The sequence below is a fragment of the Uloborus diversus genome, chromosome 1 (assembly GCF_026930045.1).
Source record: "Uloborus diversus isolate 005 chromosome 1, Udiv.v.3.1, whole genome shotgun sequence".
NCBI lineage: Eukaryota > Metazoa > Arthropoda > Arachnida > Araneae > Uloboridae > Uloborus > Uloborus diversus.
Window position 1 is genome coordinate 166,588,698 of NC_072731.1, and position 144,179 is coordinate 166,732,876.

Consider the following 144,179-nt stretch of genomic DNA (forward strand, 5'->3'; position numbering starts at 1 on the left):
GTTCCTTTTTCAGCTTGGACCAGGAGTCTCTGCAGCACCACCGGCCTCCGGTCCTGAGCACTGTCCCCCGGTAGCCGCTTCTCCTGGTCGGTGGCGTTCATGTCCTACACACACGCAGGCTCACCCACACGCATCGTTACGCACATACACACTCCCACACACAAGCCGTTACACACCGGTCTAGGAAGATTGGGCGCCGCATAATGGGCGCCGAGCATTTCGGGCGCCGGGAACTTTGGACGCCGAGCATTTTGGGCGCCGGGAACTTTGGGCGCCGAGCATATTGTGCCCAGTATTCCCGGGGCCTAAAATGCTCGGTGCATAATGTTTCCGGCGTCCAAAATGCTCGGCGCCCAATGTTCCCGGCGGCGAATTTTGAAACGCTCTCAATGCTTACGTTACGGTAGCTACCGATTAGTTAACCACGAGACAGCTAATGATCACGTGCTCCAATCAACTGCTTAGAATGGTAACCGGTTGATCATAGAACGCTGGGGTTAGTAACCGGTCGACCGGTGAGGTTCGTCGAACGCAAGGGATGCTTGCGTTCGCCGAGCTCAACTGGTAGCTACCGGTTAATCGATCACGTGACATTTAATGATCACGTGCTTCATATTAATACGGTAACCGGTTAATGATACAACGCAGGGGTTAGCAACCGGTTACTCAGTGGTCGACCGGTTAGGATCGCCGAACAAAACCAATTGCAGTACATTGGCGAAATGAGAAATAAAAACGAGCGCGTGACCTGGATACATTAAAGCAACTCCGAGTAAAATGTAAACAGAGCCGCCCCTTTAAATTGTGAGGTAGAATAAATTGCAATGCGAAATATTGCTGTTTAAAGTTTTAGTTTGTTTTAATTTCACGATTTACTGTTTTTACTTTCTTCTATATCTAATATATAGAAGAAAGTATTGGATTCGTGCAAATTTTCGAATTTCGAATTTTGACGGATTCGAACGTTTTGAGGTGTGCTGAGTCAATTTCGACTATTTTTGGAAATAACTGTCTGTCTGTGTGTATGTGTGTGTGTCACGTCTGTGTGTGACCAGTTTTTTTGTGGCCGCTCTACAGCAAAAACTACCGCATGAAATCGAACAAAATTTGGTACACATATGTGCCCCTATGTGAACTTGTGCCCATTGGTTTTTGGCGCGAATTCCTCCAAGGGCAGTGGAGCAATGGGACGTTTTTTGAGTTACGCGTGCTTGCTATTCCCCAGAAAGTAACAGGCGGAATCAAACAGAATTTGGTCCATATGTTGCCATCAACAGGAACAGGTGCTGATTCAATTTTGGTGTCAATAACTCAAACGGGGGTTGAGCTATAGAACGTTTTTTGTCGCCAATTGTGACTGCTGTATCTCAAGAACTAATGAACAGAATGAAAGAAAAATTTAACGGCAAGTAGCCCTTAGTGGGTATAAGAGCTGATTTTATTTTGGTGTCAACAGCTAAAAAGGGGGTAGCGCAATCACCCGTTCTTTTTTTCCATTTTGAGTGCCCTATCTCAAGAAGAAATGCTACGTTCTGGTTGAAATTTGGAATATATGTGAATCCATATGTAAACAGGCTTTGGTTCAATTTTGACGCCGATCGCTCCAAGAGGTGTTGATTTTTTTTTTTTTTTTTTTTGAATAAAAATATTTTTATTAATGCAACAATAAGAAAGATAAATCGTAATAGATTGTCGTCTGCGTATTTCTCGTGATTTTAATTGTATGGAAATGATCGGAAATACTATCCATAGACTAATAATAAGAGTAGACCGAGCTTTCTCATTCTTGCTGATAAAGAAAATTGGTTCATTGAAGTATCATGTGACTAGTGGAAGGGCTTGGCGAAGACTTTGGCAGCATGGTTGCTAGATGGCAGCATTATCTATAGTTTGGCATTCGACATGTATTTTAAGACAATGTGTTTTCATTAAAAAAAACTTCCATGTGCAGAGATTGAACTGTTTTTCTTTAAGTTATGCATTTTTTTGACATTAGTAAGTTTTTGATCAGTTTTCGGTAACTTTTATTTCATTTGGAGCTGTCAGCGTTGGCGTGAACGAAATGGCGTAAACGTTTTGCGTTAACGCAAAAATGTACTAATCGGTATCTTAAATTGAAACTGTAGGTAAAAATCTTACCGTTTGCTGATTCTTCTTGGTCGCTTACATCTTTTCTTGCTTAGAGAGTTATTGAAATTGACTAAAGAAAATGCACAATGCTATCTAAACGAAAAACTCACTATATTAACAAAATATTTACAACTTAGAATAACAAATTTACAAATCGGACTCCATAAAAGATCATTCTTCCGTGTTCCATCAATTCTATTTATTTTATTTCGCGCTGGCGTTGATCGTCTGCTACGATTAACGCCCGCTGTTTCTAGGATATCCACCAGTCACATGGTTTGGTTTATGAGCAGCAAAAGGGTTGCCATATCTCGGTCTACTCTTATTATTAGTCTATGATACTATCTGAATGATTTAAAATTTTTAACTGTTGCCATCTTATGTTTGTTAACAAATAAAATATTTATAATTAATTCAAGCAAGACTTTTAAAATAACTTTCAATTTTCGCTCTTTGCTTTGCTTTTGCAATAATTCAGACATTGGGATGGTCGTCTAGTTTTTGCATGTGTAATTTTGTTTTTGTTGGGAATATTGTATATTGTCAAGCATGGGGAGGGATCAGAAAAAAAAAAAGAAAAATATAGAAGAAAGTTTCGTGATGGCCACAACATACTAGTTTGTGTTGTGAAATATTTCCGTTTTCGTAGGGTTTCTTCTGAATCTTAATTTACGTCTGTATTGTTGTTATGTTTGGAAAATTCTGCTTGCTGTAAACATTCGCAATAAACTCACATTGAAAGAGACGCAGAACAGATTTTAACATGGTAGATAATACATGCTGTTTCAAAATGAGTTTCTTTGACTGTTGATTTTTTTTTTTATATTCTTGAGAATAGTAACTGAAATACAATCTGAGTGCGCTTCTCTTATGTTGTTGATGTTTTAATTTATTGGTTTTCTCTGAACAATATGTTGAAGAATTTGGTTGTTTCATAAAGTTTTTTAACAATAAAAATAACGTGAGAAAATCTGTAAAAAATACTACCATTTAATGATCTAAGAAATACATTTTATCTCAGGAAAGAATATAATCCTTTTCATTTAATTTAATTTCACCTTCATCTGTCTCAGTTTTTAGTTTTATAAAAAGAAAATAAAAAGGGGAAAGGATGGGTGGGAAGATGTTGAGTCACTGCTCCTATGCTCTGTGAGGCTCGTGAGAATTTGAGCGACCAGTGTTAGTCTTTGCACGCTCCCCCCCCCATTTCCTTGAAAAAATTAAAATGACACGTTTGGCTACCACCAACTACTCGCAATCAGTAGTCATTGGCCCCAGCAACGGTAAGCTGGGATAACCGGCAACGGTAAGATTGCACCAAAACCTTAATTATATTAAAATGTTCCCTATCAAAGAAGTTTACAGCAAATACTATATAATTGACTTTGAATTCATAGCACCTGTGATAGTTAAGTTAGAGGGGGGAGGGGAGTCAAAGTGAGTGCCCTTGGCTAGTGAATTCTTGCACCCTTTGAACTTGTTCGTTTCCGTTTTTTTCCCTTACATTCATGGCATGCGAAAAATCCGGAAAACTTGCAGAAGGGGTTGCTATTCATATTGTATTGTAATTAACTCTGAATTTGGAGCACTTTAGAAGTGATTGGTAGTTGGGGGAAAGGGTTCTAAACATAACAACAATACAGACGTAAATTAAGATTCAGAAGAAACCCCACGAAAACGGAAATATTTCACAACACAAAAAACAGTAAATCGTGAAATTAAAACAAACTAAAACTTTAAACAGCAATATTTCGCATTGCAATTTCTACCTCACAATTTAAAGGGGCGGCTCTGTTTACATTTTACTCGGGGTTGCTTTAATGTATCCAGGTCACCATGCTGTTTAATAGAACGCGCTCGTTTTTATTTCTCATTTCGCCAATGTACTGTAATTGGTTTTGTTCGGCGATCGTAACCGGTCGACCACTGAGTAACCAGTTGCTAACCGCTGCGTGATCATTAGATGTACCGTGATCGATTAACCAGTAGCTACCAGTTGAGCTCGGCGAACGCAAGCATTGCTTGCGTTCGACGAACCTCACCGGTCTACCGGTTACTAACCGCAGCGTTCCATGATCAACCGGTTACCGTTCTAAGCAGTTGATTGGAGCACGTGATCATTAGCTGTCACGTGGTTAACTAACCGGTAGCTACCGTAACGTAAGCATTGAGAGCGTTTCAAAATTCGCCGCCGGGAACATTGGGCGCCGAGCATTTTGGACGCTGGAAACATTGGGCGCCGAGCATTTTAGGCCCCGGGAATACTGGGCACAATATGCTCGGCGCCCAAAGTTCCCGGCGTCCAAAGTTCCCGGCGCTCAAAATGCTCGGCACGCAAAGTTCCCGGCGCCCAAAATGCTCGGCGCCCAAAGTTCCTGGCGCCCATTATGCGGCGCCCAATCTTCCTATTTCGGTTACACACATACCCAACAATGCACAAGTAATCCCCAGGAGGAAGGGCAGGCTTGGGGGGACCGGAGTCGTTTCTAGAAACAATAAGTCCAATGAGTAGGGTCCTGTTGTGATTGCGAAAAATATAATTTGCATTCAAAATTTCAGAATTCAAATTAATTTTATTCTTTTCTTTAATTACGCATTTTTTTTTTCTTTTTCAATTTTCTCTCCCCATCCTCTTTCTCTATATTTTTGTTTGCTATTGCATGAAGATAAGCCTCTGTCTGTGCCAGAAAAATTATCACTGTAACTGTATCACTTCAATGTTCTCTCATAGAGATTTGGCAACAGTCTTGAATTCATCCTTTATTTACAAAACAAAATTAAAATTTTTAACCTAAATGTCTTCATTGGAAAGAAATTGAGCTCTCTGTGTTGGAATAATTATTCTGTACATTACTAACCTTTTTAAAAATGGAATATTTCAGAAACTCAAACCCTTTAAATGCTCAGCGGAACATGTTTCCTTCCAATCATGGTTTTTCAAATGTGCAAAATAGTCACACCAATGCTTCTTCTAATATTCATCCAACCGTTTTTCGTCAGCAGTTTAATTCTTCAAAATTCAGTGTAAATAATGAATCCCTTGATATTCGTCAGTTTCAAAATACTTCTAGTTCATGTACGAATTCTACCGTTAGAACTCCCTTCAAAACATATTGTAGTGAAATTGTAAAGCCTATGAATAATTCTTCACTTCGCTCATCCTATTTACCCCCGAAACCATCAAATAACTTGCAACTGAATCAGCGATTTCCATTTCGTTGTAATCAGCCACAGTATATGAAAACTGATATTCCACCTCCAGTTCAAAATTCAAATATGCTATCACATACTTTGCCTTCTGCATATCATCCCCATGATCGTAATTTTCATAATATGAACGACCATTCTTCAAATCAAGTAAGACCCATAAATCCTAGTACTATTTCGAATGATATTCAACAGTTGGAAAATAAATTACCTTCTCACATTCCCCTTCCAAATCAGAATATCAGTTGGCCTATAACTCTGCCGCCTAATTTACCACCACCGCCACCTGTATTACCTAGACTACCAGAGTCAGTAAGCTCTACTTTCATTTCAGAAAATAATTGCACTAACTTCAATGATGCTTTGAAACAATTTAGCACGCCTAATATTTCCCCTTATCAAAGGGAGCAGCTTTCCAGCAATTTCCCCCCGATAAGTGCAGATAATTTCCCTCTTCCTCCTTTTTTTCCTCCAATGGTTCCCAGTTCATATGCTCAAGCCTCGAACCCTATGAGTGCCTTTTCTGCTGGATCTGAGAAAGAAAGACAACTGTTAAATTTTGTGAACAAGTTTCATCCAAAAGAAAAAGATCATGTCATCAATAAAAAAAATCTTACTGTAAGTAAACATTTTTCTTGTTTGTAGATCATGCAGGGCTGTGGAGTCGGACTGATTTTGGGGCAATGGATTTGGAGTGGATAGAATACATGCGAACTCCGATTCCTTTGTTTTTTTTCTTTAACTTTCACTGACTTTCCTTGCATTTTTTTTTAAAAACAGACTCCTGATGAGTTCTTTTATGTGTATAAATGCCGACTTATAAATAACTCATTTGTAACCAGCTAGCTACCGAACTTTCTGTAATAGCTACCTATGTGGTCCCCTAGTTAGCTTGTTTTATAATTTTTTTAGCTAATAGTAAACAGTTTTGCTGCCTAACTTTTCTAAGTAATCACTTTCAAATAAACATAATTATGTATTTTTTACTCTGAGCTCAATTACAAAATAGTAAAAGGAATATATCCCCTGAGCAAGTAGACTTGGTTCAAAACCAGACTTACATATATTCAGTAAGTTACTGCCCTATAGCCAGGGCTAAGGAAGAAATACATGAAATACACCGCCAGTTCAGTCAATTCCAGCCGTTCGTCAATTCCATGTTCGCATTTTTTTCTACAACGCCGTTTCAAAACAATAAATCAAACTTTTTCCACATATCATTTCTTTAAAAACATGTTAAGTACATTCAAATGTACTTTTTAGAGCCTCTATATTTTAATTTAGGAATTGTGCTATATATAAAATGAAACATTAAAATATTGTTTTATTTCGACGGATTTTTTCAAAAGAGACAAACTTTCGGCAAAAATTAATTCTGTATGTAATGTACACAGGTTTTAAACTTTTAATTATTCATAGTTGAAATCTTAAAGGTCGTATAATGAGTCCTATTTGTTATTAGATTTGCATAACATGTAGAAATTTTTTTAAACTTCATCATCCTAATACATTTTCTTGTTTCCAATTTAGAAATAACAAAAAATAAAACTTTGCTTTGAAATCATTTTTATTACAGATAATACACTTGTAAAATTTTTCCAGCATACAAGTTAAAAAAGAAAATATTAGAACGGGGCCAGTTTGACTCAAAAAATAAATAAACTTAAATAATCAACTTAAAATTTTACTTTATTGCCTGAAATAAAGGTACATTTTCTCTAAAGATGCAAATTAGCATCTTAAATACAGGGGTGCCCCCCCCTAAGAGCAAGGGCCAACCCCCTAAAAACCATAAATACCCCCCCCCCATATTGGTTTCTTGATGGTTCTTCAATTCTTCATCCTTTTAGTATCACTGAAAACGGAAGTTTCCACACCGTACTACTCTAAACATTGCTTTGTTTCAGTGCAACTATTCCGCATTTTTCATTAGTTTCTTCATTCTTCGTTTTAATGTTCATGAGATATTATGGCACCAAAGCGTGCATTATTAAATTATTAATACACTGTAACTATATTATTGTTTTATTTACATGTCTCTCTCCCATTGACCATTAATTTTGTACATCGTAACAGAGTTTTATGTTGAATAATACAGCTTTTTTATGCAAGAAATGGTAATATATAGTTAAGAAATGGTTCAAAATAGTGTGAGAGGTGTTTACAAATGCCTGAGGTTTTTTAGTGTGTTTCTAAAAATCCGAATTCATACATTTTTCTACTACGCTAAATTTCAACTTACGCGAGAGGAGTAGTGGAATGCATTCCTCCCGCAAGTCGGAACTTGACTGTATTTTAATTGGCTCTCCTCTGATATGCCCCCCTCTTGGCGAGATTTTAATTTTTCGCTCGATACGAAAATCGCCAATAAGGCGATAACTTGGCAACCCTGGTTTTGCAACTTGAACGCTGGAAAGTAGTTTCTCGAAGTTTGTCTTTTTGCACGTGTATGTGTGGTAGGAGGTAGGTGCTCATATGTTTCGCTCTTAGGGAGATTTTAAGTTGAATACTCTAAAATAAAGTTTCAATTCAAACTTTATTTTAGAGTATTCTTTTTCTTGTTGTTTTTTAATGTTAATTTAGTTGAATTTTCTATTTTAATTATGAGTTCGGTTTGTGATGTTGTCCAAATGTATCAATTGAAATTTTTGAATGAATCTTCTTTTTCTTTTTCGTCAGGTCGTCCAACGTTTGGACGTACCGGAGTCCTAAATAGATTTTTTATATTTAAACTAATTGAAAATAAAGAGGTTTTTTTAGAATTTCTAAGGGAAATTGGTTTACTTAAGAATGAAATGTTATGTTCTAGATGTAATTCTGTTATGAAAATTAAAAAAACTAAAAAATGTTCAGATGGGTTAATTTTTTTTTGTAGAAAGGTTATTGGGGGTGTTGTTTGTGGAAAAGAAAAAACGATCAGGAGTGGGTCATGGTTTAGTTCTAGCAAGTTGAAAATAGAGGAGATTTTTTTGATAACATATGAGATTTTAATTGGGACCAAAACTGCTGATATTGAAAGTCAATATTTTTTTTCATCACAAACTTTAGCCGATTGGCGAAATTATATTAATGAAGAAATATTAAATTACATTGAATTAAAATCTGAACAAATATTCCTAAGAGCGGAACATATGTGCACTGCCTCACGTGAGGAAGTAAAAGAAAAGTAAAAAAGGTAAGTGAACATATTTTGAATTATTGTGTTTTTAGTGTGTTTCTGGTAGTTTGTATTTTGGTCTGGTTGGCATTTTTGTAGCACAAAAATGGTGTTAATTTCACATAAAATCTGTGACTTTATTGTATACTGAACGGAGGAGATCTGTGACTTATATCCGACTGTGATGTATATTAAAAGTCGGAGGGATAACGGACCGAGCGGCAGCGAGGTCCTGGCGAGCCCGAGGTCTCATAGTACTTTCGTAATGAGACCGAGGCAGGGCCGGCGAGCCGAGGTCTCATTACGAAAGTACTATGAGACCGAGGGCTCGTATCCCGGAGAAACAACGGAAAAAAAATTAATGCATTAATTTCATTAAATAATTAATGACATAATTTGAATTTTTCCTGTTGGCGCTAAAAAAGCATCGCTAAGAACGATGTATGACATATGACGTCATACATAGTTTTCTTGGCGACGCTTTTTTGGCGCCAACAGGAAAAAGTCGCCAAGAGGGGGGTATATCAGATTTGTTCCTTTTAATTTTCAACACGGCCGCTCCTCCAGCTTCAAGCGCTTTGATATGAACCATTTCAAGGTCGACTTTTCACTTCAGCGTGTTAAAGCAGAGAGAGTGAGAGAGAAATTATTGGCAACATACCATCAGCAGATTTGCAAAGGGGAGGGGGGGGGGACGCGGCGGAATGCCAGAAGCTAGGTTTGAAGAGGGAATGGTCGACAGGACGTGATTTTGGATCTAGTTTTCTGTGACATGGAAGGTTCTGTTCAGGGGTTATGTGTAGGAGAACACATTGGAGATAGTGACCACAACAGTATTAGGTTTGGGATTAAATTTGATATGCACATAGTAGAAAATTTTAGGTTTGTGCCCAATTTCAGAAATACTGATTTTGTGACACGTAGGCATAGTTTGAAAGCAGTTTTTTCTTCCAGATTGGACAATAGCGATGTGAATCTTCAGTGGGCAGAGTTTAAGGAAAATCTAGCGAAAATGGTTGGGGACCATGTTTCCTTTAAGAGAAATGGTGTCTACACTAAAATTTGGCCAATGTGGTTCTCCAGGGAAACTAAAGACGCTGTAAATTACAAGCAAGCCGCTTTTCATAGATTTAAAGAAACTGGTCACAGTGCAGATAGGCTCCAATATTGTAAGGCAAGGCGTAAATTTAAGTATTTGGTACGGATTCAGAAAAAAGAGTTGGAGCCATCAGCGGATTTAGGACTAATTTCCTGGGGGGGGGGGGGGGGGGGGGGGCAGGATCTTTTTTTTTAACAACATTTTTAATTGCCCCCCCCCCCCCATGTTTTTGTCTGTTTTCCTGTGATGAATAAGGCCATGCTTTACCTTTTCTTTTGTGTGTCATTTTCATTAATGTGTGTTTTCATGCTGTCCTTTTTGAATTGACCTTAAGAAGGGTGACTGGTATCAAGAGTTACGCAGGGCTCCCTTTTAAGTTGCATATAGAATATCTCCAATTTTAGGGGGTCCGGAGGTTTCTCCCCCGGAGGATATTTTGTAAAATGGATATAAAATTCTGTATTTTGAAGCCTTATAAGGGTTAATTGGGTAGACAAAAATCCCAGGAAAATATAGACAATTTTTTTTAAAAGAAGTTTTATGATTTAAATGTGCTTTGTGATGTAAGTTAATACTTTAAAAGAAATGGTGTACAGATTTAGAAAATAAATAACATGAGAGTAACATACTACTTATTTGAACAATTCCTAGTTTATATACTTGATAAGAAATAAAATTGAAGCACACTTTGATCAGGAGTTTCAAAGACTTGTTTAATTATTTTCAAGGTTTGGTTGGTTAGATTGGGTGTTTTGGCACAAGAGCCCTAGTAGGTTATACTGCGGCAATTCTTTTCAAGGATTTTAGAGCATTTAATAATTTAAGGCAACTCATTTGCACTTTCCAGTCTCTGAAATTGAGTACTAGGTTATACAGTTGTACAGTATTGTTCAAACTTAGTAAAAAAAACAGCTATTTTAAGTTTAAAAGAAAAAATAAACTACAGAATTCTCATTACAATAATCTTTTTTGAAATTATAAGCAGTGCAGAAAACGAAAAGGAATGGAGGTAGTGCATCATTTTTTTTCTGGGCTAAACAGATCAACAATATGCAGTAGAAGCAAGATAAAAGCAATCAATACAAAAGAATTTCCAAAATACTGCATTTGGGATTAAATAAATAGCAAGATATGAAACATGTGAGTAGGGCTCGACCGATGGCATTTTTTGGCCGATGGGCCGATGCCGATTGTTGGCCGATTGTTCAAAGATGGCCGATGGCCGATTGTTTTCCTCCTAAGGCCGATTGCCGATGGCCGATGCCGTTGGCCGATGGCAAAAAAAAAAAAAAAAAAATCAGACAGAAATAAATTGATAAGATTGTCAGGGATTTAAAGGATCATTGATTCATTTCACTTTACTTCCTTTCTACAAATAAAGAATTGTAATCACAAAAAAAAAAACATTTCGATCTAAATTTCTATTTTACTATCACCAAATTTATACTTCACAAGTTTTTTCGGCACATCTGTATATACATATGTACCTAAGAATATATAGATAACCAAATATCCATTTTGAACGCCTCCTCAGTTAATTATCTCAAATTCTCTTGTGATGTCTTCATGCGCGTAAACTTGCGTCACTCAAAAACGTTATGAAATAGTAAATTGAAAACTCATACGTACGTAGTATGATCTAAAAGTTCGAGGTAAAGTTGTATAAAACCTAACCCTGAATAGTTCACATTACCGAAGCATATATCTATCTACAAAATAGTCACCTTGAACAATTATGCACTTCTGCCAACGTTCGTATTGCTTTTAGAAGCACTCCTGGAAGACATTTTTCGCAAATTCCTGTAAGGCCTCTTGCGCTGCTGCTTTAACTTCATCGTGGGGAAAAAGGCGACTTTCATGTTGAGGATGCATGGCTCGATTGGTCAATACTCTGATATGACAAACAAATAACATAACGTTTCGTCGGACTTAGCTCCGTGTGACTTTTACCTGTTCCCAGCAAAAAAACATTTGCACAGACGCCGCTTTTTTCCGTCAGGAGAAGATGAAGCTGCATCATAGAAGGTAGCGAAAAATGGCTTCCAGGAGTGTTTCCAAAAGTTACATGAACACTGGCAGAAGTACATAGTCTCTTAAGGCGACCTTTTGAAGGTGGATGTGCTTCGGTAATGTCAACTATTCTGGGTAAGACTTTATACAGTTTGTCCCCGAACTTTTGCATCGTACTACGTACAATCTGTATAGGGTGTAGTTATGCTTCTCCTTTTTTGACTGCTGTATGATGAAAGAGAAAGAACAATAGCCAAAAAAAGAAGGAAGAAAAACAAAGAGACTTTAATAACCAATTGATTTGTTTTTTTTTTTTTAAATTGAGCATATAACTAAGATTTCAGTAATGTTGTAATAATGTATGGATTTAGGTACACTAAACATAGTTAAAAAAAAAAATTAAATTACGTTGTTTAATCATTCAGAAAAAAAATTAAGAATAGAACTATGAAACCGTCAACAAATTACGCAATTAAAGTGGAAAGATTGCGCGTAGACATTTTTTAGTCATCAAATTAAACAAAAAAGGTAACAGATAAATTACAATATTAAATCAAAATAGTAATATTTTTATACTTATTTAAAATTTATGAATAGAAAAGTTTGCATTTTTCATAAAAGCTATAACAGTGACATACATTTTGCTGAAAAAAAAAGCCATGAAAAGAGCAAGGTTCTTAAAACGCAGGTACAATAAACAAACTCAATATTTACACCAAGTTAATAACAATACATATACTACTTGATCTGATGTTTGCACACATAGTATTGAACAATTTGATTGTTTAATCTTTTATGAAGCTTTACAAACAAGTTAAAATTATATTTTTCAATTTAACAATAATTTTCTGAAATTTGAAAAATTGCATAATAGAAAATCCTTGAAACTTTTCAATAAAAAACGAAAATAACTTATTCATTGATTTTATATAAACACATAAAAATAGTTACTTACAACAGAAAAAAAATCAATCGCTATTAATGATGCAAAAAAGATGGCAATTTACGAAATATAGGTGAAACAAGTATGATAAATACGCAAAATGACATTTCTTGACCAAAATAAATAATCGCTAAATATTTAAGAAATGCTTGAAACGACGAGGTAGGGTTAGGGGGGTCACCCTCTGATTTTGGAGTAAATCACACTTCGGCGCCAACCTCTGCCTCATTTTTTTAGTACAGAACAGCTACCACCCGCGCCTCGGAAGAGTTTCTGAATTTACTTCAGCACTTCCGGAAAAAAAAAAAAAGATCAAAAGTCCCTTTGATTTCCAAATTATGTCACCATTCAAAACGTCTTTAATCAATTTCTTACATTAATGCCCTAAATTCTTTCTAAACAATAGATAAAGTTTGAAAAAAAAATCTCTAATTTTATGAATGGTGTTAGTTTTAAACAACTCAGAAATACAACTATAGTTTAATTTCAGAAATTGAGGGAGTGGGAGGAGGGGCACGCAAGTGTTCCCGGAAATTCAAAAAATAGTCGTAAAAATGGAGTTCAAAATAATCATAAACATTGAGCAGAAAACCCTTTCAAAACTTGCACTCGAGTTTGTTTTGACGTGCAATGGCGGATTTAAAATACAGCAAATGTTGCAATTGTGCGAGAGGCCCCATAACCATAGGGCTACCGAATGAGTTACAAAAATGCGAATGATAAATGTTTTACAACTTCTGTGATCCCCAAAATGTATTTCGACGGGCCCCAAACTTGTAACTCCGCCGAAGCGATACAGAAAAGACTGCATTACTGTGATTCATATTACAAATATCGAAAAATTAAAAAATTACCGTCGGTTCAACGGGAATCTAATAAAATGACACAAAAATCGGTTTCGCCATCTCATATTTGTTTCCATAGTCTCCAATTCGGCAATATATCACCAAATGATCGTCAGTCTGAGACGCTATATTAGTTTTGCATTGAAATAAGTAATTAATAGCCACAAAAAATGAGTAAACAGGCTTTTCAGAACACCCGATTGAAAACAAAAAGGGAAGTGCACAACTGGAACGTCCGCAGACCCCACATACGAAACTTTAACCTTCTACAGATTATCATTTTTGAGTTATGACTTATGACAGATACATAGGTACATCCTGCTGCAAGAAACAACGCAATAATTAACTTGTTTGGTACCTGAATGTAGTATTAAAAACTCTTCTTGGGATGACTAAAAATAGAAATTCATACTGAAATTTAAGTAAATAATTTTATATGAAAACAACAACTCCATTTACTTTGTATTAAAAAGTAAAACCGCAAAGGTTCTTTTTTTTCAAAAACATCGGCCAATTCCATCGGCTTTTCGATGTTTTTTAAGGCCGATGGGCCGATGTTTCCCGCAAGTTAGCATCGGCCGCCGATGCCGATGCCAATGGCTAAATTGTTGAACCATCGGGGCCGATGCATCGGTCGAGTCCTACATGTGAGTCAGAAAAATTTATTTCAAGCAATATGTTACAAACGTAAGAACCATGATTTTTACTTTTTTGATGCAGGATTTAGCAAGGAGCTGAATTTGATATTTTGGCATTCCTTCCCCTACCATTTGTTGGAAATTTTAAAATTTAAGGTTTGTAGCCACACATTTCCAAATATTCAAGGCTTTCAAGCTCTTGAAAATGAAATTAGTTTTTTCAAGCACTTTCCATTTTTTAAGGAGCAAATGATGCATTTTTTTGCAAGTTACGGGCGCACTTCAAAGTAGTGGCCCTAAGCCATAACTTGTTTATCTTATAGGCAAATCCTTCCCTGTATGTAATTTACTCTTACCTGCAGATTTTTGTAATTTTTACGAGAATTTGTCAGTTTTTACGGTTAAAGGATTTTCACAATTTTACCAATCTAAACGTGTGAATTCAGAAGGTTCTTCAAAATCTTTCGTCTGTAACAACACAAAATATTTAGTTTTTGAAATCACGCAAATTGAAAATAAACATTCTGAAAAGAAAGAAAACAAATTATAACAAGTAGATCGTTCTGTTAGCGCAAATGGAGGAGGAGGGTTTCCTTTGTTTTAGGTTCTAACTTGTAAAAATAATCGTCAATTATTATAAGTGTTGCAGCTGAATGCATAGCTCGTTTAGCCTATATTTCCATTTATATACTTGCCCAAATGGTTTTCAGTCAAATAGTGAATTTAGACATATTTTCAGCACCCTAGTGGCAGCTGTACTATTTGTATTTAATGTTCTTTTTTTTATTTTTTTTTCTCCCATCAGAAAAGGACATTCGCTAATCTCTTCATTTTCATTGAACTATTCAAAAAAAAAAAAAAATTTTTTTTTGGTCTTAAAATTTTGGAAGATGTAATGTTACTACATGAAGTCCTCCCAAAACTGGGGGGGCATTGCCCTCTATGCCCCCCCTTATAAATCTACCCATGCCCTTCTGAACTATTCAACAAAGAAAAAAAATAATTTTTTAAAAATTTTTTGGAAAATTTGTTGTGACTATATAAAGTCCTCCCAAAACTGGGGGGGGGGGGGCATTGCCCCCCTCTGCCCCCCCGCCCATGGTTGGAGCAAAGACTGGCAGATAACATAAACAGGAATCCCAAAAGGTTTTTTGCATACGCTAATTCGGGGAAAGTTCGAAATAGTCATATTGGGCCACTGGTTGACGAGCACAGAATTTTAATTCAGGATGATGGTGATATTGTTAATGTTCTTAATAACTTTTTCGAGTGTTTTTAAGGATAATTGTATCTCAACAGTTGACATCAACAAGACACAAGCTATAGTACAGCTTGAGGACTTTGTATTTTCCAGGGATGACGTTTTACTTCATTTGAAAAAAATTAAAAAAAGACTAAGGCTACGGGACCAGATAATATTTATCCAAAAATTTTAGTTGAATGCGCAGAGGAATTAGCAGATGTAATTGTAAATATTTTCAATGCGTCTTATAACTCAGGGACAGTGCCAGAGGACTGGAAGCTGACTAACATTACACTGCTCTTCAAGAAAGGGTCTAAAGGGAGTGCGGGAAATTATAGACCTGTGAGTCTAACTTCGGTAGTTTGCAAAATTTTTGAAACATTGATAAAAATTAAGATAGTAAATTTTTTAGAGACTAATAATCTATTGACTAGTTTTCAGTACTGTTTCAGGAAAGGTAAATCTTGTGCAACTAATTTATTACATTTCTAGGACAAAGTCACCATGGCTTTGGACAATAAGAAGCCTGTAGATGTTGTTTACATTGATTTTCAAAAAACTTTCGATAAGGTACCACATTTTGCTCTACTTAGCAAATGAGCTGATATAGGAATAGGAGGGAACACTTTCCTTTGAGTAAAAAACTGGCTGACCGGAAGGAAACAAAGGGTGCCTGTATTTCTTTGATTAAATCATAACTAAATAATTTAAGACCAATACAAATTATTCTATAATATTTTAATCTATTTATGAAGATCTATGAAGTTGAACTTTAATTTTGATGTGCTCAATCAGAAAATTTGCATATCTGTAATTTGGTGTTCTCTGCACTTTCCGGATAGTTGAATTGTTACTGTAAGAATTCGAAAAATATTACATTTTTGTTATTGAAACTGAAAGGTGTTTTCGTTTTGCAGGTTGTGGAATTTCGTTCTGCCCTTAAGATAGGTCTTACGTTGTTAAAAATTTTATCAGAAACAAAAAACACTTTGATGAAACTTTTGGAAAGTGATGAAGATCAGTGGAATTCATGTGCAAAAAATGCTTTACAGCTTCAGGTGAGAAATTTTAATGTGTGAAGAATGTTTCTATTGTAATATCTGACATTTTTACAAAGCTTTTTATACACTAGGCAGTTTTTCAAATGCAAAATAGGCATTTGAACAAAACGGTTACACTGCCATGAAATGATTGTACTCTCAGTTTCACAAATGTGTCAGGAACAACTTAGCTCTCTGTTTTTTCTTTTTGTAAAATCTGGGTAAACAGCTAATTTTTTTTTAAAAATAAATGCTCTTATCTCAATTACATAGTTTATGTATGACATCCAAAAAAAAAAAGTAAAATTTTAACATTTGCCTATTCATCTGGATGTTATTTATTCTATGCAAATATGCAATCATTCTTTGTATGAAAATATTTAGTAATTGAAGCTATATTTTTTTCTCTTCTTTTTTTTTTTGTTGTTTTTCACTTGAAAATACTTTTTCTATATTTAATCAAAAGAAGAGTATATGGTTTAATTTATATCTAGCTGCCATAAATATATCATAAGTGTTTCAAATCCTCATGATGCTTTGGGGAAAAAATTGATTTAAAATTTTTCTCTAAATCAATGCATTGATATCGTACCAACTACGAAACCAAGCTCCGATGTACAGACACTGATCCATGACCATTTCTGTTTAAATTTCTAATTTTTTACAACAATGATGTGAAGAATTTGTTACAGGAAAATTTTCAAACAAACACTGTTGGAACTATCAGGCAGGAATTGTAAATTTCATTTTGACTCTTGACGGAAAATATAATGATGAATGATGTTTAGTATATAATCTCACAAAAAAAGCAAAGTTTAACACTAGAATTATGGTGGTCTTCTCATACCTAGAAATACAACGGGGGTCCTTTTGACCCTCCGTCTGTATTTCTAGGTAGAACTAAAGGTAGGAAGTAGGTAGAACTAGTTAAGCCTACACAGATTTCTGAGAAGAAATCTGTGTAGTTCCATGCATAATGTGATACATTTGTGAAAATTAGTTACAAATAAACATATATTTTTATTAAATACAGTTTATTTAAAGGATATCGAGATTTGAATTATATGTTAATGAAGTATTTGAAAAGACATTAAAATAACCAGTGCTGTTTCAGTTGCATTTCAGAAACTAACAGCTAATGCTCCCTTTTATGTGCAAAAATTTTATGAATGCTTCAAATTCTTGCAATATGTTCCATGAGGCATTTTTAAGTTTCTGCTCTGTTTCAGCATCAATAAATGCATTTGATTTCTTTTTTTTTTCTCAAAGGGTCAAACTGACACTGTCCCATGCTTCTAGTTATAAACCCTATAGTTTCAGTTAAAAATACAAAACAATTTTTTTGAAAACTATATTATTACATAGCACAATGATTTAGAAAAAGTCAAGAAAGAAAAATACTGAGGAGCAGTTAGCAAAATTCTTGTGATTGGGGTCAAAATGTCCCCTCCCGTAATTCTAGTAATAAAGGGTAAAGTAGTAACAAATTGCTGCCATGTATGATGTTACAAGGAACCACCTTTTAAATGCCAGAATATGTGAGTTTGTGTATGGAATACATGACTTTGCTCCATAAGCTCATATCTTGTTTTCATTGAATAGATAGGGTCATTGTAATAGCAAAACACACATCTGCAATACTTATTGCTACCTTATGCTTTTAACGCATTTTTTCTGATAATGTCTTGCTGGTGCTATAATTTATTTTGTAAGTATTTCACATAATATATACAGTGGAAGCTTGATAACTCGACACCCCAAGGGAACATGAAAATATGTCGACTTAAACAGATGTCGACTTACTGAGGTTCTATACTTTTTAATTCCTAACGAGTTTCTGTATCCATCCCTTAATGCTTGACATTCGCATTATAAAAATTAATTCTAGTAAATGAATTTTCTTTTCTTTTTTTGAAACCTATATAATAAAATCACTAATGTTATTTGGATTCCTCAAGAGGCAATATATCAATAATCCATAAGTTTTGAAAAGAGATAAAAGCATCTGTCAGTCATGTAAGAAGTTCTGCTCACACTTTTTTGAAAAATATGTCACGGTGCCTCTCTAGAGGACTTCCCTGGGTACATTTGGGTGATTCCGCAGTATTTGGCTTCAGAGCTTCAAAAACTTTTTTTTTACTTTTACTGAAGTGTTATACATCATTTTAAAGCTTAAAATCTCTACATTTAAATTTTATTAAAATAATATTATTTTTACCCCCAAAAAACTTACTGAGCTTTTATTATGGACTTGCTGAAAAGTCTGTTACGTACGGGACATTTTATTTTTAACTATAACTCAAAAAATATTTTACTTTAATTCAAAGTTCCTATAATTTATTAAACCTCTACAATAGTAGCATTAAATGAAGTAATAAGAAGCATATTTAAAAAATGTTTAGTTATAAATTTTCAATATTTTTTATTCTTTTTGTTCCATACGTAACAATTTTAAGCTTATTTTTAATCTTATTACCAATAATACTGATGACAACAAAACAGTTTTTTGTTTTCTCTTCAACTATTGAACCAACTTCTTAATTTATTCAATTAAAATGTTCTAACTGTTAATTTAGAACCAGGAGATAATAATTAAAAATGTGTTGCGTACGGGACAAATCTGTTACGTACAGGACAAAAGCAGAATTTTAATTTCAAATTTGAATAAAATATAATTTTTAGATATATATTGGAATATTGCTTCATAGATGGCAGTACCAGCTATAACCAGTGTAAAAATGAACACATGTGCTTAACTAGAGCTACCATTAGTTGGAATATAGAATGCTTGAAAAATTGGAAAAGAAACTTAGGAATCATAACTTATCAGTTATTTAACTTCAAAAAGTTATATATGTATGATTATTTATTACACAATAGGTATTTAAATACATTTTGATTATATTTTTGATTTTAATATAAAGTATATTAGAATAATTATAATTTATAAAAGTTAATTATGGCTCCTACTTCAAAAGAGAGAGTTGGAAAACACAGACTGAAAAGAAAAAATGATGTAGATAACTGTTTGGCTGATAAAATCAAAGAAAGGGAAAGAATTAGAAGATACAGGGAGAAGAAAAAGTCCACTATGACTAAAAAAGAATTTTATCAACAAAGGAAATATGAAACTGAAAGAAAAAGAGCACAAAGAGCTCAGGAAAAAGAAATTGAAAGAAGCAAGAGATGTCAAAATATGACTGTACATGAAGAACAACCTTCAAATTCTATGATGATGACACCACAAGTTTTAGGTAAAGCTTTACAGCGTGTCTGAAGTGTATTACCATCAACACTAACCAAACAAATACCAATTCTTAAAAATGTTATAAAAAATTGGTCACCAGGAAAAATTAAGGTACTTTCAAAGGAAATTAACATTAAATGTGTTGAGGGAGTTAATAAAGAGAAGGATGTTAGAAAAAAAAAAAAAAAAAGGACAGATGCACTTACCAAAAAACCAAAAACAGGAAGTGATAGATTTTTACAGACAAGATTCCATCAGTAGAATTTTGCCAGGAAAAAAAAAGAATATGTTTCTGTAAAAGACCTTGTTTCAGGCAAAAGAACAAAGTATCAAAAACGAATATTAATAATGAAGCTAAAGGAAGCACATCAACTGTTTAAAGAAGAAGCTAATTTATCCATAGGGTTTAGTACATTTGCGGAACTTCGTCCTGCTGAAGTATTTCCAGTATCCCAGAGAGATCACGAAGTTTGTATGTGCATGCAACATGAAAATGTTGAGATGCTGTTAGAAGATCTCAATAAAATTACCAACTAATGCAGAAACTGCAGTGAAAGAAACGATATGCTGCTTCAACTTAAATGACAGCAAATCATTAAATTGTTGCAGCAGAAATTGCAAAGAATGTGGTGTGGACTCTTGGACAAGCAAGACAATCAATTGTGATAACTTGGACGAAGAAATGGATATCCAATTTTATCAATGGAAGTGAATTGAAGGAAAAATGAAAAAAGAACTAGTTGTTTGTGACTTACTCCAGGCAAAAGAACTGGTTAGCCTTTTAAAACCTTTTGCCATGCATGCATGTTTATACCACCCAAAAGCAGTTTGCTGAATTCAAATATCTAAAAGAAAATCTTAAAGCTCAAAATGTAATTATTCATGATGACTTCGCTGAAAATTTTACTTTGAAGCAACAAGGAGAGATTATGGCAGCTCATTGGAACTCATCCCAAGTGACTATATTTACGTGTATTATGTACTATAAAAACAGCGAAACTCTGGAGCTGAAACATAAAAACTATGTTGTTGTTTCTGATGACTTAAACCACACTAAGGATGCAGCATTTGCTTTCAATTATACAATAATTGAAAAAATTAAACGGACCCTGACATTTAGTCATATTCATTTCTGGTCTGATAACTGTGGGGCGCAATTTAAAAACAGATATAATATGCAAAATTTAATGCTCCACATGCATTATTATGGTGTTTCAGCAGACTGGAACTTTTTTGGAACTGCACATGGAAAAGGTGCAGTGGATGGTTTAGGGGCAGTGGTAAAAAGGAACATTTGGCTCGGCATATTACGGAAGCATTATATAATAAATACAGCAATGGAATTTTTTGAAGCTGCCAAAAAGGAGACACCCCATATAAATATCAAATACATAAGTGAAGATGATATTCAAATGTGTATTGTAAAGAATGGTTTACGTGAAAAGTGGGAAATGGCCACCTCAATATCGGGAATTCACCGGATTCATTTCGCCCAACTAATTAGCTCAGACACTCTTGGCATTTGGATGAATTCTTCTTTTTCCCATAAAAAAAATCCTGATGGAGAAATCAAAATGTTGGGTCCGGTAGAATCTAGATCAGTTGCACAGAGCGTTTCTGTGTCAATTGAAAAGTCAGACTGGGTGTCAGTCTTATATGATGATAATTGGTGGCCAGGGGTGGTAGAAGATATAGACAACCAGTATTTGTATGTATCCTTCATGAAACCTGCGGGACACAACAAATTTTTCTTTCCGCAAGTTCCAGAAAAGGATAGAATCTTTAAAAAAAATATTTTGGCAAAACTTAGCAATGCACCTAATTCAATTAATAGCCGCGGACATTTTTCACTACCAGTAGAAGAGGTCAAAAAGATTGAACACATTATTAATGTCTTAGGACTAATATAAAAAAATGTTTCAGATCTGCAGTAATTTATACTGTGTAAATGTACTGGTTTATTTTTTAATGTTTCTTCTTTTTCAAATGTAGACTAGAATTTATTAATTTAAACAGAAAAACAATTAAAATATTCAAGAAAATTTTATTTATTTTTATTTAAACTAGTTAAATAATAAATTTATTAAGTTCACAAGATTTAGGCTCATTTTAGATAAAAATTCTTCATAGAACTGAGATCTCAATTCATAAGTCCCGTACGTAACAAACAGCCTTGTCCCGTACGTAACAAAAATAATTAGTTTTTATTAATTAATGAGACATTTTTCAGAAATAACTAAAGAGGTAATTGTTAGCAGGTATATTTCTGCTTTCACTCACTATATTTATTTGTAAAAATATTTGATAAATTCAGAGCAAAGTCCAATTGACTGAAGGTACTTAAAAAAAATTTTTGTGATGTCCCGTACGTAACAAAACTTTATTATTTTTTTAAAAAATAACAAATAGCTAAAATAAAAATATATTTTACTGAGTATACAAGTTGTATATAATGCATTAAAAATAGTTACAAAGTACCTACTTTAATTGTTGTCAATGAAAAAACTACTATTATCTTAAACTTTTGCTGTGAAATGTCCCGTACGTAACATGTGAATACTGTGGAATGACCCATTTATCCTACTCTTTCCTAGCTTTTTAGAATTGTACTACAGTGCAGAGCGTGGGGGCTGACTCCCCTGGATAAAAGGTGGAATTCTTTAAAAGAGCTTTCCAGAAAAGGATGGACTAACTAAGAAACCGCAGCATAAAATTCTGAGAAAAGGTCAATAGGAAAGATTGTTGGTAGCAAAAATCGAACTAGATTAGCAGTTGGATGGTCGACTCATAGGGATTCCAGTAAATGTGTGTCAAGTTAGAGAGGATTTTGCCCATCGAAATCAGCATTGGGTCAAGCATAAGAAAAACAAGTGTTGAGTTACTGGGATTGTCAAGTTTTTTCCGTATGACTGTGGTGCTTTTAAGAAACTTTTTAACAAATTCTCATACGTAATATTTAGTAGTTGACAGTTCTGCTTTATCAAATTGAAGTTTTTCAAATCTATGCTTAATAAGAATATTTTGGCAGCTAAACTAAAAATGCTAGGAGCCAATTGCACCTCATTTTGATGTCCTAATTTCAAACCTTGCTGGGGTCAGGCAAAATGTCCATTCAACCCAACATGTTAAACTGGCCTATTTTGGACTGTCAGTCTACAAAGTTTGTTCAGTTCAGAGTGTTTTATCCTTGAAATCCTTATGTCTTTGCTCATCAGTACATCAAGTAACATCTTAATTGTGCTTAAGGTGTCATAATAAGAAAATCTTTCAAATGAGGGTGTGAGAAGCAAAGGGATATAAATGGGTATTTTCATGTTTTGAGTGAAAGGCGTTTAAAGTTCTATTCCTAGGTAAGCTTTTATTGAGATGTTTTTCTAAATCATGCTGTATAGCAGCACCTACCAGGGATACTAGTACTATCTCTACAAAGGAATGGTTCACCTACCATTTGTACTGTTCATCTCCAAATTTTTAATTTTGTCTCTTACATCCCTCTGTTTCTCGCTGCCTCAAATTTTCTTTTGTATTTTTATTAAAGCAAGTTTTATAGCCCCAAAACTGCAATCTTATTTAAATTGTACTTTTTATTACAGAACCAACTAACAGAAGTATGTAATATGTTGTGTAATCCCCAGAATTTGACACACGTTCAGAGCAGATTACTGAATATAAAAAAGAAAAGGGTACGCAATGGATTTCATTATTAAATTCCATTATTTTTTCAATAATTGTTCTATTTTACTCTTTAATGAAAATTTGATCATTGCATCAAAATGTTTTTCCTTTTTATGTCAAAACTTGCTCAAATGCTGTTTAACTTTTAAATTTAATTTATATAATACTTTGTTACTAAGCTCTGTGGAATTAGATCCAATTTGGGTAGCTACGTTTCAGTTTTTCTGATAATTGTAATAATATTCAATCTAAGAAATAATATAAAAGCATTTAATCACTTCAGCAAAAGGAATAAATTTGGCAATTAAATAAGATGAAAATTCATCTTCAAAGGATGCTTCTTGCACATTAAATAACATAGAACGTAACCTGCTCCTTAGCAAAGTCATGATGTTGCTCATAAATTCTAGATGTGTGACCCTCCACCAACACAAGGAAAAGTAGCAAAAATCAATACCAACCTTTTTTATGTAAGGCAGCAAATGTAAAACCGTTTGTGTGTGGCAATTAAAGTCTGATACATTTATACCCGCCAATATAATGTAAGTATTCTCACTGCCAATTCAACCATGGCATACTCACATATAACAAAAACCAGTTTAAAAGCATTTGCAGGTATCTTTGATAAATCACCACATTGTTTTACCCATATATTTTTGTAATTAAACTGTTTTTAAAAAACATTATAGTAAAAAGCCAATTTGTTTTATTAATGAACTAGGAAACAATTTCAAGAGGAATTGTCCAAGTTTATTGAGGTTGTACTAAGTAAAAACCTCTTTCATTAAAAAGTCTGGCATTTGTTCTTCGAATAATTAACAGAAAAAGGGAAGTTTTATGTATTCCTGCTATTCTAGAAATACACAAAGTAGGATCAGTGGTGGATATGTGGTTTTACACCCTAATAAAATAATTGCTCCTAAAGATCAGTATCCTTCGGTAAAACACTTTAATTTATTCATTTCCAACTGTGTAAAATTTAATACATTTTCGTGGTTATCCTGCAACTTAAAAGTTCCCCATACATCATATATAATCATACCTCAACCTTTAAATTAAAATATGTGTCAAACCTTTCAATTAAAAAACTATTATCAAGTTAAAAATTTGAGAAAAAGAACTGGTTCTGTGCATAAGAAACTCTTTTTGTCTAAATTTCTTTCTTAAATGAATTATTTTTCTTTTCAAATAATATTATAATTTTTGCTCTGTTATGGTCTGATGTTATGTATTTTACTTCTTGTGTTAAAAAATTATTACATCTTGTCTTTGCTTTCATTTGTCATCATCTGACTTTTTTCTAGGAATACAAAAAGAGAAGAAAATTGGCTATTTTGTCTATGAAACAAGACAAAGAAAAATGCAGAAAAGAATTGAACCAAGAAATTGATAAATGGTTAGATAACATAAAAGAAAAAAATCTAGATATTAAGAGGGTATGTAGTACACATCCTAATGCTTTGGAAGGAAAAGAATTAACATTGATTATTGTTTTTAAATTTTTTGCCTTTGCTCAAAACAATCCAGAATCTTTTAATATTGTTTGTTCTCTATCTTTAATACACTTCCTACTCGCTTAGACCCCTTGAGAAAACTTCTGACATCTTCCAAAAAATAAATCCAAAATCTCATCATGGCAAACCCTTTGGGAAATTTTAATATAAGAAGTACTCACTAGTCACTTTCAAATCCTCTCTTTTGCAGTTACTTTCATAAAGTACAATGTCAGTTAATAACTGGGCCATCATTATGCACCCATTCTGGTTATCATTAGATATGCACCTAATACCAACATTGCAAATACCAAGTATTCGGCCGAATACCAAATATTTGGTTTAAAAAATTTAACTCTTATATTTGAATTTTACACCAATTCAAAATATAAAGTTCTGATCTATTTTGTGAAATGTATAGTGCATTTCCATTTAACATCGTGAATTAAGCTACATTAAATATGAATATTGTTCTAAAATAAATAAAAAAATTAAATAAATCATTCCAAATTTTTTTTAAAAAGTGAATGGCTAATTTGGTTTATGTTTAACTGCAATTTTACATAAAAAAATAATTTCTTTCCTGATATATTTGGTGATAATTAATCATGGTATCATGTTATGTAATAAGGATTCATAAAGTATCTTACATTTTCCTTACATACAAATGCAAAACCAAGTTGCTTAAAATATTACAAATTTCAATTTATTCAAATAATTTTCTGCTATCTTAGTCTCTTCAGTAACTGATAAATAATTTTCTAATTAAAATTGAGGAATGAAATTCAAACATTGCCAGATATTTTCAACAAGACAACAAGGGCTGTAACATGATGTTCTCGGATATTTTTTGAATTTAACATATGTTGAAATTCATAAAAAATTGAGAGATTCTTTTTTTTTTTTTTTTTTTTGCCCAAAAAAATTCCTGGTCCGAGATACAGGCCGCTAAAGATGGCAGTCCTGTCATGATTTCTCACTTGGGATTTTGGTCAAAATCTTTAAAGTACATTATCTCAGAAATGGTAGAACATATTTTGTTGCGGTTTATTTTATTTAAAAGAATATTTTTTCTTGTTTAAAAACATATGTAGCATTTTGAAATATGTGCGTTAGTTTTTTTTTCTAGTCTTTTTTTTTTTTTAATTTTTAAATAATGTTTTTGATTTTTCTCAAAAATGTCAGTTTCAAAACTTTTTAATTTTTTTACAGTTTATTAGTACCACAGAGCCCTACATTCCCTGAAAAGGAGAGCTTCTACTTTTTCGTTTAACAGATTTTAGAGACATTAGAAAAAAAAGGAGGGTTTTTAAGGAACTCTTTACGTAATTGCAGACCTGAAAATTCAAACAAATTTTTCCCAACAGGTGGCCAGAAAATACTTTTAATTAAGTTATATAGCGAAATTTTCATTTTAAGTCTCTACTTTATACAGGCGTTTTATTTTTTATGAAAACAAAAACGCAGTGTCCAGCCGATTCGCTACATTTCCCCATGCAGCTTTTCAGCGCAGCACCGAAAGAATCACTAAGCGCAATGCCATTTATTTCTCACTAAATTCAATATCCTGAATAAAATGGAGACTCAAAATGAAAGTTATTGTTGTCTTAGTGAATGCTGTAGACATCTGATATCATTTAGTCAATGTTTGGCAGAGTGATTGGTTGGAAATTCATAGATGAACGAAGCACTTTTTAAAACAATAACATTTATTTTCTAACTAAAAACATTAAAAGCAACTTAAAATAAATATAGATGAAAAGACCACGGTTTACTTTAATATGGCTGCATACCTCATCACAAACAACACCAAGCCTAAATCTAATATGGCCGAGTCAACATCTTCCCTTGCGACTAGCACATGCTTAACGTTTGTGAAAAATGGCTAAGCAGCCTAACCAGTAAAATCTCAAAAATAAATTAACATATTGATGCATGATGGGACATGAAAGTTGTCAGATACTCCTCATATGCATGCAGAACACTGCAACCAATCATGGCTAAGCACGTGTACGAATCTGAATAATTGTCTAATACAGGTGTCGCCCTCTAGCGAGCGAAAAGCGTGGGATTGCCGACTATGTCATGTGACGCAACAGAGCGGCATTTTAATTGAACGTTAAATAAATGGTAAGTCAAGAGGAGTGATAGTAGCTGAATTTTTTTTTTTTTTTTTGATTTAAAATAGCTTTATAATTACAACAATAAGAAAGATAAATCGTAATAGACTGTCTTCTGCATATTTCGCGTGATTTTAATTGTCGGAAAATAACTTGGAAATCACGATGATTTAAGCTTTTTAACTGTTGCCATCTTATGTTTGTTAACAAATAAATGTATGTAATTATTTTAAGCAAGGCTTTTAAAATAATTTTCAATTTTCATTCTTTGCTTTGCTTTTGAGATAAATCGGGAATTGGGATGGTCGTCAAGTTTTGGTGTGTGTAATTTTGTTTTTGTTGGGAATATTGTTTCCTTGTCAAGCATGGGGAGTGATCAGAATTATAAGAAAGATATAGAAGAAAGTTTCATGATGGCCATAACATACTAGTTTCAGCTGTCTTCTAACGCTTCTCCATAACGAGGTATATAAACATTGTGTACTATTATGAATAGAACAATGCCCAAAAATAACATTTTTAGAGCTGTGACCATGTTATGAAATGTGAAAGATCATGTTTAGAACATTTTCAACTCAAAATAGTTTCTTGGCTGACAGTTTATCTGGCCACTACTAGTACCAAAAAAGTTGGGTAATTCAAAAGCAGCCACTGAGTGGTCAGTACTGAATCAGGGAGGTTTTTCATAAATCAACTCTTATTTTCCTTTCAATAGGTTGTAATTTTTTTACATAATAACCTGCCTCATTTCTGATAGGTCATTGTGTGATCTAGTAGTGGCCACCCGGTGGCTCTTCTAAACAACAATATGACCACTATTAACTCATGTACAATGGCCACTGATGGATCAAATTTGAGGTTTGTGAAAAAAATTGAACAAATGGACATTCTGGCATTTTTAAAAAATGGGACGATTAAGGAAGAGTAGGGCTATAATATGCTCATTGAGTTTTAAATGTGGTAATTAATATTGTAAGCTCACAGTTTAAAAAAGCCACAAAATATGCTTCACTGTGGCGACTACTTGTGTGTTTACCTCTTGTATGGACAGGCCCGGATTACCCATCGGGCCATCTTACGCCCTGGCCTAGAGGTGCATATTACGGAGGAAAAAAAATGTTAAAAACTTGTTGGTGAAAAAAGAAAAAACAATAAAGAAAAAAAACAGGAATTTGGCGCACTAGTATATATAGAGGAGAAAAATTCAGCTAGCAACCTGCCTGCTGAGCAGGTAAAAAAATGGAAGGGAGAGGGCAATATGCTTGATCGTGGTAATCCCTTTTCTAATCAAAGCATATAATTTATCATTTCTTAGAGTTAAGCAATAATTTCTTGAAAATACAGGTTTTCTTAAGGTAAAAACTTATTAGAAGCAAGTCACACACACACAGTAAAATTACTAAAACCCATGACATATAAAATTATCATTTATAAAACTTGTTTATGGAACGATTTTTCTCTTGGAAGTCTTTAAATGATGCCAATAAGTAATTGTTTTGCAATTAATAATCTGTTGATTCATATTTATTTATGATTGCCAGTAGTAAGGGGTGCCCAAAATTCAAACTTTTGGGAAGAGGGAAATTATTAATTTACCGAATAAAACTTCAAAGTTTACCGAATAACAAAATACAAGCATTGTACTACTTGAAGTTTTCTAAAATATCTGTGACTAACAATAGCTTAGTAGTTACTAAAATTATGTTTACAATAAATAAAATAAATAATCAGAAAAAAACGAATATTAAATTAAAGTATTTAAAAATTTATTTGCTAGACATTACCAGATGTTCCAGACATTTACCGCCTAAGTTTTAGGGTAGATTTGTAAAATTTCCGAATTTGTGAAACATGTAACATTTACGAACTTCTTAAAAAATTTTACCTTTGAAAGTTCTGTGATTTCTGTATTTTATCGGTGTCCAAAAGATCGGTAATTAATTCTTCAGACCATTGGGATTGACGCATAATAGCATAAAAGATGGCCAAGATGCGTATGTTTAATCTAATCTGTAGAATTTGATAAATATGCATGTTCTTGAACTCAAAATCCATGACCAATAATTGTCAATTTCTATGATTTTTGAGCATTTTTTGCCGAAAATCATGATTTTCCTTGACCATTTTCGATCATAGCCGAAATCCATGACTTTCCAGGTGCGCGGACACCCTGCCTTTAGTAGTATTGAAAACTTACACTACCAGTTTCCTATATCCATTGATCTGACTTGGTAAGTTGTAGGAAACAAAATGTCCTAGAATTACACTGAATGGTGTACTTACCTTATTATTTTATTATGAATGATTTTAAAGTGATAGTGAGTGTTCAGTTTATACTTACCAAAGTTTATATATATAATATTTATAGAAGTACATACATTTTCTTTTACTTTATTTTTATCGTTAGTGTACAAAAAGTACAAATACAAATTTTCTACTAAAAACATTTTATCCTAAAGTACTTGTGTACTTTGTTGAAAGAAATGCACAGTAAAAATGTGTTTAATATATTGGTACTTAATGTAACTATCCTATTGAATCAATTTTATTCATCAGTAATTTGAATTTAAAGTAAGTAATGTAAATTCTAGGGAAAGGATGTCAGATGGCCACTACTGACTCATGCATGTGGCCACCATTGAAAATTTCAGATTTTTCAGTGGCCACTAATGGATCAAATTTGAAGTTTTCGAAAAAATTAAAATTCTGGCATTTTTAGAAAATGGGCGAATTAAGGAATAGTTTGACTATAATACGCGCATTGAGTTTTAAAATTGGAATTAATATTGTAGACCCAAAGTTTAAAAAAGACAAAATATGCTTAACTGTGGCCACTACTAGTGCGTTTACCGTACCCTATAAAAAGATGCCTTCCCCTAAATATTTTTTTCCAACTACTACATCGCTGCTTACAACAATGATACACCTCCTCCTGATTCTGCTTAATATTCGGTGAAGTGTAAGTATTCCCCAAACGCATAACCCCACCCAACCATGTTCATGATGATTTTTATACTTGTTCATCATTCCTATTCGAATTTTATCCTCTATATTGATAATTCGGGGAAGGGGGAGCAATACATATCATCCAACAAAACAGAATAATATGATAGTTATTTTGTCATATGTTGTAAAAAATGAATTATTTGAATGTTTTTATTTATAAGTTGGTACTTTTTTTAAACAAAATACGTTTTTATTCTGCCTTTTAATGAAAATTTCAATTCATTGCCAAGGTTTGAAATCCTAATTGTAGTGCTGCTGCTTTAAACTACTTTTTTTTTTGTCCAAAAATAGCTTGATCTGTATAAGGCTCACAATATTAGTATCAAAACCAGCTCAATCCACTTTTTGAAATTTTACGGCAGAGACCAAAAACATTCCTCATTTTTAGCTGTTTCGCAAATAGAACCAGATTTTGGCAGCATTTTTCTTCCTAATTGAAAGGATATGCACCAAATGTCTTTGTAGCATGATAATGCCACCAAGAAGTATCAAATTCTGAAATACTGACTTTCATAGTAAATGTTGGATATGTTCTTTCTGCTCTTGATTCAATTAATATTTTTATTACTTTTTTGTAGGTGTTTTATATCTGGATTTCTTTTCTTTCTTTTAATATAGAAAACGGAAATGAAAAAAGAAGCTGATAACATTTTATCTGAAGTTAGGAGAAAAATTCATGAAGCAAAACGTACTATTGAAAAATTAAAAACGTTTGAAAAACTAAGAAATGCTAGGCAAGCGAATGCAATGAAAAAAAGTAAGTATATGCAGTTGTGTTTTTAATCTGGCAAATCCCTAAAATTTAGTTTGATTTAACTGCAAAGTAAAAATGCTCTTCATCATAATGGTTTTTTACAAAAATTTGCCTGAAAAAAAAAGTGTGACCAATAAAAATTGCTATTTAACCTCTAAATGTTGCAGGTAAAGTTGTTTATTGCAGATGTGCAATAAACAACTAGATGTGCAATAAACGTCAGTAGAGTGATGATGTTTTTAATAAATAAGGAAAGTGACATGTGATGTCTTCATCATGTATTTTTAAAAATTTTTTTAATACTTTAAATTTTGTGCAGCTATTTGACTTTAGCTTTGCCAATAGGCTGCTAAATTTGACTAGCAGTTAGTTTTCTTTTGTTTTTTCTTGATTGTATGTATGCGGTCCCCCTGAAAAAGTTCTTTGTGTTTATGAAGAGGAAGAAAATAATATAGTTTGAATGATTTTGCAATATTTACTGTATGACATAATTTCCCTCATTGCCTATATCTTCTTGCTAGTGTGATAGAAATTAGTAAATCCTATTTTTGAAAAATGACATGTCTTTGGTGGGGATTCCCATCCCAACCAAGGACTATGGTGCACCCCCCTCAAATGCTATGGAGCAATGCTGAAGTTGCTTCTCTATCTAAACTGTTGCCTCACTAAACTAGGGTGATGGTTCTAGCACATTTGGATGGTTGGCACTCTGATGTAAAGTAAAAAAATTAATTCCAAATGTTTATGCCTGAAAATTCAAATTTTCAAACAGAGTAGCTGGGGATGAAAAGCATTCATCTGCAATACACAAATAATAACTTTTTCTGTTCTTTGCAAAGAACAGTTTTAGCTAGTTTTATCATAGAAAAAAAAAATTCATCTCATTAGAGTACTGCATAAATTTTACTATTAAGACCTTCCTTAAAAAGTATTTCCCCCCTATTAACATGTAACTCTGAGAATGTTGAATCACTGTATGACTAAAGTTGTTTTTGCATGAAGAAATAATACCCATATAGAGGCCCATTTGCTGCTATCCATTTTCGTTTGATGTGTAACTTGCCATTATTAAAGCTCAATTTTTTTAAGCTTAATTTTTTCATAAGAGCATAATTTTTATTTTTTGATTTAAAATTTCAAAAATTAAAACTAACTCTAATATTTCAGAAAGGGCATAACTCCAATAGATTCCCATAGGACTTGCGCCCTTTCTGAAATAATCGGTTCAACTTTCTTCAAAGGTTGACAAATATGTTTATATTTTATTTATTTTGATTCAATCGTTTATATTTTTTTCAGGCCTCTTTATACAACCAGAGCATAGTAAGAATTTTGAAGAAAAACTGTCAGTTTTGAAAAAAGTTATGTTGAAACAATTGGCTGATTATGAAGCTGAAGAAAGGGCTTTAAAAGTTATGTTGGAAACTGAACAAGAAGAGCAATTGGAACAGGAAGCTTTATGGAGAATTAGAAAAATGAAAACAATATTGCAAAGAAAAAAGAAAAATATATCGGAATGCTTATTTGGTGATACAGGTATGTTGTATTTTCCTATGAGACCTCTTTTAAATGAATCAATATTTATATTAATGGAAGTTTAATTGGGTGGTTGTGTTTGTAAGTTCCTGATACAAATTCAGTTAATATCAGATTTTTGCCAAATCTGACACAGACGTTTGATGCTTAGGAATTCACAAGGAGTAGTCTTCATCCGACTGTAAATCCGACTGTAAAGGGTTTTTCTTTATAAATTCCATCATTTCTTCATCCAGGTTTCACACAGAGTTTCTTTGATGCTCACAAATTTCCATAAGGGGGGGGGGGGCGAAAATTCCCCACAGGGGTTTTTCTTATGCAGATCTATTTTTACCTCAGATCTTTGCCAAACTACTTGGCACAGAGGTCCTTTGATGCTCCCCCCCCCCCTCGGGAAGATTGCGCTAGGAAATCTATGATACGGAAGGTTTACGCCTGATAATCAGAAATCAATGCCTGAAATTTGAAAATTTTAAATGGAAGTTCCTGAAATCGCAACATCATTAGAAGAAGAAAAAGTCATGGCTGTTTATCAAGCACTTAAAAAACAGGGCTTAACCGATGAAATTCGAGCAGTTTGGCCAGATACAACAGCAAGAAACATAGATGACTAAGACCTTTCAACTTGGAAATTTGACTCTGGTTATGCAAGCGGAATTGGAAAACCTGACAAAATAATTGTTGTGATTGATACTACAGAAAGGGGTGTAAAATTAATTCAGGAATACAATAATCTTCTCACAAAAGATGAAAGTGAGAAAAAATTTGTTTTACACATTGTTCTTAACGACCATGAAAATTGTCTTACTGTTACTAAATCCTCACTTACAAAAAAAATAATGTTCAACATTCGCTTGTTTACACTTTGTTTTGATTCTACAGAAATTATTTGAAGTAATAATATGTATTTATTCTCTAGAAGTTCTTGTGTTATTGAAGAAAAATGTAACCTTGTAAAAAATTTTACTAAATTTCTGGAAATTGGTTGAACTTTAAGTCATTTGAGGCACCCCTAAAAACTGTCCAAATGAAGAGAAAATTTGTGCAGCCTGTTTTTTTTCATTGGAAAAAGATAAGAGGGTGGGAGCAATGAAATTTTAACTTTTAAAAAATGCCCTATAGCTAAGAGCCACCCTAATATATATATTAAAATTGGAAATTAAAAAAAAAAAAAACATTGAAAATAGTACAATATTCATACATTATTTCTTCAGACAAACAAATTTTTTGAATTCATTTTAAAAATTTTATAATCAAAACTAATTCCTTCAGCTGTTTCTCTTGAAAATTTCAAATATAAAATTAATAATTCTCTTGAAATAATCACTGCCATGAGAAAAAAAAAGTAAAAACTTAGGGTTTCTTTCTTAGGTGTTTAATAGCATTTGTTTTAAATTTAAGTTTCCAAAGTCATTCACATTCGACTTATTTTTGTGTTTCTTTCATACCGTGCGTCACGCGCAGTAGCAGTGTTTTGCTGTAATTATGCAGCGATCTTTTAGCATCTGCTTTTGGTTCTCGATATTTCTCTTCATTTCTTCGATAGCACACAAAGCAAAGTATATTGAGCAAAAATACAGAGAAATTTTTGGAATGAATGTTTTTATTTGATTGCATAGATTGGCATGTCATACAATGCTTAATAATGTAAAATGTAGTATTCACAGATATGTGCTTAAAAGACTTTGTTTGGGGAAAATGATTGCAGTGCGGACTTTTCCCCAGAAAAAATATGCTTGTTGAAAGCAAATTTGTAGTGCAAAAAAAAGGTGAAACAAAAATTGCAGATACAAAAAATGTTTTATTACTCTCTTTCAGTTATGACCTATTACATTTGTTATTCAAAAAAATAGAAATATTTTTTTTTAATAAGCTTATACTTTTACATGAAAAGTGTATGGGGGGGGGGGGAACCTCGAGCCCCCCCCCCTAGAAATTAGAACTTACTTGCTTTTAGTACTTTTTTCTTTCTAAAAATGTAAAAACATTTCTTCTCCAGTCATTAATGAATGAGATATTAAAAATTTCAAATTTTAATGACCCTAATCTGTCCTGAAATCGGTTTCCATGGGGAAAATACCTAGCTAAATCATGGGGAAAATGTCTGACCCCCCCCCCCTACAACTTTGCATATGGGCGCCCTTATAAAAAGCTATATATAATAACATTTTCCATGATTTTTAGAGTATCATAATCTTTAAATTTGTTGTTAACATTACCAATAGAAAATAGGTGATTTACTTTTTGTTCCGAGTATAAGGTCTGGTAGGATAAAGTGGTCATAAAATACAGATTTTTCAACTTAAGTGAATAATAAATACAGGAATTTCTTTTAAAACTTCAAATTTTTTGTCGTTATTTTACATTGCACTAATAAAGAACATGCTGCACTGGACATTTGGAAGAAAAAAACTGATTTAAATAGCATAATGGCATTTTTTTTTTCAAGTGTGTTAATTTCCTGGGTTGGGATAAAGTGATCATAGTTTAAAGTTAAAACACTTGATCAAAAATCATCATAAATAACCGTTATTTTTTAATGTTCAACACACCTAGTTCTTTTGAAGAAATTAACTTTATTAAAATACATTTTTGATGGTCAGCTACAGTGGAAAGTTGGCTTACTAAGAATTTTAATCATATTTCACTCCTGGTTTTTATCAATATCATCAGGAAAGGTTTGATAATTTGCAATGTTTTATTTCTTTAGGAATATATATGAAAGATAGCTTCTGAATAATGTCTAAACTAGCTAAAGTACATAATAAGAAAATATTACACTCAAATAGAGTTTCGAAAAAATATTACTTAATTAAAAAACAAAAAGGAAAAAATGATCAAGCTTTATCTATTTATTCAATGAATGCAAAATACTTGTACTTCTAAGTTTTTATTTATTCGTGATATTTAACAGATGATTTTTTTTTTTTTTGGAAAGGGGAAAGGGGGGGGGGCACAAGTTATTCTATTAGAATAAATTGAAAGCTGTGGTTGCAGGAAAAATTCCATGATTTATTATTATTATTTTTTTTAAAATATTATATATTTTCCAAATATTATAGGACTACAATCTAGCTTTAATTCAATCAATATGCTGTATCAAATTCAAACTCAGTTATATTTAAAAAACAGTAAATGATTAGTGAACTTGATATTTAACTAATATCTGCCTTATAAATGAAGATTAAATGATATTAGATGACAGATATATGTTAAGCTTAACCTATGTCCACTTTCCTCTATCTTACTTAAGTTGTTCTAAAATAGTATATAAAATGAATCCAGCTTAGCTGTTTATGCAGACGCATTCTAGGGACATCCAAAAAGCTGCCTACACAATAGGGTGGGTCACCGTCCTAAGGTAAAAAAAAAGTTTCTGATTTCCATCAGGCAGGGCAAGAAAAAGGTGTCAAATGACGTTTTAAGGTTATATATAACATTTCATTCGATTAGAAGATCTTTTTTTGCTTCCGGATTGAGTTTGAGAAACCCGTATTTAAGGAAAATAATCTATTTTTATTAAAAACCTGAAAAACAAAATTATAAATATATATAACAACTTAAAGTTGTCCACGTTTTTATCATTTATTTACAAAAACGTTTATGATAATCATTAATTCACAAAATAGAAATATATTCATCTTTAAATAGCTTGGAAAGTTCTTACTATCAAGTTTTGGCATAATTTTCCGTGACTTCAATTTATTTTTTTTATAGGGCTTCTCTTTCAGATTCTTTGCACAATGTAGTTGAAACTTCTGTCAGTTTTAACACTGCCCTTTCATGGGGGGCCCCTCCCCCCAAGGACGATGGGGCAACCCCTTCAAAAGTTGGGGAATACCCCCAGAACAAGACCCCCCACCCAAAAAAAAAGTTTAAAACCCTGTCAGATCAATCGCTTCAAAAATTTCAATGCCGCAGTATGCGCCGTGACCCCCCCCCCCCCGGGTGGACACCCTTGCCTTTCAACAGCCTGTATGTGGCATGGCAAAGATTTCTTTTCAGCCTGATACAAACAGTTGAATAACTTCATCAGAGGTTGATTTCAGTATTGTTGGATCAAGCACATTTTTCCAATCAATGAAATCAATGTATGATTCTGCATCAAACTTAACAACAATAATTTGAAAACATTGGAGTTTATTTTACTGAATACTACAAGCTCTGAAAATCCAACAGGCTGCTAATTCATGGATGTACTGTTCAAAGTCTCTCAGCATTGCAATAAACTAATTTTTAGGATGTGCAAAAACTTTGGATTACGGAATCTATTTTGCCCTTGAACGCAGTGGATAAATATCTAGTTGCTGCGCTGAGTTTGTACAAGTGCTGAGCCCCATCACCACATAAAGGGTTACTTTTGACCGCAAACCAGACTTGAGCACAAACTTTGACAAAATATATTGCAAGAATTATTGAATTTTTTAGAAGGCAATTCTACTGAAACATACAAACATAGAATTTGATTAGCACGAGATAGCCATCGAGCATGATACGTCTCTTGCCGGAGCAGATTTTTGTGCTATTTTGCGCTTCCGACGAAGTATGTTTTTCTCAATTTCTGAAGTGATGGAGTAAAGAACTGCTGAAGCAATAGCTGCTCCAGCCCTGTCTGATACTTTGTATCTATCACATGGTCCATGAAAGTAAATTAAAGTCTTCCATATTGCTTGAAGTAGTAAATTTATCGATATAAGCATTTGAAGTTTGAAGCTTGCAAAGATCCCTTGAACTCATCTTCACTGTTCATATCCAATAGAATAGATGCAATGAAGTAATGATACTAAAACTGTCTTCACTTTCTTCTGGAGGGTGAAGCTGCGATTTCTCTCACTCATGGTTTTTTTATTTTTACTTATTTTTTTCCTGACAAATGTAGTTGTTAATATCTTTGCATTTGCAAGATGAAATGTCAAATAACAGTTTACTAGCTTGGTAAAAGGGTTCTAATTATTTTCTAGGCATTTTCCGATAGGATTTCAAAAGTTTGTTGCATTTCAATAGATAGATTTTTAGCAGCTCTTACTCATTTATGTTGCACAATAGGCAGGAAACGTTTGACCAAATTCACACATTTCAGCCAAATCTAACACCTAAAATGCCAGGTATGAATTTAAGCCATGTGCAAATTGAAAGTTTGATCACTTGTTTTTGTAAGTAAAGTAATATTTTTTATTATTGCAATCTTACATGGAACGTATCCTATTTGTGTAAGGAAATCCAAACTTCAAACTCAACCCTGGAGACAAAAAGACTTATTAGAATGGAATAAAATTTCACACATGTGAGTTTAAGACAATTTAACACCTTTTTAATCCTCTGCCCCTTAACATTTCAAAAAAAAAGTGATAATGACTCACCCTACTGCACAACCAATCTGCTAAAAATTTTAATACACAAAATTTTACAAAGAAGTTAAAAGAGGTGTTCAGATTTTAAAATGTTTCATTTGCACACAAAACAAATTTTTTCACCTAACAAAATACTGCCAGTTTTAAAATTTTGAATTCAGAATCCAGTTCCTAATTGTTAAAATCTAAAATGAAAAAAATTACCCTCATTCATTCATTTATGTTGAATATATAGCTCTTGATTCATGACCACTTTCCCCCATCAGATCCTATACATGTTTAACTAGTATGTTGTGGCCATCATGAAACTTTCTTCTATATCTTATGAATTCTGATCCCTCCCCTATGCTTGACAAGAAAGCAATATTCCCATTAAAAATGAAATTACGCACATAAAATTTTGACGTCTGTCCCAATTCAAAGTGATTTTAAAAGCCTTGTTTGAATTAATTACAACTATTTTATTTGATAACAAACATAAGATGGCAACAGTTAAAAGATTTTAAATCAGTGGAGATAATATTTCTAATCATTTCCAAATGATTAAAATCATGCGAAATACGCAGACGACAATCTATTACAAATTATCTTTCATATTGTTGCATTAATAAAGTTTTTTATCCCCCCCCCAAAAAAAAAAATAAAAAATCAGCCTCCCTTAGAGCGATTGGTGCTAAAATTGAACCAATGCCTGTTTACACATAGGTTCACATTTATTCCGAATTTCATCCTAAACGAAGTATTACTTCTTGAGATATAGCACTCGCAATGAAAACGAGAGAACATTTGATGTACCACCCTCTTTTCAGCTATTGACGTGAAAAAAGAATTAGCTCTTGTACCCTTTAAGGGCTACTTGTAGATAAATTTTTGATTGATTCCGATCATTATTTCTTGAGAAATGGCAGTCACAAGTGACGACAAAAAACGTTTTATAGCTCATCTCCCGTTTGAGCTATTGACACCAAAATTGAATCAGCGCCAGTACATCATGCTCCATTGCTCCACCCCCCTGAAAAAATTCACACCAAAAACCAATGGGCACAAGTTCTCATAGGGGCACATACGTGTACCAAATTTTGTTCGAATTCATGTGGTAGTTTTTGCTGTTGAGCCGCCACAAAAAACTGGTCACAAACATACACACAGACAATCATTTTCCAAAAATGGTCGAAATGGACTCAGCACACCTCAAAATGTTCGAATCCATCAAAATTCGAAGTTCGAAAATTTGCACGAAACCAATACTTTCTTCTATATTAGATGTAGAAGAAAGTAAAAATGGCTACGAAAGTGAAAAAGTGGCTAAAATTTTTTGGTGGCCACTGATGTTGGTGTTTAATATTATCGAATTGTATTTTATAATTGTGTTTTCCTATAGTTTTCATTTCCTCAATGCATTCTATCCCTCTCCCTAGATGAACCTAGTCCTGAAGATCCAATTTACTTATTTTATGCTCATCATACTTCAGCCAATAATAGTATTTCAAGTCTTGTACAAATCAGGTAATGAATTTTATGTCAAATTATATTGCATTTTCTTTGCTGTCCATGTTGTTTTTCACAAAATCAGTTATTTAAAGTTTATTACTTGATTCAAATTATTTATTAAGTTAAGTATATAACGATACTTTTTGTGCATTATAATACTTTTTTTTTAAATTTATTGTTTTAAGGCATCAATGGGATGTATATTTAGCCAATGATGGAGAATCGATCCCACAACAGTGGATTGTGCCTGTAACTCCAAGTAATGCAATGTGGGAGGTAATTATTTTTTAAATTTTTTTTCACTGAAATTTTTTTTCATATCTGGGCACACTCTTTTTTATAATGACTTTTCTTTTCTTTGCAGAAGTTCTGCAGTAGCTGATAAAGTGGCAGCGATTAAGTTTCAAACATTTACTCATTTTCAAAATAAAAAAAATCTTTATGTTTTTGAATATGTTACAGGCTTTCATGTATATACTTTCATTATCAGAATATATTTTTTATATAAATATATGTTTTACAGTATTTATCATTGTTTAAAAAAAATGATTACCAGCAAAATTGTATTGTATTGCATAAAATAAAGAACTGCTTTATGTCAGTTTTATCATTTTTAAGTTTACATAACAAACACTAAAAAAAAGCTTATAATGTTCTGTGTAAATATAAAATTCATATAGTTTGCCGTTGTGCAGTTAGAAAAGTAACAGATTGTATGAAATCGTGGGTGCAAGACCTTCTGTCTCAGGACAGATTTCTGTCTTGAGGAAAATTCCAAGACGCAGGACAGGATGGAAAGAAATTCTGTGACTTCCCTGCAGTTTTTACTTCAAAAATAAGAAAAATGTGGTGGTTGAAAATATGCCTTAATCATTATACCATTCTATAACCACGAATTTACATCGACATTCTCTCGATTTTCTGGGCTTGTTTTGTTTGCCACGTGCTTTTGGAGGTGTGGCTTTTAGACTCGTGCCGTTGAACTTTTTATAGGTAACTCCTATTACTACCAACTCAATGCATTGTAGACTAGAGCAGGCCCATGCTGGCACGGCGTGACGAATCCCGGTGCGCTCTCCTCTTACAGCGCCCCTTTCTTCATCCTTTTCATTTTGACTGTAAGTGTTTTTTTTTTTTTTTCAGAAATCGCCGCAACTATGTTTTTTGAAACCACAATGAATGAAAAAAATCCAATTTAATAAAAGTATAAATGTGTCAAGAAAAAACTGAACACAGAAGTGAACAATTCAGAGCTGGATCTAGGGAGAGCAAGCTGGAGCTCTTGTCCCCACAGGGCCAGGTAGTAGATTAGTTGCCCCAGGTAGTAGATTAGTTGCCCCAGGCGATGTTGACAAGTGCCAGCCTATGAGCATACGCTCACCGCTACATTTTGAGCTGCAAAAAAAAAAACTAAGGAACAAACTTCATTTTTTTTCTCCTCCTTTTTTCTTTGTTTCCTTACATTTTGACATCCTGAAATTTGCCGCCCTAAGCGGTGGCACAAGTTACCTATCCCAAAAGTTAGGCCTACCCCAGCCCCCGGAACTTCTGGGGGCGGCAAATTCATCCTATTTGTTTCGCTGAACCCTTTCTGTGTTTTCATTGAAACTTGATATAAAGACTTGAAGAAAGGTGGATATAGATGAGGCTCTGGATCAGTTAGGCACAAAAGGGTACAAAAACTGAATGGTCTTCCCTTGACTTCACCAAGCATTACCTAAAAATGCATTTTCATATCTCTGATTTTGAAAAGTGTCCGATGGGGAGTACCCACCTCGTAACATAACGTCTCAACATGTAGCCTGAAATTGAGTTTTTAAACAAATTTGTCAGAAAGGATTGTGTAGCAGAGCCTGAAATTGCATCATTAATATTCCAATTTGAAAACTTTCCGAGGGAGATCTCCAAATCCTCTTCCTCCTTACATTTCTAAAATTAGCCTAAAATTGGATTTTCTAAACTTCAATTCTGAAAAAACTGCGCCTCCCCCCCCACCCCATTCCTTTCCCTAAGGTCAACAGAGAAAACTGAAAATTTTTAAAAGCATAAGAGAAAAGAAGAATTTAAAATTTTCAGAGGGAGAGACATTTGCCCCCCCCCCCCTCTCTTTGGATCCCCGCCTGCACACACACACAAAAGCTTGACAACTTCACTAAAACTAGGTTCATATTGATACCTTAAGCTTAAAATTCGAAGTTCAAATTCCAAAACTGGCATAGTAAAATTCAGCAACTTTTATGATGTAGAATTTTTGTTATGCGCACATGCGGGGGGGGAGGGGGGAATCAAAATATTTTCCGTCTTGAAAACATCACCAAACTTGCACCCATGATATGTTTTGAAAGGAGTGTAAAAACTTAACTTATAAATTGTCTCTTCAAAAAAAAAAAAAAATACATATTGTTTCTTCCCAGCAATTGGGGCAACGATATAGAACCGTTACTCCTGAATACTCAGGGCCGATATTCGTGAACGTAACGGAAGCGACAAGTTTTTACGTAGTTCTACGTCGGTGAAAATATAGTTCTATTTGGTTTTTGAAATTTTCTATGTCGGTCGGTATAAAAACCGTTATTTTTGAATATTCGGGACCGTTATTCCTCAGGGCCGATATTCGTGAACGTAACGGAAATGGCAAGTTTTTAAGTAGTTCGACGTCGGGGAAAATATAGTTCTTTGTTGTGTATGAAAGTTTTTCTACGTTGATCGGTTTTTGTGCTACTATGGGGTATTCTTTGCTTGAAATTACTACTTTGATTCTCTGAACTTATCTCATCTTCGAAGGTGACTTGTTCTCCTCATGGTGTTAAGGGAGATTAACCTGTGTTGCCTTAGATGCTTGCGAGTTGAAAATTTGCAAAAGTATGCATATTATAGCAAGAGATCTAATAAGCTTGCCACTCCAACGAAACACAGTGCGTTTACCTGTCAGAGCGCCTCGCTATGAGCGCCATCTACTGGCGAAATTTCTTGCCACAGTCCCTAGTTTTCGAGTTAAAATAACAGGCTCCTCAAGCCGAAATGGGAAGATTGGGCGCCGAGCATTTTAGACGCCGCAGTGCTGCTCTTTGCGGAGCGCAATGCTGCTTATGCTCTGCTCAAGCGCCTCTGCTTGCGGTAGGCTTTAAGTTGATGTCAGAGGCTAGCATAGACTAATAATAAGAGTAGACCGAGCTATGGCAACCCTTTTGCTGCTCATAAACCAAACGATGTGACTGGTGGATATCCTAGCAACAGCGGGCGTTGATCGAAGCAGACGATCTCAACGCGAGCGAGAAATAAAATAAATAGAATTGATGGAATACGGAGGAATGAGCTTTTATGAAATCCTATTTGTAAATTTGTTATTCTAAGCTGTAAATATTTTGTTAATATAGTGAGTTTTTCGTTTAGATGGTACTGTGCATTTTCTTTAGTCAATTTTTCAATAACTCTCTAAGCAATTAAAGATGCAAACGCCCGAAAAGAATCGGCAAACGGTAAGATTCTTACATACAATTTCAATTTAAGATACCGATTAGTACATTTTTGCGTTAACGCAAAACGTTTACGCCATTCCGTTCACGCCAACGCTGACGTAAGATTTCCAAATGAAATAAAAGTTACTGAAAACTGTGATAAAAAACTAATGCCAAAATAATGCATAAAAGAAAAACAGTTCAATCTCTGCACCTGGAAAAAAAAATTATAATGAAAACACATTACGTCTTAAAATACATGTCGAGTGCCAAACTATAGATAATGTTGACATCTAGCAACCATGCTGCCAAAGTTTTCGCCAAGCCTTTCCACTAGTCACGTGATGTATCCATGAACCAATTTTTTTCATCAGCAAGTTTGAGAAAGCTCGGTCTACTCTTATTATTAGTCTATGGAGGCTAGTGTTCCTAAATGTTTTCAACTGATTACTTTATTCGAACACGGCCTACTACACTTACCAGCGCGAAGAAGAGCAGCTCTTCTGAAAATGATTTAAAAAAAAAAAAAAAAGAGTAGTTAAATACAGTGAAAATATCCTATTTGGTGACGTCATGCCCAACCACCAGCCAATCACGAATTTTATATCAGAAAGGATATGACGTTCCTCAGGAGTCTCGGCTGAATGTAACCGTTTGAAAAAATGTATACAATTGTGTCATTTATATTTGTCTTGGAGCTATGCTATTCTTGAAAACTCGGTATAATTTGAATGTGTCCGTGAAAATCAAGCTTCACTATTTTTTCTTTTTTTTTTTAAAGTGAGTTTTAGATTTGCGTTTCCTGCAATTTACGGAAAGTCAATTTAGCTCCTCTTTTGATGTTGTACTATCAAGTCACATTCTACAATTTTTTTCATCTTTTCTAATTTACTTCTATTGGTACTCTCGCCTTTTGTAATTTAAATCAAATTCAATTTTAATTTTTGGTGAAAAATAACTTAAAATTTAACTTTGAAAGTAGATGTTGCTGTACATTTATATTTTGTTGTCAGTAAAGAAAATTCTGATGTTTACGCTCACATAAAGTACTATCTCCAAAATAAATGAGCTAGTGTCAGATTGAAGGTAACTTTGTCATTTTTCTGGAACTCATGTAAAATTATGCACTTAAAATACAAATCTTTGATTAATATTAATCAACATCAATACTTTCAAAAAAAAAAGGGGACAATTTGGCTGTAAAATAGTTATTTCATAACCATCAGCATGCCAATAATATATCAATGCTACTATCAATATTTCAATGCTACTTTTTTGTATCCCTTTGACAATTCGTTTGAATTAAATTGTTGACTTTATAATTCAATTCATACAATTTTTTAGTAATCATGTGCCACCCCAGTAGATTTATTTAAATTTGCAAGCTTGAGCTGAGTTGTAGTACTTAGGCGGTGCTAATGGCACCACTTGGCTCAGTCACCACCGTTCAAACATTTGGGCTGTTTAGATCTCCTGTTAGGAGTCTCTTAAAATTCAGGATTCTTGCATACCATGAGACCTGTATCACTCATTAGCAGGAGTTCCCCAGGGAGAAAGGAGGGGGCTACCATGAAGTGTTCATGGTATCAATAAATGAAGGGTCTCCTGGGGGAATTATGGATCACTCTCTTTCTGGGTTAAATAATGGTCACCAAGTTTTTACTGTTAAAAAATGTTTTACAAAAAAACTGAATTATGCTAAGTCATCCTCATACATTCAATTTTCCTATATCAATTTCAAAAGCAATACAACAGTGAAGTAAATAATAGAAAAAAAAAATACACACTTAACTATAAAAACATCTTCAAAAAAGATTGTCTCGGAAAATCGTTATTATATTCAAGATTCGTGTAGCTCACCGTTTCCTACGCGGTCAGGGGTTCCCGAACCCCTTGGGGTTCACAAGAGGTTCAAAAGGGGTTTGCGAAAATAATATTGTAGTGGCGGAAATTTAATATGTTTGTTTGAGATTAAGTCATCGTTAAGTTCAAGCATTTTTTGTTCATCATTTATTCCTTGTTCTTTTGCACATTCGGTTCTTTTTGGCAATGCCGTATCCTCCGAAGGAGCCCGGTTTCGTACATTGCCCCATCACGTGCGCACTCACACACACACATATATATAAATATATTCATATATAGGCACACATACACGCATAAAAAGTTGTAAATTCACTTACTGAGCTGGATTTAGAACAGGGCACTGAGCTATTGCAGGTACGTTTTTCCCTTTTGCGGCCCGAACATTTTTGGCACAGTTTAATTTACAATTTTTCTCCCTATGTGTCTTTTTTATTCATACAGCTTTCTTGTTTTTATCTCGTTTTTTAATGCTTCTGCTGTTTTATTTTTTAATTTTTTTATTTGCCTTGTTGTTGGAAAGGATAACAGCAGAATGGTTCTTTAAGTGGATTGTAGAATATCTATATTTTCAGAGGGTCTGGGGGAAAATTTTTGAAAAATAGAGAAATCTGTATTTTGAGGCATTGAAGTACTTTTTAATCAATTTCAAAAACTTAAATAAGTTGCGAAGACTCTAGAACAGTTGAAATTATTTAAAGCACTTCATTTGCACTTTCCAGAAGTTGATTACACAGTCTTACAAAATTACTATATAGCTTTGTAAAACACACCTGTTTTAAGTTAAAAATGTAACGAAATATTTCTCAAAACAAACAACTTTTTCTTCAATGACAAGTAGTGCAGAAAATGAAATAGAGTAGAGTAACTGCTACATTTAACCCCCCATGCTTAAGATATTAACAGTTTACAGTAGAAATAAGATTAAAAAAGGCAATAACAAAAGAATTTCCAAAATACTGAATTCGGTTTTAAATAAATGGCAAGTCATGAAATCATGGATGCAAGACCTTCCGTCTCAGGACGGATTTCCGTCTTGACAAAATTTCCGAGACGGAGGTCGGGACGGAAAGAAATTCAATGACTTTCTTTTAATTTTTAATGAAAAAAGAAAAATTGAGTGTTTGAAAAATGTGCTTTAATATTACTGGACCGTTCCATAACCACGAATTTACATCGACATTCTCTCGGTTTTCCGCCATGTGCTTGTTTTGTTTGCAACGTGCTTTTGGAGGAGTGGCTTGTCGGCTCGCGCCGTTTGACTTTTTTTAGGTATAGCTTTGTTATTTCCAACTCACTGCATTGCAGACCGAGGAGTTACTCGCTATTCTCCCTGATTTTTCGAAGCAATCGGCTCTAATTGAAAATTTAGCCTTTTCTCATGCTATTTTCGATCATCCTTTCGTTTTTTTCATTTGTGGGGTTTTTTTTGCAAACTTTACATGCATAAATGAAAATTATGTACGCTCTTAAAATGTCTTAAGAGTTGAATCTGCATCACCGATTGAGAGTGATTGCTGACAAGATGAAATATTTTCGCCACAGCAAAGGGCGTCCACATACCAGGTAAAACAGAAACTGTCAAGGATTTTGAAGATTTTAATGAAAATGGGAATTTTGGAAATAATCGGGGGTGGGGGATTTCAAGCTGGTTGGAAACACCGATGGGCAACCCGTTCCTGCACTTTTCACAAAGACTTGAGGAATCACTAAATTCTTATGTCATTGAATCGAACACTCGCTAGAATGAAAATATGGGTGGGGGGGGGGGGAGAGAAAGGAAAGGAGAAAAATAACGGCAGCACGAGTTTGCGAAAAAACGCTGCTCTTGCAAAGAGGGTAATCTGTCCGCAAATTAACCCATGATACTGAGGCCTTAAAACGTTGATATCTTGGACAATCTAAAGGGGGGGGGGGATACTCAAGGTTTACAGTGAATATATCGAAAAATTAAATTGAAAATATTTTTTGAGCTAGGAGTGGTTTGATATTTCTCCACTGCAAACTCTTAAAAATTTAAAAGTCAAAAAGTTTTAGGCTGTCTCTAATGATGTAAAAGTGGGTTTTAAAAAAGAATCGAAGACTGGAGTCTTAAAAACACTAATTTAGGCAATCTTTGGTGAATTTATGAGAGATGGTTTTGGTGTTCTAACATGAACATGTTTTGTAGCTGATGTGTTAAAAACTATTTGAGGCTATACTTAAATGACTTAAGTTACAGGGCATTTGCGACCCTCTCCCGAAAAGTGTTTGTAATTGAGGTCTTAAATCTTTTAGGCTGTCTTTGGCAATGTCAAGAGGGAGGGAGGTGGCTCTATTTAGGCGAAATTCCGAAACTGTAGTCTTAAAAGCGCAACTTTGGACCGTCTTGGGGTTCGGGGTTCTCCTTTCCCAAAAAAATATTCAAAGCTGAAGTATTCAGAGCTCAGCTTTAGGTAATCTTTGGAAGACTTAAGAAGAGGGAATTCAAAGGCTTTCTCTCTACGTTTTAGAATTTAAATTCTTAAATCTTCGGTGATGAAATGGGGAAACCGCAAATTTAAGTAAAATTTAGTGAACTTAGAGGAAAGAGTTCGGGGGGGGGAGGGGGTCTCTTTTCCCGAAGTATTGAAATGCTATTTTGGCTATTTTTGAGTGAGTTAAGAGTTAGGGAATTCAGGGGTCTTTCTCGAAACATTTTCGAAATTGAAGTCTTAAAACTGGGTTGTCTTTGGCGATGTGTGGAAGGGAGTTACTCTCTCAATAAAAAAATAAATCTTAAACAAAAACTTACACTGCGTTTAGTAAATGCAATGAAAGGGGGAGGGGTATTCCGCACCCCCAGCCCGAAATATTTTAGTTTCTGAAATTTTTAAGAGCTTTGTTTTGGGCTATCTTTGGATGACTTAAGGGGGAAGGGTGTAGGAAGATTTTTTCAAAAAGTTTCCAAAATTGAAGTATTAAAATTTTTAGGCTGTCATAAGTCATGTTTATAGGTAAGAGGGGTACTATTCCTACAAAACAATTTAGAAACTGAAGCCTTAAAAATTTAAATTTAGGACATTTGTGGTGAATTCAGAGGAAGGGTTTCGGGAGTTCTCTTCCGAAAATTCTCTGATGCTGAAATATTTAAAACTCCACTTTAGACTATATTTGAGTGCCTTAAGAGGGATGTGATTCGGGAACACTCCTCAGGAGTCTCGGCTGAATGTAACCGTTTGAAAAAATGTATACAATTGTGTCATTTATATTTGTCTTGGAGCTATGCTATTCTTGAAAACTCGGTATAATTTGAATGTGTCCGTGAAAATCAAGCTTCACTATTTTTTCTTTTTTTTTTAAAAGTGAGTTTTAGATTTGCGTTTCCTGCAATTTACGGAAAGTCAATTTAGCTCCTCTTTTGATGTTGTACTATCAAGTCACATTCTACAATTTTAAGAGCTTTGTTTTGGGCTATCTTTGGATGACTTAAGGGGGAAGGGTGGTAGGAAGATTTTTTCAAAAAGTTTCCAAAATTGAAGTATTAAAATTTTTAGGCTGTCATAAGTCATGTTTATAGGTAAGAGGGGTACTATTCCTACAAAACAATTTAGAAACTGAAGCCTTAAAAATTTAAATTTAGGACATTTGTGGTGAATTCAGAGGAAGGGTTTCGGGAGTTCTCTTCCGAAAATTCTCTGATGCTGAAATATTTAAAACTCCACTTTAGACTATATTTGAGTGCCTTAAGAGGGATGTGATTCGGGAACACTGCCTGGAGTTAGGATTCAGTTCCCCTATTTCTTTTTTAAATTAATGAATGTTGGAAAGGGTACCTTGTTTAAAAAATATATCTACTTCACTGAAGCGATTTTTTATTGCTAATTTCACCACCTGCTATCTTATAAAAGAATTCTTTTACAAATGAAGACTGTGGGGGAATGGTGACAGTTCATTATCATTAGTCGGCCTTACTCTTCCCCCCACCTTTCCTTCTTTTACAGTTTGTTGGCGCTACCTTGAGTAGACTTTCGAATCAGAACTGATTTATGTTGCAAAAGTGAAAATCTTATGTCCTAAGCGATTTTATTGCTACAACAAAAATGTTTAGGATCGGCAAAAAACTAATGGTGGGGTGCTGCAAACGCTTTTACCCCTTACATTATCCAACATCGTCTAAAATTGCGTTTTTGAAACTTCAATTTCGAAATATTGCCGAAGGAGGGTTCCTGAACTCCATCCCTTCAATACTGCATTCAAAAAGCGTATAAACGTTATGAAATTAAACTTACAATTTCGTTTTTAAATCTTCGATTTCGGGAAAGCCCATAGCGTCCCCTCCCCCCTCTTTCTTTAATATTTTTTGAAGGTTGCCCAATATTGTAATTTTGGGACTATCAGTTTGAAATAATTGATGTAAGAGTCCCTGAACACCTCCTTTCCCTGAACTTTACCAAAATGGCCTACCACAGCGTTTTTTGGACTTCAATTTAAAAAAAATTTCTGGGGGAGAGCCCCCAGACCACCCCCCTTATTGCCGAATTTTAGATTTTTTGGAATTATGATGTCAAAACACTAAGGCTCAAAATTTAAATGAAACAGATTCCAAAATTGGCATTCTTAAAATCTGCAACATTTATACATACGAATTTTTCCTTAAGACCGTATGCGGACGGGGGGGGGGGGGGGGCTGAAAATATTTTCCGTCTTGAACACATCACCAAACTTGCACCCATGCATGAAATATTATGAGTCACAAAAATTTATCTTGAGAAATACTTGTAGGCTACAAAACTCGAGATTCAAGGTTTTTACATTTTTTACGCAGGATGTATCAAAGAGTGAATTTGGCACATCTTGGTAACCAGGTACTAGTCTAATCGGAAACTAGGGGCCCGACCCTTGGGAAGTCGCGGGGCTCGAAAACAGTGTAGTGTAAGTTTTATAAGAGTTTTAGGGGAGAAGGGCTAGTCTACCAAAATGACAAGTGGCCGCCTGCCTTGGCTCTGGACGGACCTGAATTGAATTGGGAAAGAGAGCAGGAAGTCCTAATAAGTGTCTAAATTTCAAGTAGGTTTTGCAGCAAAGGTGAACTAGAATTGCTTTTCTGTATTTCTTCAAATTTTCACTATTTTATAGTTATGAAATTATGAATAAAAAATGTTTGTCATTTTCCTTTTCTGACAATAGAAAGTAAAAAAAAAAAAAAAACCTTCTGTTTAACATTGCAAAACATTTCGAGTTTTGACCCCTGTATACGGCCCTGCTTTTTGTGTACAAATGTTAGCACACTTGCTGACATTCTATTTTGTAATGTTAAACAATTAAGTCTGTCATTACAGAAAATTCAATTGAAATTGATGGAAACATTACATGGAGCATATGGGAGCATTTAAAACATCTGTAGTTAATTTTTCGATGCTTAGTTTCTTAACCATTTGAGTGTGATGAAGAGACCATTGCTGCGGTCACTCATCTGGTGTGTTAATTCTACATTAACTACCAGTTTGCTTGGCTCTCCTGGCTCCCTTAAGAGGTTTTTTCGCCTCCAGCTCAGGTAATTCCTATTCCAGGCTGATGAGTGCTAAAAAGCACGAAACTGCAGTCCTCGGATGAAATAACTGAGCTGGCGGTGTATTTCAAGTATTTCTACCTTAGCCCTGGCTTCGGGAGTAACTTACCACAAAATACCATGCTTTGTCATCAATCTGTGAGTTGAACCGCACCATTGCTGAGGTCACTCATCTGGGGTGCTAATTTCTATATTAGCTACCAGTTTGTTTGGCTCTCCTGGCTCCCTTAAGAGGTTTTTTGCCTCCAGCTTAGGTAATTCCTATTCCGGGCTGATGAGTGCTAAAAAGCACGAAATTGCAGTCCTTGGATGGAATAACTGAGCTGGAGGTGTATTTTAAGTAATTTTAAGATGTTATGGTTTTTTGACCCATATTTCCCCTGTTTGACCCTATATGTAATATAGGTACTCTAGGGTTTGATGAGAAAATTCTTATTTTTCAAAGCGTATCACAAATTGGAAAAGTTTGGGACTCCCGACTTATGTTGTTGTTAGAACACCTTGTACAAGTAGTGCCTTTACAGGGAATGCATGCTTTGTCCAAAAAACTATTTGATTTAAAATAGCTGAATGTTGTTTTGAAAAGGCATGATTTTTCATAGCCAACCAGAGCAACTTATTACAAAAAGGTCCAAGTTAATAATATGAAAGTGAAAGAACATGAAGTTGATGAATGAAGCATATTTTTTTACAGCTCATAGTTTAAATGCAATGTTATTGTTAAATCTTTAATTTTTTTTATTTGTTAATTGTTTTTTATATTTTTATTTTATAATTTTTGCTTTTTTTATTTGCAGAGCTTTTGTGTGTTCTAGTTTTAACCTTTCTTCAAATGAAAGTTGTCAAGAGAAAAGTATAATCTATAGTTTGTACTGGTTTTTGCCAGTGTTATGGATGCTGATGTTCTTGCTGAAAGAATTTTATGTGACTTGAAAAATACTTTTAATAAGGATCCTCTTATGTAAGGTTTGAATTTATATGTTTATAACTTTTTATTATTATTTTTTTAAATTTTATTATAAAAATTGAGTTTGATAATACATATGTCAAGTTTTCAATGTATTTCCTCCTTTGTAAAGCAAGTTTAAATTAGGGTTAGAAATAAGCAGTTGCTAGGGATATTTTATGACAGAAAATTTCATTTTCACACCCACATTTCCAATTCTATCAGCAAACATAGTAAGATAAAAATATAAAGTATCTGCTCACATCCCTCAAAACTATCTGCAGGAATGAAAAGCTACATGCAGTGGATAGGTAAAATTTTTAGTAAGTAAATGCCTTTTGCTTTCAATCATGTGTTCATGAAAGCAATAATGAATATTTTTCATTAATTTATCTTCAAATTTTGAAGATAATCTGTTTAATATGAATATTATTAACAATTTTCAGCCAATGTAGCAAATTTATCTGCACAGCATCAAATGTATCCACACACAGCGTGCACGAGTACATCTATATTATCTAGTTAGGCCACCAAATTTAGCCCCTAAGATTTTGGATTGTATCCAACTTTCTCTTTCTCTAACTCGGCTCAACATGTTCATAACTTGTAATTAATGTGAAGGAAAAACAGTGACGGTTTTCAGTCTTTTGAAGGATTTCCGTTGTCTAAAAAGATTTAAAACTAAGTGAGATGGGGGGGGGGGGGGGAATTAAGAAGAAAAAAAAATGAGTTAAATGTGTGAAGTTGTTACATATTTTTTTTCAATTTGTATTTTGTGATCATTTTTAAGAAAAAACTGTTGCTCATTGCCTATTGATGAAAAATAAATTGTTCTTAACTAGAGATGAAAACAGTCGGAAAAAAAACGTTTTTTTCCGAATGCATAAATTTCCACTTTGGACAAATTGAAAAGATAAAAAAAAAATGTTCAACTTTTCAGGGTTTTAGTTGAAATTTTCAGCAAAAGGTGATTAGAAATTTTTCACGCTTTAATTCTGATGCAATTTTCTCCCCCATCCCGTTTTATGTTAAAATACTGTCTAATATTATTGCAAGCTGTTGTATGACACTATAATTTGCAGATAGATCAAAAAATGTTTAATAATCGACTATCATTTCCAAGCCACTTGAAACGGCATGCTGGTTTCAAATACTGTTTGTCGAGGCACAACAAGCAAATGAACTGTCGTTCTACTTGGTTAAACAACTTAAAATAGCAGTTATTTCGCTTAAAATTGTAAAAAAACCAAAAAACAATACATAAACTAGGTAATATATTGTAAATTATTTCCTAATAAAGTGAGAAACAAAAATAAATTAGGTACTCATTAAAATGAAATTACCTTTCTTCCATTCGATGATACAATTTTTGTCCGATATTTTTTTAACCGCACCCTATATACTGCCGTGCTAAGCAAAAAAGGGGACTTTGCAGTTGGACTCAAGCTGAAATATTGTATTTTAAAGTATGGCTCTTCCATATATTTGATTCAGATGTCTTTTTTTTAAAGAATTTTTCAAAACAATAGCTCTTGATCAAATGACCCTAAAACATTTTATTTATTAAGTAAAATACGAAACAGAGAACAACTTGGTTATAATAACTCAAATTTGTTCAAAAGGGCTGGTATGACTACTTTTAGTACTGTGCTTAGCACGGCCGTATGAATAAACTTAAATTCCAGTTTAATTTTGGTTCAGCTTAAGAAAAACCAATTTAGTTTTGATTTGGACTTAGACTGGATTGGAAAAAATCAAAACTCAATAGCTTACATTTTCAGACAGTAACATTGTATTATTTTTCTTCCAAATAAATAAATATATATATATATATGTATATATATATATATATATATATATATATATATATATATATATATATATATATATATATATATATATATATATATATATATATATTTGAAAGTCGAAAATTTCAGAAGTTTCAAAGGCAATCTAAAATAGAAAATGTAATTGTTATGATTAGACACACATTACCCAATATTATTGGTTGAGTGACGACTTATTTCTGGGTTTGACCATGAAAGCCCTCTACTCAGTTATAAAAAAAAAGGTTTTTTCTTCTAATTAATCTTACCTTTATGTGTATTTCTGTCAAGCAGAAAAAGAATATGTGTAGATAGCATATATTTTTTTTAATGCTTAACCCATTATATGTAACAAAAAACACAGCTATTAAGTAATCTAAAATTATTCATAAAAAAATCAAATTTTCCATTTTTTCCAATTTTTCCCGAAAAAAAACGTTTTTCCACCACTTCAAAGTTTCCGGAAATTTTACATCTCTATTCTTAACTAAAGTGAAAACATTTCTTTTGTATTAAGTGCTGTATTCAAAGTGTCAGTTAAAGTGCTGTATGTTTTACAAAAGTATAATGTTACAAAAATGTGTGATGATACACTTTTTGTCACTCCTACTCACCCAGTGGCGGTTTCACAGGGCGATCGCCCCCCCCCCCCCCCAAAAAAAAAAAGTTTGAAAGGTTTGTAAATTCAAAAAATTTCTGGGAGAAGATCACCAAACTCTCCCTACCCCCAATACACTACAAAAAATCGCCTACAGCGGTATTTTTACGACTTTAATTCCAAAAAATCTGAACCCCCCCTCTGACCAATGTCATCGAAGATCGTCAAAAATTTTGAATTTTTAGAGCTTCAATTTCGAAAAAATTGCCAAGGAAGATTTCTTTGAATACCATACGTTTTTAAGATTCCAGTTCCAAAAAACTTCCACAGGAGAACAACAAAACCCCACCTCTTCCTAACATCACTAAAAAATTTTAAACGATGTTTTTGGAAACTGTATATGAACATATTTCCGGGAAGTGGCGCATCCAAAAAAGTTTTCTGGGAGGGCTTTTCAAAATTGAAAAATATTTTTTCATTTCTTTCCCCTTCATTTAATAATGAGAAAATATTTTTCAATTTATTAAATCAAGTAGTTCATGTGGCTTAATATTTATTCATTTGTTTTATTTGCTCTAAAAGAACTAACTCACATATTGATATCACAATTACTATGAAATGAAGAAAAGGGGGGATGCGTGAACATGCACAATACAGTTTTAATTACCTTTAATCAGGAACATGCAAACGTTTTGGAGAGTAGAGTGGGGGGGGGGGGGCTAACAAAAAAATAACAACCGATGGAGCACCAACTTTTCTACTCTACATTCTGTGGTAAACATAGAATTGAAATTTATTTACAAGCCAAACACACTCTTTCTTTCTGCGATTCTGCAGACAAATTCCTTGATAATGGAATCCAGATCAAGTCTGGCGGAACGAGATTCGCGGGTATTTAGCAGGAAAAGCCGAGTCAAACGTTTTTGTGACATTGTTGATCTCATACACGTTTTCAATCGCCAAAGAGAACTAAACAACCTTTTGGCCAATGCTGCTGAAGCAGGAACTGTACGAATCAGTTCAACTAGTTTAAATACTTCACTGAGTAGCTCTCTAACAGTTCTTGATTCTGCTACCAATTTCTCACAGACATCAAAGGAAGATAATTCTCCCTTTGTTATTGTGGGTAGCAGAATCAATTGAGCCTCTAATTTTTCCATATCAAAGTCACTTGCGTGAATACCCAATTTATTTTGCTACTAACTTCCTCTTGCTTCACTTGTCAGCACTTCTTCTAAATTTACAAGGTTAAATATCCCAGTTTGGTGGAACTGCTTTTTAATTTCATTTATCACTGTGTCCATTACTTCGAAAAAGTATCGTCTGAGTTTAACAGTTCCTGTTACATTAGCATCAATTGAATTGTCGGAAATGCTGGGGTGCTTGTTTTGACGTGGAACTTTTCTTTTTCCTGAGGACACTATCTCCAAACCCACGAGTTCTGCTGTTTCCTTAGTTTCTGTCCAGAGACATTCAAAATTTTCATCTGCTCGCATACCAGAAAGCGTGTCCAACAGAAGTTGTGCACATTTATTTGCATTAGTAACAGTATAGCCTGGTTTTTGTAGAGCTTTAGCAAACTGTTCACAAGAAGCAAAAATTTTATGAGCTACCTTTAACATGAACAGAGTCTTCGCTTTTTTTCAGCTGTTTTTTATATCCTCTTAAAGCTGTTCTTCTGGCATCTGAACTTATTTCTATCCTCTAAAATGGCTGCTACTGTCTGCAGCACCCTCTCGTAGTTAGCAACAAAACGGTTTAATGCAGTGACGCAAATGCACCATCTTGTTGGGCAAAGGTGCATGAGGTTAAACACTTCTTTTACTTCACTGTCCTGGTCACATGAAGTGAGAACAATGTCCAAATATGTTTTTTTTTTTCTTTTTGCTGACGATAGGATGATTTTCAAAATATCTTTCACCAATGCCATGGCTTTACAAATTAAAGTGCAAGACCGGGCTGCTTCTTGTAGACATAAGTCCAAGGAATGGTTGCTACAGTGAACAAATAATGATTTCGGTTGAACTTCCAAGATCAGTTTCTCAACACCATTCATATGACCACTCCTGTTTTTAGCTCTATCATACACTTTCAAACCCAAGACCAAGTCTTATCATCACATCTTCGATTGCATGAAATAAAGTATTGACTTTTGTATCGTTTGGGCGAGTACATCCCTAAAAAATCTTCCCTCACCTCAGATATGAGGGGATTCATTCATCTAAGACACAAACTGAATTTCTCATTTCCTCCAATATCTGTTGTACCATCTTCTATTATACTCAAATTAGTACTTTGTTTTACATCATTTACTAACTGTTGCTGAATGCAGTGAGCCATTATTTGTAGTTTTTCATTTTGTATTTTTCCATCCAACCAGTTATTTCGGGTTTGGCGCCAGCTTTGAAGAAAAGGAACATCTTCACTCCTTTCATCTAAAATAGAGTTTCTTAAATTGTGTTCCGTGGAACCCGAGGGTTCCACGAAGCTCTCTCAGGGGTGCCGTGAGACTTGCATGTTTTCATTCCACATCTTTCAAACTTGTCACTTAAAAAACCGATAAAAGTGCTTTCCCAAAATTAAAAATAAACGTACTTTTACTTTTGTATACTAATATGAGCTTTATTACCTATCAGGATTAACTATTATAGGAATAATTTTATTTGTCGCCTGAAATTGTGCCTTTAAGATTCAACTTCGAAAATTTTCAAAGATAAGTCATAAAGCACCTTTTTTTTCATTTGTAAACACTTCTATTTCGAAAAAAAATCTGGAAGAAGCTACTGACCCCCTAATATCACCAAAGATAGTTTAAAAGTGACTTCAATGTTGAAAAACTTATTGAAGGACATCCCAAATTCTCTTTCCTGCATTATTACCAAATATTGTCTATACGATTTTTGACGTAAACTTCAAATATTCTACTATTAATACTAGTCACTCTCCCAGTATCTATGACAGCAGTTAAAAGCACAATTTTAACATTGAACGAGTTTGGACCAATTTAAATCAACATAACATACATTGACATCAAAGTCTTGATTTATAACTTTGGTTTTAAACTTCAAACATTGTTGTAAAATAAGAGACATTTTAGTTTTTAAGTTTTAAAAACTTTTTCTTTGTAAATTTTAGTGAATTATTAACACTATTGTAGGTAAAAGATATCAATATTTCTTTTCCCGACTAAGAAGGTATTTTGATCATATAACTCATGCATAAATTCTGAGATTATTTATCCCTTTTAAAAATACTCAGAATCACAAATAGACATAGGCGGCTCGTACGAGGGGGCAATTGCCCTCTCACTTTCAACAGTAAAGGGACTTTGCCCCTCTACTTTTCTAAGTTTAAAACCAAGGGTCGAATGAAAAATGATAGTGATGATCTATTCACGTGTTTAAAGAAAGAGCTTACTTAATAAGAGTGCTTGTTTTATGCTTTTTTTCATGTTATTATTTTGTAAAAACTAAAATGGAACTTTGATTTTGTAGGAGGGAATCTTTTCCGTGACCATCTGATCCAGCTTTTTGAGTTCGTTTCTCAAATTTTTGGAAGAAGGCCAATTCATTAATAATGACTTAAAAACTCAATTGCCCAATTTTTGAAGAAAAAATTTAACTTCAATAGTCTGTCGGCCACCAAACCTGCCCCCCTCCCGCACTTTTGATCTTCCACTTTTTTGGGACACCAGCAACCTATGCAAATAGGAGTGTTTTGGTATTTTATTATCATAAATAATAATTAGCAGTTAACAATAATTACCATGGTTTATAATAAAGTATTTAATTATCAATTTAATGACAAATAGTTAATGTGATAGTCTCTTTGAGATAAGCACCTAGGCTCCCTCTCAAACAGAACCTTAGCTACGCCACTGCAAACTATTGACAAAAAACTAAGGGTTCTGCGAAAAAAGTGAGCATTTAGAAGGGTTCCACTTATCAAAGAAATTAAGAAATGCTGATCTAAAAGATGTCATATACCTTTTAAAAATTAGCATTTTTCTCCCTTTTACTCTCAATTACATCCACCTCCAGTAATTTTTACAAGCATTTAATAACTGGGTGGGGGGTGGGGGGAAAGAGCAAGATGGTGAAGTTAGCCCCCTCTCCTTCAGAGATTGGGAGGCGAATCCCCCCTCTCCAGCCCCCGCTCTGTTGGCACGTGCCTGCCTTTATTTTGATCTTATATTCATTTTTCGTGAGGTCATTCAAAAAATCATCTTTTTATTGATCAATGTCTTTAGGAATGTCAAATGCTAGCTAATAACTGTTCCGATCTTTCAATGAGAATTTGGAGGGAGCCACAGAGAAAATAAAGTGTGGTAGGCTTCCTCTCCCTACGAAAGTGCCGGAAGTGCTGATGAGCATGATCCCCTTTTGTGCTGTATTAAGACCATTTTAGTTTTCTTATAAAAGTAGGGGTGCTCATATATTTAAGAATTACTCATATATTTAAGAATTGGGAAAATGATTTGTGACTTTTCCAATCAATAAGCGGTAAAATATTTTGTTCGAACCTACTTTGCTTAGAAAAGCTTAAATACTGTTTAAACTCCGCGTTTTTTTTTTTTTTTTTTTGGAGGGGTGGGTGGGTAGAAATGAATGTTTTGCAGTTCTGGGAGGAATTTAACCCCAAACCTTTCTCCTAACTGCTCCACTGTTTCCGAGAGAGTTTTGAACCTCATGCCTTAATGTCTTTGAAGGCCTTCAATTACATTTTTAGGACCTCAATTTCGAAAAAATCCGGGGGAGAGCCCCCGAGCCCGAGCCGTTCCTCTAACATCAATGAAAATCCACTAACATTGCGTTTTTTTGAAACTTCAATATGGAAAAGTAGATAGCTCCTGACCCCATCCCTTCCCTTAAAGCTACCAAAGATGGCCAATCAACGCATTTTCACGGCTCCCATTTTGAATATTTCCGATGGAAAGTTCCAAACTATGTATCTTCCCCCAACGTCTTAAAAGATGGCTTATAACTGCGTTTTCAGAACTTCAATTTCGAAAAATTTCCGGAGATGAACCCTGATGTCCTTCTTTCCTTATCTTTCAACATCATTCAAAGATCATCTAAAATTGCGTTTTTGAAACTTCTACATCGAAACATTTCGGAGAAAAAGTTATGAACCCCATGTCTTCTGCATCAAAGGTGGTAGATGGCCTATACAATTAAGTTTTCAAGACTTCAATTCCCCCGAACCCCCTGGTTTTTAGCATGACTAAAAATATCTAAAATTACATTTTCAAAACTCTATTATCAAAACACGATTGGGGAAAATTCTTCAACACTTTAAATCATACACATTATTTGAAAAAAAAACACCTCATGCTTCAGCTCTTAAATATTTTTTAAATATCTTTTCCGTTAGTACCCCATAATGCATTACTCATTTGCCCCTCCCAACAGGGTCGTCTGGATCCGCCACTATACTCACCTCTTGTCATAAACTCACCATTTCAAGAAACCGCCTCAAAGAGAGACATCAATTGCGAACAGCCCTTTTATGCAGTTAGGATTTTTGTAAATTTTTCCCCTGAATTAATATCCGTATGCATCTAATGTATTAAAAGAAAATTTTGTCAATGGAAATTGTGTCTGTATCTGTAGACCACATGACAACTACAGCCTTGAATTTTGGAACCCCCCCCCTCCCCCCTTTCAGACCAAGTAACAACTCTGGGCCGTAATAGGACCTGTCGCATTCTTAGCCTAATTTAAAAAATAATAAATAAATTTTTTAAAAAGTTATTAATAAAAACAGGAGTAAACAAAAATTTAACAAGTTTAACTCTAGTAGTAAGTAAACAATAATTTTTGTTTTTATTCTGAAAAACAGGTATAAGATATTGAAAATTAACATGTTACAAAAACTTCAAAACTAGCATTAACAAACTAACAAAAACAGTTTCAAGGCGTATATCTTTGCATTTTCAGGGTTCGTACCCTCCTTCAAAACTCCTCCAATACTCCTTCATTCAGGAAATTTTACTAAAGGGCACTTCAAACTCCTTCATTTTGGTTTTAACTCCTTCAAAACTCCTTCTTTTTTAGTTCAAGACTATATAATTTTCCTCTATGACAGTGACTTAAAATACTTCAATCCACAATTAACATCATCACAAGGGCAAAAGTATATTTTCGATTTTGATGTAGTAATTTCGTATATTTATTTTTTTCATAAAGATGTGATTTACAAATTGAGCATAGGAGTCGTAAAAGTTGAAAGTGAAAATATTATTAGATGACTAAGACATTTCATAAGTGAAGTAAAACATGCTTAAATGGTGCTTAACTGTTTTTTCAAGTAGTTATAATTATTGCTTTTCCCTCCTCCACACTCTCAGCAGCCAAAGTCAGTTTGGCTAATTATTATTTAAATATTTAAAAATACATAAGTAGTTGTACTATATTAAACGATTGTGTTAAAGAAAACAACTGTTTAGTAAATCACAGTTCTGACAATGTTAAAAGGGTCATCCATGAGTGATGTCATAACTTGAGCGGGAGACGGGGTTAATGAAATTGTGGCAAGGGTAAGAGTGAGAGTGACAAAAAGTGATATCACACAAGTTATTACAACAATATGTTATGATGTGATCAAGAGTAGTAAGGTGACTTTTTGCGACAAAGGGGAGTAGACTCAAATATGATGAATAAAAGTGCGACACCATTTAAGGACAGCCCATTTGTACTCCTTCGAAATCTCATTTTACTCCTTCAAAACTCCTCCAAAAATCCTTCATTTTATTTCTGAAGTTGCACAGACATAATTATTCTATTAAAGTAAATTAAACTTGCGTAGTAAAATTACAAATTTTTTTATTCAATTTATAGCAGAGAGTAAACAATTAGAGCTATATCACATAGAGCTTTTATGTATGTCATACAATAGCTCTAAGCTGAATTATGTAATAGCTCTATATTTATTGCTACTTAAATTTGTACTAATTGATAGTTTTTAGAATTTACCTGATTTGACGATTATGAAATATATTTTATTAAACTAAAGTCGACTTTTATTTCAAGTGTTGAACTTTTTTTTTCTCTCAGGATTAGATATAATGTATAGTATAACTTCAATAATACTTACTTAATTTGAAAATATTTATGTGCTTGTTCAAATTTAATTTAGTATAAAAATGAATTTCTATCAATTAATGGGTCATTCTTCAAAAAGTATAACTTTTCTGCCACACGCCTTTTATTGTAAAAACTTTATGGAACAATTCATTTAACAATGCTTCTTAATTTCATCATAAATATATCTTTTTAAACCTGCCAACAATTTTTGAATAATTTTTATTTTAATATATTTTTGGTTCACAACATGTGAATTCTCACCTCTATGGCATGTCATACACCTTGTGTGACTGTTTATGTTGCTTAATAACTTGTTTAATTAAAAGTATATATTTATATATTTATTATTCTTTACCCAGGTGTCTTAAATACTTATTGTTTAAGTGTATTTAGTTGTTTAATGTTGTGTATTAGTTTGTTTTAGTAGGATAAGGAACCATGTCACACAATACATTCTCACATCCATTACCTAAACACGAAAATTCCATTTTTCACTAACACATGTGGCAGTACTGACATCACATTTTATTTTCCATGATACAAGGGACCCCCTTGTTTATTTTCAGCCATAAAGAAGTTGTGAGATTTTTGTCGAAAAAAAAAGAAGATAGATTTTGTTTCAAAAGTGCGGTTATTGTGAACTCTCACCCCCGTGAACTTGAATTTCAGGGATGTAAATTAATGTAAAAAAAGAAGTGAACATGTTTTCATATGTTTAACATGTGCAGATTGTAGCAACAAAGAAAAAAATATTTCCCAGAAAAACATATCTATTAGGCCTATGTTAATGGAAAATTCCTCACCTCCGTGAATCTCACCTCTGTGACAGACCTTATCAATTATTTCTGAGGTGAAAATAAATGATGGACAGGAATTATATCAATAATAGGCATTCTACCAAAATTATAAATTGTGAATATATTCTCAAATTTACTATTATTTTTAACACATATTTGAACTAAAACGATAACTAAAAAATAAGTCGTGCTTTAGTTAAGAGAGCTTAATATTATGTTCCCACTAATCATTAAAATAGCTGATTGTTTGTACAAGTAACAAAATTACTACTTTGATATTGAATTGACCCCGATTTTTAAACATTAAAAGTTTCTTTTTCATTGTCCTTATCACGGCATTTTAAAATTTTTTTTATTTATGAGTAAAATAATTGGAATTTAGCTGGGCCATTGTTTATGGTTACTTCCAGTAGGTAACACTTTCATGTAAGAATGAAAAAAAAAAAGAAAACAAAAGGTTTCGAAATTGAAAAATATTTGCATTCAAAAGTTGTATATTTCTGGAGAATGACCCTAATGTTTTTATCAAAATTTTCAGAGATGAATTTGATATATTACCGGTTCATGAATCGACAAGAAATACCTGTCCTGTCATTCATATAGAGCACAAAGTTGCATTAGAGGACTGGTGTGTGAAGCATGTTTATGTATATGCATACTCAAATTTCTTTTCCTGGAGGAAAAAACCTCATAAAATTGGTGAGTAAATTTTCATGAATCAATTTTTTTTTCTTCCATTAGAATATGGAGATAAGATAGGGTAAATCAAATCTATATGTGTGTATTGTCTATACATTTAGTAATATATTTAATGAGTGCAATTTTATTTTCGAATTTTGGTTTTTATTACCATATTTGTTTCCCATTGCATAATAGATCAGCATGGAATTTAAAGAAAAATAGGTAGCTGTATGCAGTGCTTAATACTTTTTGAAGTTAAGGTTGTAAAACTGCTGCTAAGCTGTGTAGATGTGATAATTAGTTACCTGTTTCAAAATAAAATGCTTCACTTAAATAACTTATAAAACCAATAACTAAAGTCTTGACTACAGTTGAATTTCCATGTATCAAACTTACACACATCAAAATTTTCTACGTGTCAAACTTCTAGCATATCTACATGTCCATGAAAAACTCTCTGTATGTTAAGAAAATCTCCATATACCATTTTTTTTATCCCAAGAGATATTGGAGATTTTATTCCTCTAGACATTTTATCTCACAAAAAGTGAGGGGAAAATGTAAGGTTAGTAAAGGTCACTACAAACACCACAAGTCAGCTGAAGTTGAGGGTTGGATCCCTAGGGTAGACAAGCAAGCTGTTTCTCCCTTCTGGAATCCCTAGATTGGATTCCTCATAGTCGTTTTCGATTTTCAGTTACAACATGTTTTTTTGCAAAACCAGTTTCTAGCTACCCTTTTGCTATTTGCCGGATGGTGCATTCTCTCTTCAATCCTTAGTTTCAGAGGAAATTGCTCCAACTAGTGCTTTGCCAATTTGGTTTGATTTTATTTTCCCTCTTGATTACAATGTCAAAATGAAAATCCCTTAATGTTGTAGATAAAATGGATTTAATGAATTATATAGTGGAATGCAGAAAAATCACATTTTGACTAAATTTTTTTCCCTGCAAGCACCGTGTCAACTATCACAAAGAAACGAGATGCTGTCAGGAAATCTTATGAAAGCATTGAACCAAATAGAAAATTAGCAAGTTACAGCCCCTAAGTCATAGCTAAGACATAACTACATGTAATATATTCTTACAGCACAAGTATTTTATCCAGAGAATGCAGTTTTGTCCTTGTTATAGATTCATCAGTCTGAAATATGGAATAACCAGGCTGTCGATTTATTGCAAGTGGACAGCCTAGTCCTCTCATAAAGGCTTTCTCTCAATAAATTTTGGAATTTAAATTCTCAAATCTTCGGTGATGAAAAGGGGAAACCGCAAATTTAAGTCAAACTTAGTTAGCTTAGGAGAAGGATTTTGGGGAGGGGAGGGAGGGGGGTTCTCTCCCCGAAAATTTCTCCATGTTGAAGTATTGAAATGCTATTTTGACCATTTTTGAGTGAGTTACGAGTTGAAGAATTCAGGAGTCGTAAAACTTTGGGCTGTCTTTAGCGATGTGTGGATAGTATAGTTGCTCTTTCAGTAGAAAAATCTTAAACACAAACTTACACTGCCTTTAGTAAACAAAATGAGAGGGGAGGGGGGTATTCCGCAAACTGGCCCGAAATATTTCCGTTTCTGAAATTTTAAGAGCTTTGTTTCGGGTTATCTTTGGATGACTTAAAGGGGAAGGGTGTTGGAAGATTCATTCAAAAAATTTCCAAAATTAAAGTATTAAAGCTTTTAGTCGGTCTTAAGTCATGTGTTTTGGTAAGGAGGGTACTATTCCTAGAAAAAGATTTAGAAACTGAAGCCTTAAAAATTGAAATTACCACTTTAGGCTATATTTGAGTGCCTTAAGAAGGATGTGGTTCCAGGACCCTGCCTGGAGTTAGGATTCAGTTCTTCTATTTCTTTTTTTAATTAATGAACATTGGAAAGTGTACCTTGTTTAAAAAATATATCTACTTCACTGAAGCGACTTTTTTACCTGCTATCTTATAAAAGAATTATTTTTCAAATGAAGACTGCGTGGGGGAATGGTGCCAGTTCATTACATTAGTCGGCCATACCCTTCCCCCACTTTTCCTTCTGTTCTTTTTTGTTGGTGCTACCTTGGGTAGACTTTCGGATCAGAACTGTTTTATGTTGCAAAAGTGAAAATCTTAATGTCCTAAGCGATTTTAATGCTGCAATAAAAATGTTTACGATGGGCAAAAAACTAATAGTGGGGAGCTGCGAATGCTTTTACCCCTAAAATTATCCAACATCGTCTAAAATTGTGTTTTTGGAACTTCAATTTCGAAATATTGCCGAAGGAGGGTTCCTGAACTCCATCCCTTCGATAGTGCATTCAAAAAGCTTATAAACGTTATGAAAGATGGAGTACAATTTCGTTTTTAAAGCTTCAATTTCAGGGAAAGCCCAGATTGCTCCCCTCTTTCTCTAATATTTTTGAAGGTCACCCAATATTGTGATTTTGAAACTATATGTTTGAAATAATTGATGTAAGAGTCCCTGAACCTTTCCTTTCCCTGAACTTTACCAAAATGGCCTACCATAGAGTTTTTTGGACTTAAATTTCAAAAAAATTCTGGGGAAGAGCCCCAGACCCCCATCATTGGCAGTTTTTAGGTTTTTTGGAATTATGATATCAAAACTCTTAAATATAGTGCAGCGCAAAAGTTTAAGACACAACCGAAAACTTTTTATAAAAATAAAAGTATATACCGAATAGCTTTGAAATTTTTACTGCATTTAAACAATCGGCTAACAAGTTAATGTTTTGAATTAGGAAATAATTCATAGAAAATAAAATAAAATTTCATAAAAAAATCAAAATTTTGCTGTTGCAAAAATTCAGGCACAAAAACGAAATATTTACATTTAAGAAAGCATATAAGTCTTTTAGTAGTCTATTGTGTAATCATTGCATCTGATGAGCTCGAATATGTGACTTTCCATCGATATCACGATTTTATGGAAGGTTTTGGTAGTGAGTTTGTACAAGGTTTCCTCGAGTGCTGATTTGAGCTCTTGTACAGAGCAACAATGCTACTTCTCATTCTGGTATACGTCGCATGAAAGAACTGCCCAGATGTTTTTTTTATCAGATTAAAATCTGGACTGAGTACTAGTCAGTTCATTACACTGATGTTTTGAGACCCAAGCCATTTTTTGTACTATGGGAAATATGTATTGGAGCATTGTCATGCTGGAAAGTCTATTTAGGACCACTTAGGACTTCACCAAATGCTAATAAATGCTCGCTGAGAGTATTTTGATGCACTTCTGAATTTTGTCCCTCCTTTAGAAAGCTTCAAGAAGTTTGTCCGTTGAAGAAAAAAGCGCCCAATACCATGAGCGAGCCACTACCTACTGAATATGTTCTTCGGATCTTTCCTCAAATCATGCCAATAGTATGAAAACCCATCTGAAGCGTCTAAATTCCTTTTTTTTTTTCATCTGAGAATGGAACACTAATCCATTCATCACTATAATGCATGTGAAGTTTTTTCTACTGCAGTCTTGCTTGTTTATGACACTGTATTAGAAGATGTTACTGAGCTAACTTATGTTTTTTGATAAATCCTGATTCGGTTATTCGTCTGCGTATGGTGTCACATGATATTTTTGATCCAAGTCGAGTTTTTATCCGATTAAGAGACAAATTTCCATTTAGAGCCATTCTTTTAATTCTTCTATCCTCACAAAAGGTACTTTTTCTCTGCCTTCCTGAGCGATATGCAGGTTTGAATTGTTTCCCAGGTTTCAGAACTTTATAAATACCACGTTTAGACCAATTTAAAATCACTGAAATTTCCATAATGGATTTACCTTCAGCTTACAACTTCCAGAGCTTTCCAACTTCTTCAGATGAGAACTGCAGAGACTTAGGCATCTTGATAACAAATTCAGCTGTTGCTACAATAGATAATTCGTTGAAAAAGAACCTCACTGGTCCTTCACGCATGACGTTGCAAGATATATTTGCATAAAATCTGATTTGTGCCTAAACTTTTTCGACAGTCCAAAAAATGTTGTTTGTACTTTATAGTTTTTGTTACAGTTATGTTTTTCAAAATTTCCAACACATATTTAGGATCAAACTAGCCACCTACAGTAGAAATTTTAAAGCATTCTTTTGAATAGTTTTCTTTTTATTCAAAAATTTGTATTGTGCCTAAACTTTTGCGCCGCACTGTATTACAAATCAAACTTAAAATTCAAATCAAACTGAAACTGAAAAGTAAATCGATAAAGAGTAAGGTCCATAAGAAGTAAGTTAATATGAAAACATTACCAAGCCATTAAAAAAGAAATGCAAGAAGCACTTAAAACAGTGTCGTGAGCTTCAATTTGTGGAAAATGTTCCTGTTTAAGTTTTTAGAGGACGGAATAAATGTAAACATATTTTTTCTGAACTTTCTACAAAATTGGCGGTTTAGCAAGATACCTATTCCTTTTTTTTTTTCAAAGGTATGCAATGTTCAATAAATCTTTTATATTCATTTATCTTTAAATTCATAACTTTCATTGAGTGTTATTAGCATGTAAAGCATTAATGGAGTTTGCTTTAACTTTAATGTTTTTGAAGTAATTATGAAAAAATTGAATTTGCTTCTGTGTATCAAAATTTCTCCAAATCAAATTTTTTCCAACAGTTTGCTACATCGATATATGGAGATCTGACTGTATTGGGTCTTAAGGCTCCTACTGCATGTTGATCAAAACAAGCAAAAAACTAAATGGAGTATTACATATAATTTCTTTTATAATATTCTGAATAATATTTTCTAATAAAAAAGTTTATCCCCATGCACTTCATGAGGCAGGGACAAAAGTTCCCTTACCACCTCTCCCAATTATGCATAATTTCCGGATATTTTATAACCTTAAAAACCAATTAAAGGTAATGAAAAAGATGATTTTTATTCTATCATAATTTGAACTTAAAAATATAGATTTGGTTTTGGGCACATTATTCATTTTTGAAAATGAAGTGCTAATGTAATACTTTTTTGTTTCATTGATTTTCTGTGGGATGGCTGGGTGGAGTACCATGTCTGATGATTGCCTGGAGTGCCAGACATAGCTTTCAGTTAAAGACATTTTAAAGTTTATTTTTATAACTTTCCAACAAAAGTTTAAAAAACTTTAAATAACAAAATTTTTGTTCACTAACTTAATTGGTGTGCTTTTTTTAAAAAAATATTTAATTTGAATATGATTCAGTGAAGAATTTTTATAAAATTCATCCTGCATTTTAATATGTGTGATGCAGTGAATAGTGAGTACTGCATTCTATAGTGAGCCTTAGATTGTTCTGATCATATGCTGAGTACTTTGAGTGCATGTTTTTTAAAATTTAGTTGTGTTCTTTAAATTATAGATCCAGATAATTTGCTAATTTGGACTTGTGCCATTTTGTTGATTAATCCTGAAATTGAAACAGTTTGGAATGCAAGGTAACATTTGTTTATATTAATCGAAGGTTTTTAATGAAATCAGTCCCCCCCCCCCCCCATTGAGAACAGTTCAGTTTCGTTTGTCCAAACTAAATGGAACTAAGGCAATCTGGAGGATCAGTAATCTATGCAATATTTGTGATAAGCAAAACGAATCCTTAAATGATTAGACTTACCAATGATTATGATGAAACCACATTTTGTTAAAAAATTTCATAGAACTATTTACAAGGAATTCAATAAATAATTTTTCATGCCATTTCTTAACAAAGAATTAGTCCACTGTTTTTTGATTTCAGACAAGTGTGTCATTTGAAAGAAGCATGTTCACTCAAAAGATTTATTATATGAGGTAGTGAGAAGCAAAGGGATGCAAGTGGCAAAATTAAAAATTTGGAAACAACCAGTACAAATGGTAGTTGAACCCCTCCTCTGTCTTGGGGCAAGAGATAGCACTAGTAGCTCTGGTAGGTGCTGCTGTATAGTATGATTTAGAAAAAAAATTCAATTAAAGCCTACCTGGGACGTAATCTTTATACACGTTTTACTTAAAACTTGAAAATGTCCACTTGCATCCCTTTGCTTCTCACTGCCTCATATATTGATTTTAAAAAAAGTGAAATGTTTTGCATACTTATAGTTACATTCTTGCAATCATTAATAAAATTGGTTTCCATGTCAACTCATTTAAAAAAAAGAAAAAAGGCTACAAATTCAAACCGGATCATCAAGGGCTGGCTGAACAAGGTTCTAATGTACATTTTTTCTCTTTTGGTATTTTTCTGTAAGTCACAAAAACATTTTAAACAAATCATTGAACTTAATGTTGCATTGCTTAACTTTCAAATGATCAATGAATGTCAGATCACTAAAACAAAAATAGTCTCAACGGCCTTAAAGGTTACTTTCTGAGCCTTTTGACCTACGTTCTGATAAGCTTGATTTCTTATTCATGACCATCAGAGCCTTTGATCAGAAAATTCCTGCACTTCTAATAGTATTTTTTTTTTCCCTTTTTCTTCTATTTTTAACATAAAGCAAAAAGCAAGCACATAAGGTCTCATGGTGGTCTTAGTTTAACCAGATACAATCAACAGATGTAAGTTTTTAATAAACTTATGTATCAGAGACAAAACACATTATATAAATAGTGGTTTAAAGGTATTTCTTGTAATAAAGTCATACTAATACAATAATGTAGATTAAAAAAAAAAAACCTCAAGTCATTTTTTTCTTTTTAAACACTTCCTTTTCTTTTGAAGAAATAAGGAAAAATTAATCTCCTCTTAAAAAACTAGGTATTTTATGTTCTTATAATCAAGCTGCATGTATTTGTGTTTTTTAAGTTTATTATATGCTTAATTCTAAAAAAAAAAGTATAATTAATTTTATTACATGAGATAAATACAGGCTTTTAGTACTGTACATCAGTTTGTAAGGAGAAATATTCTTCTCTGTATTTTTTATTCTTTCATTTTCTCATTTAGAAAGGAACTTTTGTGCCAAAACTTGTTGCAGCCTTCAGATGAACTACGGTTTACAGAAATTGTCCTGAGTCGTAAGCCGAAAAGTTCACAAGTATTTGCACATAGGTAATTAAGTTTGATTTGAATTGATAAGAGCCTTTTAATCTACTGTATTTCTTTGGTTTGTTTTCAAAGAAAAATCCATCCCACCTGAGCTCTCCTTTTTGTAAGTGCTGGCCTTAATTTTTTTTCCTTCTTTTTTTTTTTGAATTTTTTGAGCATTAAAAAATAAGAATTCAAGTGTGGGGAAGGTAGAGGAAACTTTTACATTTATATCTTTTGCTAATAAACATTACTCAGCATAAAAATCAAGTTCAAATATTTTTGTTCTGAACTTGCATTGCAGCTGCAAGCCACTTTATTGAGTTACCAACACTCCCAATTTTAACACCAAATCTTATGCATTCCCACTTAACAATAAATTCCGTCCAGTTTTTTTATTATCCTTAATAAATTTGTCAGTTTTTTAAAATTTTATCTTTTTTTTAATACTTTCTTAAAATTACTGGCATTATTCCTGCCCACAATTCATATCACAGTAAATTTCTTTAAAATTTGTGCCATGAATTGGCATTTAATAGAATAGCAGATCTGATCATTTAAAACCTCCTTACTTCCTAATTCTCCAAGCATTCCCCATTATATAACCAAACCTTTGCTGGAACAACAATTTTATTAAACTTTTTGACAAATGCACTTAATATTCTTTGAAATACATCCCTTGGGCTTTGATACACCTGCGGCAGTGGTTCTTCGACAGTTCAAAGCATTTTTTAAATACGTCTTCCGGGATAGCATTTAAATTGGTGGTTACTTTTTTAAATGTCCGATATCGATTGGAAAGGCCTTCAATTCAGATTCCTTTTGATGAGCAGGAACAAAAAAATGTCCAAGGGAGACATGTCTGCACTGTAGGAGGAATGGGGGAAGCACTGAGAAGCCATGCTTGGTCAATGCCTTGGGAACCAGTTTCAGGCACACCTTGAGCATTCTCAATTCTTCCATCACATTTTTTTGAACGCTGTAGTAAGTTATATTTAACTCTTCACACATCTCTTGGAATTCTTGAATATCGATCCTCGACTGTCGATCTTCAAGAATTCACGAAACCTTTTGACTTTTTCATCAGCATTTTGACATTGAAGGTCTCCCTGCGTATTGTTAGTCTTCAATGTCCTCTTGGCCGTCTTTGAACGTTTTGCGCCATTCATAAATTTGTGTCCAGGACTGTTGGCCTAGAAGACCAACTGATGTGGAATGGTCCGCCCAGGAGAAATGAACAATAGAAACTCAATTTAAATTTAAATAACAATTTATTCAAAACTTGTGTAAAAATGTAAATTAAAGAAAAAACACAATAGGAAAAACACAATTAAACATAAATGAAAACCATATCCCCTATTAACAATTCAAATAAAGTAATACCCCTCAACAAACAAACGTCACAGAGAATTATCACAAGATTCAGTTACTAAAAGCGTCAGTTCTAAAACATTCTTAATATTATTAAAAAGATCATCCTACAGAATGCCACAACAATGGTAACTGTCCAGAAAACTATTTTGAAAAAGTTCATACCATTGGCAGTCCATACTTAAAACTTGGTGCATACAATACGAAGGAAACATCCACCTATCAAATGTTTAGACGAGTTGAAAACGTCCACTCATGGACGGCAGACCAAATCCATGGTCATTCAATCCCAAGTACACCCATGCCACAGAAGAGGCAGCACAGGAAATTATTTACCCAGCTTCAGACAAAACAGGAACCATCTATTAGTGGAGGACACCTCACCTTATACTAGATTCAGCCCAGCCCGACCGGCTTCGTAATCAGGTGTATGCCAGATGAACCTTCTGGCCCTGTTAGGCCTAATTCTTAAAACGTCAACTCTTCAAATTTAAATTCCTTAAGAAAAAAACTCCTTTGTTACATTTAGGGCGCTGTTTTAGAACATCCTGCACTTTTAGCAGGCTATCAAATCTTGTTATTACATTTCTCAAGATAAACTTCCACGTCCTCTGCCTGGATAAATCAATTACCGAACCCACATACTCAAATCAAAAACACACACCGTCTGCAGAACAGAACCAAATGGTAAGAGATTGATTGACTTGCTATTTAAGCAGTCTCATTTACACCCTAAGCAACGACATGACATCGTCAAAATTTGCTTTTGTTGCATCTCATAGCAACTCAACTCAGTAAATCTTTTAACTGTTGCTATTTTTAAATTTACTTTCTGCAATGCTATCAGCAAAAAGATCCTCAACTCTTGAGCTCTGACATCATGTCCGCCGATGGGCAAAACACGTGATCAATCTGTTTGGTGTTTAGACTGGGAAAGAACATCATTTCCAATGGGTTCCTTAAGCAGGTCTTGGGTCTAGGTAAAGGTCTTTTTTAGTTTTATGCAAAACTTGATTGTATAACTCTGATCAATTGTTCATAGCATTTTCACCACTGTTCTTTTTGTAGTCCGTTACTTTAAAAACGTAACGGACTACAAAAAGAACCTTTGCGCATAGAGTGATATTTACTCGACCGCTGCTGGTAGCGCACTAATTCGTGTTGGGCCCTCAAGAGCAAGACAGATGCACATTTCCTGCCAACATGCATTCTTTTTTGATGCCTGAAAACCGCGTGGTGACAAAAGTTCGGTTACTTTTCAATCGCACCCTGTATGTCCATACTACTGGGAAAATGACTGGAATTGTAAATTATGATCTCAGAATGAAATACTACTAAGAGTAAAGCAGCAAAAGTATACTGTCGTGCTAAGCACAAAAGTCATATTTGCAGCTGAGTTCAAAATGAGAAACTACTGTTTAAAGTTGTGCGACTCTATGTATTTGATTCAGATGGATTTTTTTTTTAGAATTTTTTAAAAAATATTTTCAATAGGCATATGACCATAAAACATTCTATTTAGGTGAAATATGTGACAAAAAACCACCTGGTGACCATAACTCAATTTTGATAAAAAAAATGCAGATACGACTTTTGTGCTTAGCACGGCAGTATTGCTTGAAAAGATTTTGAGGTAAAATATTTGAAAGTTTGTTTTAAATACAACTGACAACTGCTTTATAGGAAGTGCTAATTTAGGAACAAATGGGTAGTAGAAAAGACTGTAATGGACATTTGATTCTGATCCTGAAAATAAAACAACTTAGACTGTCAGAAAAAGGCCTGTTAGGCAAAAAAACAAACAAAATTACCTATCGGGAAAAATTCTGAAGTTCTTGAACAATCAGATCTGATGGTGTGCAAGCTTGTTTCTTCTATATACCCATTTTCTTCCATCCTAGTAAGTCAAGTGGGAAAATGCAAAAGAAAAAATCAAAATTGTATTTTATATTTCTTTTTTTTTTGTTTGTGAAATGAAATGCTTACATAAGCTTATACTATACTTTAAAGGTATAGAAATTCAAAGATGAAGCATATTAATAAAAAATTTAAAGTGATTATTTGGGACCAGATGGAAATTTTGATAACTGGCTTTGAGTTGTTGCAACTTGTCTACATTGATAAACCAAATGATGCAAGGCCAGAATTGTTTTTTCCCCCCTGCATAATCAAGTTTGTATTAAGCAAGTCAAATGAGAGGTTTTAAGCTGTTCTATGAGTTGTTGTAAACATAATTGCTTTGTATAGTATGAATAACCTTCCTTTTTTACTTTCTTCTATATCTAATATGTAGAAGAAAGTATTGGATTCAAGCAAATTTTTGAATTTTGAATTTTGACGGATTCGAACGTTTTGAGGTGTGCTGAGTCCATTTCGACTATTTTTGGAAAATGTCTGTCTGTCTGTCTGTGTGTGTGACCAGTTTTTTGTGGCCCCTCTACAGCAAAAACTACCGCATGAAATTGAACGAAATTTGGTACACATATGTGCCCCTATGTGAACTTGTGCCCATTGGTTTTTGGCGCAAATTCCTCCAAAGGAGGTGGAGCAATGAGACGTTTTTTGAGTTACGTGTGCTTGCTATTCCTCAGGAAATAACTGGCGGAATAAAACAAAATTTGGTCCATATGTTGCCATTAACAGGAACAGGTGCTGATTCAATTTTGGTGTCAATAACTCAAACGAGTTGAGTTATAGAACGTTTTTTGTCGTCAATTGTGACTGCTGTATCTCGAGAAATAGTGAACGGAATGAAAGAAAAATTTATCGGCAAGTAGCCCTTAGTGGGTATAAAAGCTGATTTTATTTTGGTGTCAACAGCTAAAAAGGGGGTAGTGCAATTGCCCGTTCTTTTTTTCCATTGTGAGTGCCCTATCTCAAGAAGTAATGCTACATTCTGGTTGAAATTTGGAATATATGTGAATCCATATGTAAACAGGCTTTGGTTCAATTTTGACGCCAATCGCTCCAAGAGGTGTTGATTTTCTTCTTTTCTTTTCTTTTCTTTTTTTTTTTTTGCGAATAAAAATATTTTTATTAATGCAACAATAAGAAAGATAAATCGTAATAGATTGTCGTCTGCGTATTTCTCGTGATTTTAATTGTATGGAAATGATCGGAAATATTATCTCAATGATTTAAAATTTTTAACTGTTGCCATCTTATTCTTGTTAACAATAAAATATTTAATTAATTCAAGCAAGGCTTTTAAAATAACTTTCAATTTTCGCTCTTTGCTTTGCTTTTGCAATAATTCAGACATTGGAATGGTCGTCAAGTTTTTGCATGTGTAATTTTGTTTTCGTTGGGAATATTGCTTCCTCGTCAAGCATGGGGAGGGATCAGAAAAGAAAAGAAAAATATAGAAGAAAGTTTCGTGATGGCCACAACATACTAGTTTACTTTTGAGGAGATCTTTAATAGTGTATACAAAATGCAAGTATATTTATAAAACAATTATATTTTTTTAATGTTCCCTTGAAAACCATGCAAACTTTAAATTATCCAGCTCTCAGGATAAAACAGTATTTTTAAATTTATCTGTATGTAGTAATTTTTGTTACAAAATGTGTTTTTTTTTTCTTCCAGAAAATTTGTATTATTAGAGCTCAGGAAGAAAAGCCAAGTTTCTTCATGTATTTTACAGCAAGTTATTGAGCATGAATTTTTTGTTTGCACTAGGGTTGCTTCTTTATATCCAAATAATTATTATGCATGGTGCCATCGTTCATGGTTGATGCAAGAGATACTGCATTTATGTGTCAAGGTAATAACTTTTTTCTTGATTTTTCTGGATTGAAAAAAAAAGTTCTTAAATATAGTTTCTGCTAATTGGCCAAGTTCTCCGAATTTCATTTTTAAGATTTAAGGGAAAACACTTTTATGGCTGTTTTGCTTTGTTAAAGTAAAGAAGGAAGAAAGAAAATGAGGGAATTTCACTCAATATCATACACAATGCAAACAAAGTAAAATATTTTCATTGAAGAGTTAGACAAGAATATTTTTACTGCAGATGTTTTTTTAATACTGAATGTCTTAAACAGTCTTAAAGTACTTAAAAGAAATGTAAAAAGCAATTATTTTTTCAATTTTCTGGTCTACTAGGGAGGGGAACAAGGTTACCCTGGTCTAACCTTGCCCATTAGAGCAGGGATTCTAATGGACAAGGTACATTAGAATCCCTGACTTATACGCAAGCTTAGAGCAGAAATTAGTAACTGGAGAGAACAAGCCCAATCTTTGGCTCAGGAAAGACTGAGGCAAAGATCTCAAGTCACATGGTTCAACTTCGACAAGTAGGAGACACGTTTTACGTAAAACGAGTGGAATAAACTTAATTTCTTGAAATCTCTTTACTTTCAAATATATCCTGTGACCTGGGAGCCTTGCTTCAAGAATTAAAGGCTTCACTTTTTCCACCTTTTATTCCTTCTCAATGTAAACAAGTATGGTAATCAGTGGTAACTGCCCGCAAAGGAATTTTAATTAATTAGGATTTTAGAACCATTTGCAGGAATTGCACAATCATGCACTTTTGAGCGAACCCTGGCTTTAACCGTGGTGTAATACAGTTTTCTCAGAAGTAAATTTGCAGACTTACGTATAAGAGGATAATTTTCTGAAGAATTTTCTAAAGAACAGTCATTGATCCAACTAAAAAACATCCCTTCAAATGAATGCTCATTATGCATTTACTATTGCTCTTAATTATCTGTCACTACAAGTTGTTTGTCAATATAATTATGGCTCCACTAAACTGTTTCACAACACTGTAATTGCTTTGAGTTTTCTATTTTATTTCCTGAGTTGATGATTGATTTAGGTATATATTTTTGTTTACCATAATTTCTTCAAACCCAAGAACAACTTTGAATGATAGATAAATTTAAAAAAAAATGTTGTAGTAGGTTCTAAACCTGTAAGAAAGTACAGAATTTTTTCGAATAAATCATCTTAATTTTCTTTTTAAAAACCTCCCAGAGGAGCGACATTAAAATAAAAGTGTTTCTCTTGGCAAAATAAATCTGCATTGTTCCCTGTATAATGTTATATATTTATAAAAATTAGTTAAAAATAAACTTACTAATAAAAATTTAAATTTATTTTAAAGGATTCAGAGATTTTAAAGATATATGCTTACATATTTCTGAAAAGTTCAAAATGCCATTAAAATAATTAGTGCTGTTTCAGTTGCATTAAGTTACATTTCAGAAACTAGCAGCTACTGCTCCCTTTTATGTATAAAAACATTATGAATACTTTGAGTTCTTGCAATATGTGCCAAGAGGCATTTTTGAGTTTCTGCCCTGTTTCAGCATCAGTAAATGTATTTGTATTTCTTTTTTCTCAAAGGGGTCAAAAGGACACCTGTGTATGCTTCTAAATATAACCCTTTAGTTCGGGCTTAAAGAAACACACTATTTTCTTGAAATTGTTATATTACTACACAGCAGATTGATTGAAAAACAGAGCAGCAGTTAGCAAGAAAAGTTTGCTAGGGGACAAAATGACACCTTCCGTATTTCAAGTGTTAAATATCTTTCTGCATAGTTATCTCCTGATTTGTAATTTTCATTGTAATAAAATTACTCTTCATTTCGGTAGATTATTTCAGAAGAGCTTCTGGAAGTAGAACACTGGATAACTTCTCATATTTCCGATTACAGTGGCTTTCATTACCGTCAATTCCTCATTTCATCACTTCGCAAGAGAAGCACATCAAAGCAATCCTCACGTGAATCATTGTCTTGTCCCATCCACTCTGCGAATTCGGATGGTGCAAAGAGCAACTGCCATCTTTCAGTCATCAATGACAGAGAACTAGCTGCCTTCAATAACGCCCTGGAGAAAGAATTGGTGCTACTCAGCAGTTTGCAAACTGTGTATCCCGGGCATGAAACATTATGGAATCATCGTCGATACATTTTACATGAGTTCCAGCTCCTCAACACAAATGATGGGTCTTGTCCTCCCAAGTTTAAGAATACAGGTGATTCGTTTGAAGATGACAAGCAACGCAAGAGGAACAAACTGGAATGCGAAATTCACAAAAAAATCGACTGGGATTTATTGAAAGAAGAAGCTTTTTTAGCCCAATCCATGACATTTTCCAAACACAATGATTGGGAAAAGATACTGATTGCAAGACATGTGAAGTGGTTACAAAATGTTATTTTATGGCCTGTTACACTGCCAAATAGTTGATGTTTGAGTATTTTAAGTTTTAAGTATAGTTGTGAAAAATTGTTTTTGTTAATAAATATGAGATTTCTATTCTTTACTTAATTTGTTTAGTTATTTTTAGCCTACTGTCTCTTTGTTGTAGTACAGTAATAATAATATTATAGCTGATCTAACTATACACAATCTTTTGGGTAGTTGAATAAGTTCTTGCTGTTTTCCAACAGATAGCATTACTGGAACTAATTGAGCTAGTCAATGATAGTGACACATCAATACAAGTCCTATAAAGCAAGCTTGAAATTTAGTGTATATTATTTCACAGAAGTGCAGATATCTTTATTTTCAAAACTTAAATATGTTTTGTGCCAAAAAAAAAAGAGGATTTGCAGGGAATTTTGCTACATTGTTTCATTAAAACGAGCTGATGTGTGCATCACATGACTTCCTTTTACTCCAATTTAATGTCATTTCCCCATTATTCGCTATTTTAATGTGATTCAATATTTATTCTCTAAATATCACCAACAATGGCCAAATTGAAACCAAAAAAAAAAAAACTCCGCCAAATTTGTCGCCAAGTTGGCGATAAAACTTGGCGACCAAAAGACTGGCGATATATCGCCAAGTGTCCGACAAATTATAACGCCACTTGAGTTTACATCGAAATTAACAATGATTTCCCCCCAAAAAGGTGCAAAAGACCCCCTTAGGAACATCCGAAAGCAACCAAAAGGGGAGGTGCACAACTAGACCCCACTACGAGTCTATGTACCAAATTTCAACTTTCTAGGACATACCATTTTTGAGTTATGCGAGATACATACGCACATACACACATACGCACATACATACAGACGTCACGAGAAAAGTCGTTGTAATTACCTCGGTGATGGTCAAAATGGATATTTCGCGTGTCTATACATTCTTAGGCACTTTTCCGCATGTGGTCGAATCGAAAAAAAAACTCAACATTCATTTGGGGGTGAGCAAAATGGAAATTAAGGGCGATTTTTGAGTGAAAATTTTTTCGCGAATACAATACTTCCTTTTTTGTAAAAGGAAGTAAAAAGGAAAATCTGCTGTTGAAGCTGACAGAATGGGTTTGTTTCTGAAATTTTAAAAGTATTTTTTTCTGAGAGAGCATTTTTAAAAACATAAGATCTGACCATTTAAAAAATAATTTGGCAAAGTTTAATATGTTAAAAAAATATTTTAATTAGTGCACAGATTTAATTTTAGTTTTTAGTGCATCTGCACATGACATTACAAGAGATGAAATGCCATTCATTTATGCCATCAGCGCAGAGCGCAATATTTAATTTGCTTCTAAATTATCATAAGCTGGAAATGCGGTTCACAGCAATCATCAGCAGTCAGCGCGGCAGTGGAGTAAGGGACAAAGTTCATCACTTGTGATGTTATAAAGACCAGGCCTTGTTTTAAAAGTTGGACATTTAAAAAAAATTAATTAAAAATTAAACGTTTTGAAAATAAAAGATTTAATTAACTCTTTTTTTTTTTTTTTTTGCTCATTCTATCCACTTTAGTGCCTAAAAGTAGTCCTTTTGACTGATGGAAACAACCCCATTCTTGTGGAGACATGCCAATCATGCTTTGTCTGAATGACTTGTAGAGATTGGTTTAGACCAGCTTTTCTGAGCCTGTTTTAACCACTGACCATCTTTTTGTTTTGCAAAAAAGAAAAAAAAAATAGAAAAAAACTCTTACATTTGAGGACCATTAAAGTTTTACAAATGGCTGAAGCTTTTTTTTCTTTTTTAACAAAATAATAACGATATTAATTGATTTAATAAGTGTATGAATTAAACTTTCCTTGGTGTTAAAGAAGTTACAAAAAATATTTAAATGATGAGAAGAAGATATTCTTGTGATAATTATACAAAAACAATTAACATTGTTGAAAAATCATAGAAAATTACTAAAGTTAATCCAAAAATTCACATAAATGATGATGTATAGAACTTTATCCCAATCATGTTCTTTTTTCTTTTTCAATAACGAAATTTTTTAAACGTAGACGAGCAAAAATCTTAACGGGTCAAATTTTTCTGTGGACCATTTGAGAATTGCTGGTTTAGATGTTTTAAAAAATTACTTTACTCTTGAAGGATATGAACGCTCTGGTACACCGAAACGGTTTGAGCTGCTCAAACCAAATGAAACCATCCATGAATGATTGTAACAGACTAAAATTGAAGCAATTAAGCCAAGCATTAAAGGAAAAACAATCATTATATAAGCAGAGACCCAACAAGGTCATTTTCAGCTTGATAATGCTGAGCTATGTGTTGCAATACCGATAACAACTTACTCGGAAACACTAAAGTGGGAAGTTCTACCTCACCCGCTGTATTCACTAGACATTGCCCCTTCCGACTACCACTGACCTGGCAGAGCAGCACTTCTATTCTTTTGAAGATACCAATAATTGAGCTGACTCTTGAATGGCCTCGTTTTTCCAATGTGGAATTCAAATGCTGCCAGAAATATGAGGAAAATTAGTGGCTAGCTATGGACAATGCTTTCAGTAACATGTTTTTTCATAACTTTTTTTAAAAAAAAGCATTGGAATTTAAAAAAAAAAGTGCGTCACAGGACGTTTGGCAGAAGTGAATTACTATTTCAAGATGCCGCCAGTTTAATTTGAAATTAGGGTTGTACTAATTAGCAGCTTTAAACGGTATACTTCCCCGGCAGTCTAATGGTAATCAAGTCCGGGTTTGATGAAATTTAGGGTACTCTTCAAATATCATACTCACATTTAAAGAGATTTGTACTTTGTTAACTTTGTATATAGTCTCCCTTAGTGAACCTGTTTTTATGAAATTTTTGTTTATTGGATAGGGGGTGGTCTAACTTAGGTTCCAATTCTTTAATTGACCCTATTTGTTCTTTAGAGAAAGGTTTTGGTTAAAAAAACAAGTTTTCATATAAATTCCAAATAAAAAGCAAAAAATAAATTACTTTTAAATAAAAAAAACGCCTTCAAAAAACATCTACGAACTAAAAAGCAAAAAATAACTGATTACACTTACATACTATTTCCTACCCAAACCTAGAAATGAAATTCATTTTACAATTCCAGTACAAAAACCTTCTAAACTAACACCCAATTATGAAATAAACGCTGATTTTATGCGATGTGCGATGAATAATTTAAAATACCTAACTAATTATATACGATCTCTTAATTTTTAATAACCTTTTGAAGTCGTGGCCTCCTATAAACTATCACCTAACGTAACTGAGTAGACTTAGTTTTAAAAACTAATTTCGCGATTAGTTAAATTAGTGTTCAATTCAGGATTCGGTGGGTTGTCAGTTACATTAGGTAATAGTTTGTAGGAGGCCCCGACTTCAAAAGATTATTAAAAATTAAGAGATCGTATATAATTAGTTAGGTATTTAAAATTATTCATCGCATAGTAATTAAAATCAGCGTTTATTTTATAATTGGGTGTTTAGCCGATTTTTGTACAGGAATTGTAAAATAAATTTCATTTCTAGGTTTGGATAGGAAATAGTATGTAAGTGTAATTAGATATTTTTTGCTTTTTAGTTCGTAGATGTTTTTTTGAAGGCGTTTATTATTTTTTTTTTTTTCATTTAAAAGTAATTTATTTTAAAAAAATTTCTCAGAACTTTTTCCTCTTTTTCATTTAAAAAAAGCAACCAGATAGATTTTTTTTTTCAGATAGAAGTTAACTGTCCGTGCGTGTGTTTAGTTATCTATAGTTGCATAAACTTTTATTATTTCTTCATTAGATACTAGAGGCTCTTATTGCAAAAGTAAAACCCTCTAAAACATGGTAATAATATTATATAACATAGTATAATATGTGTAAATACAGTTTCAAGTAAATAATAAATGTATCTTTTTTTAGCAATATTAGCGTGAATAAAATTTATGAGCATCGGTATCAAAAGGTAAATTTGAACTTCATTAAATTTCTTCTAACTTTATTAAGGTTTTATCGACAAAAGAAATGTTGCGAATTTTGAAAGTAAAAAAATGACTACAAAAGAACTGTAGATTAATACTTTTTACGGAAAAAAATCGCGCAAGACATTTTTCTTTCTTTAATATTGAGACATTCTAACAATTTTTATCTTCTTTAGAATTACTATAGACCATTTTTGTGTTAAAAATAAAGTGAACATTTATGTATCTAGACTATTAAGTTTTGTGCGCGTCTGTCTGTGTTTCTATAAAACCCTATTTTCTGCAAACTGGTAATGTCTACCAGGTAAATATTAGTACCCTTGGATGCAAGACATCCAGGGGAAGCCATTTCGTCCTGTCTCACCCCTCCAAATCTTAAGGGACCAGATATAAGAGGCCTACATCCAGGGATAAAAAAAACAATAAAATCATCAATTGCCACCCGCTGCAGGCGGTATTGAGCTACCGCAGGTGGCGAACGGGGGCTGGTGAGCGAAGCGAGCTGGGGAGGAGCCTCCAGTATATAAATAATAGCTGACTAACTATCATTTGGATTTTTTTCGGGTAAAAATTACTCAAATTGACAAAAAGCTGAAACTTTAAAAAAAAATGACGGCTTTGATGCCTTTTTTGACAATTACTGTAAAAATAAAATAAATAAAAATTTTAAAAAAATGACACCTCACCCAGCTTTATCGCAGAAATGACGCTATTTTTAGTTCTAGATGATAGACTATATTTTGCGTGGTAGCTCACAGGAGCTCAGTTCCTGTACTTTTCAAATTTAGGCGAATTTTTACATATTTGACTGAAGTTCAGACTAAATACGTTTGAAAATGAGATCTGCAGTTGAGAAACTATAAGGCTTCAGTACTTCTTTTGTCAGACATTAATTCCTTTTGTATATAGTATGCGGGGTATGACATTGATGCCGATGTTTCCGAGAGTTCAATGTTTTTGGATAATTTATAGATGTCGTTGCCCCTCCCCCCACCCCCATTTTGAAGATTGATGTTTTGAAACATTGATGTTTTTCAGTCGATGTCGCTTCTCCGTGAGAAATTTTATCATAATTTTCATTTAAAATACAAAACCATCAACATATCGAGCCTAAAATATCGATGTTCTTAAAACATCGACATCGACGTCACACCCCTAGTAAATATTGAGGTTCAATGCGTTGGTGTTGAGGGGGGAAAAAAGTACAAGTGATCCGCAGCAGCTTATAATCCGCTCCTCATTAGTTTTACTTTTTTTTCAAATAGATAATCTGCGTATTATATGCAGGTAAATACGGTAAATTGTTTAGGACGATTCCATTGACACGCGCGGAACAAAAAGACGCTTAAATTCTATTAACATTTTGTCATATCTCTTAATATTTCAATTAAACAGGGGTATGCAATTTTTTTAATCCTTACATTTGGTACAAGGATCCTCCTTACACAGTTATTTATTTATTAAACAGTTTTGTTACTTAAAGTTTAAATTGTTTGCATGCGTCACGTGCTGGACAGCCAAGATCAACCTCTTGTAACTTGCTCATGAATTAGTTAATATTTTTTGCTCTATTAATATATCGATGTTAAAATAAATAGAGTTAAAATAATTTGAGAGCGAAGGCTCCAATCTAAAGGAAACATGTCTCATTTGTTGAGAAACAATAATTTAATTCAATGAACCATTGACAAAAATTATGCATTGTGCCATTCTACGAAAAAGTAGTCACTTTGTCCCGTACGTGACGGTTCATATATTTCATTAAAAAATAATAAAAACATAGTAGACCTTATTATTAGTCTGTGCACTCCATCTGCCAAATCCCCACTGTTGCCAGAAAAACAGTTAAATTACCTGATCCAGTTTTCATTGTTGATGACGTCAGCGTTACTCGATCGGTGAATTCGCTTTTTTATATATGAGGATGTAAGGCCTTTATATATAAACGAGGGTGAGGATAGTTAAAATGCTGTATTTTCATTCATTAAAACATTAGTTCTTGATTAAAGTTGAACTCTATTAATGAATGTCAAAAGGTTTCAATTTATTTTAAATAAATACATATGTCTATATTTACGTTAATATAATTACATTACTCTATACTGTTACTTGTTATTCTTGCAGAAATTATTTTACTGTTTTAAAATTTAATTCAAAACTATTTTAATGTAAACTTTTTAATTTTATCATGACTAGACATATGTCTTAAAGAGTGATTATAATATTTTTTAGAAATTACTGGTAGTGAAGAGTATTTATTTTAAATTTCCTATAATATTTCCATGTAGATAATTTAATATACTATTCTATAGTTTCTTTTTCCTCCAATGAAGTTCACTTAATATGTTTTTTTTTTTAAACTTATAAAAAGTGAACTTATATCATCAAGATGTTGGTATCCTCGTTGCTTTCGTCCTCTCCTCCTTTGTCACTTCCAAAGGCTTTTCCTGTGCGAGAATATTTTGTGGAGAATACTTGATTAGTTTAGAACGTTCTAGAAATAAATTACTCTAGTGTTATCATTCAATCAGTATTCATGCGAGCCTGGAGCATCTTGCAGTTGGAATTAATTAAAATATATAATGCTTAACAGTTCGAAATAAGGAGTTTTTTTCGTTTTCATGTTGACTAATAGCAGTGGCGTACCTAGCATGGCTGACACCCGGTGCGGTAATTTATAGTGTAACCCCCCCTCCTCCAGCCCCTGCCCATACATCCGTAAAAAAAAGTTTTAATGTTCTATGTAAACATGAAAACAAGAAATTCTTACAATTTTTAGAAACAATTACATTTGTGTGTTAGAGTGAAATTTTATGGTTAATGGACAAAAGACAAATAAAAACTATGAACGCTTTTTACATAACTTGCCCAAAAAAGGGGCAAGCCACTCGACACAAGCGCCCCCCCCCCCCGCCCGGTAATGATGCTACTACGTTTGATAGATTAAATATAGTTTAAAATGTGTCAGGATTTCAAGATTTATATTTTTCAGAAACTCTTAAATGCAGTTTCAACCCCCAGAAGGATGTCAGTCAGTGCAAATGCCTCCCCCCTCCTCCCCACGTGGCGATACTACTCTGTTTGATGTTGTAATTTAAAATGTTAGGAAAAAAATTTAGTATGAAATATCTACATTTTTTCTTAACTCTTAACTTCAAGTTGGTACCAGCCCCCTCCAGGGGATGTGTGCCTGCGCAAGCACCCCCCCCCCCCTCCTCCTCGTATTGATGCAACTGCGTTTGATAAAGTTAATATAATTTAACCATTGGGGAATTTTTTCTGAATTGAAGTACTTAATTTTTCAAAAACTTGCAATTCCACTTTCGGGGTGACAAACCCCTGACGGGTGATTCCCCGGGACGGATCGCCCCCTCCACCCCCCATCTCCCGTAGTGATGCCACTGCTAATAACTTTTATCTTTCCATAAGAAAGATCTTTTGTTCACAGAAAATTATTCAAGTTGTGAAAACTGTATTTGAAATTGCAACCTAAGCCAATTGAGAGGTATATTTTTATTTAATGACCTCACAGTTTCTCTAAATTTATGAGTAAGAGGCCATAAGTAATTAGTAATCCAAGAGCCGTTAAAACAAAACTTCTGGAGAAATAAATAATGTTACAAGCTGAAAACTGGAATGTAGGACGTATTTCAATCCTTTTCAACAAAAACCTGTTCTCTTTGCTTATGACATAATTGTTGTCCATCAACTTTCTGATGTTGTTCTTGACTTCAGAAAAACGCTCAGAAATAAGAGAACTTCCTATCGTTAGTGAGAGCAACACTATACTAGAGCCGAGGAAGTATATATATATATATATATATATATATATATATATATATATATATATATATATATATATATATATATATATATATATATATATATATATATGAAAATTATTATTTCTCAAAACATTCTCTTTAAAACTGTCCTTTTGACTGAAATATAAATTAAAGTTTTTAAATTTTTGACTTCGTTAAAAAAAAAAATGTTTACGAACGTTTCGTGGATCCGTTTATGAGCACTTGTAGTTATGGACAGGGCTGCGGAGTCGGGGAGAAAATCACCGATTCTGGCCCCGAAAATTTTAGATCCTTCGACTCCGACTCCAACTCTTTCACCCCAAAATCAGTCCGACTTCGCAAACAATGGCAAAGTTTCGGAATTTGAAGGAAAATGATCGACTCCGAGTCTTGGAACTTTAAACCTTCGACTCCTGACTCTAACTCCTTTACCCCATAATCAGCCCCGACTCCGACACCGCAGCCCTGATTATAGAGCAAAGCAGTAGAAAACATTTTTTTGAGCAATCACATTGCTTATTGTTCTCATTTGACTGTTTTGAATTCCTATGATTTTATTCCCCCCCCCCCCTCCCTCTGCAGCACCACCGTCGACCGGCCTCACGATGTTGCTCCTCTAGCGAAAACCGTCTCCAGGTTGCGTCCATATCCTACACACACACGCATACATACATACATACACACACAACTACATACACACATTCGTACATACACACATTCCTACATACACACACCTACACACACAAATACACATACACACACAAATACACATACACACACTCATGCCTGCACACAGACACAAACACACACGCCTACATACACACACACATACTCGTGATTGCGAAAAACATAATTTGAATTCCAGATGTCAAAATTCAAATTATTATTATTGTTTTTTTTTTTTTTTTTTTTTGTCGTTAAAGACAACCGAATTTTTACAATTTTTTCGAGTTAAGATGTTGTAAGAAACGCGACAACTGAAGGAAATGGGATATGCAAACAGGTGTTCTAACAAACTTTAATGACAGGAGGTCGTCATTACATTACAAGGTGATTCAAGTTTCATTGTCTTTGATGAGTGACAAGGATTTCTGCACTTGATAACTGAAGTAGAATGAGTGCATCCAATATTTTCCAGACAATCTTTGATCTGTAAATCTTGAAAGAAATCGAAAGAAGATTCAAGTAGGAATCCAAAATAAAGGTATTTCATTAGATTTTATTCGCTTTTATGAACATTAAAAATTGTGTAAACGATTATCCGCGAGGGACAAATAAGGTAAAAATTGTTCTTTCTCAAAAACGTAGCTCTATATTCATACATAATACTTTTTTCAAACAGTGAAAATTTATACAATACAGTAAAAATGTTTTGTATTTTTGCACAACACAACTTGATATCAATAAAGAACAAGTGTATGTACAATGAAGAAAGCACAATAAATAGATAAATTAATAATAATTAAGTTTAAATTTTCAATTTTTCGACAAAAAAAAAAAAATTGAACTTTGACTTCTTGATTTTAAATTATGTTTTTCGCAATCACGAGTGTGTCTATGTAGGCGTGCGTGTTTGTGTGTGTGTGGGGGGGGGGTATGTTTGTTTGTTTGTGGAAGGCATGTGTATGTGTTTGTAGGCATGTGTGTTTGTGTGTGGGTAGTTGTGTGTTTGTGTGGGTAGTTGTATGTATGTATAGGTGTGTGTGTATGTGTTTGTTAGTGTGCGTGTATGTGTGTGTATGTGTGTGTATGTGTTTGTTAGTGTGCGTGTATGTGTGTGTATGTGTTTGTTAGTGTGCGTGTATGTGTGTAGGTGTGTGTATGTGTTTGTTAGTGTGCTTGTATGTGTGTGTGCGTATGTGTGTAGGTGTGTGTGTGTAGGTGCGTGTATGTGTGTGTAGGTGCGTGTATGTGTGTGTAGGTGCATGTATGTGTGTGTAGGTGCGTGTATGTATGCGTGTGTGTGTAGGAAAGTGACGCAACCTGGAGACGCTGCTCCCTAGAGCAGTAGCATCATGAGGCGGCCGGTCGATGGTGGTGCTTCAGAGGGAGGCGGGGGGAAAATAAAATCATAGGACATCAAAACAGTCAAGTGAGAACAATAAGCAATCGTGATTTCTCAAAAACAGCCATTGGTATTTGCCTTTTGCTGCAAATATATATATTCCTGATTGTTGATTGACTTGCAGATAATCCGACATGCGGATAATCCGCTCGCGGATAATCGAGAGTTTACTGTATCATTTTCTTTGTATTTTTATTAATCTATTGGAAGAGTAAACGAAGTTTTATTTGTCCTTTTATTTGAACGAAAAGTAATAAAAATTGCACTGTTAAACTCTTATGAAAGCAAACAACCGCATAGGTTACGTTTTCAAGAACTACGTTTTTATCTAATGATCTCACTTGTTTCCAAAGTTAACTAGCAAACTCGTCTCGGCTATTATAACTCTGAGTTATATTAACTAATCTCGGCTCACATAAGTTATATTGACTGTGCCACTCTTAGCAGCACAAAATACTTCCCACTCACTTTAGAAGCAGGCACGGATCCAGAGGAAGGGGGGTAATGACCCCCCTCCCTAAAGGTACAAAATATTGCCTAAAACTGTATTTTGGGGGCCTATATTTTAAAAATTCTCTTCAAACAATCTATTTGAGCACAAATTGTACTTCGACGTCTCCCTTTCCGATAATGAAGTCAGAATTCCGAAATCAGTTAAAGCATTTATATTGAAATTGTAGTTAGAAGTGCCATTAATTAGGAGTGGCAAGTATTTCTTGCAATGGGATAACCCATTCAAAGACATCATGTTAAACAGAATAGTAACCTGAAGCATGCGGAATGCCACTAAGCAGCGTTCCTCAACCTTTTTTGACCCGTGATCGGCAAGAGGTTTTGAAAAAAAATTACGGACCGGTGAAAAAAAAATTTTTTTCCATCTTTTTCTTTCTTTTCTTTTTCTTTCTTTAAAAAAAAAAAGAAAAGAAAAAAAAACTGCATTGTGGATTGTTAAAAACATATGATTTTTTTATGGATCAGTGAAATCCTCCCTCTATTGGATCCCCCCCCCCCAAAAAAAAAACTACTTAAACTCGAGTATCGTTAAATACTTTTGAAAATGTTTTGCGAACGACTGAAGTTTTTTTTTTTCTTTTTCACAAAATATAATGATAACAAAACAATTTTTTTTGTAAATACAAGAAGTTCCGTCTAGAACTAGACGAGCCTACTTTCCCGTATACCCATACTACTTTCTAGTACCTGATCAATATTCTCAAAAATAGCTTAAAATCGCAAATTTTTTCAAACATATTTTTTTTAAATATTTTAAGCTGATTTCTAGGAATAAAATATTCCTTACTTTTCTTCAAAAAAAAAAAAAAAAAACGAACAAATAAAATAGCAGCACCTTCTAAACAAAGCAGCTAATACACTTCTTTCCACTAAAAAATTTTTTTAACAGCTTTCAAAACGAAAAAATAATAATAATAAGTTCATTAAAATAAATACATCATATAAAAAAAAATCGTTTCTTTTTCCCCTGTTGCCAAAAATAATTTTTAAAACGAATTAATGCACTTACCAAAATAAAAAAAAAAAACAATAAAATGTCAACTTAAAGAAATAATTTTCATTGTCAAAAAAAAAAAAAAAAATCGTTTGCGCATATTTTTCGAGTTTATTCACCGAAAACTAAATACCTAAATTAAAACTTTAGCGTGAAAATAAAAACAAATCATATCAACAATAATCATTTCACAGTTAAAACCAGAGCAGCGGAGTCGGAGTCGGAGTCAATCTCATTTTGGGATAAAAGAGTCGGAGTCGAATATCCAAGAATCGGAGTCAGTCATTTGTCCTACGTGTATAAATGTTTGCCAAAGCTACGAAGTCAGAGTCGAAGTCGGGGAGTCGGAGTCCGATTAAATGTCGGGAACAGGAGTCAGAGTCGGTGTCAGGTGCCCCTAAATTCTCGGAGTCGGAGTCGGGAGTAAAGAGCTATTTCCAACAAAGTTTGTTTGAAGTAAATCCGCCTTTAAGTTCGGAATCTATATTGACTTTCAGTTTCCCCTTAGGCGCTAATGTTAAGAGATTTGAACTGTTCAAAATTGAACGAAAACTTGTTCAAATCAAAAAGATATTTTCGATACATGTTTTTTATCAAAAGTTTTTCCCTACAAAGTTTGTTTGAAGCCACTTCGCTTCTAAGTTCAAGATTTATTTTTGATTTGAATTTCCCCGTAGGCGCTAATGTTAAGTTTTTTTGAACTGTTCAAAACTGAACAAAAAATTGTTTAAATCAAAAAATGAATTCTGGGAATGAGTTGTCCTCGCCGAGATCTTTCTAACAAAAAAAAATTTGTTCGAATCGGACTATTCATTCAAAAGTTATTAGGGGGGGACAGACAGACAGACCGACAGACAGACAGACCGACAGACATTTTTCCCCATCTCAATACCCTACTTTCCAATTTTTAATTTTTCAATATTTATCTAACTATTTTATTTATTTTTGACTTTTTTTTGTTTTTCGGGATATTTTTAAGATGTATTAAGCCTTCTTTCATGCTTTTTTCTTCTTTCTCTGATTTTTACTGGGAAAGTAGGCTAAAAACAAAGAATATTTTGTGTGTATGTTCCCTATACAATTCCACATTTTGCGACGGATCTCGACCAAATTTGGCAGCGAGGTACTTGAGCACCCGAGAAGGAACGTGGGGGAGGAGGGGGGGTTTCGAAAGCCAAAAAAGAACCGAATCGTTCAAATTTAAATTTTAGGACTCGAAAATGGCGTTTTTCTGTAATATAAAGACGAAAAAATGCTCGCAAAAATTAGAATAAAATATCCATGGAAACCCCTGATTTTTCTGCATCAGATAAAATTGTGCCAATGTTCCAAGGTAATTAGAACGTGAACTATAACTGTTTTTAACTAATCTCGCTTTAAAATGTAGGTAAGTCTTTAACTAGAAATCCATTATTGATCACTGTCATTGTTGAACAAAGCTTTCATTAAAATTTATTGCGTTAAGGTAAAATCTTTGAGAAGAGAGATCTGTTGCCATTTGTTTTCTAGAATATGAACAAACAAAATTCCGGCTTTTGTTTTGAGGCACATCCTTTAATCGGGGGATATTTTTTTTTTCCTCTTTTGGGTATTTTTCCGCAATCTGTCGGGAAATTTTGCAGATTTTTTTTTACTTTCTTCTATATCTTATATATAGAAGAAAGTATTGGATTCGTGCAAATTTTCGAATTTTAACGGATTCGAACGTTTTGAGGTGTTCTGAGTTCATTTCGACTATTTTTGGGAAATGTCTGTCTGTGTGTGTGTATGTGCGTGTGTCCGTGTGTGTCACGTCTGTGTGTGACCAGTTTTTTGTGGCCGCTCTACAGCAAAAACTACCGCATGAAATCGAACGAAATTTGGGACACATATGTGCCCCTATGTGAACTTGTGCCCATTGGTTTTTGGCGCGAATTCTTCCAAGGGGGGTGGAGGAATGGGACGTTTTTTGAGTTACGCGTGCTTGCTATTCCTCAAAAAGTAACTGGCCGAATCAAACAAAATTTGGTCCATATGTTGCCATTAACAGGAACAGGTGCTGATTCAATTTTGGTGTCAATAACTCAAACGGGTTGAGTTATAGAACGTTTTTTGTCGTCAATTGTGACTGCTGTATCTCAAGAAAAAATGAACGGAATGAAAGAAAAATTTATCGGCAAGTAGCCCTTAGTGGGTATAAGAGCTGATTTTATTTTGGTGTCAACAGCTAAAAAGGGGGGTAGCGCAATCGCCCGTTCTTTTTTTCCATTGTGAGTGCCCTATCTCAAGAAGTAATGCTACGCTCTGGTTGAAATTTGGAATATATGTGAATCCATATGTAAACAGACTTTGGTTCAATTTTGACGCCAATCGCTGCAAGAGGTGTTGATTTTTTTTTTTTTTTTGAGCAATCACGATTGCTTATTGTTCTCATTTGACTGTTTTGATGTGCTATCATTTTATTTTCCCACCGCCACCCTCCGCACCATCACCGTCGACCGGCTTTTCACGATGCTGCTCCTATAGCGAAAGCCGTCTCCAGGTTGCATCCATGTCCTACACACACGCGCATACATACGCAGCTACACACACACACGCACGCACACACACATACACACAACTACCCACAAATTCATGCCTGCACACTGACACAAATACATATGCCTACACACATAACATACCCCCCACACACACATACACATACCCCCCACACACACATACACACATTCATATACACAACTACCCACACACTTATGCCAGCACACAGACAAACACACATGCCTACACACACATACACATACCCCTACACACAAACACACATACCCCACACACAAACACACACGCCTACATACACACACTTGTGATTGCGAAAAACATAATTTGAATTCAAGATGTCAAAATTCAAATTAATTTTTTTTTTTTTTTTTTTTTTTTGCGAATAAAAATAGCTTTATTAATGCAACAATAAGAAAGGTAAATCGTAATAGATTGTCGTCTGCGTATTTCTCGTGATTTTAATTGTATGGAAATGATCGGAAATATTAGATTTAAAATTTTTAACTGTTGCCAGCTTATGTTTGCTAACAAATAAAATATTTGTAATTAATTCAAGCAAGGCTTTTAAAATAACTTTCAATTTTCGCTCTTTGCTTTGCTTTTGCAATGATTCAGACATTGGGATGGTCGTCAAGTTTTTGCTTGTGTAATTTTGTTTTTGTTGGGAATATTGCTTCCTCGTCAAGCATGGGGAGGGATCAGAAAAAAAAAAAGAAAAATATAGAAAAAAGTTTCGTGATAGCCGCAACATACTAGTTTGTTTTCGTTTATGCCTGATTGTTAAACACGCATCACTTGGCATAACTTTTATTTTCGAGGTAGACCGTGCAAAATCGGGCGATGCAGCTAGTATATTAATAAAACTTTACTTGGTGTTAAAGATTTGTCACAAATGATATTCAAACAAGAAGAATAAGATAAGTAATTATTGTAATAATTATACAGAAGTAAAAAACTAAAAAAAATATAGAAAAGTACAAACTAATCATAACAAGTAAAATTTGTGTGGGATATTTGAGAAATTCTGATTTTTCTGCGAACCGGTGTCTGTCTGCTGAACTACCGGTTGAGAATCACTGCCATTGAGGACCATGCAATCTAGAAACTCAAAGTTGAATTCAATAGTGATCTTATTGATAGAACGAGATTTTTCAGGAAATAGCAAAATAAACTATGGCAACTTATAAATGCATGACCAATAAGTCAATATACTTGTACGTGAGCCATTAGCCGCAATGGACAACAGAATTTTTTGTTTTTAATTTTAATGCAATCAGAATGGCCTAAAAACGATAGAAAACATTTTTTGTCTCATCTCAGAGCGATGTTTTAAAAGTTATTTACAACTAAAAATAGAGTAGTTTCGTTTTCCGCTGAAACGGGGGTCACGTGACTCTCCAAGAAGTATTATTTAAAAATTGATTTCCAACAAATGCTTTTAGGGGTAAATTAGAATTAAAAAAAAAAAACTTTTAAATTTTCTTTGAGCTTGGAAATATAAACTCTGTAAGAACACAAAAATTTTTACTATTTTTTCAAAATGCATATTTTTACAAAAACATTTAAAAAATGAAACAGTACTGCACTTATTTTTGTTCTTATATCCTTTGTGCACAATTTGTAGCTTTTTTTTTTAAAGAAGTTGAATATTTTAAAAAGAAATTTAACTAGAACTGATTGAAATATCACATTTTGCATCAAACAACATCTCAGATATTCTAATGTACTTTTTCTATAAATTATTATTATTATTTTTTTTTCGTACATGTTTTTTGGCATGAAAATAACGTGTTTCGTTTTTGTTAATTTGCTTACAATTTTTTTCTCGGTTAGCAGCAATATTGAGAGAGATTTTGCAGTTAATCAATGCCATAAATTTTCAAATTTAACTTTTTATAGTAATTATCCCAATTTATTAAGCGCTAACTTAAAAAATAAACCAAAAAATCACACCTCTGAGCTTTCATATACATCTCTGATTTCAGCTGGAAAAAAAAAAAAAAAAAGCTGGTTCGTAAAGTTTTAATTTCTGCAAATTATAGATATCGGATTTCTACAGTTCTTGTTTCATTGCACAAAAATCTTTGAAAATCGAAAATATATTCAAAATATTAAATGTACATAACAAAATAAAGAAATTTAGAGGAGCATCAGCGTTAAACTCCCATTGAAAAACGTATTGCTATGGGAAAGGGGCGTGGTGTACTTTGGCACAAATGACGTTAGGTCATTAATGAGGGGTCGTTACTTCTCGCGGCGCTTCTAGGACAATTACAATGCTTAATAAGTACTGTCTGAGCACGGATATTATGGAAAGACAAACGTCCGTTTTACAGCCGGAAATGGACGAATCTATTATTTTTCAGCGATGCCAGCTTTTGCAGGAGCAGAGTCTCATTCAAATGAGCGGAATACGCGCATCAGATTTTCACTTTCCCCCCTCATTCAGATAGATTCGTCTTATCTGGACGCTTGAAAATTCCATACAATCCGTATTTGGACAGTAATTAATGATTTTTTTGTGCGGAAAAAGAATTGGAGTTTCGGATCAGGAGATCCTTTTTAATTAGTTAGCGAAAAAATTTGGAAAATTTACGAGATGCTGTTGTTGTCCATTGAAGCAGCGAGAAACAAAGAGATGTAATTAGTGACATAGTGACAAAATGTAGATTTTAGGTAAGTATTAAGTGCAGATTTCATTCTCAGAAACGCATGCTTAAATCTTACGAAATTTTCATCCTAGTTGCTTAGTTCACGTCAAATTGGTGATTTGAGCATATAAGTTTTTGATCAGCGAGGAAAAAGACGAAATTTCTCTTAAGAATAGAAAATCCTCGAAAGTGAGCGCTCTGTTTCTGAGAATTATGGGCGTTCCACCGTAGTACAGTAAAATATGTTTAAAGCTTGACCACGAAAAGAAGACGGATGACCTTGAAGCGAAGCATCATTTGTATCATTTGAAGAATAAAAAAGCTTCGATATTTTCCTTTTCTGACATAATTAAAAAAAAAAAAACTTTCTTCTGTTTTACGGTACAAAACATTTCGGGTTTCAGGGGTGTGGCCTCCCCCCCCCCCCCTGGATACGACCCTGCCCCGAACTTCAAATTTTATCAATGTGGAAACTCTTATTTGTCACACTGCCAATTTCGCCTTCAATAGAAAGCAGTTAATAGTTTTGACAGACAGATGTAGTACAAGGTCGTTTTTGTAATGTGAAATACTCTCCTAGATCTTAGCTTTTCTGACATTTTCTTTCTAGAAATTCTCTTTATAAAGTTAATAAATATGCTGCCGGTGAAGTTGATTTTGACATCCTCTTACGAGCAAATCTGCGTTAGGTTGTCCCATTTTCATTTCCCAAGACAACTACGAATATTTCTTAACATTTTAATGCGTTTACAAGACAACTGAGTTTTACAATTTTAGACTCATTTTTAATGTTACCTTTCCACATTTTTTAAAGACAGCTACTTTTTATTTGCCAACATGAGGGCTTGTACATTAGGCATGCGTACGGAGATCACTAGCGGTACCGCGCTGCTGATCCAAGTAAGCCCCCCCCCCCAAAAAAAAAGGTAACTGGATCATTATTATATTTTTATGTACCCCATAAGCCCCCCCCCCCAAGTAATATAATAGGGGCTGGATCAAAAGTACAGAGAGAAATGTAATGTAATATTTTTAAATAACGTGCCAGCTGCAAAAAAAGGGGGGTGGGAGGGTAAAGAAAAGGTCGCAAGAAACAGGAGTAAGTCGCAGGTGGCACTTTCTGAGGGAAGGCAAAGTCAAGTGTGTTAATTAATCTAAAAGGGGGTCATGATCATGATACGATCCCCTTACAAGATCAATGAAAGCTTAAAACTGCATTTTTCGGCCTTTTACCTCGAAAAATTTCCGGGGGAGAGCCGCAATCCCCATCCTATCCTAACATCATCAAGGATAACGTACAAATGAATTTTGTGTAGCAAATTTTGAGAAACTGCCGGAGGAGAGCCATTTAGCTTCCCGCTTCCCTCTCTCCTTAACTTGACCGAAGACAGCCTAAAGTCCTAGAGTGGTATTTTAGGATTTCAATTTTAAAGAATTTTCAGTAGAGAAAGCATTTTCCTCGGCTAACGTTGTCAAAGATAACATTTATATGCTTTTAGGAGGGAGAGCTCCCGAATCTCCCAAGGTAGCTTAAATTTATTTTTAAAGCCTAAATGTCAAAATGATTCCGGAGACAGCCTCTGAACCCTACTTATGCCATCCCACCCCCCAACCACACCATACAGTTGGAAAATACATTTAAGCCTTCAAAATAGAAAATTTTTGAGGGGGAGCACGCACCACCTCAACTAGCGTCTCAATATTGTAACGGATTCGGTGCGACTTCCACTTTCTTGAAATGAAAACACAGTTCTTGATAAAAACACAGGAAATTTATTTACACTATGTACAGGAAAGATCTTCAACAACTGCTAAATTATTCATCAGCAATTAAGCAATTATCACACAACACCGTAAACTCAACGTTTACACACGTATTTACTTCCAAATACGAAAACAACACAGCGAGATGCCTCGCTATAAACAGAGCAAAAATCTTCTCAGTTCGAAAAATCAATCGAAACTAACTGTTTATATATCGCTAACGGCTTAAATACACCGAAAAGAAATTTCTCAAATATTACACAATCTTCTGTAAAGTAGTAGACCGTTATCAATGAAAAGAAAGAAAATAGGGGTCGTATAATTTAGCCGAATGAAAAAGGGGTTGTATATTCATTACGGGAAACTATTTACAGGTTACGTTCCTACAATAATTACTATTTACAGAATTTGTAACATTGCCCCCTTCCTAAGGACTGCACGTCCCGGGCAGTACAATCCCCAGAAAGGGTGCCAAACTTCTATCACAAGTTTACAAATATACACATTAATTAATAACTAACAGATACAGAAAACACAATAATAACAAGAAATATTACTAAACATTAAAAGCAAAAATTATCTACAACTTTTATGTTATCAACCATGGTTGTTTACGTAATACTCATGAACTATGGCCATAGTATGGGGCTAACCGATCATAATGTACAACCCTAGGCTTTGCATTAGGTGATTTTTGGATCCTCACTACGACGTCATTCAGTCGGTTAAGGACTTTGTAGGGTCCATCCCAATGCGACTGCAATTTGGGTGACAGACCTTTCCGTCGGATGGGATTCCATAACCAAACCTTGTCGCCTTCGTTGAATTCATGTCCAGTAGACCTTGTGTCGTATCGGGTCTTCATCTTCTCCGCCGCGATGTTGATTCGCTCTCGTGCGAAGTTATGAACGTCTTCCAACCGGGCCTGGAGATCCTGGATGTACTCCTCAGGCGATGCAGGCGCATCCGGAGGACGACCGAAGACGAGATCACAAGGTAGCCGAAGCTCTCGTCCGAAGAGCATCTGAGATGGGGCATATCCGGTAGTCTCGTGGACAGCACTGCGGTAGGCCAGCAGGAACAAAGGTAGCTTCTTGTCCCAATCCTGTTGATTTCTGGATACCATAAGTGAGAGATTATTCAGGATTGTGCGGTTAAATCTCTCCACCATGCCGTCCGATTGTGGGTGTAGTGGTGTTGTCCTAGTTTTCTCAATTCCGAAAATTTGACATAGGCCCTTAAACACAGCAGAGATGAAATTCCTCCCTTGATCGGAATGAATCTGCAAAGGTGTTCCGTATCTCGAGATCCAATGTTGGACTAGAGTCTCTGCTACGGTGGTAGCCTCTTGATCTGGAATGGGATATGCTTCCGGCCATTTGGTGAAGTAGTCGATGGAAACAAGAATGTATTTGTTCCCATCAGCAGTTCTAGGTAGAGGACCCAGGATGTCGATCCCAATTCGTTCGAAAGGAGCTCCAACGTTGTACAGATGAAGCTTCCCTCTGCTTCTTTTCTTCGGTCCTTTACGAGCAGCACAGGCGTCACAAGAATGGCACCACTTCTCCACGTCATCCTTCGCCTTGCTCCAGAAGAAGCGTTCCCGAACTTTATTGAGGGTTTTCAAGACACCAAAATGTCCTCCAGTCGCACTACTATGTATTTCTTTCAGAACATCTGAAATCCTTGATCGGGGAAGTAGTAACTGCCACCTAGATGTTTTGCCGTCGTCAGATTCCCATTTTCGGTGTAGCACGCCGTTCCGTAAATGGAGCGAATTCCATAAAGCCCAGTATCTTTTTGTTGCAGGACTGAAGATGGAAACGTCCTGCCAGCTAGGTCGCTGACTGTCACTTTCCATGAATTCCAAAATTGGTTTTATGTCGGGGTCTTCAAGTTGATCTTTTCGAACTTGGTCGTCACTCCATGGATCAGGTTCTGATGATGTTGGAGTCACTGTCACCTGATAGGCGATAGGGCTAGTCGTTCCATACTGTTTCTTGATTCGGGAACAATAGTGGCAGTTCTCAGGACAGGGTCTCCTTGATAAAGCGTCAGCATTACCGTGAGATAACCCTTTTCGATGCTTGATCTCCATGTCATATTCCTGGAGCCGCTGTATCCATCTGGCTATCTGACCTTCCGGATTTTTGAAGTTCAAAAGCCAAGTTAATGAGGCATGATCTGTCCGAAGCAGAAATTTTCGGCCGTAGAGGTAATGATGGAAGTGTTCAACAGCTTTCACTATGGCCAGTAACTCCTTTCTGGTGACGCAGTAATTTCGCTCCGACTTTGATAAGCATTTGCTCCAATAAGCGATGACATGTTCATTTCCGTCAATTTCTTGGGATAAAACAGCTCCGATGCCCTCGTTGCTCGCATCAGTGTCCAGGATGAAGGATTTTTCAGGCTGAGGATAGGCGAGGATAGGCGTTGATGTTAAAGCCTCCTTCAGTCGTAGAAATGCATCTTCGCATTCTTTGGACCATTCAAACTTTTGCTTGCTCTCCGTCAGCTTATGCAAAGGTCGTGCAATGTTGGAAAAACCCTTCACAAACTTCCTGTAGTACGTGCAGAGCCCCAGGAAACTTCGCAGCTGATGGATGTTTTCGGGACGACTCCAACTCTTGACCGCGGATACCTTTTCCGGATCGGTTTGTACACCCTCAGAAGAGATGATGTGACCAAGGTAGTTCACTTCCCGGCGGAACAAATTACATTTGGACGGGCTTAACTTCAGATTGGCTTCCTTAAGCTTTTGCAGCACCTTCCTAAGATTTGCCAGATGTTCTTCGAAACTGCGTCCCACGATGATGATATCGTCTAAGTAGACCAGACAGGATTCGTAGGAAAGTCCTCTTAACACTGTCTCCATAAGACGCTCGAACGTAGCTGGTGCATTGCAGAGGCCGAAGGGCATCACTTTAAACTGCCATAAGCCATGTCCAGTTGTAAACGCTGTCTTCTCTCGGTCATCAGGGTGTATCTCAACCTGCCAGTAGCCGCTCTTCAAGTCCAGAGTAGAAAACCACTTGTGTCCGGAAAGAGTGTCCAAGGTGTCGTCCATCCGTGGAAGAGGGTAACTGTCTTTCTTGGTGATTTCATTCAGCCGCCGGTAATCGACACAAAATCTGGTGGAGCCATCTTTCTTTCGGACCAAGACGATGGGAGAGGCCCAGGGACTGGATGACGGTTCGATTACATCATTCTCCTTCATCTCTTTCAGGAGGGTCTCAACCTCTTCCTTCTTGGCGAACGGTAGTCGTCTTGGATGCTGTTTAATAGGGAGGTGTTCTCCAGTGTAAATCCTATGCTGCGTTAAATTCGTACGGTCAACATCCTCCGATGTAGATGAAAACAGATACTTGAAGTCGTCCACCAATTGTTCCGCAGCAGTTCTTTGATCTTTCGATAATGGCGCACTCCCAATTAACTTCGACGTCAAGGACTCAGAAGACACAGTCTCAGGGGAATTGATTCTTCTAATGATGCAGTTTACTGGAGTACAAGTTGCCAACACTTCACCTTTTCGGATATTCCTTGGCCTTTCACTCACGTTGGCGACTCTCACAGGAATTACATCCTTAGAAAGGTCCACAAGCGTAGATGCTACCAGTACTCCTTTTAGGCTATTGCTTAGGTTAGGGTATTCAATGAGTCCAAATCGAAAACTATTGCTTTCTTCAAGGGAGCCAGGTATTAATGATTCTGACCTTGAGGGAATCGATAAATCTGTTTGAGCTATTATTTGATGAGCGGATTTTACATCACTCTCTGCAGGGAAAACGGCTATAGCTTCTCTCATCGAGTGCAGCTCATTAGTCTTGAAGTCGAGAGTGAAGTCATATTTCTTCAAAAAGTCCAATCCGAGAATGAAGGGGTCCGTGATATTAGCGACGAATGCCGTATGATGGTAGGTGGCATTCCCAAACACTATTTCCAAGTCCACTTTACCGTCAATCTCAATTTTGTCACCTGTCACAGTCTGGAGACTTACGCGTGGCGATGTCCACAGCAGTTTCAATCCAAATTCACGAGCCACATCTGTCCTAATGATTGTCACATTGGCTCCAGTGTCAACAATCAGTCTGCAGGGGTTCCCATTTACATGTGCGTAAATGAAAAGTCCATCACTGCCACTACTAGAAGAGGAAATCTGCAGAGCTTTAGTGGTGGTGATTTCCTTCCCTCGCGTAGCTTGGCGAGCCGGACAACTCCTTCGCAGGTGTCCTTCACTACCGCATTTCCAGCACTTCTGCTCTTGTTTCTTTTGGGCTGTTATGCTGCTCAAATGTCTTGTCAAGTCACCGAGTTGTCTCTCAAGTTTAGCGAGGTGGGACGACCTGGAATCAGACTCATCAGCTTCCTGAGTCCGGATTAGATGGCGATCCACACGGGTTGCTTCTTGGGCGGCCTCGTATCTCATCGCATACACAACGGCAGAATTCAGGTCTTTGACATCCGCCATCCGTAGAGCTTTCTGGATTTCCGGATCTCGAACCCCGTCGATGTAGTAGTTGAGTGCCAGGTTGTCTCGAACATCCGCAGGGCAGTCGTAAAAAGCAAGATGAGACAGTCTCTCGATGTCCGCCGCAAGCTCTTGCAGGGTTTCCCCAGTTTTCTGGAAACGGGACTTCAACTGGAGTCGGCTGAAATCTTTCCGGCACTTCTCGCCGAAGCGAAGCTCCAACGCAGCTGTGAGGGCGGCGAAATCCAGGCGCTGGCTGTGCGGAAGGGTCTGGAGAATGTCCGCTGCGTCACCTCTCAGGGATGCTGCAAGATGACAGGCCTTGGTAGCAGAGTCCCATCCGTTCGCTTCCGCCACTATCATGAATTGAGTTTTGTAAACCTGCCACGAAGTTTTCCCATCAAATGTGGCAAGTTTAATGGACGGTCGAGCAACCGATGTGGGAGCGCCAAACTGTACAGAGCTGCTTTCCGCGGTCGCCAATCTCCTTTCCACGTCCTTAAAGATCTCTTCTTTAAGTAGATGAAATCTTCTATCTTCATCTTCAAATTTATTTTCTACAGCATTGAATCGGCTTTCAACGGTATCAAATTTTTCTTCAATTGCATCAACTCGATGCTCTATGTCATTAAATTTATTTTCCATCACAGTCTTTACCGAAATAAGGTCGTTTTTAATTTCTTCTTGGTTAGACGTTAAGTCCTTTTTCAGCACCGTTAAATCGCTTTTTAACTGGTCTTGATTTGCCAACATACTTGCAGTCAGATCACTTTTTAATTGTTCTTGATTAGCCGCCATATCATTTTTTAATTGTTCTTGATTTGCAGTAAAACTTGCAGTCAAATCACTTTTTAATTGGTCTTGTTTAGCCGCCAATTCATTTTTTAATTGTTCTTGATTAGCTACCAAACTTTCGGTCAAGTCACTTTTCACAGCATTAATTGCTTCCAGAAGTTGTTTTAATTGGTCATCCATTGCGCGAGTAATCACCATAAAAACAAAGTCTATAAATTCAAACAGTCTTTATGAAAAAATGTCCAAAGTCACACTTACTCCAAGAAAGTCCAGAAGAAGCCCCACGTTGGGCGCCAAATTGTAACGGATTCGGTGCGACTTCCACTTTCTTGAAATGAAAACACAGTTCTTGATAAAAACACAGGAAATTTATTTACACTATGTACAGGAAAGATCTTCAACAACTGCTAAATTATTCATCAGCAATTAAGCAATTATCACACAACACCGTAAACTCAACGTTTACACACGTATTTACTTCCAAATACGAAAACAACACAGCGAGATGCCTCGCTATAAACAGAGCAAAAATGCTCTCCGTTCGAAAAATCAATCGAAACTAACTGTTTATCCATCGCTAACGGCTTAAATACACCGAAAAGAAATTTCTCAAATATTCCACACGCTTCTGTAAAGTAGTAGACCGTTATCAATGAAAAGAAAGAAAATAGGGGTCGTATAATTTAGCCGAATGAAAAAGGGGTTGTATATTCATTACGGGAAACTATTTACAGGTTACGTTCCTACAATAATTACTATTTACAGAATTTGTAACAATATATAACTCATAACTCGCTCCCATCGATGTTTCTCTGTTTAACAATTATTATTACCTTTACTATTATTATTATTATTTTGCTTTCCTAATATGTACACTTATCTTCTGTCAACGGTATGTGTTCATGTTCACATATCTTACCTAATTTAAGTCACTTCCACTGTGTTCTGTGTCATTAAAAATGTGTAACATTTTTTATGCAACCGAGAGTAATCCGTATAACCAAGATCATGTGATCACTATATGTATTTTCCTTTAAAGCAATAAACACGTGAGTTATTCAGAACAAAACAAACCGAAAAGATCTTTCAATTATTCAGGTCCTGGATGATGGCGCCTAAACTTTTTTTTAATAGCTACTGCACTAATTTTGTGCATGGGAAACCGAGTTTTTGTATTTTTTTTTAATCTTCGAAAACTTACTGCAGGAGATTATAATTTAAACGTAAATAATTCAACACCTTTTCCAGCGCATTTAGTTAAATGGTGTAGAAATAACAATTGTGCAGAAGGAAATTTCTCTACAGTGTTGCTCCTGTTATACCGCGAATGAAGGCAGGAAAGACAGTTTTACAGAGTTTCGACGGAAACTCCCCAATCCTCTCCGATTATTGAATGCGGTGCTATTATTCCCAACAAGGCATTCGATTCAGCATTTTATTTTTGGTTTAAATTTGGCAAGACATCCTCTTGTTAGTTCCAAATCTGACATCTTCGAAAGATCTCTGTCATTCCAGACTATACGAACAGCGCCTTTTTCGTAGAGTGGAAAAAAAATACATATCAGAGTATGAAGTATTAACAATCTAAAGAGTTTTCTTGTACTTAAAAAATAATAGTTTATACTTATTGCGAGCGTGACCGTACGGTCACGTTAATTTATTATTAAACCATAGTAATGAAAATGATGTCAGCATAATAAACAAGGACAATTCTTTTAGATTCGCCTTTTTATTCAGGAGAAATGCAGCCTAACGATTCTACTAAGAGTCTTTGCTCCAGATCAGGTGTTTCTGGGAAATCGAATAGTTACCTAACATTTGATTCTGAAACAATGGAAACAACTGCACAACAACAAAGATGGAAAAGACGACAAAGCAGCGAAAGTTCTTTAATCCATATCACAGGGACTGGTACCATATTGGAGGAAACTTTAAGCTGTGGTCAATGTTATAAAGGTACTTAGTTCATTTGACTAATTATTTTTGTTCATTATATATTTAAAATATTGGAAATATAAAGCCCTTAAATAGGAATTTTAATTTAACCAGTTATTACATTTTCTTGATTCCCCCATACAATGCTACAATGCACCAGAATAAAATTTGAGTAATTTCCAATTTTTCAACCATCTAGAAACACAGTCAATGTATAAAAGAACTCCTGAGTTTTGAAAAGTTGGTATCGAGTTAACGGTATGAGTTAGGTCAGGTCAGTTGATTCTGAATAAGTCAGCAGTGTTGAAATTTAATGCACACCTGTTTCAATTTGTTTTGCAACACTTAAGTAGTGGGGCAGCGTTGGATACTCGATTCGGCAACAAGTCGGAAGGCAGGGCCTATTTCTTTGTCTCCAAGAAGCCCGACTTACACTATAAAACATTTTTTTCTGAGCACACATCAAGAACCCTGTTTAGGATGAAAAAAGAAAAAAAAAAAAGTCACAGCGCCAATCATCTTAGGCAAAGAATAGGGGAGACTGGGGTATGGCAGTAACTTAAGGGAAAATCATTATTAAACTTTACTTTTTTTAAAAATTTGAAACGCAATCATGTAAAATTACTTTACAGTATATTTTACGTATTGCAGACTCAATTGAGCCTTAATTAATCTTACCTATTGGTATAATAAAAAATATTGCAAAATCAGCTTTGACCGGTATTACCCCTACCCTGGGGTAATGGCAGCCAGTAATGTCATTTACTACTTAATGGTTGTAAAATAAGAAATATGAAGATTTTCATAAATGAAGAAGGACATAAACACGTTAAACTGAAATCGTTATGTTTATTATATTATACAGCAGATCAAGTCTGTCACCTTGCATCTTCGTTTCGTTAGTGCCATTTGAAAGAACATATTTTTTTTCTATAAAAATTGTTTTTCTTTATGATAGTGTTCTTTTAGATAAGCGTATAAAAATGAGCTTGAAATACTTTTTGTCGTTAGCGAGAGACTCTCGTTCCACAATAAATAAAGAATGGTGAATGCCATGGAAACCGACTAATAATGATTTTCCAACTGTTATAAGTCAGAAATTGTTTTTTATTTATCTTTTAAAAAGATACTTTGCAAATGAAATATGATAGAAGAAGAAAATTATCTTGTTCTGTCTGATGTATCAGTCTGCTTTCAGAACAGGATATTTTTTTGTTTCTATCATATTTAACATGAAAAAGAATTTGCGTCCAGCGTGATAAAATTTTCTGTAAACTTAGTCTGAACATGGCAATTTGACACAAAAAGCTGATCCGCCATTTTGGATCACTTTTTTCAGAGATCCTAGATCCAAATCCTGAGGATCTACAGGATTTGGATTCTATTCCTCAGGATTTTGATCTAGGAAGCTGAAAATTTGCATAGGTTAGTGTCAAAGGCATCTCTACAACTCTATAAGATTTCATCCAAATCGGAGATGGTCAAGCGGGGACGATTTGAAAAATTAGGTCATTTGACGTGGAATGACTCTATTGCATGTATTCAATAGAATATTCGAAATAAAAACTTGTTTTCTTTAAATTTTTGCTTCCGAAAAGGATTGCCTCTGGAGAAGGACTGCTGCCAAGATTACGAAAAATTCCATCCTGGTGTTGGTCAGTATGATGACTTCCATACCATAGACTGGCAGAGGGATTTATCTCGCGATAAATATCGTCAGAGATATATCAGTCGGAAAATGGAAGAATCGACTTGGAATCTGCTGAAAGGTTACTTCGACAAAGCGTCCGGCTGGATTTGTGTTTTCCTTGTGGGCATTTCTGCAGGTACACGAACTAGAATAGTCTATTTTTATCTGTTAATGCAGTATTTAACCAGAAATAAGTTGAGATAAAACATTACACTCATGAACGATAGCATCTGCAGAAATAGTTGAAGTACCCGTTTGGATTCCATACTAACACTAGGAAAATGTTGGAATTTGAGAGTTTTTTTTTTTTTTTTCGCTCTTTGTTTTCGCAAGCTTGTGAAATAAAGCGAAAGAACAATAGATGAGAAAAATGCCAAGGAAAAAAAATTGCAGTTACTGTCCTTTACCTGTCCACGGCAGTATTAACCCTTATAGAGACATTTTCATTGATTTTCGTGTTATTAATTTTCAAACTACCGTAAGGGACATACACATAGGGGAATGTGGGGCAAAGTGGAATAGTTGATGATGCTTCTGCAAAATGAACAAATTGGAATTTTTTTTTTTTTAAACTTACAGTACATAAAGAAAGAACATTGTATTTAAAATAAAACTTGCATTGAAACATTATTTTTTACTTTTGGCAGTAAATTTGTGCCTTCAAAAAAAAAAAAAGTGCAAAAGTTTCATTTTTGTTTCTCTTGAGGCAAAGTGAAAAACTAAAAACATTTCAAATGAAGCATTTTCTATTAAATTATAAAAATGTTTTTGATCAAATGAATCAGTAAATAGTAGTTTTAATGAATATATAAAAAGATAATGATACAATGAACGAATAATTAAATGAATAAATTAATAATCGAAGAAAAATAATTGAGTGAGTAAGCGAGTGAATGAATAAGAAAATAAGTGATTGAAGGAATAAAGAAATGAACTACTAAATGGAAAAATGTCAATGAATGAATTAAAAAATGAATACGTAAGTGATTTAGTAAATGATTGAGTGAATAAACGAAAGAAGGTAGTTTTACTTTGCCCCGCATATACTTGACTAATTGTACAAAACATTTAAAATACAAATAAGCTTAGTGTTAGCTATGTAAGCACCGCATTGGATATTCAAAGGTCACAATTAGTATTTAAAATGCTAATAACAAGAACATATCATTTTATAATAACAATGACTTACAACAAAATATTACAATTCGAGTATCATTTTTTAAAGATTGTCTATACTATATTGTCATTGCTTTAATTTTCGGCGGCATTTTTTTTCCTGACTGGAATTGACTTCATGTGCTACTACATAGTTGAAATTTTTACCAGAGATAGGTGAAGCTGAAAGCAGAGCAAATATTTCATCATCTCACTTTTCCCCACTATTTCACTTTGCCCCGCATATAAAGCCGTAATGCAAACATTATGAAACATTCAAGGTGCAAAAATTCAATTGTTCTGGGATGTTAACACACTTCACGTTACCAGTTAAAGGTTAAAATAAAAATCGTGTGTAATGTCTTGATTTAAAGAAACTTGAGGTTCATGCGGTGTTAAAGCACTACTTAAAGCGAGTGCTATAGAATCTATAATTAAAAGCTTGTTGGGGAATTGCAAAATACAATACTTTGCAATACTTGGGCAAAGTAAAATAGCTATGATAATTTACCTGTTTCAAAATGAACAAATTGGAAATTTTGAAAAAAGAAAAATACATAAGCAAAGAACAATGTATTTAAAATAAAATTTGTATTAGTGTATTATTTTTCATTTATTTTTATTTGTTTATTTATTTATTTGTTTTGGAAAAGATTGGATCTCTTAGAAAAAAATGAAAACATTTCACCTTTTTTTTTTGCAACAACAAACCCCAGTTTAAGCAATAAATAAATACCTTTGTGCCGAGAAATAACAGGAAATATCCAACGTTGTTTAGCACAAATAAACAGATTTCAAAATACACGTGTTTTGAGGTTTCAAGGAACCCCTTTTTCAATTCAAAGGTGTGAGCTTCTAGATGTAAAGACACTCAGTAAAAGCAATGAAAATGAACAGCAGACAGTTTAAATATCAAAATAAGCAATAACAAAAGCAAAACAAGACAAAACGGAACTCAAAGTCAAGATTTATTGCATGATTCCCTCCCAGAGAAAACCGTTAAGCAATTAATTTCAGTAAAAAGACCCATAAAATACATGTTCTTCAGAGGAACTTCTTAATGTTGAACTTAACTATCTCAGAGCTGTAACAATTGATAGAGACTATCCGCCTACTTTGATTGATTCCATTTATAAAAAGCTTTCTAAAAGATCCCAAAGTAATGTTCGAAAAAGAACTTACATCACTAAGAATTTGGTCGTTTTACCATTCTTTCCTTCTGTTAGTTTTCAGATCGCTAAGATACTTAGACGTTTCCAATTCCATGTTGTGTTTTCACCAATTAATAAACTTTCGTTCTCGTCTCTTAAGGATTTTATTGATCCTCTTAATGATTGTGGAATTTATAAAATTGATTGCATTTGCGGCCTTGCCTATATTGGACAGACCCGCCGTTCTTTGAAATTTCGTTTAAAAGAGTATAAAAATTATGTGAGAAAACAACAATTCAATAAGTTTAGTTTGCTCAACACTGCTGGGACTCAAATCACTCCTTTGATTTCAACTTATTTAAAATTATACAGAAATGCCCAAATTCATCAGATCTTGATTTTTGGGAGTCTTTCCACATTCTGAAGAATCGTTCTAATCTAGTTAACGATCTTAAATCCATTCCGTATTTTTCTGCAGTGTGGCATCCATTCGTTAATTGGTATTCTTTTTTCACCCCTCTTCTTTGATCTCATATTTTTTTCCTTTGTTGCGTTGTAGGTGGTTATGGTAATATCTTTCTTTGGAACTTTTTTTCTGTCTTTACGTTTCCATTTCATGTTTTATTTTGTACTTGTTTAACTTTTTGTTGTTTTCCAACCTCTTTCTGTTTTCCTGAATTATGTTTATTCTTCCTTTGCTAAACGTGGCAGTTGATTCGTAGTAAAATTTTTTCGGACATAAATTTATTGCTAATTTATTAATAAGCGGTTTCATTTTGACAGCAACATGTATTTTATGGGTCTTTTTACTGAAATTAATTGCTTAACGGTTTTCTCTGGGAGGGAATCATGCAATAAATCTTGAGTTTGAGTTCCGTTTTGTCTTGTTTTGCTTTTGTTATTGCTTATTTTGATATTTAAACTGTCTGCTGTCCATTTTCATTGCTTTTACTGAGTGTCTTTACATCTAGAAGCTCACACCTTTGAATTGAAAAAGGGGTTCCTTGAAACCTCGAAACACGTGTATTCTGAAATCTGTTTATTTGTGCTAAACAACGTTGGATATTTCTTGTTATTAGACCCCAGTTTGTTTGTTGCAAATGAAAAATAAAACATTATTCTAATGAAGTATTTCCTATTTGATTCTTTAAAATATTTTTCATCAAATGAAAAAAAGAATAAATGAATGAATGTTTAAATACGAAACAATAAACAAACAAATAAATTAATTAATAAATTAATTAATGTACGGGGGAAAATAAATGAGGGAAAAGAATAGTAAATGAACGAGAAAATAAGTGAATTAATGAATAAATAAGTGAATTAATAAATGAAGGAATGTGAAGAAATTACTTAATGAAAGAATACATAAGTAATTTAATAAATAAATGAATCAGTAAACAAACTGAAATATTTCACTTTTCTCCGCGTGCACCTGACAAATTGTATTAATACGTGCTACACTAGATATCAGCTGATTTAAATTAATCCTTAAAAACTTTAAATGTTGATTTTGGAAACTTTAATTATTTTTGTAATAACAAAAAATATTTTTAATAAATCACGAAATATTACAATGGCCAATTTGTCAATGTTAACTGAATTATGTTAGATATACAAAAAAAAAAAGGTCCAGAATTGCTTCTTAATGAAAATTCTATAATAAGTTCAGTTTTTTTTCTATAGATATTGTAACCCTATTTGATTTATTTCTTTCTCTTTTTCAATTTAGGATCCGTGGCAGGTTTTATAGATGTAGCAGAAACGTGGATGAAAGATCTGAAGGAAGGTATCTGCCTACAAGCATTCTGGTTTAACAAAGAGCAGTGCTGTTGGTTATCCAACACGACATTTTATGAAGGTGATGAATGCAATGAGGTAATACTAACTAACAGAAGTATTTCCTAGCTTCATTCACTTTTCATTGCCCAAAATTATCATTGAGGTAAATTTATTTGAAACTGCATTTTTATTTACTTAATTTTTCCACTCTGTAAAAAGGGGGAGAGAGAGAAACCCAAAAAACATTTTTTTTTTGAGCAATCACATTGCTTATTGTTCTCACTTGACAGTTTTGAATTCCTATGATTTTATTTTCCCCTCGCCTCCTTCTGCAGCACCACCGTCGGCCGGCCGCCTCGCGATGCTGCTCCTCTAGCTAAAACCGTCTCCAGGTTGCGTCACTTACTTGCCTACCTTTACACATACACCTACACACACACACACACGCACACATACACACACAAACACGTACAGACACGCATACATAGAGACACTTACACACACACACGCACACATACACACACAAACACGTACAGACACGCATACATAGAGACACTTACACACACACAAACACATACACACACACACCTTCACATACACACAACCCCCCACACATACACACAACCCCCCACACATACACACAACCCCCCACACATACACATACCCCTACACAAACAAACATAACCCATACAAACAATCATACCCCCCCCCCCACAGAAACACACATGCCTACATACACACACACACACACTCGTGATTACGAAAAACATAATTTTAATTCAAGATGTCAAAGTTCAATTTTTTTTAAAATCTGCAATTAATATTTTTGATTACAATTACTATCTTGAGTGAATTTGCTTTGTTTAGAACTTCTGTAAATCCTATATTTAACATAGTTTAGCTGTAAACTCAATTTGGCAAACAGCAATGTTCTTTGCTAGCCTACTTTCCCGGTAAAAGTCAAAGAAAAAAAAGCATAAAAGAAGATTAAAAAAAATAATAATAATAAAAATAAATAAATAAATAAAATATTTTTGAAATTTAAAATTGAAAAATAGGGTTTTGCTATGGGTAAAATGTGTGTCGGTTTGTCTCTGTCTGCAAATAATAATAATAATAATAATAATAATAAATGAAATAAATAAAAATAAATAAATAAATAAAGAATAGTTCTATCAGAACTAACTTTTTTTGTCCGAAAGATCTCGGCGAACACCTCATTCCCACTTTTCACTTTTCGATCTGAACAACTTTTCGTTCAAGTTTAAACAGTTCAAAAAGACTTTTAATACTAGCGCCGACGGGGGAATTGAAGGCAAATATAAATTCCGAACTTAATAGCGAATTTGTTTCAAATTGCAACACATTATGGGGTAGACATCAAGATAATGTGACATCCAGCGTGGATCAAGCAGACCTTCGCATAATGAAACCTAAAGCCTAGTGCTAAATAGCTAAAGGTGGGGCGTGGTTGAGTACCGAAGAAAAACGTGAAAAACCTGTGAAGAAAATTTCCAAAACAAGAAAATCATGAAAACCCCGAAACAATAAACCGAGTAATTCCCCGCTTAATTACTTCGGATATTCTTAAATTGAAGAATTGGATTTCGTGTGGTGGCGCCTTTAATCATGAATACAAATACAAATACAAAAGTGACGACCAGCAACAGGCTCTGGGCCCAGCTAAACTCATCCTAGTCAATCTACAATCCCCAGTGAAGATCAATGGCCCTCTTAAAACTATCTACTCCCTTGCTCATTACCACCTCTTCCGGTAAACTGTTCCAAGGTTCCACTACCCTGCTAAAATAATAGTTTTTCCTAACATCCATATTAGCCTGAGATTTAAATAGCTTAAAAAAATGACCCCTTGTCCTGTTTTCAGTGCTAAACTTCAGCCCCGTAACATCTTTCATTTTAATAAATTTAAACAACTGAATCATGTCCCCTCGGTCTCTTCTTTGCTCAAGACTGTACATTTTTAGCCTTCTAAGCCGGGAATCATAGTCTAAGTGAGAAAGTCCATTTATTAGTCTTGTAGCTCGCCTTTGAACCCTTTTCAATACAGTAATGCCTTTCTTAAGATAAGGAGACCAAAACTGAACAGCATACTCCAAATGAGGTCTTACCAAACTTCTATATAAGGGCAGAAGAACTTCTTTAGATTTGTTTGAAATAGATCTATTGATAAACCCAAGCATCTTATTGGCCTTGTTACTAGCAATGCTGCACTGTTGGCTAAACTTTAAATCCTGACTTATTAAGACCTCCAGATCAGTAACTTTGTCTGCCTGACTAATGACTGAACCTTGCAAATAATAACTTGTACACTTATTTCCATGCCCTAAATGTAGCACTTGACATTTCCCAACATTAACAGCCATACCCCATTTATCAGCCCACTCCGTAATATGATCTAGATCCTCTTGCAGCTGTTTTGCTTGTTCTTCATTTTCTACAGTCCCCATAACTTTGACATCATCAGCAAAACAATTCATGTTCCAGAAATATTTTTGTGAATATCGTTCATAAAAACAATGGACAAAACAGGCCCTAACACTGATCCTTGAGGAACCCCGCTTAAAACCTCACTCCAATTAGAATAATTTCCCCTTACAACTACCCTTTGTTTCCTTCCGATCAGCCAGTTTTTTACCCAAATGAAAGTTTTCCCTCCTATTCCTATATCAGCTAATTTGCTAAGTAGAGCAACATGCGGTACCTTATCGAAAGCTTTTTGAAAATCAATGTAAACAACATCTACAGGCTTCTTATTGTCCATCTTCAAAGATCGTTCTTGTCATGTTACTTGCATTCACTTTGACAACGTTTTTGCTTTGTTCATCTACTTTTTAAATTTTTGCAGTGGACTTCATGGAGCAATTTCTTGAATGTGCAACCCTTTACATCTCAAGAATATTTAACTACCTACTTGATTTACGTAGGATGGAGTGTATTATTTTCCACCTTGGCAAGTACAATGGTGAAAACATTTGCTCCATATGCGTGTGGATCTGGAATACCAGAAGTAAGTAAATTTTTTCATTTTCGTGAAGTGCGAACTCAAAAAGTATTTTTCTGCACTTTTTAAAATAAACGTTTTGTATAGTTGATTTTTTTCCCCTGTTTACTCACCACATTTTGTTACGGGTTAGTTCCTGAAATGTAAAAAAAATTAAGAGCACTTCTCTTTTTAAAAACTTATACATGGTGTCCGAAAAGTCCTTGACACATTTTAAAAATTCCTAGAAAGGAATCAAATTGCCATATGAATATGCGGTTTGCGCCATAATACTTGACAAGGTGAAGAATTTTATATGAAATGGTAAAAAAATGAAACAGGAGAGAAAAAAAGAAGAGGTTAAAAAAAAGTAGTTATAGGTAATCGTTGTAGCGTCACTGTAAGAAAAACAAATGTTATGAAATGTTGTTTAATCATTTTATTAAACAGAAAGCAATACCTTTCATTACTAGAGTTCAATGTGTGCTCTGTTTATGGACTTGCGATGAACTTGAGTATCGTTTAGATGTGGTATGAGCAACATCATACGGTGCATATGCTACAGTTAAATAATATAATGCAATTATTTTATAGAATACACAGTTATTACATGAAATAACTAGGTATTCTATAAATTAACTAATGAGAGACAATTAAAATGAAAAAGAAGCAATTTATCTAATTTATGCTGCATAAAAATGGTATTTATGGAAAGGTACCATAAAATCATTTGTTACAACAAGTATTACTAAAATGACACTTGGAATTACAAAGAACATTATTTCTAAACCAAAAACATTTTTTGTTGACACCGCTGGGTTTTACACGAACATTTTGGGGGTAACACAGGGGTAAAAGGAAAATGTATTTGTCGTCTATATCATGGATCGTCTATATATGATATAGATTATTTTACACTTTAACGGGCTGCAGATCGTTATTCTATGAAATAACTAGTTAAACCATGAAATACAAGACAGTTTTACACTTTAACGGACGCTATCAGCTATTCCGTGAAATAACTAGGTATTCTATAAAATAACGGATTTCATACTTTTACGGTAACACATACATTGAACTCAGGTAGTGGTAATGAAAGGTATTGCTTTCTGTTTAATAAAATGATTGAATTCCTCACATGGCGTTTTCTTTTCATACTGTGGCGACACAGCGATTACCTACAATTACACTTTTTTACTCTTTTCTTTTTTTTCCTCATCCTCCTTTTTTTTAACGATGTCATGAAAAATTCTTGAATCTGTGAAGGATTATGGCGCAAACCGCATATTCATACGAAAATTTGTTGCTTTCCTGAATTATTAAATTGTGTAAAGGACTTTTCGGACACGCTGTATTATTGATTTATTAGTCACCTGAATTTTCATTGTCGTTTTCAAATTTACTGTTTTTGACATTATTTCATCAAGTTGGTTCATTTCTCAAATTCCATGGACAGAAATATTTATTTGCCTTGAGATACCTGTATTTTCATCACAGTTGTTGAAAAGATTTTTGAGAGAATATGAATTGCCAGAAAATTCGTACAGTGTGAATGAAGTAACAAAGATAAACATCATTTTTTTTTCATTTTAAATTGTAGACTAATTGTACACTAAGGTTGGAAAAACTTATCAAAGCACGCCTATTTCATTTCTCCAACTCTTCTCTCACCTCTAGGAATTCAAGTAAATTAATTCTAAGATAGGGGGGAAAAGATCATTTGGTCAATCTTTTTTTCTTTCCAGATCAAAACGATATTGAGTGGTTTTATAATGCGTGGTTACCTTGGCAAATGGACTCTGTTGATAAAATCTGTGAGCATAATGCTGGCAGTGTCTGCGGGTCTCAGCTTGGGAAAAGAAGGACCATTGGTTCATATAGTTTGCTGCATTGGAAACATCATTTCTTATTTCTTTCCTAAATATGGAAAAAATGAAGCAAAGAAAAGAGAGGTAATGTTATTTTCTACACGATTAGCCGATAAGTAGCTTTTTTCCATCATTATTGAAGCTCAGTTGGTTCAGCTCTTATCAGTAGGATATAATAACTTTACTCATTAGCATAAATCTAACAGCCCAAATATTACTACCCTAGGTTTTGTCATTAAGGGAGAGTTACTTTGGGACACTTTTCATATTTTAATTTTTAACGTCAATTGTTTGAATCACATTTAAAATCTAAAAGTCACCTTAAAAATACCCCAACATACTTCTATGCAATACGTTTTTAAAATTCCGACATTTTGAAAATAAAATATTGCCAGCCATTTAAAGTAAAAGTTCCAAGCTGTCCCAATGAACAACATCCTATTGTACCTTGGAATACATCCTGTTGTACTATGGGAAAGTCTTCATGATTCAGGAAACAGCCATATACTTGAACCAATTTTGCACTAGAAAAAACATCCATGGTAGTGAATTAAATCATGAATACAAAGACAGAAGATGGAATTAAAAATGAAGAAAATATTTACTTTGGAGTCATAAAATTTTCTTTCCCTCACAAAATCGTCAATTTTGCTCATTTGATGCTGATTTTTACTATGGCACCATTTAGTGGTGAAGGTTATTATTAAAGATTACAAAGACATGGCTGCTAAAAATAGAAATTAGCAGTGTCCCAAGGTACAACAATCTCCTCTGTCCAAGATGAGGTAGCATAAATCACCAAACACTAATAAAACATTTTTCTTTGGAAGCGTAAAGTGGGTTGATATACGGGAAACTGAAAACATTCGCCAAATTGTAGGTACTACTATGGTGCCTAGAAAGAGCACTATAGTAGAACCTCTTTCTAGGCACTATAGTACTACTGCAGGTGTTAGCCATGTGCAAAAGTGCACCCAGCAATTATTTAGGTCTTTTTGTCTTATATTGTGTTCCAAAACGAAGCTCTATATAAAATCATAGAATTTGCGTATCTTTCACAAAAATCATGATCACAAAAGCAATTTCACAAAAATTTCTATTACAAGAAAAAAGTTATTAAAATTTTGATTTACTTACCACCAGGAAATCACACGATAGTGTAATAATGAAGAGAGAGAGAGAGAGAGAGAATGAATGAATGAAAATAAGAAGCAATATGGCAGAGTGAAACATGTTTTTGGACGCATAAATTATTTGCATTCGTTTCCTCGTTATAAAAATACAAGGTCTTACAGTCTGCCAAAATTTCAAGAAAAATCGCCAAATTTAGCGAGTTTCGGAGAAAAATAGAAAACCTCTTTTAGAAACTTTGCAGATGTATATCTTATCTCACGCAGTCTTGTGCATTCTTCTATTTCCTGCCAAGTCTTTAAACTTGGCGGCTATTCTTAAATTTCGGCAGATTTTATGACCTTACTAGCTGCGTGCCCGGCGTTGCACGGGCTACCTAAAAAATGTAAGAGCAGTCCAGTTGATGCTTTTGTAGTACACTGACACTAGTTTCTAACGCGTTAAGGAATAAATAAATGCGCGTAAAGCAAGGTTTGCAAAACACCAGTAAAACATATTTTTGCCAAAACACCTCATCAACGTTAATAATCGTTATCAATGATACAAGTTATGAGTACATTTTCAGTCAGCACAAAAGGGGAAAATATATGCATTATCAACTATAATCTTTACTCACGTTAAACTGAATTACATCTGATAGACTATATCGGAAATATTTATGCACAATAACAATCCGCTTTTTACATAAAATAGTCTACTACCCGGCGTTGCCCGGGTGTTTATTAATGCAACATACCACTCAGATAAATATTTGGATGGATTCTATCCACATGGTCGTACAAGAATTACATCAATCCGTTTTCCAGGTACAAACCCTCAAAGAACTCAAATAACTTGTAAATCACTCATTTACTTTACGACGTGCACGGTCCTCCTCGAAAATGAAAGTTATGTCATGTGACGCGTATTTAACAATCAGGCTTGAACAAAAAAAAAAAAAAAAAAAAAAACAGCAAAATTTTGCTGCAGATTACGGCAAAATAATCGAAAAGTAAACAACTTAAACACCCTGATTACAGGAAAAGCCTTAAAACAAAAGCCTAATTTTATTTCTTTATATTCGAGAAAAAAAATTGCAACAGATGTTTCTTTTCAATGATTTTCTTCACGCTGTAAATTTTAATGAAAGCGTTCATCCGGAAAGTTGAGTTGAAGCACTGAATAATAATTTGAATGGAGGAAAGCCTTCGAAAAATAGTGATTTGATTTTGAAATCTAAGAGTCATAATTAAAAGTTTTTAATTGATATCTCCGCTAATTATTATCGGAGAATTATGTTAAATAGCCAAACATGAAGACGGGAGGATTCGGAACTCCAGCGCTCGAATACGCTACCTTGCGGTGATTTATAAAACTGCGTCTGCACCTAAAACATTGCCACGTTGCGCATCACGTGTGTCTGTTGACGTGAACACAGGCAGTTTGTTCTGAGTATTTATTAACGCAATCGATGTGTCTTAGTTTGCTTTCAGCTACAGAAATTAATTCGTCCCTTAGTAGTACTCTCGAGCTTCTCAAAATAATGTTAGTTTTCCTTATTTTTTTCAAAAAAGTATTAAATGGTGGAAGCGTAAACAAGAAAACTCTGGATTAACAAAATTGGATAACGTAATACCAGGTAAAATTTTTTATTGTTTTGTATGAATTTGTAAGAATATGAGTTTTTTTAATCTTAAATTAATTTAACTAATCATATTTTACAGCAGCATTTAGTTGGAATGGACAGTATGCAAAATATTTTCTTGAATTTATTATCGTAGAACAAAATGAAAAATGTTTAACCGAGAAAGAATTTACTTTATTCCTTTTATTCTCAGCTGAAAGGTTTCGCCAAATTTGTTTAGGGTTATAGTAGTTTTAGTATTGTGCAAGCAAAGTAGCCTTGGCGAGTTTTCGCATTTTTAGTTAAACCATTTTTAATTTTTATCATGAGTAGAATAAAATGATAGTAAGATTACAGAATTCGATAAGCAAAAAGAAATAATGGTCAATCAACTGAAAAGAAAACTACCACCATATATAAACTGTGAGTACACATTTTATTTATTTTGTTCTGAGTGAATTTGAATCAGTTTTTCAATTCGATGGAAAAAAAAACGAACTTAACAACATTGACTGGACACTTTTCCTTAACCTAATTCCACATAAATGATTTAAATAACCTTTGTTACTACAGTATCCTACTGAAATAGACAGTATGCAAATAAATTTTCTTGAAAATATTTATCGCAGAACAGATTGAAAAATCCAGAAAGAACGTTAAGAATTTGAACAATAAAAAATAAAAGTTCGCCAAAAATCTGTTTATAGGCTTATGGTTTTAAAATTATGTGAAAGAATAATGTATCTTGACAAGATTTCGCATATCAGGTAAATCATTTCCATGACGAATGAATTAAATGCATGATTTCTTTGGATATCCAATCATATAGTCATAGAAATAAATTATCTAGTGTTAAACGTTACTCTTGACAGTCTGCCACGTATGTGCACTATGTGACAAAAATGTCAACAAATGCTGGAAATGTCACGAAACTGAACTTAATATGTACTAATGTATAGAAAAAACGGTACAAAATGAAAATGCCGTTCGAAGCGAACCAAAAATTTATGAATTCCGAATTCAACATCGTGAAAATGGCTGCTTCAGAACAACTTACTGTGTGTTCTGCATTAATTGTTTACTTTCGTAATACTTTTTGGTTTCTAATCTCTTTCTATATGGGTCAGAATAACCAAAAGACTTTGAAAAATCTTTTCAAATGAATAAAGCGAAAAAATCATGCATACGAACAAAAATCACAACACTTTTAGCATTTTCTTCGTTACCACATGCGTTTGTTTTAGTTTTCAATTCCGCCATTAGACAGTGACTGCAGTGCCCCCTATAGTTCGTTGGAGTTGCGAATTACGAATCCATCGATACCTGGTTCGATGGTCAGTTCACTGTCGTTCGGGAGAAGAAGCTTGGACATAGATAGATAGATAGATAGATAGATACTCAGATTTTATATGTATAAGATACTATATCGATAACGGGGGCATGAGGGCAAGTAATTTATGCATAAAAAAAGCCTAATAATGATGTTTGTTACCCATTGAAATTTCTTTCATTGTTACACTATTCTTGTAGCTCCCTGGTTAGGCTCATTGTAGTTGCTGCTCACGGTAGGGAAATGCATCCGCAGCATACGAATGTACGTCAATGTTAGTGGAGAAAACAGTGCATTAGTGAATGATTGTGAATAAATTCACTTTCATGTTGAGAATTAAAATGATAATAATAATAATAATAATAATAATAATAATAATAATAATAATAACGACTATGTCACCATCACCAGACTCTCTTTGAAATTATACTTCGTTGAAAGAAATATCAGTCGTTTATCTGATTTCTTTCTTTGTTCTGTTTTTATTTAGATTCTTTCTGCCGCTGCTGCTGCTGGAGTTTCAGTTGCTTTTGGGGCCCCTATTGGAGGGATTCTATTCAGCCTCGAAGAAGTAAGTCATTACATCAAACAATCGATATGAAAAAAAGCATGATTTGCTTATAAAAGAACGTAAATCATAATGATCAAACGTGTTCACATTTGTGCAAATGCCACTTCCAATCAATTAAAAACTTTTATTTTCTTTTGCAACTCTATTTTAGAAACACATGTTCTCTAATGAAATTTTAAAATCTGAACCGTCTCCATTTTAAGCTCCATGGGCGAACAAAACAGTGCAAATCAAGTGAGTTGTCCTGCCGGGAGAGATGAATGTGCGATGCATGAAAATCTCTCATTTTCGGAGCTTATTCAATAGGTGTCTCCCCCCCCCCCCACAATTTTCTTAAGACCAGGTGCGAAAGAAATAACTTTATAGATTCGGATGAGAGTGCTGAGGCGCCCATTCCTTCAAGCGCGATGGCGCACCCCCTGAAATGACACAGGCATCTACTCCAAAAACAAAATCCCTCCCTCGAAAAAAACTGTTTTAGATCCTTTGAAACAGTACCCACTAAAAATTTCAATAACGCAATCTGCGCCATGATCCAATCTTTTCGAGAGCAACCCTGTGCATGGGCGTCCATATGCAAGATTTTAAAGGGGGGAGGGGCTCAGATTTTTCACCCATGATTTTTCAGGATATTTTCCCCGTGAAAACCGATTTCAGTGTTTAAAATTTGACACTTTTTATGGCTCGAGAAGAAATATTTTTACATTTTTTGCAAAGAAAAAAGTACTAAAAGCAAGGAATTTCTCATTTCTAAGAGGGGGGGGCTTGAGCCCCCACTTGCACCCCCATATAGGCGCTTATGCCCATAACCTTGTGCGAGAATGTGTAATTTCAATCAGCTTGGACAGCGTTATCGCAATTCATGATCTCAACAATGTTGGAGGACGAAAACTAAATTACGTAAACGTACATAGATGAAGACGATGGAATACGTACATAGATGATGTAATTCCAAATTTGGTTGAAATGCAATGCAGTTTTTATTTTCAAAGGAGTTTCAAAACTTTGTATTACATGTTTGGGAACTTAACCGATTCCGTTTTCAGATTATCGCAGTACAAAGCCGCCCGTCAAGATATAACGGGAGGAAATTGCTTCTACATTTGAACGAATCAATTGCCTGTTTGGTGATATTTTGATAGTTAAACTTCCAACCTAAACGAAAAAGTGGTCTACAATGAACGCTATCTATAGTGTTCATTGTTGACCACTGTGTTGACATTGTCACTTTTTCCTTTCTTTTTCCTTCTGAAATGACAGTCTTACTAGTAAAACAGTTAAGTTACCGGATACAGTTCAGCCTTGTCACAATAAAGCTTTTAACTGCATGTCAAACATTACCAAAACATATTATCAAATTATCATGCCGTGGCACGAGTTCCATTATTGATGACGTCAGGAGCGTTACTTGATCATTGGCAATTATATATATGAGAATTATCTCAAATTGTCATGAATTATTATAACCTTCAACCTAAACGTAGTAGTATATATCTGATTCTTATCTTATATCTTTAAACGAGCAATTCTTGTGGGTATATACAGTGGCTCCCAAAAGTGTTTGTACACTTTGAAATATTTTAGTAAAACCAAAATAACTCAAAACTGAATTCGAATATAAAGTCCAATATTTTTTCACATCCTTTCTATGTCATTCTAAATATAACCCATTGGTTTTTTTTTCAAAATATTGACAGACCTTTTTTTTGAAATGTGTCAGAAAACGAAGAGACAGAGAAAGAACACGCCACAAAAGTCATCGCACACTCAAATATTTTCGAATAAATTCATGATTAAAATTATCATATGCCGTTTTACTAATATTTTTGCGTTGTGTTGACCCTTATAAGTCATTTGGCTTTAATTTTTTGTTTATTTATTCCTTAATATATTGCTTATTACTGTAAAATGGCTGGTATTCTTAAAAAACCGCAAACGCCATTCAAAATTTGAATTTTTTTCCCACAAGAGTGGTAAAATGGTTTGAAATGGCTCTAAATTAGTTAATTTATTTGTTTGTATAGTAAAGTGCTTGATAAAATGCTTTAAAGAAAGGAATCGGACCGAAAACAAGGTAAGAAAAGGTCAACTGGCAAAGTTGACAAAACGTGATCGTAGATTTAAAGTTAAAAAAAAATATAAAAAATACACATTTGAGTACTGTAAACGTTTCTGCAGAGTTAAATGAAACATTTTACATTTAATTTTCACCTAAAATTGTTCGCTAAGTTCTTTGATTAGCTGGATTAAATGGGACCTCTTCCTGCAGAAATTTTCTTTGTCGTGCGAAAAACAGAAAGCTTACGCTTTTCGTCCCAAAATCAATGATAAATAAGCTAAAAACAGTTTACAATCATGTCTTACTTACAGATAAAAATTAAATAAACATTTTTGGTTAAATTGTTGTATAACTGTAAGTAGAAGAAAAAATTAGGAACTTAATCTTAAGAACTTAGTTGGATCAGTTAATCAAGACGGTGAAGGTGTTTTAGTGTGAGGGTGCATATCAGCATCAGGACTTGGTAGTTTGTAATTTTTTGATGAAATAATGAATCATGCTGTTCCTTTAAATATTTTAAAAACAAATTTTGAACTCTTAGCCAAAAATTTGGTTATTAGAAACAACTTTGTTTTTTATCAAGATAACGACAAGAAGCACACGGTTTTCAACGTTTGCGTCTAGTGCCTCGAAAATTGTCCTAAAGTTTAGAAAACACTCCCTCAATCTCCAGATTGTAACTTAATGTAACGTATTTCAAGATATCTGGAGGTTAGATTACGAAAATAGGGCTTTAAAACGAAAATAGAGCTAGAAATAGTAATACTCGAAGTGTGGTAGAACACTTACTCAGAAATTCCGCTAAAAGAAGAAAGAAAAAGAATGAAATCTATTCCCAGACGTTTAAAAGGTGTTATGAATACTGTATGATATTCTACTAATTGATAACTTAATCAAAAGTTAGATTATTCAATAATATATAGACATTTTATAAAGTGTACGAAGACTTTTGTAAGATAAAATTTCCAGCACTTTTCGGTTTTTGATTTTTAAAAAATTAAGTTTTAATATTTTTTAAAAAATTTTCATGCAGTTTTGTTAAAAATTGATCATAGATCTTATAATTAAATACCTATTCGCAACTCCAACGAACTATAGGGGGCACTGAAGTCACTGTCTAATGGCGGACTTAAAAACTAAAACAAACGCACATGGTAACGAAGAAAATGCTAGAAGTGTTGTGATTTTTGTTCGTACGTATGATTTTTTCACTTTATTCTTTTTAAATTAATTTTCAAAGTCTTGTGGATATTCTGGCCCACGTAGAAAGAAATGAGAATTCAAGAAGCATAAAGCAAGCATTTAAGCAAGTTTGCATAAAACGTCAAAGATTAATGCAAACTACGTAGTTCGTAGTTCTAAGCAGCTATTTCCACGATGTTGAATTCGATATTTATCAATTCTTGATAAAACTAAATAATAATTGTGGCCTGACAAGAATAACAATTAATGCTAGAAAATTCAATATGACATTACAAATTGTTATCGAAAGAAGATACTTTTTTGCCTTGCTTGGCTAGCGATTATTGTTTTCCATTTGTAGCTGAGTTATTTCTCTCGAATTCCCGAATCGGTTAATTTAAAAATTTTCTGTTTCGATTTTTCTAATTTCTGAGTTACGATTTAATTGTGTCATGTTATGCAAATCATCAACAAAATTCTCACGGATATAGTGTGGTAGTTTTCTTTTCAGTTGATTGACCATTATTTCTTTTCACTTATCGAATTCTGTAATCTTACTACCATTTTATTCCACTCATGATAAAAATTAAAAATGGTTTAACTAAAATCTCGAAATCTCGCCAAGGCTACTTTGCTCGCACTATACTAAAACTATAACCCTAAACAAATTTGGCGAAACCTTTCAGCTGAGAATAAAAGGAATAAAGTAAATTCTTTCTCGGTTATTCATTTTGTTCTACGATAATATATTCAAGAAAATATTTTGCATACTGTCCATTCCAACTAAATGCTGCTGTAAAATATGGTTACTTAAATTAATTTAAGATTTAAAAAAACCCCATATTCTTACAAATTCATACAAAACAATAAAATTTTTTACCTTGTATAACGTTATCCAAGTTTGTTAATCCAGAATTTTCGCTTTCACCAATTATTAAGGAAATAATGAAAACTAACATTACTTTGAGAAGCTCGAGAATACTACTTAGGGACGAATTAATTTCTGTAGCTGAAAGCAAACTAAGACACATCGATTGCGTTAATCAATACTCAGAACAAACTGCCTGTGTTTACGTCAACAGACACACGTGGAATGCAACGTGGCAATGTTTTAGTTTCATTTGCAGTTTTGTAAATCACCGCAAGGTAGCGTATTCGAGCGCTGGAGTTCCGAATTCCGAAATATTAATTCTGACTAATGATTTGGGGCCTATTTCGTTGAAAGTCGTAGGTGTACGAAGACTTTTGGGAGCCACTGTATATATATTTCTTATCTCGGAAACGGCTCTAACGATTTGGATGAAATTTCCGATTTAATTGTAGTTTGTCATTCTAAGTTCATCTACATCAGTGTTTTTTCTGTAAAAACGCGATTTTTTACAAAAAACAGTTTTTTAATATGAAGTCAAATTGAGTTTAGCCTTGAAGTAAACTGTGAGTTGACGCATCAGGCAGACGATTTGCAACCATAACAATGAAAATTTGTCTCTTCTTGCTTTAAAATTTTATACTTGCTTAGGGTTGCCAGGCTTGGCTGATATTGGCCACTTTGCCACGTTTTAATTTCAAACACACTTGGCTAAAAACAAATTCAAAAGCATTATGTAAGTCGATGTAAGGCTTTTTTTCTTTTTTAAGTGAAACTATTGCTTGACCATCCTATTTTATTTTATTTTATTTATTTATTTTCTTTTTACACTTCAAATAGTTTAACATGTTTTTTAAATCACGCATCTAAATTTTATTTCGAAGAAGTGTATGTCTTGAGATTGTTTGTTTTGTTAAGACAGTTGTTAAATGTTGATTTAATTACATTCATAATCTTCTTTGTTTGGTACTTTAGTGTTATAAGAAGGTCGAGTACATAATATTTCGTTAACGTGAAGCTTTTCAAGTATATTTGGAAAAGTATTGAACCTTAAAAAAACACAATTTGACAAACGCCTTTTAAATCTTTAAAGTCGAGCGAGGCTCGGTCGTCCAGGTATGTTTTTTAAATCACGCATCTAAATTTTATTTCGAAGAAGTGTATGTCTTGAGATTGTTTATGTTTTGTTAAGACAGTTGTTATTATTTGTTGGAATGGTTTGTGGATCATCAGGTTTGATGGATATCATGCTGTATGTAGCATTTTCTGGCGTAAAAACTAAAAGTACTTATTCAAAAAGAAAATCTCGATTGGGATAAAATTGTGAAACGTTGTCATAGTATGAAAGGAAGTATTCGGTTAAAAAACGATTTCACCATAGCAAAACTAAGGTCAAAATATTTTAATTACTGACAAGAAAATTGTATAGTGGAAACAAACGTAACAGATAGTTTAAAGCAAAATGTTGATTTAATTACATTCAGAATCTTCTTTGTTTGGTACTTTAATGTTATAAGAAGATCGAGTACATAATATTTCGTTAACGTGAAGCTTTTCAAGTATATTTGGAAGAGTATTGAACCTTAAAAGAACACAATTTGGCAAAAAATAATTCTTTTCAAGTCGAGCGAGGCTCGGTCGTCCAGGTACTGATAAATACTATAAGTTGAGTTCGGATAAGTGCGTACCCTAATTTTCAAAAATTAGTTTCTGCAGGATGGTGCTCTGTTAAAAACTCTTGTACGTTTACCAAATTTTTAAGGTTCATTTTCAGGTCCTTTCTGAAGGTTTTCAATCATATATTATGGTAATTAAACCACAAGCAGAAGTTTAAAGATCTCTTTTAAGGCACTTCTTCTAAGGGTCGCACTTTCCCCACGTGGAGGGGTAAGTGCGACCCGTGGCCAGTTTCATCACCCATTTATACATTGAATTGAGCAGGAATGTTGTACTGTATAAATGAATTTTAAAGTATATTTTGTTTTGCAGGAATGTATTTACATTGAATTGAGCAGGAATGTTATACTCTATAAATGAATTTTAAAGTATATTTTCCGTTAGGAACCTATATGTATAGTTCTTGTATATAATTATGATTTTTAGTATTGACTTGATCTCTCTTATGCATATTTTGATTTACCCAATTTACAGAAGACATGGTCCAAATCTCCTTTCTTGATTTTCTAAATGTTTAATTTCTTCATATTTTCTGCTTTCTTCAGCCAGTAAAGCTTTATCGTTTATTGCTTTTAAACTCATTTCTGTCTCATAATCATTGCTTTCATCTAAACTCTCTCTGCTGTATTCTTTCTACCAATTGAAGAATCGCAGGAACTCGATACCAAACGAAGATATCCAACCTCGCCTAGCTTTTAAATGGTCTACAAAAGTTCATTTTGGAACGCCAAGTTACCTAACTGTTGTGTTGAAATTATCCAATTGACACTTCATTTTTTCAGTTTTTAAAGACTAACGTTGCTTAGAGGTTATCCTTCAAATACAATTTCTCTTGATCCATTCTTTCGAGAGCATAGGTTCTCCCATTTTTTCAAATTGAATACAGAATTGGAATTTAGTGGAAGTTATTGAAAAAGGTAAATAAAGAATGAACTGAAAATAGAAATTATAAGCAACATTAAAGTCAAATTGCACGCTGTCGCACTTGTCCCAAGGGCGTATATAAGGGAGGGGCTGAGGGGGCCCGGCCCCCCTCCAAAATCTGTAAAAAAAAATTAAATAAAAGTAGTTATTTTTGGTTTTAGTTGCTCACAAATCATTTCCAATTTTTTAGCTACAAAAAAGAATAAGTAAATATGATAGTGATAATAATTATTATAATACGTTAGATCAGAGATTTCCGAACTGGGTGTCGCAGGAAGAGGTGAGGGGTGCCGAGAAGTGTCCATGGTAATAATAATATGTTATATAAAAGTAGACTAGGATGCCGTGAGGAAATTCTAATTCTTCAAAGAGTGCCGCGAATCGTTAAAGTTTCGTAACCCTGCGTTAGAAGAAGGTACCATGCAATGGTGTTAAGAAGGGGTCAGTGGATTCGTACCCCTTACTCAAGAAAAGAACATGTCTTGGGGGAAGCGAAGTTATTTAAAAAAAAAAGAAAAGCAAATAATGTAGGGGAAATTTTTCAATTCTTTCAAAAATAAATCTTTAAATTAAAATTATTTTAACAGATGCAACTTATTGATTAGCAAATTAAGCTCCCCTCTGTTTCTTTCACCCCCCCTTTTTCCCCTATTCAGTCTGAAAAGAAGGGTCTTCAAAAAGGTTTCTCTCCTAAACTCTCGTCCCCGGCAAGAAATTTAAAATAAGTTTTAGTTGTTCGGTTAGAGCCGTGGTAGCCCGATCGGTAGTGTCGGATTCGGGGCCGGAGGGTCCTGAGTTCGAACCTCGATGGTCGAAGATCCACCGTCGTCATTAAAGGGGACTAGCGGACGTTAAATATGCTCGTGGTCTCAATGTCCTCCAAGTGAAACAATACCTCTGGGGGTGCTAGCACCAGGTAGCTATTAGCTCCTGGTCTAGTTCTAAATTCTCTATTCCTATTCCTATTCCTATTCAGAGTCACAACTGACTACAACTGTATTTATGTCGAGGACTGCATACTAAGTACCTTGCCTCCATTACTTTATATACCGATAGATGGCAGCACCATCACCGGATCGAACAGTTAATGAGAATTTAGAACTAGTCCAGGAGCTGATAGCTACCTGGTGCTAGCACCCCCCAGAGGTAGCGTTTCACTTGGAGGACATTGAGACCACGAGCATATTTAACGTCGCCTAGTCCCCTTTAATGATGATGGTGGGTCTTCGACCATCGAGGTTCGGACCCAGGACCCTCCGGCCCCGAATCCGACACTCTACCGATCGGGCTACCACCATAGATCTTAAAATAGAATAGATGTGCCTTCTCCCCACTTTTCTCCTCAGAGCGCGCGTCAACATCCCCCGTTGGAAATCACGTGATCAAGGGACTCCCCTCACAAGAAACTGTTTCCCTTATCGAAGAGAATCACTTTGCGCCGCGATCATTTGCACAATTAAGGGAAATTAAAGCATTTAACCCATGGGTTAAATGCTTTAAGCATGGGTTAACCCCCCCCCTTTAGGCATGGGTTAAATTAAAGCATTTTACCCATTATTAAAGAAAAACGGAATACTCTGTCCCTCACGTAACATCTCATACTTTTCACTAAAAGTAATAATTAAAAAAGGTAACTTTTTTTTTCATTAAGAAATCGCAAATGTATTTGTTGTACTTTTTCAAAAAATGTTCTTTGTTACCTTTTTAAGTTATTACTTTTTAATAAAATGCGGGAGAAAATGACAGCTTTTTCATGGAATGGTCCATTAGATATTTTCCCATCATAACTTTTGAAGCAGGCGCACAAGCTATTTAAACTTTTTTTCAAGTGCTTTAAATACTGAGTAAAAAAAGACGTCCTCAAAAATCTTAAACAAAAATTGACCTTATAAATTTTCTTTTATTTCAATCAAATTTTTCAAATACAGATAAATAGTTTCAATGCGTGCTTTTTCCCACAACTTTTGAAGCCAGTGCAACAATTTAACATAAAACCCGATCTAAAACCATAAACCAATTAGAAATACAAATGTAAATAGTATCGAATATCAACTCAATTAAATAATATTCTAATATTCGCATGCGTTTCGCACCAACACTATATTTGCCAAACCAATAACTTTGGTTTGCTCCTAATTTTTAAGCAACTTCAGTGTTTTTTTTTTTTTTTAAGCACTCAGAAAATAAATTATTTGCAATTATAAACTACATGAATGGTCATTTGACTTCCGCACCCTCCCCAATTTTTCTTTTCTTCTTTTTTTTCGTCCCACTGACTATGATAATTTTGACAATTTAAACTCGACGGTGAAGAAAACTGGTGATTATTGTCCCTTAACAATATTAATTTTGTTACTTTTCTACTTATTGGTCTTTGTGAATTATTTTCATTGTTTGAATTGACTGCGCGATGCATTCTAACGCTTAAATAGTTAGTAACGATTAATTTTATAAACTTTTTAACGAGAAAATCTGCTGCTTCTGTTTCCAACATATGCTTATTTAAACTTAGAAAAACGGAATTCGAAATTTTTCGCATAACTCTTGTGGTCTCATAAGTAACATTATATTTTTGTGTTTTACTCCCAAAACTTTTTCACATTCTCGCTCAGTTGTTCTTCACAAATGTACATATTTCAATGGCTGCAATCTTGCAATAAGTTATCATACTTGAATGTGTCCCAAAATTCTTAAATTTTATTAGGTCCATTTTTTGATTTGTTGTAGTTAAGACTGCGTTGCAGTCGTCGCAGTTCACAACAGAGTGCACTTGTCGGACAAAAAATCCAGCGTAGTCAGAAACATCATTAATATACTGCGTCATGTTAATTGAGATGATTTCTGAATTTTCCAAATCGTCTTCAAAGGAATCGGAAGAAAAGGTTTTCTTTCAAAGCATTTTTGTTACGCTTCAAATTTAATCTTAGCATTTGAAGGTTGTCAAAATCAGCGCAATTTGAAGAACTGGACTCTCTAATTTCCGTATAAATGAATAATCTTTTTTTCGCACTTCGAAATTATCCGACGATTATTGTTGAATCCCCCCTCACAACCTGATCGCATTGAAAAAAGTTTCAAGGTGATCCTGAGTAAGTCATTACGCAGTTTAGAACTGGAATTCGGGCACCTACATACTTTTCATATGTTCCCAGCACACTTTTCATAGAAATTAGGAAACCTAAAAATCCAGTTTTTCGCGGACATACTATAACTAATTTTCCATCGCTTGTTTTTAGTGATTTAATATAATGCTCGGTATCTATAGTAAATTGCTTAAAATATTCTTAATTTCGACTCTGCATGGGGACTTTTCTTGCCTTTAGCAGAAAGAAAGATTTCTGTTACTCACCATGTCTTTATTTTTTAATAAAATTCATCAAACCCTCTTTCGCTAGAAAATCTCAGATTCATACATATAGAGATTTCTCACATAAGTATAATGAAAATCTTCAGACAATCCTAGACTTTTAACGACGCTTCGCATTGTTATATCACTGCTGCCCGAGAAGAGGGAGACACGCTGTCCCTTGATCACGTGATTCTCGGAAGAATCATGATGACCCCACTTTCTCCGGGCGAAATACGCTGCGCTGTAGGAGGAAAGGCCTATCTATCCCTTTTAAAGATCTATGGCTACCACGACCCTTCTAAATTCTCATTAACTGTTCGATCCGGTGTTGGTGCTGCCATCTATCGGTATAAAAAAATAATGGAGGCAAGGCACTTAGTATGCAGTCCTTGACATAAATACAGTTTTAGTCAGTTGTGACTCGGAATCGAAATCGAAATCGAAATAGTTGTTCGGTTGGAGTAATAATGGAAATTGATGCCCTAAAAACGCATTTATTTAGGCGTTTTTCTGACATCAATTTCAAAACATTTCTGGAGGAAGATCCCCGAACCAACATCCTTTTACTAAGGTTACTACAAAAAATAGTTTGAAAATGTGCCTTTAAGATTTCACTTTTGAAAAACTTCGGAGGAAGAGATTCCTAAAACCGCTCCTTACCTCTAAACGTCTCCAAAGATGACCTGAAATAGCGTTTTACCTTTCAGGGGAGGATGCTCGAACTCTTCCTTTCCAAAGATTGCCTAACGTTGGGAAAAAATCTGAATTGCTTTTGAAAAGACTCTTAAAATAACAAATTAAAAAAGTTAATGACTATTGATAAGGTAATTACGTCGAACACCTCCTATTTCTTTTACCTCCCCCCTCCCCATTTTCCTCCCTTCTTCCTAGTCGGTCTAAAAATAAGAAAGTTACCAAATATGGTTCACAGTCGCGCTTTTAAGACTTCAATTACGAAAAAATTTCGGACGGATGTCCGACTGCTCCCGCATGAAATCTGAAAACGAAAAAATACAATAAAAAAAAATTAAGGTGGAGAGCGTTTTAATCCTTCCACCAAATATCACTGAATATCTCTTTAAGAATTCGTTTTTTAGGACTTTCAAAATAGCTTTTGGGGAGAGCCCCAAAGCCGCCCTGGCCGTAACATAACGAATTTAGTGTGAAACTGCGTTTTTTTGAACTTAAATTTCGAAAAATTGGGCGGAAGAGTGAAGGCTTAGCTTTTTTTTTTTTAATCAATCGGTGGCAACTTTAAAAAATCCCATTCCTTTAATTACACTAACGTCAACAAATATAGCCTATAATGGCGTTTTTAAGATTTCAATTTCTAATAATTTCCGCCGAAGGCCCCCCGAATTTTTCTTCCGGTAGCATCGCATCACCAGAGACCATCTGAAACTGCGTTCTTGGGGCTACAATTCCAGAAAATTTCCGGGGTGACCCCCCCCTCCCGCTTATAAGAAGCGAGAATTTTTTAAGAGTGCTCTCCTAAAACTATTTTTTGGTTGCGCCACTGGGTCACAGTATGAAGTCCTTGCCCCTCCTCGAAAAAAAAATGAGAAGATCAGGTCACTGTGGCTGTCCCCCCCCCCCAAAAAAAATAAGATAAAATAAAAGAAAAAAAAGGGGGGCGGGGAGCTAATCTTGGTTATGTGGGCTCCCTCCAAAATAAAAGCATATATACGCCACTGACTTGCCCCACAGTATGGAACGCACTTACCCCATCTTACTTTAAAGAAAGGGAAAGTGCGACCCCTCTTATAAACAAGGTCTGGTTACAGAATTTAATTAAAACACGCCATGTATGTTAGTAGTAACTTGTGACTAAAAAATACAACTTACACTTGCTGATATCAGTTGCTCGATATGACAACAAAATAAACGTAAGTCTAATCTTCTCAGTCTTCACATTAGAGTTCCGTACAAAGCATTGAAGTTATCAATGATTATGTTTCATTTATGAGTACCAGTGCCAATCTCTACTTATCGGAATTATCATCAGACATTCTCCCAACAAATTCAATGCATGGTAGAAGTCTATTCAGGTCAGCATTCCCAAAATTCTCTGGGGACGCGCATAACAGAACTCACCTTAATAAAGTAGTTTCATCTACAAGAACACAAGGCACTCCTAAACAGGGCAGCCAAGGTGGGCCCCTTGTCGGTTTGATCGCCGGGCCCCCTATCTCCATAAAGCTTATAAAGCTGATGCTACTCCGATTGTGAGCCGAACTGTTACAAGGCCCGGGCCTCTAGTTTCCGGCTAGGCTGACATGACCTCTCGTCGGACCTGCTCCTCAATGAGATTTCTGTTAAATTTATGAGAAAAACCATGGTTGAAAAACAACATCGCTAAAAGGCAGACGTATAGTTCACCAATTGGACACGCGAGATTACGGCCTGAAACTTTTTCATACTGAAAGTCTAAATAAGTTCCTTATGATCAGCCTAGCTTATCTTTGGTTCGTGCGTAAAATCTTTCGGTTTTCAGGGGGAAATGAATATTTTCATTAACTAAACGTAACAGAGTTTTTGTTGCAATATTGAGCCAATATTCAATTGAATCGATGACAACTTACAAAGAAATACAAATGAGTCCCTGATCTTCATTTTTTGTCTCCCTTACGGTAGGTCGATTATTCATCTTGTTCTAAATTTGAAAATAATTCAAGATCAAGGAACATCAATGCATGTAAGATGCGTATCCAGTGAAGCTTTGGTTTCAACACAATGCAATGCGTTACATCTTTATTACATTTTTTTTCTCTTATAATGAGGCTGTTTATTGACTCTCACCAATTGTAGACCTAGTGTATTTCTCAACAATTGGTATTCAATCTTTCATCTTTATCGAAGTTTAACACTCTGTTTCCCTACCAGATGGAGTCACCTGGGCTCTCTCTTTAATATCAAATAACACAAGAAATTTAATTTTAATTTTTCCAAGAGTATTCAAGGTCAAACTAATACTTAAGAAATCAGTTACATGACGCATGATCACCACATGGACACTGGACGGTTTTCTACATCTTGAAAATCCGCCAACTGGAACCGGGTTTCACCTGCACCTTTGGGAATAAGAGGCCAGCACTACTACCCCTTCTAACGGCATTTTAAAACCTTATAATATCTGTACCTTATGACCAGACTAACGTAAATCGAAAAATTTCACATGACTTTCAGATTATTATTTCACGGTATGTAGAATCCTATTCCGCATTGAGCTATAACGACGAAATTCTATATTAAAAAAAAAAATTATTTTTAACTATTTACCAGTGTTACAAAAGCGCGAGTACTTACTTTTGTATGCATTAGACAAACGTTTTTACGCTCTCCTGCAGAGTAGTGATAATGTGACTTACGTTAGTCTAGCTTTGAGATTGGTAAATCCCAATGCATGATTTATACACGAACTTTCATCTTTCTTGCAGGTAAGCTATTACTTTCCCTTAAAGACATTATGGAGATCCTTCTTCTGCGCACTAGTAGCTGTTTTTGTTCTTCGATCCATTGATCCGTTTGGAAATGACCACGTTGTAAAATTCTTCATCAAGTCAAGTCGTGAATGGATTCTCATAGAATTGATTCCTTTCGGCGTTCTTGGAATACTCGGGGTAAATATTGTATTTTTAACTTTTTCTGAATTGTCTCTTTAGAATAAATTGAAAGTTAAGAAAAAAAAAAAAAACAAATCAAAAGCCCATTGATACGCACAAGCAGCTAAACTAGTAAGCCAAATGGATCATTTCACTCTAAATCAACGAGCCTCTGAAATTGACCCATCTTCGATTTCTACAAAATTTACAGGTTTGAGTCTACCAACGTGATGACATAAAAAAGCAGTTTTTTAAAAAATTTTTGACCATTAGTTTTTTGTGTGAGACTCGCCAAAGTACTTGAAAAATGGCAAAAGGTGAAACTTTGGTAGTTACAAAAATTTGTTTTTCTCAGTTCCTATAGGAGCTAGAGTGTCGTACTAGGTGTCATTTTAAAGCTCTTTTAATAGGCTTTCACATGATATATCACAATCAATTATGAAATATTTCGATTTCGCAGAATAATGCAATTTTCCCAGTGTGCGGTTGTTAATTGAAAATGAATAATTAATTTTCCGTACTATCCTAATCCTGGCCCATTCAGAAATTTTTATCATGTCACAATAGTTGGCAAATAATATATTTTTTTTCAGATTTTTAAAAAATCTACTTTTTAAAATAGTCAAGGCCAAATAATGATTTGCATGACTTTGCGATATTAATGTCACGTAACCTTGCCAAGTGACATATCATATGAAAGCCTATTAAAAGAACTTTAAAATGACACCTAGTACGACACTCTAGCTCCTATAGGAGCTGAGAAAAACTAATTTTTGTAACTACCGAAGTGTCACTTTTTGCCCTTTTTTGAGTACTTTGGGGGGTCTCATAAAAAAAAACTAATGGTCAAAATAATCTAAAAAAAAAACATAGAAGAAAATTAATTTGAATTCTGAAACTTTGAATTCAAGTTATGTTTTCCGCAATCATGAGTTGCAACAGGACTTTACTCATTGGCGTTATTGTTTCTAGAAACGGCTCCTGTCTCCTCAAGCCTGCCCTTCCCGGGCGGTTCCGTGTGTATAGTGGTGTGTGTGTGTGTAGCCACGCGTGTGTGCACGTGTAGGCTTGTGTGTGTGTGCGTAGACTGTGTGTATGCACTTAGGCGTATGTGTATGTTTTTAACGATGCGTGTGTGTATGTAGGACATGGACGCTTCCGACCAGGAGAAGTGGATTCTGGGGGACACGGACAGTGCTCAGGACCAGAGGAGACGGTGGACGGTGGTGGTGCAGAGGCCCCTGGTCCAAGCTGAAAAAGGAACCACAACGCTAAAGACCGTCAAATGAGAATAAGCAATCGTGATTGCTCTTTTATATCATCAAGTGGGTATACTCAAACCTGTAAACTTTGTAGAAATCGACGATGAGTGAAATTCAGAGGCTCGTTGATTTGGCGTGGAGTGACTCAAATAAGTAGTGCAATATAGAAAAAATAAAACTGCAAATAACAAAATGAATAAAAGCCGTACAGATATAAATTAAAATAAAAATGTAAGTTGTGGAAACCAATCTCATTGGCAGTGGAGACTTCAGCCTATGGTTAAAAAACCAAAGAATTGAAACTACAGACTAAATGAGATACGTTTAAGTCCCGAGTATTCATCTTTCAGAATTGCATTGGGCAGACTCACCACCTGCTTCTTAACTGTAGAGCAGAGGTTCCCAACCGGTGGTTCGCGAACCCCCAGGGGTTCGCGAGGTGCAGGAAGGGGGTTCGCGAAAATTTCGGTGCAATGGCGGATTTTTCCTTGTTTGGTAAAAAATTATAAAATATTCAATTTGCACACATAGTTACTAAATTTTTTTTTTTAATTTGAAAACGCGCCAGACTCTTGTATTAAGCTCAAAAAAAAAAAAAAAAAAAAAAAAAAATCTTTCAGCGGTTTTATAATCTTTGTTAAAAAGAAATTTTCTCATTTTTTTTTTCGATAGACAACAAAAAGGAGATATCCTTCCTTCTTTATTGCGAGGCGCCATGCAGAAACGTTGTATTAAGCTGTGGCGGGGATCACGATGACCTTAAAAAGGCGCCATCTCGTGGAGTCAATCAAACAATATACATAATATACATATGTCGAAAAAAATAAAGAATTCTCAAACAATGCATCATAGGGGTATTATTTCTAATCTGGTTGAAATATAACTCGGGAATTTCCGTCGAATTCAGTCATCGAATAGCAGACATGACAGCAAAAGGCTCCAAACTTAAAATTTATTACTGGATTTTACCCATCTGTTCGTTTTCAAAAATATATAACATCAGCATGCTCATAGTTCTGGGGAAATAGTTGTTAACAGACGTATTCAGAGATACTTTAGAGATGCTTGAAAAGAAGTGATTTTGTTTGCAATTGGTTTTGCTACGTGAACTTGCTACTCTGTTTGTGAAGTTATAATCGTGTTAGTAATTTTTATGATTTAATAACTTTCTGCTGTTATGGATCGATGGTTGAAAACTGGTAGTTTGGTTGAGCGACAAATGGACAAGCAGTCAATCGATCAACCCTCAACATCAGCAGTAACTTTCGAATCAACACAAGATATTGAAATAGATAGCTGTAATGAACTGCCGCCTCCCCCGACTAAACAGAAAAGTGAACTAGGGGAGAAAAAAGGAAAAAAGCGAAAATATGACAGTGACTATTTACAAATGGGCTTTTATTTTACTGGAGAAGAGTCTGAACCTAGACCGCTTTGTCTTCTCTGCAACGAAGTTCTAGCGAACAGCAGTTTGAAACCGTCACTTCTGAGAAGACACCTCGAAACAAAACATCCGACACACAAGGACAAACCTATCGAATATTTTAAAAGAAAATTGGAATATAATAAAAAGTGTAGCGTCTCTACGTTCCTGTTAGAATCCAACGAAGATAGTAAAATGGCCCTTGAAGCTTCATATCGAGTCAGTTATAGAATTGCAAGATCTGGACCGCCACATACAATTGCAGAAAATTTAATTGGACCGTGTGCTAAAGATATTGCTAAGTGTATGCTGGGAGAAAAGTCGGCAAAAAAAAATTGACCTGGTTCCGCTATCAAACAACACAGTATCACGCAGAATTACTGATTTGGCAAGTAATGTGGAGAAAGAACTTGTGAATGGAATAAAAGAGAATAATTTTGCGATCCAGCTTGATGAGTCGACTGATGTAGCAAACGCTGCAATATTACTTGTCTATGTTAGGTATATTTTTAACGATACAATTAAAGAAGATGTACTATTTGCAAAACCTTTGAAAACCAACACAACTGGAGAAGCAATTTTCGAACTGGTCAGCAGTTACTGTGAAGAAAATGGAATAGATTGGTCTTTGTGTGTGGGTGTGTGCACGGATGGTGCAAAATCAATGACAGGAAAATTTGTTGGCTTTGTGGTGCGAGTAAAGAAGATCAACGAGAAAATTGAATGGACGCATTGCTGCATTCATAGACAAGCATTAGCATGTAAGCGTATTCCCGCAGAATTATCCGCTACTTTGAATGATGCGGTAAAAATTGTAAATTTCATAAAATCACGTGCCACAAACTGCCGTCTATTTCACGCGCTTTGTGAGGAAATGAGAAGCCTTCATGTTACTTTACTTCTTCACACAGAAGTTAGATGGCTTTCCCGTGGCAAAATTTTGACACGCTTATTTGAATTGAAGTCAGAAGTCCAAGCATTTTTTGTTGATCATCCATTTCACTTGTCCACTTGCATATTCGATCCTCTTTGGATGCAAAGGCTTGCATATTTAGCTGACATCTTTTCAAAATTAAATGAATTAAATCTATCCTTGCAAGGTGCAGTTATTAATATTTTCGTTGTATATGATAAAATTGAAGCTATGGTAAAAAAAATTGAGTTTCTGGATCCAATGCCTGGAAATGGGTGAGTTTTCTTGTTTCACTTCTCTTAGTAGTTTTTTATCAGAAAACTCAATGAAACTTGATGAAAGCGTTAAAAGAAATGTATGTGAACATCTGCAACATCTTGAACTAACTTTTGACGAGTATTTTCCTAATAGGCATAACGTCCCTCTCTCAAACAACTGGATACGCAATCCTTTTGAAGGAAATCCATGCTTAGAGAACGCTCTGACATTACCTGAAAAGGAAATGCTCATCGCGTTATCCTGTGATAATTCATTGAAAACTACCTTTAAAGAGCTCTCGTTAATTGACTTCTGGCTCAGTGTAAGAAATGACTATACCGTTTTGTCCAAAAAAGCAATTCGAATTTTATTACCATTTTGTACAACATATCTGTGCGAGAAAGAATTTTCCTCCTATACTTATCTCAAAGATAAATACCGAAGCAGATTGAATGCAGAGCCTGATTTAAGACTCAAACTGTCAGACATTGAACCAAACTTTCAGTTTCTTTGTTCCGTCAAACAGCCACAAATATCGCATTAAGGATTTTTTCCCCAATTTAAAGTATGCTTAAAAAAATAGTTGGTTTATAAAACTTCTTGTTTATAATTTTTCTTGTAGATGTAGTTTTAACTTTTTATTAATGTTTGCACTTAATGATATTTTACAATTATATTTTTGTTTATTGCAATCAAATGCTGCAAAAAATGGAAAGTAAACATGCTGTTTTTTTATTGTTTCTTACATGTTACTAATTTCAACATCAGGGGGTTCGCGAACTTTTTTGCCTGTTCCAAGGGGTTCGCAAAGAGAAAAAGGTTGGGAACCGCTGCTGTAGAGCAAATAAACAGGAACCAAAGCCTAAAACTTATTTTTGAATTACAAATGTTCAGGACATAATTTAGCTATTTTTAGTGTATATTATAGTGTATATTGCAATGACTTTTTAGTGCATATAATCCGGGCGCAAAATGTATCCTTTCCTCACGATGTTTCCTGTTTTGTACTTCCTGACAGGGACGGATACAAGGGAGGGGCGATGAGGCGATCGCCCCTCCCTTGAGGGACTCTTCACCAGTAATTTTCCGAAAATGAAGTTCAAAAAACGCAAATTTAGACTAATTTCATTGACGTTGGGAGAAAGTGGGTATGGGTTTAGGACCTTATCCTGAAACTGTTTCGAAACTGAAGTCCAAAACCTTTGCGATCAATATTTGTAAACCAGTATACATAGTAAAAAGTAAGTAATAAAAATCAATCGCCCCTCCCTTGAAGAATTTCTGGATCCGTCCTTGCTTCCTGATTAAAATTTTATGCTGCACGCGCTTGTTGCATCACTTCTTGAAACCCCTTCGCATTTTGGATTTTTCTTTGACTTGTACAATGATTGTGTACAACAAAATAGCAAAATATGTTTTCAAATACATATGAGATTGTTTTAAAATATTTATGAAATTATTTAGTAAGCAGGCGAGATATGTTCGTATTTTTAGTGTATCCAACATAAAAGTTAAAAAAAAATATTTGATGCAAAATTATTGCTTACAAGAAAAGTGTATAATGTACTTTCAAACCATTTTTTTTTCATTAGTACATATAACCATGATCAAGGTTTGTTTGTTTTTTTTTTATTTTAATATTTAGGGCATTCTTGGAGCTGTATTTATCCGTTGCAATATTTCCTGGAGTCGTCTCAGGAAAACATCGAGGCTCGGCAATTTTCCCCTTCTTGAGGTATTCATAAGTATTTCTTTCCTTTTCAATTTTTAAAAATAACTTTCTTAAGGAGTTAAACTTATGGAAGTTAAAATAAAATGGTGTTTGAACTTTGAATCTGCATTTCATCACTTAAGATATTCAGGACAAAACGCGAGTTTTCACAAAAGGTTTTTCAAATGATATATATTTTCAAATAATCCACTTTATATTTTTCAAAAGCTCTTTCGCATTAAAATCTTAATTTCTGATTATAAGTTCTGTGTATTTCTTTTTTAAATTTTTTAGGTAATGGTGATCACGCTTGTAACAGCTGTAATACATTTTCCGGATGTCTTGCTTCGAATGAATGCTAGTGATCTCATCAAAGCACTTTTTAGCCAATGCGGTTTGCATGACGTATCTCCTTTGTGGTAAATTATCCTCTTATTATTTTTACCCGAACATGTAAAAGCTCTTAATAAAGAACAAAGAAAATATGGCACTAGCATTAATAAGAAATAAATCAATATCTTTGTGCCGAGAAATGACAGGAAATATCTGTTTTTTAGCACACATAAACAGATCATTGAATACAAGTGTTTCGGGATTTCCAAGAATCCTTTTATCAATTTAAAGTTGTGAGCTTTTGAATTTGAAGGCATCCAGTAAAACCAACGAAAATGAACGGTAGACAGCTTAAATAGCAAAATAACAATTAAAAGAACAAACAAAACAAACAAAACAAAATGGAACTCAGAGCGCAATTTTGTTGCATGATTCCCTTCAAGAAAAATCCATTAAGCAATAAATTTCTCTTAAAAATCCTGTAAAATACTTTTTTCTGTCAAAATGAAACCGCTAGTTAATAAATTATCAATATGAATTTCAAGTTAGAAATTTTTTTGCCACGAATTAGCTATCACATTTAGCGAAACGAAGAATAAACATAATGCAGGAAAACAGAGAAATGTTGGAAAAACGACAAAAAGCAAAACATATACAAAATAAAACAAGAAATGGAAGCGTAAAGACGGATAAAAAAATAATTAAGAAAAGCATAACAATAAACACCTACAGCACAAAACCCCATAGGAGTTCAAGGAAGAGGGTGGGGGAAAAAAAAAAAAACCTTCCAATTATAGGGGAAGGTTGCAGTCAATGAACCACATAACAGTTTTCGATTTTTTTAGAAAGGAAATCCAACTCAAATTTCACGTTAATTATAGGAACAATTTCTCAGTATATTTCTCTTTCAATAATAATATTCACTTTCATGATAAATATACACAATAAAGAATGAAAATTAAAAATAAATATTTTAGAATGTGGTCTATTCATGGCTACCGGTTACTATGGGTGGACCATCGACTTTCCATCGATGGATCAGATTCTCAAACTCAAAAATCAATGCGTAACTTACAAATATTAATAACAGGTGATCAATAAACTCTATAAATAACAATAAGTTATAGAAAAATAGATTTATTTTCTAAAATGTTTTATTTTTGGATAAGAGGAGCATAAAAAAACCCCTAGCACTCACACAACACACAGCTGTTGTCATCACACCTCGTTCACCACTTGATATTTTTTTAACCTGTGCAACACTGTTCTTAGCTAATATTTCTTCAACCTCTTTTGAACTGTTGAGAATTTTGGTAAATCGATTTTGAAAATTTTCGTTTGACGCAAGATTGTACTTGCTCTCTAAAATGCCAGAGACATTTTTTGACCATTTTATTACTGAAACCAGAAGCTAAAGTCTCAAACTACCAGAGACTATAGTATTAACAGATTTTTTGTCTTAATTAAATCTGTGGGACATGTTATTTTCTCAGCCTCTTGAAAGGCCAATTCTCCCAAGTTTTCAGAAGTAATTCCAAAAACTTCTTCTCTAGTTTCAAAATATGATTCACTAATCATATTCCTATTTTGAAGGGCTTATCTGTTGAGTTTTTAATTAGCGACTAAGGTAACAACAAACCGGTTTCTATCTTTCATGCGACTGTTTAAAGTTGCTTTCAGGACTCTATATTGTCGGTAGACTTCGTTAAGATTCATGCCACCATTTCCGTAAGCTACTGTAGCACGTTACATGCTCTCAATTGTCCACTGACCATTTTACTAATTTTTGCTTTTTTTTTTTGAAATAGCAAAAATATTTGAAATTGTATTATTATGTTTTAAATTTTTTGTCAATTTTATTTAAAAAATTGCCTTGAAATCATAATAAAGTATAAGTGTTTTCATGAATTACTGAGATTATTTCTTTCATTGTCATATTTATTTTAAAACAATTAAGCAATTTTCAAAGGTAATTGAGCTGAAGTTACAGCAATATTTGAGATTTTCCATAAATGAAACACTTTGTCAGGTGGTCCATCCATGGAAACACCTAGCGGTCCAATGATAGCAATTGCGTCATTTTGAATATTCTTATAGGTGTTACTGCTCTGAAGAATCATGATGAAACATGAAGTATGGGGAATTGTACTTGAAAAGGCACTCTTTTTACCCGACTACGGCAAAGCCATAAGGAAGGGGTTATGATTTTAGCAGTCTATGTATGTTTGTATTTACGGTTGTTCCACCGTAGCGCTTAAACTATTCATCCGATTTTGATAAATAAGGTGTCATTCTTTTCGTAATTGTGACCTGAGTAACATAGGCTACATTTTTACCTACTTCAGCAATTAGAAAATTCGATTTTACCTTATAAATCCTGATTTTAACCAACTTCATTTCTTTCTCTTTTTAGCACAGGTTTTAAATAAATGTATTAAAAAATACGGAAAAAACACCAAAGATAATCAACAGTTTTGGTGTTGATTATTAATCTAGTCTTATTAATAAGTGAGAGCAATCTTTTATAATCTACATTTCCTACCAGTTCTGTATAGTAACATTATAATTTAATTAACCATTCTTGTATATCAGATTAAGATGTTTGCTTGTTAAGTCTATAGTGCTCACGCTATTGTATCACTTGCATTGTCTTGTTGCGGCAAAGGTTGAAAGGAACATATTTATATAGGAAAACTCAATCCAACCGACCCTATCTTAGGCCGTAATGTAAAAGATTTTTGGTGGGGCGGATTGAGTTTCAACTTAGAGGAAGTTCGCATGTTCACATGCTGATCTGATATAATGATATGCCGAATTTGAGTTACTTGTCAGATTCCGACAGATGACACATTACGTCAATTAGCCCGTCGATTACAAACCCATTGCCTTACCGCTACCAAGGCTTCACTTGATACGCGTCTTATCAGGCTCAGTCATTTCAATAAAAGTTGTAGTATGAAACCAATCAATCAAACAAAAAACCTGGTCAGACTCCAGTGACATCTGGTGGATTTTGTGGCAACTTTTAACTATATAAACAACAGGTAAGATTATTCTTAAAGAGAATAGTTATTCAAAATTGACTTCAAAAGTATTTGAGTTAATTTAAAAGCGGTTTTTTTCTTCCTGAGGAAAAGTGTTTGAAAAGATATTTTAGGCAAAAAGTAAAAAAATATGAAACTTTGTTTTCAAGAAAAATTAAGTTTGGAAACAAAATCAGATGAATATAAGCTGAGGAAGACAAATCGATGTAAATTCCGTGTATGAAAAAATGTTGTGATTAATTATTCCAACTTTTCGCAATAAGCATTTTCAAAATTTTTTGAGTAATGTAACTGCAAACCTTCAATAAATATGAATAGGAGTGAGCATTTATTGCAATTTATACATTGAATAACAATTTGAAACGAGCTTAAAAAGAAGTTTTCTGTTCGAAAACGTATGTGAATAAATGTTTTGGAAACACTGTTATTTTTTCCTTTATTCGGGGGGGGGGGGGTAATTTCTGTTTCTAATTAATAAAAAACAAACATTGGAAATTTGGCTCTGAATGAAATAATGCGTAATATTACATAATTAAACATTACATCTTATGGACGAAACCATACTGTCTATTAAACGTATGAACAATGCTTAATAATTTGTATCAAGTATTTTTTTGCTTTTATTATACAAAAATTAATTACATATGCTTCATCAAGCACAACTGATAAATATATTTATCAGTTAAAACAGAAAACAAATGAATGTAGCGATTATTACTCATAATTATTACTAAACCAGGCAACACCGGATATTTTTGTTAGTTGATAAATATATTTATGGAAACATTCAAAGAGCTTTTAGTATTTTTTTTCTTATACTTTAAAGTTTAATTCGAAATTAGTTATTTTTTAAAAACATATTCTGAAAATGGTGAATAGCTCAATTTGATATCTTTAGTTTTTTTACAATAAGAACTATTAAAATGCACAAAAAAATGCATAGAGATACAATTTTTCTAAAGATAAGTAAGTAGAAAATATATCAAATAAAAATTTTGCCATAAAACTGATCGTTAGTATCGATCATTATAAATTACAATTTATATCATAAAGGATTACGTTGTATGTTAAAAAACAAGAAATTTAAATCATTTAAAAGTACATTGAAACAATAATGAATTCACCCGGAAAAACATGCCAATAAAAATTTCAAAAAAGGAAAACATGGCAGCTTTCATTCAAAGATTTTTATAAACCTATACTTTCCAGCCTTTAAAAAAATAATAATAAAAATTCCTTCTTTTTTTTTCCTTGAACAAAACTTTCGCTTGTTGAATGTATTAATTAATTAAAAAACAATAAAAGTTCCATCAAAGTATCAAAAGAACAAACATTGGCGACAGCAATTTTAGCAATAGAAAAAGTTTTCGCCAATTTCACATGTTCCGCGACTCGATAATTCCCCTATGATTTTAATGTGAATATTAAATGGCAAGAAATATAATGCTGTCAAATTTTGTGACGCCAAAGAATTACATATATGTGCGTCACGATGCATTTCAACTCTTGCGATTATTTTTCATTTTATTTGTTGTCCCCGTATTCGGTTTTTTGGTTTCAATAAAATGAAGCTTTTATTGTTGTTAAATATAGTTTGTTCAGCGGATTTTTTTTATATTTTACTGAAACTTTTAGTGTCCTTTCGTGGGTGGTTTCATTTATTGAGAGGATTATTGAAACTTTTAATAAATATATAGGTAATAAAATTATATGTAATAAAACTTTAAATGCTTTCGAGTATCGAATTTATTTAATTTTCGAAGTAGTATGTTATTTTGTTTTTTACGCGGATTTTTAATCAAAACAAAGTAAAATAATTCGCCAAATAAAAAACGAGATGTTAAAATAATATGAGAAATCTCGTTAAAATATTTCGCTAAATCAATTTCAATTCTCCATTATTATGTGACATAATCAGCAGAATAAATTAACCTTGTCATAAAAATATTGAAAGTGTGTAAATTTTGTAAAATTAGAAAAAGAAGCAAACATACGACAATGTAAGCCTTATTTTTTAATTTTCGCCAACGATGATGTAAGTGCAATTTTTCAGTTTTCACCAAATAAAGGTAAAGAGAAAATTCATCAAGCTGAGCGACGTACCTGTAACTAAATAATATCAAAAGAGCAAATATGTATTACAGTCTTACCGATATTGTGAAAATAAAACAATTATTGACGAAATCTTGACGATTGCGCCATTAAATACCACCTTTAAATATGCAGTAAAATACTACATAATTTCTAAACAAGGTTTCCTTCTCAGACATTTTTTTTTTAAATTTAGAGGAAGAGTAATGTTCGAACCCTTCTCAATATCAACTCACATTAAATGTCTCAAAAAAATTATATGTAATCCCTGGGGCCGAGTTACTAAAAGTGAGACCAAGGCTCAAAATGCTTTGGAGTTCCCTCTGCTTCAGGGATGCATTTTACCAGAAGTGAACGCCAATGAGAAATAGTTAAATACTAAGTTGGGGCCAGCTTTACCTGAAAAGGGAATTTATTTTCCTTGAAAAACAGACCTGGTACGCCGTTCCATTGATTCAACTGTACTACATACACATCGGTTAACCATATCAATGAAATTTTACGTTAAAGATTGAAAAAACATCACTTTTTACAGTAGAAATAATACTTTAACTAATGTAAACAAATGATTTCCCCCGGTTATACTACAGCGCCATCTTACGGGCAAGGCGGCGCCTTTGATCTTTTGAGAAATGACTGAGCCTGATAAGACACGCATCGAGTGAAGCCTTGCCGCAACATACTACAAGCAAAGCGATTATTATATGTGTAGATTTAGATTTGCAAGACCTGTACCAAATGCTACAAAAATACTTGATGACCAGCAAACCAGAAGGAACGGAGGAAGGTTTAACAAATTGAAGGGAGATGAAACTGAAATAATGATTAATAATTATAACATAAGACTACTGCTGCGGTGGCGTGCGGATATTGGTATACAACTCGTTGTATCATCAGTCGATGTGGCAATGCATATTTCTAAATACATAGCGAAATCTGAACCAACGCAAATCCAAAGAGCAATAACAGAAGCCCTCAATAAACTTCGTGAACGAGGAGGTAGCTTTCAGCAACAAATATTTGCTCTACAAAGCGCTGTCCTGAGTAATCGTCAGGTCTCGGCGTCGGAATGTGCGTACTGGTTATGTCATTTAAAGTTGAGAGACAGCTCAAGAAAATGCGTCTTTGTTAATACTTGCAAACCAAAAGAAAAGTGCAGGATGCTGCGGCTTGACACCGACTGTCCTGGACCTTTTGAAAAATATCTTCGAACGATACGAAAATCGCCCACGAATTTTGGATGACTACACTATAAAAAAAAGTCCGAAACGATACTGGTTATTTCCGTGGAACGTTTCGAGATTTCACTGGTTTTCATCCACTTCCTGAGAAAATCAAGTATATTTGTTAAAAAGTTTCCTGAATTGCCAAAAGATGCACGAATGCAGAATATTCACTGTTGTGAAAAATACTTTTTTCTATCAGTTTAAAGACTGACGGAGCGTGTTTATTCAGTGTATCTTCTATACCTTGATTATAGCCCGTCCAGGCTGACTAATGCCCCAAGCTTCAGCTTTACAAGGCAGGAATTGCAGGCGTGGGAACGCTTAGATCTTACTTGCAATTTTGTCGTGACTGCTTTGCTGCCTTAATGCTTCTGGAGCTCTCTTGGTGGAGAAAGGGGGTTCTAATTAAATTAATAAAACCCACATACCTCGTTCTTCTTGAAGGTTCCCGAGAAATGACTGGCTGTAACAGAGTAGATTTCCCAATTCTTTAGAAAATTTCAGGGATAGTTTCAGAAAGGTTACTGACTTTTAGCGGAAAACGTTCCCGTTTTATTACCCGACTACGGCGAAGCCAAAAGAAAGGGCTATGATCAAAGCAAAGTATGTTTTTGTATTTACATATGTTCCACCGTTGCGCTTAAACTATTCATCCGATTTTGATGAATAACACTAGTCTACAAAAAAAAAAAAAAAAATCTGTTACATGGAGGAAAATACCTGGTCTTAGTGTAGAATAATGCGCTGAATTCAAATATGTAAACAGTTTTTCTCCACCACCAACAGATTTTGTGTAACACTAGACTGAAAGTTTGAAAGAAATGCGCATATTCACATGCAGGATTAATACTAAAATAATGAGCAGAAAGTTAGCTGTTGTTCAGTTCTTTCTCTCTTTGGCATTAAGGACATCCCTCTTAAGTGTGTAGCATTAATAAGCAAGAATTTATTCATTTGGACAAAGGGGGGGGGGGGGCTCCAAAAATGCGTGTTTTTTAGCTTTACATCCATAATGCGCAGAAAAGTTCTGGTTTTAAGTATTCAAATTTAGCACCAGTGTTACAAAGTCTTTACTAAGTTTTTGAAGAGTTTTAATTTAATATAGAAGTCCAGTAGAATAACACGTCTAATATTTTATTTTTTTAAATTAATCTTGCTATTGCTATCCTATTCGCAGAGGAGAAAACAGCATT

The 144,179-nt window shown here is 34.1% G+C and overlaps 3 protein-coding genes across 8 annotated transcripts in view; all 3 read left to right on the forward strand.

Moving 5' to 3' along the window:
- The first annotated feature begins 4,908 nt into the window (after nt 1-4,908).
- LOC129222793 (programmed cell death protein 7-like) lies at nt 4,909-39,579 on the forward strand. The gene is made up of 9 exons (XM_054857341.1): nt 4,909-5,955; nt 16,190-16,330; nt 23,153-23,242; nt 24,539-24,670; nt 30,472-30,610; nt 31,907-32,143; nt 38,913-39,000; nt 39,171-39,261; nt 39,350-39,579. The coding sequence occupies exons 1-9, from the start codon at nt 4,999-5,001 to the stop codon at nt 39,365-39,367; spliced, it is 1,893 nt and encodes a 630-aa protein (XP_054713316.1). The 5' UTR covers nt 4,909-4,998; the 3' UTR covers nt 39,368-39,579.
- Nucleotides 39,580-42,377: 2,798 nt separating this feature from the next.
- LOC129222803 (protein prenyltransferase alpha subunit repeat-containing protein 1-like) lies at nt 42,378-76,406 on the forward strand. 2 transcript variants are annotated; one of them, XM_054857360.1, is made up of 7 exons: nt 42,378-42,464; nt 50,631-50,794; nt 61,627-61,787; nt 67,095-67,170; nt 68,658-68,762; nt 73,698-73,875; nt 75,714-76,406. In XM_054857360.1, exons 2-7 carry the CDS (start codon nt 50,724-50,726, stop codon nt 76,311-76,313), a joined length of 1,191 nt encoding a protein of 396 aa, XP_054713335.1. In that variant the 5' UTR covers nt 42,378-42,464; nt 50,631-50,723; the 3' UTR covers nt 76,314-76,406. The 2 variants fall into 2 exon arrangements, with proteins under 2 accessions (XP_054713335.1, XP_054713327.1); XM_054857352.1 differs by lacking the exon at nt 42,378-42,464 and adding an exon at nt 43,154-43,223.
- Nucleotides 76,407-85,144: 8,738 nt separating this feature from the next.
- The window catches only part of LOC129233378 (H(+)/Cl(-) exchange transporter 5-like), a 112,692-nt gene continuing 53,657 nt past the window's right edge, over nt 85,145-144,179 (forward strand). For 2 of the 5 annotated variants that reach the window (XM_054867417.1, XM_054867441.1), the window contains exons 1-10: nt 85,145-85,266; nt 101,567-101,803; nt 103,381-103,608; nt 107,511-107,656; nt 110,427-110,588; nt 112,307-112,513; nt 116,984-117,064; nt 130,561-130,743; nt 136,227-136,316; nt 136,587-136,711. In XM_054867417.1, the coding sequence (XP_054723392.1) occupies nt 101,590-101,803; nt 103,381-103,608; nt 107,511-107,656; nt 110,427-110,588; nt 112,307-112,513; nt 116,984-117,064; nt 130,561-130,743; nt 136,227-136,316; nt 136,587-136,711 (1,436 nt within the window). In that variant the 5' untranslated portion in view covers nt 85,145-85,266; nt 101,567-101,589. The remainder of the gene's footprint in view (nt 85,267-101,566; nt 101,804-103,380; nt 103,609-107,510; nt 107,657-110,426; nt 110,589-112,306; nt 112,514-116,983; nt 117,065-130,560; nt 130,744-136,226; nt 136,317-136,586; nt 136,712-144,179) is intronic. The other 3 variants (XM_054867423.1, XM_054867426.1, XM_054867434.1) reach the window with 3 other exon arrangements.

What these genes read in the sequence shown, in the direction of transcription:
- LOC129222793 (XM_054857341.1), top strand. Translation starts at nt 4,999, where the DNA reads ATGGAATATTTCAGAAACTCAAACCCTTTAAATGCTCAGCGGAACATG. An exon ending in TCAATAAAAAAAATCTTACT is followed by an intron (nt 5,956 to 16,189) that starts GTAAGTAAACAT and finishes TTCGTTTTGCAG; the next exon opens with GTTGTGGAATTTCGTTCTGC. An exon ending in ATGCTTATTTGGTGATACAG is followed by an intron (nt 32,144 to 38,912) that starts GTATGTTGTATT and finishes CCCTCTCCCTAG; the next exon opens with ATGAACCTAGTCCTGAAGAT.
- LOC129222803 (XM_054857360.1), top strand. Translation starts at nt 50,724, where the DNA reads ATGGATGCTGATGTTCTTGCTGAAAGAATTTTATGTGACTTGAAAAAT. An exon ending in GAAACAGTTTGGAATGCAAG is followed by an intron (nt 67,171 to 68,657) that starts GTAACATTTGTT and finishes TTTCTCATTTAG; the next exon opens with AAAGGAACTTTTGTGCCAAA. An exon ending in TACTGCATTTATGTGTCAAG is followed by an intron (nt 73,876 to 75,713) that starts GTAATAACTTTT and finishes TCATTTCGGTAG; the next exon opens with ATTATTTCAGAAGAGCTTCT.